The sequence below is a fragment of the Xenopus tropicalis genome, chromosome 6 (genome assembly GCF_000004195.4).
Source record: "Xenopus tropicalis strain Nigerian chromosome 6, UCB_Xtro_10.0, whole genome shotgun sequence".
Taxonomy (NCBI): domain Eukaryota; kingdom Metazoa; phylum Chordata; class Amphibia; order Anura; family Pipidae; genus Xenopus; species Xenopus tropicalis.
Window position 1 is genome coordinate 126,264,696 of NC_030682.2, and position 144,179 is coordinate 126,408,874.

Here is a 144,179-nt window from a genome sequence, read left to right on the forward strand (position 1 = left end):
CATTTAAAAATCACAGCTGTCAATCATATATTGCTTGCCCCGCCTCTATGCCTTAGGCATAGAGGCGGGGCAGACAATAACTTTAGCTTTCCATTCAGCACTACCTAGATGCCACTGCACATCTCACTTTCCCCCTCCCTCCTCCTCATCTAACTGTGTAGCCAGTGCATGGGCATGGGCACCTGGTCCCCCATTCTGGCACAAAGACAAGATTTTGGCATGATACACAGCTTGCCTTAATAACAGTGTCCACAAAATGGTGCCTGCCTGCTTGCTGTGATTGAGTAATTCCAAGACAGAAGGAAACAAGGTTTTTATTATTTATATAGAGTAAGTAAAGTTTATTTTGCTCAACTAACAAAATAGAAAATAATTTGGACTTATTTCTTAGGGTGACAGGTCCGCTTTAAACAACTTTAAAATCAGTTTTCTGGCCAGAAATGGCTTTTCTAGGTTTTAAAGTTCGCCTTCCCATTGAAGTCTATGGGGTTCGCAAAGTTCGCGAATATTCGCGAGTTTTGGCGAAAGTCCGCGAACGGGTTCGCGAACATTTTCGGCGATGTTCGCTACATCACTAGCTGTAGGTAACATGGGACAGTAGCTGGGGAGCAGTATTTATGGGGTTAAGCATTAACGCACCTGGTTTGAAATGGGGACTGATCAATTAGTCAACAGCTGGGCAGGTGGTCTTGGTAAAACAGGGCAAGCAAAAGATTGGTTAAAATGGGTCACATGTACATGGTGATTGGGGAATAAATTGCAAGCTCACGGGTCAGGGGCTTACCCTATCTCAGGAATGTTCCCTCCCACCTACCCCTTTAATGTTCATTTTGTAATGATTACAATCATTAACTTATTAAATATATAAATAAAAAAAATGTTGTTGTCACAGGTGTTTTGTTGGCTTAAACTAATGGGAGAGTTGAAACAAATTTCAGATGCTCCTGGCCTGGCAACAAGGTAGAGCCAAAAGATTTAAAATAAGGCAACTGGAAGATGTATTATTATGGCTTAGTTCATTTGCGGTTATTTTTGCATGTTTTATGGATATCGGTAATAAACAAGCTGCGACCATTGTCTTCCACCCAGCTCTGGTCTCTGAGAGATTTATTATTTCAGGTATACAATAGTTCATCCAGCTTACGAGTCCCATGATTGTCATGCAAAACATTGCCTGTTTGCTATGGTAGGGAGACTCCAGTAACAAACAGGAAGAGAACTGCTGGAGTTAAATAATTATCTTTAAAAATCCCCACAACTAAAGTAGCCAAGGGTAGCATAACAAGCAAGATAAGACTCCAGTCTCCTTTCAGTTTATAATTAGAGTGAGATGAAACAATTTACATTTTACAGCACATAACATGGAGGAGGACAAATTCAACACATCACAGACAGCTGTTGCCCAGTATGAAGTCTTCTTACATTTATAACACTTGCAGATTTTCTGGTATTAATGCAAAACACCCTTTCATATATGTTTTCAAGAATTTCCTATTGCTGTTTGGTTTAAGTCAAGGCAACGAATGGGGCGGTGAGGGGTAATCCTGAAACATACAGGTATTTGACAGCCCCTAAACAGATTCCACAAATAGCTGTGTTGGGCCAGTAATATATATGCTCCGTCTGTAACCTTGGCAATAGAAATTCTAACCACAAGGCTAAGCTGAGCCAGATTAAGGCATTAGAGCTTTTGCTGCTTAGGTTGCTGACTCAGAGAAGGGGTTTCTGCAACACCCTAAACAGGGTTCAGCCACATGTTCCTTGGGTGGGGCTCGGAACTGCCCACTCTAAACTGACTCCCTGATGATGCCTCTGGAGTACATACTATAGTATGGTCCATACTGATAACAGATTCCTATGATCTATCTAGGACAGACAATAACCCATAGAAGAGGTTGCCCTCATACAGTGCTGCATGTACGCTCCCATAAGTACTAAACATTACATCAATACGTTTATATGAAGGGCTGTATTGATAATCCAATACACTATGATCCCACCCTAGCATGTAGCATGTCTATGTCTACAGAACTTCTAGCACTGTACATCTAAAGGGTCATTTATGAACACAAGTTTGCAATGTTATTTACCCACAAAGCAGATCCCCCCCCCAGAATTCTAGCATAATTTCAGGCACAGTGGGAGTTGCAACTGCTACAATTGCACCTGATGTGTCAAATTGATACAATTACACACAGTTTTCTGTGAATCAGGTGCAAACATTTTTATTTAGGATTGTGTCACTTCTAGCATTTGGACCAACAGATACTGAATCATTTATGTTGTGATGGTCGAGTTTGTGGTGTTATTAAAAAAAAAAAGATAATTAACTTACCTTAAGGTGATGGTATGGGTATGTACACCTGGATCCCTGTCTATATCGTAATACTGATGCGACTATGGACCAGTTGGGAAACCCTGGAATTACCACCACCCCTGAGACAATAGGCATTCTCTTTCTTTCTTTTTTTTTTAAAGGGGTTGTTGACCTTTAAATTAACTTTTAGTATGATATAGACAGTAATATTCTGAGACAATTTGCAATCGGGTTTCATTTTTTATGGTTTTTCAGTTATTTAGCTTTTTTGTTCAGCATAGCTTCCGTTTGGAATATTAGCAACTGGTTGCTAGGGTCTTGTTTGCCTTAGCAATAAGGCAGTGGTTTGAATAAGAGACTGTAATATGAATAGGAGTGGGACTGAATAGGAAGATAAGTAATACAAATTAACAATAAACTTGTAAGTTTACAAAGCAATTGTTTTTTGGCTTCCTGGGTCAGTGACCCCCATTTGAAAACTGAAAAATATTAGAAGAGGAAGGCAAATAATTAAAAAAAAACTACAAATAAATAATAAATAAGAACAATTGCTAAGTAGCTAGAAATAGGACATTCTATAACATACTAAAAGTTCATGTAAAGGTGAACAACCCCTTTATTGTATTGGGCAGATTAAAAAAAGCAGTATGTACAGTATGTGAATTCTTTCTCCACTGATTTGGCCAAAAGGGGGTTACATTTGCACAGGCATAATAAGTATCTTCCAGTATGACCATCACTTCACTAAGAAGCTTGTCATCTCAGAAATTAAAGGGGTTGTTCAACTATACATCAACTGTTAGTATGTTTTAGACAGAGTGATATTCTGAGACAATTTGCATTTGGTCTTCATTTTTTTTTTATCATTTGTGGTTGTTTATCATTTCTGTGTTGAATTATTTAGCTTTTAGTTAAGCAGCTATCTGGTTGCTAGGGTCCAAATTACCCTAGCAACTAGGCACTGATTTGAATGAGACTAATAGGTGAATGTTAGGGGGAGAAAAGTACCATTTGTATGATAAGTAATAAACAGTACAGTTACAATAAAACTGTAGCCTCACAGAGCAATAGCTGGGTCAGTGCTGGGGCTGGGGTCAGTGATCAAATAATTTAAATACTATAAAAAAGACCAATTAAAAAGTTTCTTAGAACTAGACGTACTATACTTTAACTTCAAGTTAACTTAAAGGTGAACAACCCATTTAAAGCCAAGACACACAGAATATTCTAAAATATGACTTATATTATGAACAACTTTTATGTTCATAATGACATGCAGATAAAGTACATATACAAAGTATATGGGTTAATATTGCCAAGAACAAAAAAAGGAAGGTCACTCAATATTGTCAGCAGGTTCATACTTGGGGTGGGGGTGCAGGGCCCACCGGGGCTGCTACCACAGGGGCCCTGCACCTTCCTAAGGGATCCCCGCCATGGTCCCCACACACCTCCCCCCTCCACCAAACACGTATACTTATGTGGGCCCCAGAGCACCCAGCAGGGATTGGGTTTTTTTTCCTGGTGTCCCGCTGGCTCAGTCCAACCCTGATTCACTGATTGTCACTTTTCTAGTAACTACATAACAGTAGTGACTGGAAAGGGTTCTCATCAATGTATACTGCATTGTACAATATATGCTTTGTTAAATAATACAAACCAGAAAATCAGGAGCTGTTACATCTACACTGCACATTCACTAACCTTGGGGACTACTAATCAGTCTCAATCTGTGTAACTGGTTTCTCTCTGCCTGATGTGCTGTACCAAGCCGACTGATTTTTATTTAGATAAGGCAGACCTATGTGCCAAACCTTGGAACAAGAAACAGTGACACACGTCTCAGCCAATTCACAGTAACTTTACTACTAAAACACAAGGTACTCATGCATAAAAAGCCTGTTATTTTTATGAGGCTTTGCAAAGGTCAGAATATGCTCAAGGACTTGTATCACAGAACATTTGTAGTTTTCTTGAGCTTTCCACAAATGTGCTAAAGTACAGAAAAGACTTCCCGGTGTGCTTTATTTATGACACTGCACCCCCCCATATGCAAACATGTAGTCTAAAGGTGGCCATACCAGGCAGATTTAAGCTTAAGCAGATTTAAACATTAACTGCCTGTGTATGAGTCCTACTACCAAGCCTGCCGAACTGATGTGTGGCCAAAAATCGGGCAGATATCGGTGCAGTTTTGAAAATCTAGTCGGACGAGGGGTGCATTGGCACGTTGATGTGGTCATCCTGATGATGTGGTCTCTGTAGGCCCCAAAGGATGATTCTATTGTTGTCCCTAGGATCAACGATTAGATCAGCCCAATTTGGGCCAGTATGAGGGTGTCCAAATCAAGCCTAGCTTCATCTGGTCATGTTCAGCCACCTTAACAATGAACGGACTGAGATGTTTGACCTGATCACTAAGAGAGCAGACCTGCGTCAGTTTGACCTTACACAAGTATAGCCAAAAGAGCTAGTGATGAGGGGTACAGGCACTGGGGACCCCTACAGCCTGTCTGGCTGATGACAAATCTGATACCCAGTAGATTTGGATCTTAATGTTGGTACTTTTTTGGCCTCCATTTCCATCATCTGCCAGTGTATGGCCAGACAAAATTTATCATAGACCTTTGTACATAGCATTAGTTTTACAGACATTGAACTGTAAACATTAGGGCATAAAATAACTCAGTGTGGGAAAAATTAGATAGGGTTTTAGACTTTTTTGGGAGGTGCATGTTTTCTCTTGATGAATGCGTGTATATATGTATATACAAAAATTTGTATTATTTTTTTATAATAGACTCCTTCGAGATGGCCATCCTGTATCTCTAAGCTTTCTGAATAACAGGTTTCCAGATAAGAGATTGTATACCCTTATTGCACATAATGTATTTATGGGATGTGGTTGGTGCAGGGATTAGTGAGGGAAGAGCAAAAGATATGGAGAGGTCAAAGCTTGAAAGTCATGCAAATCGCAGGTATGAGCTCAGTTTGGTGGAAGGAGCACAAGGGAGGTGGCAGACCACACAACAATTTTACCTGCAGAATTCTGACTTCAAATCAATGTACCAGAAATCAGCCAGGGGGCACAAGTGCCAGACCACTAAGGAGCACGAAAGCCTTAGTGCTTAGCACTTGAAAAGTCCTTTCTGTGTCTGGTGGGCTAATCCTTAGCATACTACTATAAAGCTAAGAAAGGCACTTTTAATGACACACAGTTAGATGGGGAAAAATCCCTGGAATCAAATTGGTGTCTATCTACAATGTGAAAAACAATGTTACTTCAAGATTTCAAATAGTCAAACATTTCCCAAATCCGCCACTCATATACTTGTAAACCAAGGACCTTAGGCATTTCCAATGTACTTTTTTCTATTTAGCAAAAAAAGCACTTTGCATTAACATGTAGATATGGTTTTGGTACCTGCTATCGTTTTCAGGGCTCTGATTGACAGATGGATGGCACACCAGGCACTTTATGGCTCAAGAGAAACTGCACCCTGAGGACAACAAAGCTCCCCAAAAATACCGATTCATTGGAATGAACGGGAATGGCACAAAAATGCAAACAAAAGCATTTTTGGGCACTTTTTCACCTACAGGGAGCACAATTTCCAGTGACTGACAAAGAGCCCATGTGCCATCATACGAGAAACATTTACTAAACCGCAACTTTTTGGGGGCTTTTTGTTGGCAAAAAAGGAGCAGAAAAAAAGTGCAACATTTCTGAGATTTGCGACAAAACTGCAACAATTCAGAATCCAAAAATACTCAATGTAAAACTTGTCGAGATCATGTAGAAGTCAATGGCAGGTGTCCCTTTTACAACTGGAAGATCCTTCTTTGCTTCATTGCTTTAGAGATTTTGAGATTTTTTGACACATCAAAAAAGTTGTTTTGTTTGCAAATTTTCTGTTATGTTTTTCGTTCGTGCTTTTTCAGTTCAGATATTTTGATGAATGATTTAAAAATCTAAAAAAATGAGCTTTAGTAAAACCTCCCTTAATGCCACAAAGAATGTTAAATGTTTTTTTTTAAAAGCACTTCTTTCATTCACTTGAAAAACTTGACAAACTTATTTATCCATATGGGGCCCTCCATCCATTCACCAAAGATTTAGTAAATCTTGTTATAGGCCAGTTTCTTTACAATGTGCCCCCCATGCATTGACCTAACTTTGTAGAAACATATTGATAGACCCACTTATCCCAATGTGACCCTTTATGCTTTGACCCAAAGTCAAACCTCCTGATGAGTTTTTTCACATATGAGCCTATGTGCAGCGGCGTAACTTGGTCGCACTGGGCCCACCTGCAGAAAAATCTTTTGAGAGGGCTACTAAATGCCAGAAAATACCCTGCCATAGACAATACTGAGGACTGCCTCTGTTAAAACACATGTAGAGACAATTATCAATAAATTATCAACATTGTCTGTTCTAGTAGCTGTGACAAGCAGGGGAGTTTCTGGCCCTTGAGCTGCCTGAGGCAGCTCCTCTGATGATGCCCCCCTCAGCCCCCCCACTCTTTCCTTTACAGCGCCGGAGGCTATCCACATCACTAGTGTAGAGAGTGCACTCTCGCTCTCAAATTTCCTTTTTTGAAAACTGGAAATTCAGCTCTTAAAGTTGCCAGGAGCAGCTTTTTGCTGCCCCTGGTAACTTTGGAGGCACTGCTGGCAAGTTTTTCAACTCCCCTGCCCCTGGGGACAGGTAGCTGCTACTAATAGCTCAGTGTATCTTCACCCTAAGGTGGGAGAGGTGCTGGGGAGTGGGGTACTAAGGTACAGCAAACCCTGCAGTCCAGGCCCCCCTGCTGCCTGGCCAGTACAGCCGCTCCCTACACGCAGAGTATGCAGTCTGCGCACCAACAGACCAAGTCATCATCGGCCACTGAGGCTCCTTCTCTCTTATGCGGCAGGGACAGGCCCTTTTATAAGGTTGCGCCTGTGCGTATGACGTCACACGTCAGCGACGAGGCGCAACCTTATAGAAGTGCCTGTTGCTGCGGCATAAAAGAGAAGGAACCGCCGACGATAACTTGGTCTGTTGGGGGTACTTTCTATGGGGGCAGTTGAGGGCACTGTGTGTGGGGGCTACTGTCTATGGGGTGTACTGTGTATGAGGCAAGTAGGGGCACTGTGTGTGGGGGCTACTGTCTATGGGGGGTACTGTCTATGGGGCAATTGGGGGCACTGTTTATGGGGGCAATTGGGGCACTGTGTATGGGGGAACTTTCTATTGGGGGCACTGTGTGTGGGGGCTACTGTCTATGGGGGGTACTGTGTATGAGGCAATTAGGGGCACTGTGTGTGGGGGCTACTGTCTATGGGGGGTACTGTCTATGGGGCAATTGGGGGCACGGTTTATGGGGGCAATTGGGGCACTGTGTATGGGGGAACTTTCTATTGGGGGCACTGTGTGTGGGGGCTACTGTCTATGGGGGAACTGTGTATGAGGCAATTGGGGGCACTGTGTGTGGGGGCTACTGTCAATGGGGGGTACTGTCTATGGGGCAATTGGGGGTAATGTTTATGGGGCAATTGGGGCACTGTGTATGGGGGCACTGTTTATGGGGCAATTGGGGCACTTTCTTTTTCTATTTATGTATTTACTTTTATTTGAATAAAGTTCTACTTTGGCCCCTATAGTAGGTGTTTTTTTTATTATTATTTTATTTTTACTTTCGTAATATTTGGGGGCACAAAAGTAAATTTCTGCTTAGGGCACCCATTTGGCCAGCAGCGGCCCTGTGCCTGGCGTTGCTGTATATACTGTATATGTGCGCTGACTTAACTTCGAGCTAATATCTTCCATACAGAAAAAAATGATTATGTGAAAATTAGACCCTACAATGAATACTTAACAGCCTATTTATATCACATTAAGGGGCCGATTAGAGGATCTTAACAAACTGCATCTTATACTGGTTCTCAAAACCTTGCGAATATAAAATAACATTTTCTATAAAACTTTTCCATCATCCCTCCCCGCCCACAGGAATGTACAAGCCAATCGCTGCACAGTCTGCTAATCATGCTACCAATCAGGCTGCGCAGCGCGGAGGAACAGGGGGGCGGTGTGAGTCGGTAGGAAGAAGAGATGTGTGTGTAACGATGAGCTGATAAGGGGTGGGCACAGTGATTCTATTGGCCAGAGGCAATCATTATGTTACAAGGCATCCTCCTAAACCCCGCCCCTTGCATCCTTCCCAACCCCGCCCCCATGCCAGTCTCTTGCCCACCCTCGCTTTCATTCTCCGCTGCCTTAGGGAGCAGCAGAATCTTCTTCCCCATCTCCGGCCCCTGCTCTGGCTCCTCCTACTCTCTCACAGTGACACACTCCGCCTATCCAGCCAGTGACAGACCGGCAGCTCTGCGCCTCAGGCCGCCTCCATTTCTAAAGACCCTTTCATAGCCGGCCTTTAAATCGTATGGACCTTCCCCCTGGCCCGGCTTCCTCGGCTCCAGAGAAAGTGATAGTGGGGCTTGTTGGTACCTCCCCCTCCCTGCCCAGCATTGCCAGCCTCTCCCTGCCCGCCGCACACTGGGGAAGTGTGAGCGCCACGCCGCCTGCCCGGGACCTGACAGCCTACTGGTGAGTGAAGGAGGAATGAATGGAATGAAGCTCCGCTAAGCACCCGGAGGGAGGGATGTGTGGGCTGGAGCCGCAAGGGCATCCTGGGCTAGTGAGTGTAAGAGGGATGAATGGGCAGGGGGCACCGGTACCAGGGAGCTGCTGGCACAGAGGGAGAGAGGGCTGCTTGGGCACCGGAGAGGAGGAGGAGGAGGAGGAGCGAAGGCAGAAGTCGGTACCGCTTCCCCAGCAGCCTGCTGAGTGAGGATGAATGGACAGGGGGCGTGGCAGTGCTAGTGGGCGTGGCTTGTTACTGTTGTATAAGCGGAGTATATGTGCAGGTGTCTGCTCTGTGTGCGCTCAGGGATTGGCTGGACGAGGTACGGTACTGGCTCCTCTGCTTCTTCTCTCAGTGGGACTAGTGTGTGGGGCTAGTGTGTGGGGTTTGTGTGTGGGGCTAGTGTGTGGGGCTTGTGTGTGGGGTTTGCGTGGGGTTTGTCCCTCTCCCAGCTGTAAGATGGGGTTGCGGGGAGTTTGGCTGGCAATTGCCATCTCTCTTCCTCCCAGTTACGCAATGTAGTTTGGAGGCGCCCGGTAAGGGGGTGCTGTTGCTGCTGCTCCTCCCAGCTACATGGGAAGGTTGTGGGACACCTAGCAGGGTGCTGGCTTGCCTGTTTCTGGGCTGTGGGATGTAGTTTGGATGCCTGACATGGTGCTGTCATGTCTCTTCCCAACTTTGTGATATAGTTTATGGGGGTTACAGGCAGGGGTCTGTCGCACTGCTCCCCCAGGTGCCTGGCAGGGTGGCCCCATACCCCTCACATATATGATGGCATACAGTTAGATGTGCTGTGGGTTGGCATATACACAATATACGTTATTTCCTCCTATAGAATGCCTGACATGGTGCATGTTCCTTAATCTCCCAGTGGGTAGAAGAGCTTGCACTTCGTTGATCTGCACTGTATGAAGCACAGGGATATGTGGTCTCTCTGGCTTCTAATCAGTAACTGTACCTTGTATATATTTGTATTTATTATTGTAATAACTTCCTGTTTGTTCTATCTAGTATAAATAAATTTAAAGCAACTGGACTTTTTTGGTAATCATTGAAAGTCCAGTTGCTTTAAATTTATTTATACTAGATATACCATGACCTGGATGAATGAAAATCTTCATAGACTTCCTGTTTGTTCTGTTAATTGATTGTGCAGCTGTACATAAGCAGCAATATATATATATATATACCTATACATAATATCCCCTCCTACTCTGCGCTCCTGCCGGCTCAGCCACATCTCCAGATGTCACAGTCAGCGGCTGAGATCTTGCTTTGCAGGCAGCATTGGGAAAGAGAAGCACGGAGGAACTACAAGAATGCAAGTGCAGTAAAACATGCACATAGTTTATTTTTTCCCCCTCTTTTTATTACATTGCCAGCAGGATCCCATTCTTCCTTTCTGTTCACATGACCTTTCAGAGCATGAAAGCAATACTGAGAATGGGCGCATGGGATAAATACGCATATGTGATTTCATTCACTGTGTCCGCTATTTATTTGGCCTTTAGAATACTACAGATGACTCATTTTCTAACACACATTTCTCTGTATGCATTACATGCCACATACAGGTTTTGAGTTGCCCAAAAGTCACCATTGTCAAATAACATTAACTGACGCGGTTCACAGGTGACCCATTTGGATGGGTCTTTGCTTTTGCCTACACTGGTATATTGTTACCTGCATTGAATAAATGAATGCTATGGACCTGGGGTTTTCCAGATAAGGGGTCTTTGTGTATTTTGGAGTACCACTGCTTAAGGCTAATAAATAATACAAATTGTTTGCCTAAAGAAGAACTAATCCTTCCCCAACCCAGGGCCAGACAAGGTGAGAAGCTTCCCTGTGGAGGCAGTGTGTCACATAACCAGGGGCAGAATAAAGCCACTCTTGATAGACAGTGACTAGTTATTGGGCTGTGTACTTACATTCACTAAGCAGCAGCCTTTGAGCAGCTCATTATCAGAGGCTTCTCAGTGGATATTTGATTAGTTTTATCAGATCCTCCATTGTTTGGCTAGGAAGTGACTGGAAGTGCTAAAGTGAAACTGGCTTCATATTCTTGTTTAGTGCCAGAAATATCAAAGACCTATACAGATTTCTTAATTAAACATTGGGCAAAATTGCTGTTGAAAAGGAGTGTGTACTGTCACATTAAAGGGGGACCTGGAAGGGCTTACAAGCCAATTTATTGGGATACAGGTATGGGACCTGTTATTCTGAATGCTCTGGACCTGGTGTTTTCCAGATAAGGAAATCATTTAAACATTAAATAAACCCAGTAGGATTGTTTTGTCTCCAATAAGGATTAATTATATCTTAGTTGGGATAAATTACAAGGTACAGTTTTATTATTATAGAGAAAAAGGAAATTCATTTTAAAAATGGGGACCCCCCCCCTTTGGCTCATGTCTAGCTGTATTGACTGTTGCGTCACTTGCAGTATATTCCGTTTAACACGCAGTTGTCATGCATGTTCAGTACCTCCACAACATGTTGACAAGAAAATGAAAACATAGCTAATTTTTTTCCCCTTGTTTATTTTAACTAATGGCTTTAACTTCGGTTCATTAACTGTTTCCATGAGGACGTTCAAATAAACATTCAACTTTATTAAATATATCCAGAAAGTCTCCAACGCTTTAACCATTTGTCTGATTTTTTTCTTTTTGGCTATGTGAACTTTGGTATTTTTCTCTTGTTTTCCTTTAGATTTTTCCCACCCTGTTGTCACACATTAGTCCTTGAGTGTAGGGTCAAAGTCAAAGTATGGAGTGTGGGGTCCGGCTGCTCTTATCAGTGAGCCGCAGACAGCTAATGAGTGCGTGTTTATTGGACTGAGCATTTGCTGCTATAATGGGAGTGTCCCATTGACAGGAAAGTAGCCAAAACAGTAATTTTCTGTGACCTGTAAATAGCTACATACGTTGTATTTATTGTTACTTTTGTTTGGGAAAATTGACTAATAATATAGTAGCCCAGTGCTATGGGCTTAGGAACTGGTCTGTGGCAGAATCCTGGGTTTGATTCCCGTGTCAGGTGTGCGACCCGAGGCAGGAGAACATTTCTCACCCATCAAAGATGCCGCTAATTACATTTAAGCTCACAGGGTAGTTGGCTAACGTGTATTCCAAAGTTTGGGAGTGGAGCACACAAAAACTTCATTTTATAAAGCTGAAGTAATTCCAGTGCCAACAATCCATTCTGTAGCAATAAGCCAAAGCTGGGGATACTGGCAGATCAAGTTTTCAAACATATTGGCAGGCAACTACTTATGTGCGTGGTTTGAAAGCTTGGAGCTTGTTATGATGCAAGTATGGGGATATCGGCCAACTGGGGAACATAGCTCACTGGTCTGATCCACGCAAATCTATTCCTGTAAGAGCCATGTTGGCTCACTCTGTGTGTCTAAACTTGCCAATGGTTGAATAGGAGCAGATGTGCTCACGTGTAGCAGCATTAAACAACAGATGGAGCAGGCATTGTTTGACTTTAAGCACTGCTAAGGATGTCATTTCTCTGGAAATAGTATTTGTCTGGAAATCTGTTAGAACTCTGAATAGAGTGATATGGTAAGCTGTCTAAGGAAAATGTGAAGGTAAAGTTGCTCCATCTGTAGATTTCAGCTTGCAATATGCTCAGTGAGAAAATAGGATATCAAAGACTGCAGCCTTCCAGCTGTTGAGTAGCAACCGTAGCAGTGGCTGTCTTGGTTTGTTTAACATCCATTGGAGAGGTTGGACCCATCATAAATAACTAAGAAAACTCCTATAATAATAGTACCAAGTGCCTTTTCATCTATGACCTCTTTACCATAGATTAAATACAGTATGTAGGAGAGTGAGCATATTGTCAGTATTATTTAAACAACATGGACTTATTCACAAATGGAGCACTTAATGTTAATTCCTAGGGGCTGATTTACTAAGACACGATTTCGAATCCGAATTGGAAAAATTCCGATTGGAAACGAACATTTTGCGACTTTTTCATATTTTTTGCGATTTTTTCTGCGTCTTTACGATTTTTGCGTAAAAACTCGAGTTTTTCGTAGCCATTACGAAAGTTGCGCAAAGTCGCGATTTTTTCGTAGCGTTAACACTTGCGCGCAAAGTCGCACCTTTTTCGTAGCGTTAAAACTTAAAAGGCGCGACGTTTCGCGCAAGTTTTAACGCTACGAAAAAATCGCGACTTTGCGCAACTTTCGTAATGGCTACGGAAAACTTCGTAAAAATCGTAAAGACGTCGAAAAAATCGCAAAATTACCGATCATTACGAAAAAAACGCAATCGGACGCATTCGGCCCGTTCGTGGGTTAGTAAATGTGCCCCCTAGTGTACTTTCCTTATGTGCCTCTTAAAACTGGAGGCATATTTATAAACATCGGATTTTAGTGGTTTTAGAGTTTTTTGAAACCACAAACTAATATTCATTAAAACCACGAATCCTACCAATGTCTATCATTTTCTACAAATCTTCGTGCACTTGCAAATAAAAAAAAAAAATAATGTACAATGTTCTTAGACTATTTCTTTAGTTAAGCTTTAGTTCTCCTTTTAAACCCCAGTTAGTGGTTGATGCGCCTGTGTGTAGCTGCTGGATACTAACAAAGCATTTGTCACAACTGTAATAGAGAAAGATGGTAGGGAATACAAGGTGATTAAACCTGGTGCAAAGTAAAAATTCCATATCTATTAAGTAATAATAGTAATTAAAGAAGCATGTAAAATTTCCGCAGCAAGGCTCTTTCTTAGCTGCAAATAGCTTGATTGCATGGTAACTGTTACATAATACTGTATTTTTATGAAAACAGTGGATTGAAATAGTTTTGTTATGTTTTTTCATCGTTTGTCTGTTTTAGCAATTTCAAATCAACAATGTTAAATGGTTTAAAGGAGAAGGAATGGTAAAAACTAAGTAAGCTTTATCAGAAAGGTCTATGTAAATACAGCCATAAGCACTTACAGTAATGCTGCGCTGAGTCCTCTATCAAAAGAAACACAGGATTTCTTGTCTGGTCTCCTTTTTTGTAAACATGTTGTTAGGGTGTCTGACTCCCTCTCTCAGAAAAATCCTTCATTTCTGGGGCCAGAGTCTGCGCAGCTCTCTCCTCTCATAAAACTCACTCCCCCACCCTTAGGAATGTGTGATCTGAGCTATAATGGCTAAACTGCAAACAGGAAGCTATGGACCCAAGCTAAAATGGCAACTGCAATCAGAGAAAGCTTCTAGGGCTCTTTACTCAGGTATGATAAAGTTTTCTGCAGAATAAATATATTGTTCTAAGTGGCACTAATGTGGCGAATCTATTGGCAGTAAAATGCCAAAATAACTTTCCTTCTTTTTTTAATGCTTGAAATCTGATCTAATACACCCATTGCTCAGTTAGTTTGGTGATATTCTTTTTGCTGGGAGTCTAAATACTCTCATTGGCCAAATATTGTCACCTGCCTTGTGCCCTGTGGGAGCCATAATGCACATGGCGTCCGTAATCATGTCCTGTTGGCTCTAGCAAAGGCAAACTCCCCAGGAATAACTAGGGGGCGCTATTTCTCTACAAGCCATGTGTGTATACTGCTATCTGCTCTAGCAACCAAATTTTCTCTGGCATTCTTATGTTGCCTAAAAATACCCTTTTTTTTTCTTTTGCATTGTATAACTTTTAATATTGATACTGTGGATAGAGATGGTTTGTCCATTTATTTATATCCTGCATTCTCTCTGATTTATAATTCCTGTTTTCATTGACCCAGAGGAATGTGAAAAAAAAATAAAGCTCACTAAAGCAAACTCCAATTTGCCTCAAGAGGAAAAATTCCTTCATGGTTCCAAAATGGCAGTGGGCCTAATCCTTGGATCAACACACGGCATGATGTTCTCATACTAGTAGTCTTGTATTTTCTGCACTGATGAGATGCATCCAACCTTTTCTTGAAGCCACCACCTACTGCATTTGCCAGTACAACTCCCCCAGAACATTCTGCTTTGACCCTACTGGCAATGTTCATTACATAAAACATTCCCCTTTGTACTCTGTTAAAACCTGTTCTGTGTGGGCTATACATATATATATAATACACAAGAGCCATGAATATCTTGTTAATTATATCCTTATAAACAAAGCTTAGTGATGTCATCATGTTATAATCTGTGCTTAGTGATGTCATTTCTGCTGCAGGGCCCATTGAAACTGTATTGTAATCAATAATGTACCTTCTGTTGTAAAATATTAGAAGTCACTTCAGAGTTCCATAACCTGTATAATAGCACTCGTCCTTCAGCCTTGTGCTTTTATATGGTAATGGAACTCCTTGCTGACTTATAATAGCACTATATTTTACAACAGGGGGTACATTATTCACTATATATTTACATAAAATGATCATATTCCCACAAGGTCTCAATTTTTCAACATCATTTTGACAACATTTATTCACCCACCTCTATTCTTATTTTAGTTCTCTAATGCTATGAATATTCTATATGTCATCCCCAGACACACACATTCAATTTGAGTCATAACTAGGTACATTAATCTGGCCCCAAAGTGAACCTTGTGGTAAACCACATGTAATTAGGTCATGAATTATGTTGACTGCTCTCAATACTCCTGCTGTCAGTTTCTGTATAACCATGCTTACTATTCAGCAGACAGTCGAATTTAAATGATAACAGTTTAGGTCAAAGCTTGCAGATATATAATCATAGTGACAAGCACTGCCCTGCTAAATAATGTGCTTCCCCATATGTATATCTTAAAAGAGCATAAACAGACTAATCTGCTCATAATTATTTCACATGCGAGTGAGGCATTTCTGTATTTATATAAATCATTTTTTATTGAATAGTTTTGTTTTCCGCAGAATTCCCAACACGGAAGAACAGCAGGCTCTTACCCAGAAGCATAACAGTAATATTGAAACCAGCAATTATGCCTTTGGCAGAAGAAACGACTGTACTAGATCCGCCTCGAACTGTGCCGATAGTTATTATAGGTAAGATTCCCATTTTTTTTTTTTAATATATTCATTGCATTTAGAATAGTGAAGATTTCTACTGTACCTGAACCAAATACCAAAGTCGGTTCAGGATTTGGCCAGATTCAAATGTGACTGGAAGTTGACATTTTGCATGTGCAAATTTGGGTTCATATTCGGTTCAGTATTTAGTGCAAACAAGAAAAATAGATTTCATAAAACTTTATGGCCCGAATCCTTGCTATAGATCTGCCATAGAACATAACTATATGGTTGCCTTTGTATTGGCTCCACTGGGATCACCTGACTGTAGCTGGAAAGGGTGGAAGCTACAACATGAAGCTGGCCACTGCCCCTGTATAAACTAAAGCAAAAAATGTAATTGCTGGTAAATTTGTAATACCCTATAAATCCCCCCCCCCCCTTTCTTGTTTTATAAATCTCTCCCACCTTTGTTAATGGATGAGTGGAAAGGACCTCTTGTCCCCCTTCCTAACGGTTTAAAATTTAGTGGTGAGCACAACTTTTTGATGTAGTTTATACAGGATCAGTGTCCAGCTCCATGTTGTAGCTCCCACCCTTCCCAGCTGCAGTCAGGTGATCCCAGTGGGGCCTATAAAAGGGCAGCCATTTGGGGGTTTTAACTTAAGAGAAAGTAAGTCCCTTTGAGAGAAAGTCCCTTTGCTAAATGTATATTGAAGCAGTAGAATTCCTAATAAATCAGATAAAAGTGATTGTAGGACTGGCCAGACTGGGAATGGCTTTGCTGAGTTGGCCAGCTTGACGTATATTGCAATATATGGACAAACAATCCCTGTTTTGCTTAAAGGGGAGGGCTTATCTTGGTAGCTTAATGCACAGAATGTCTTAATGCCATATATATATTGATAATGGGTGAGTACAAAGGGGCTCTTGTTGCTGTCTATATCAACTTTTGTTGTCACAGCCTCACTGCACCCCCACCTGTATGTATGTGTGTGTGTATATATATATATATATATATATACATACATACAACATATACTTTTTTTTCCCAAAGGCAATGGCCCTTCAGGGATCTGTTTGTCATACATGCTGTCAGGATACAGACCATACCTTTGCCCAGATGCAGTGCATCCTAATTCAATCCTTCAGAGCAAGCTTGAGGAAGCCAGGCACCTCTCTATTCCAGAACAGGTATGTTTGAATAACAAACTGCATGAATAATAATATTATTATATAATAATAATATTTTGTGGCCCATAAAAGGTTAAAATGTATTCAACAAGTATACATTTTTTTATGCGCCGCTAATGACGTTTGTAACGTTCCCTTTTGTTCATTGTAAATGACATGGATCAAAACTTTGTATTTCCATTGCTTACGTTCCATCTTTCTCTTAGCACTCCCTCCCCTTGTGTGTATCATGTGGGTGACCCACTTTCCTTCGAGAGAACAAAAATGTGCTGATTAGCGATGAACTAGTTTCATATTTCTATTTTTTATCATTTGGCAAATTTCCTGATTTCTGGCATGTGTGCTGATAAACAGGCATGCAGACACAGAGACAGACCGATAAAGGCCATGTTTCTAGGCCATGATTAATGGCAGTGAGTATTTTCTGGAATTCCTTTTTTCCCCATACCCATTTACATGCCAGAGTTAAGGATGTAAAGTAATACATCATTTAGATAGATATAGGAGTGTATTTAAATGATATTATAATATATGATTAGGGACATTTAAGGGCAAGTAGAGGAGAGAATCCTGTTGTTGTGGATCTACAGCTACCAGTATGAACCATACCCCATTGGAGAATACCTCCAGCAGGTTTTGAAACACCACAGTTATTGATATGGTATAGGGAACATCTGTGTATAGTTTTTAATTAGCTTGTCAGCTCCAATTATGTTATTCAACAATTTATGTAAAGTGCTGTGAAATAGGTTGGTGCTATACAACTGAATTTATAATTAATGTGTATATGAACAAATCGTTTGGTTTTCATTGTGTATGTATGCACATTTTAATAATAATTGCTTACTTTAATATATTTTAGGATTTAGAATACTTATCCGAAGGTCTTGAAGGTCGCTCATCCAATCCAGTTGCAGTTTTATTTGACACCCTTCTTCATCCTAATGCAGATTTTGGGTATGATGATTACCCAACTGTTCTGCAGTGGAAATTAGAATCAGAACATTATATTCCCCATTTGGTGCTGGGCAAAGGACCTCCTGGTGGTGCTTGGAACGTGAGTATTGCTCCTAATTCTGACTTTGTGGTTGTTATGCTTGTAGTTGAATGGCGGCTCTTGGCTGCTCCATTGTCATTTTCTTTATCTTGGCTAATATTTAATTATATACATGGAGAAATAAGCATAATCTTTGGATACACTTTAAATACGTGATATCAAAGAGTTTCCATCATAGTATCTCTATGCCAGGCTACCTATCCTCCATTATAGCTAATGGATATCACTGGGCTAATTGCACATGACCACTTAGAGGTTTCTGTTTTGAGACATAGCTCTCATGTCCCTTAGCTACCTTGCAAGTAATTTAAGGCAGCAGTAATTTGGTAGCAGTTTGTCTTCCTAAATGGTATGGGGAAAATCTCACAGCTTATCATAATTTCCTCATATTGAGAGAAAGCCATGATGGTCTGCCTCAGACTTGCACAGATCATGAGAGCCAGAGGAGAGTAGTGGGGCCAGAACTGTCCAGGGAATGAATCTAGTTACAGAGGACAGGCCAGAGCAGGAGCTCCCAAATAAAACTCTACATATGTCAGGGATTATAAACTTTATTTGTTGGAGGGATAGTTGATGGCTGCAGGTTAAATGCAAATAATTATTATTTATAAAGCTCTGACACATGACTTTGTGACGCAGTGCCCTGTGAAAGCACAAATGACACTTTCATTCTCCCTGTGTTTTGTTGTGTATCCATGTGAAGGAACATTACAGCCCTGGAGGGGAATTTCCCAAAGATGTAGCTGTACCAATGCTGAATGTATTCTGATAAAGTATTCATATCCTCTGTGTGTCCCTTCCCTAAAGTAGATAAGCAATTGTGTTTTCCCTTATACCTTGAATCATTTATCCTCCTATTCAACTTTTAGACCTTTAAAATTGCGTTGTTGTAAACCTCTGAACCACCAGTCAGGATAAATCCACCATAGGGATAAATGGAATATACAGGTCCTTTTCAAAAAATTAGCATATTGTGATAAAGTTCATTATTTTCTGTAATGTACTGATAAACATTAGACTTTCATATATTTAGATTCATTACACACAACTGAAGTAGTTCAAGCCTTTTCTTGTTTTAATATTGATGATTGTGGCATACAGCTCATGAAAACCCAAAATTCCTATCTCAAAAATTAGCATATCATGAAAAGGTTCTCTAAATGAGCTATTAACCTAATCATCTGAATCAACAAATTAACTCTAAAAACCTGCAAAAGATTCCTGAGGCTTTTAAAACTCCCAGCCTGGTTCATTACTCAAAACCGCAATCATGGGTAAGACTGCCGACCTGACTGCTGTCCAGAAGGCCATCATTGACACCCTCAAGCAAGAGGGTAAGACACAGAAAGAAATTTCTGAACAAATAGGCTGTTCCCAGAGTGCTGTATCAAGGCACCTCAGTGGGAAGTCTGTGGGAAGGAAAAAGTGTGGCAGAAAATGCTGCACAACGAGAAGAGGTGACTGGGCCCTGAGGAAGATTGTGGAGAAGGACCGATTCATGACCTTGGGGGACCTGCGGAAGCAGTGGACTGAGTCTGGAGTAGAAACATCCAGAGCCACCGTGTACAGGCGTGTGCAGGAAATGGGCTACAGGTGCTGCATTCCCCAGGTCAAGCCACTTTTGAACCAGAAACAGCGGCAGAAGCGCCTGACCTGGGCTACAGAGAAGCAGCACTGGACTGTTGCTCAGTGGTCCAAAGTATGTCATTCGGAAATCAAGGTGCCAGAGTCTGGAGGAAGACTGGGGAGAGGGAAATGCCAAAATGCCTGAAGTCCAGTGTCAAGTACCCACAGTCAGTGATGGTCTGGGGTGCCATGTCAGCTGCTGGTGTTGGTCCACTGTGTTTTATCAAGGGCAGGGTCAATGCAGCTAGCTATCAGGAGATTTTGGAGCACTTCATGCTTCCATCTGCTGAAAAGCTTTATGGAGATGAAGATTTCATTTTCAGCACGACCTGGCACCTGCTCACAGTGCCAAAACCACTGGTAAATGGTTTACTGACCATGGTATTACTGTGCTCAATTGGCCTGCCAACTCTCCTGACCTGAACCCCATAGAGAATCTGTGGGATATTGTGAAGAGAAAGTTGAGAGACACAAGACCCAACACTCTGGATGAGCTTAAGGCCGCTATTGAAGCATCCTGGGCCTCCATAACACCTGAGCAGTGCCACAGGCTGATTGCCTCCATGCCACGCCGCATTGAAGCAGTCATTTCTGCAAAAGGATTCCCGACCAAGTATTGAGTGCATAACTGAACATAATTATTTGAAGGTTGACTTTTTTTGTATTAAAAACACTTTTTTTTTATTGGGCGGATGAAATATGCTAATTTTTTGAGATAGGAATTTTGGGTTTTCATGAGCTGTATGCCACAATCATCAATATTAAAACAAGAAAAGGCTTGAACTACTTCAGTTGTGTGTAATGAATCTAAAATATATGAAAGTCTAATGTTTATCAGTACATTACAGAAAATAATGAACTTTATCACAATATGCTAATTTTTTGAAAAGGACCTGTATTTGTGATGAGGTCTAATGTCATATTTTAATACATTTTTCACTAACTGTATTACCCGCAAACAGGTAAACAGGCCAAGAGATGTTTTGCCACAGTTTTTGTTGATCTTCTTTTGCTCCTTTTAGGATATGGAAGAATCCATGCTGACTCTTAGTTTAGGGGATTGGATGGAATTGCCAGGACTTAAATTTAAAGACTGGACACTGTGTAATAGGAGGTAAGATTGCAATTCTATTTTTTGTATTTTATAATATGTCAAATGCCAAATCAATCCTTTCTATACTATGTCAGGTCACCAGATAACCACAATTTAGTATAAAGTTCAAGTATACCCATAGAATGTGCACTGCCCTGCCTATTTACTAGGTGGGGTTGCATATAAATTGTCAATACAAAATCTTTCTGCCATCTGATGTAACAGCATAATATTGTATATCATATTCTGAGGTCTAAGGAAAAAAAGCCATTTTAATTCATGATTTACTGATCTAGGCAAAACTGAAAGCAGCTAAGCACTGTTTTATGAATGCATTGTATTTTCTGAAACTTAGAGAATTATGCTAAAAATATGCTTGGGGCTTGTAGGTCACCATCTATTTTCTGCTGAATTACTGCACCTGTTCTGATTTGCTGTAGAACCAGTTATGCTGACAAAAGGGAAAGCGATGATAAAATGAAGATGCTTAAAGATCAGAAAGACCAGGCTGGTGCTGTGTGTTGCACTGACAAATACCCCATGTGGAAAGGAAACACAAAGGCTGCCTGAAAGGAGTGCTGCTGATTTACCTTTTATTACATTTATAACCATGCAGAATTTTAGACTTTTAGTTATATTCAGAAAATGATTCTGTGCCCGTAATTAACAATGTACTAAAAACTGATTTGCAATAGTGCCACTTTCAATGAATAAGGTCAGCTTTGAGAATAATATTTGGTGATGAGGGGAATTAAAAGCTTTGAAACAGCCAAAGGGTTGCAAGTTTGCAATTCTACATAACAACATTCTTCTTCTAAAGTTAGGTCTAAGCTTTTATTATGGGTCAGTAAGAGCCTAACAGGTCAAACCTGTTTTAATATGCAAGTTTAACAAACTTTGAATGACAGTTTGCTCCCCAAGCGCTTACTTGGGACATCTTCCCCTTGGTATGCTCTATGATTATATGGAAGTGCCTCTGTTCTGAACTATTTGTGATTTTTTTTTTCAAACAGAAATTCAAAGAATGACCGCGCTACGCCAGCAGAAGTGGCTTCCTATTACAAGCATTATGTCAAGTTAATGGGTCTCAAGAGAAATTTCATTGACAATTCCTATGTCACGTACGTGGCCAAAACTTACAGAGAACCAGAAGAGTCTGCATGTGAGGAGACTACGCGGATTTTATCAGAACAGGCACAACACAAACAAAACCACGACTACTTGAAAAACTGGGAAATTCAAGGCTACCGAAGAGCAGCTGATGGGTCACGTGAGCCTTTTTGTCTTTTTGCTGAGACCGTGGTCCTTGCCACAGGAACATTTGATGCACCGGCACGGCTAGAAGTGAATGGAGAAGACTTGCCTTACGTTGCACACTCTCTGACAGAGTTTGAAGCAGCCGTATGTAAAGGAAAATTTAGGGGAACAACAGACCCTGTGCTTATTGTAGGAGCAGGGTTGACAGCTGCCGATGCAGTTCTTTGTGCCCACAGCCACAACATTCCCGTCATACATGTTTTCCGTAGACGACTTAATGATCCAAACTTGATTTTCAAGCAGTTGCCTAAAAAACTGTATCCAGAATATCACAGAGTGTACCACATGATGTGTACCCAGTCTTATGGAACAAGTTCTATTCACACCAAATATACAAGCTTTCCTGAGCACTGTGTGCTTTCTTTTAATCCAGATATGAAATGTGTCCTGCAGAGTAGCTCTGGACTGAAGAAAGTATTCAAAATATCCAAGGCCTTGGTTCTGATAGGTTCTCACCCCAATCTTTTTTTCTTAAAAGAGCAAGGTCGAAGCCTTGGGCACCACCCAAACCAGCCCATTGCATGCAAGGGTAATCCAGTGGAGATAAACCCTTACACTTATGAAGCCTCCAAGGAACCTAACCTTTTTGCACTGGGACCACTGGTGGGTGACAACTTTATTAGGTTCCTCAAAGGCGGGGCGCTTGCCATAACACGATGCCTGGAGATGCGACTCAAGAATAAGAATCAAATAGATGAAAGTGCCAGTAATAACGGGGTGTGCTAAAAATGAAGCTGCTCCCTTAAAACATTCCCCTGATTAAAAGCAAAATCTGTAAGTTTGCAGATATCATCAGTATGTGTCAGGCACAGTGTATCATAATGATCATGACCCTGTGGAGAAAAAAAGTGCTGCTCTTTGTACAAAGATCAACAGTTACACACTGTTTTCTAGTCATGTCGCTGAATTAAATAAGTACGCACATAATGTATATAGATTTTTTTTTTTTAAAGTAACATTTATGTATTGTATCTCATTGGCTGCTGAATTTGAATGCCTTTTTTATTATTTTGGTTCCAGAATTGAACACTACAAAAAAAATACTCTTTGGAGCATCTTAAAAGATGTATTTCAAATTGGCGTGCGCATAATGCCAGATTCCTGAGAATCTGAGCCTTTTTTCCGTCAGGATTCGGCCTGGTTGAACCAAATACGAACCCTTAAATCACATGCTAATATGCATACACAAATTAGGGCTCAGATTTGGCCAAATCCAGAAAAAAAGGGCATTTGTTACCTCCCTAATGGCTAACAGAGAAAACTACTCTTATTGCTAATGTTTACTAGAAACATGTCATTATATATTTAATAGGAGAGACCGTTAGTACTTGTTTACGGAATGTTTTAAATCAAAGTGCTCTTATACAGAAATCTTAATGTGAATCGTTTTCTAAATCAGAATTCTCTAGTTTGAGACAGAAGTGAACATTTTTAAAGGAAAGATTATATAATGGAAAGTTTACAAATGAAATTCAGGCACAGCTTGACACAGTAGTTCTCGGACAGCTTCACTTCATTAGTTTTTGTTTATTATTTACATCACTCTGATTGCCATGGGTTACAGGAATGGAACAAATGGCGGCTTTGTTTGTGCCTTTTACTGTAACAATCTAATAATACATTTGAGGAAGGATAAAGCTGCGTGACACTTGCAACATCGAACCAATCGGGGCTGCTTTTATGTTTGGCTGAAAATGAAACCTGTAAAAATTAATAGAGAACAGAACCTATGAATTTCTCGCAAAGCTGTGAGTGTGGGCCCTGCAGAGCATGCTTAGAAGCTTTAACCAGTCATCAGAGTAACAACATCTAATCGCAAAGGCCATTTCTGCTGTTTGTTTCTTTTAGTTGTTCTTCCAGTGGGCAGAATTTTTAATATATTGCCAAGCATAAATCACTAGGGTATGTTGTGATTGCTTGCAGCAATTATTCCCTAATAAAATTACACTAAGGACACATTTATTAAACATTGAGGACTTTTATTTGTAGGCAGATACAAGCTAATCAAGTTTCCCCTTGGTTTATGAATGTATTTCTGGTCTGGCTTTGAGCAGCTTTTTTAATTTAATTGTGCCCCCAGCCCATTAATTTTGTTAAGTAGGCTTTCTTTAGCTATTGGAAGCCTGTACATTGCAAGAACTGTGGAATGTTCATATGCTGAAGACCATATCTCTATGAAACAAAGGGTACAATAGCTTTGTACCCTACACCAGTGCCTACATAGGTCTAATAGTATTCCTCTATGAGACATTCATACATCTTATCCTTGCACTTCATGTTATACATTGTCTGTATGAGTACAGATTTTTATTATGACAGATTGACCTGTCAACAAAGCTGAGCCATTGATGGATTTTTTGTAACTTAGCCTCTATCCCTATCCGTGACTTCAAAGAAAATTGCATAGGTCAGATATTCAGCTGTAAGGATCACTCACAGGAATGCTGGTTGTAAAAACTATAGGAGGAGATTTTAAAGATGCACTAAATCTTAATTAAGAACTTGGCTAGAAATGGTACACATTATGTTTTTGTAGTTCTGTACCAGCACAAGGAAACCATAGTTCCTTAGCAGGGAAGATCTGTTCCTCTCAATGTGCCCCCATCTTCTTTTCCACTGACTCATAAAGATGTAAGCCTTGATGCAAAGCTAATTAGTCATCACGCCTAATTTATATTACAAGGCAGCTCAGAAACCTGTGCATTTGGATCAGAAATGGGTCCGTTAGCATCGACTTTATTACAGATCAACCTCATTTTCTGCTTCATGATTCCTGATTAATTCTAAGCTTGATTTGCTAGCTTCTCAGCAGAAGCCCAGAGCACACTGAGCATGTGTCAGGGTCACTGGCACAAAAGATGGCCTGGCAAGATCCAACATGGAGAGTTTTTGTGGACAATTTTGAAGGCCTATATCATTGATATAACAGACCTACTGAACCTCTCTGCAGGTACAGTAAATTTCATATATAAAGTACATTATTTCTAGCCATATTCAGTTTAAGACTTTAGTTCTCCTTTAATTGGGTTCCTTGCATATGAGCACTTGTAGAATATGTTAGCTAAATTAAAATGCACTTGGTCTCCGAAGGTACTTTTGCATTTAGATGCCATTTTTAGATCCCCCAGGTAAGTGGGATATTTAATGCTGGAGATGTTTGTAAGGGAAATATACTACACTAAATATATTTGAATGATACCGAAGTTGCAGATTTTGCTTGTATTTATTCAGCTCCGACAGTATTCCCCATAGCCCTGCCTTCAGCCATGCAATTCCAGTACCAGCCACTTCTCAACTGTGTTTTGTTACCCATCTTTCTGCTTTCAATGCTGAACATAACAATTTGCTGTGCAAATCTACAGTGGGGTGAGGATGCAAGTTTATATTATGCCATATACTTATTTTATATGAAAAATAAAACTTATAAAACATGTAATTGTCTGTGCTATTTTAAATGCCTAAATGCAGATTTTCTGGTTTTTTTTTCTATCTTCAGAAGATTCAATTTTGTGTCTCTTTTTGCAAATTTCTTTTCTTCTACATTAAATGGAATGCTTAGGTTTAGTTAGGATTGCCACCAAGCCCTTATTTGACTGGATCAGCTGGTAAATCTCCAGCTAGTGTCAGAATTTCAAATTTACTAGCAATTATATTGTCAAATACCCTATAAATCCCTCCCTTCCCTGACCCTGTCTGCTGCTGGATTCCCCCTTATAAGGAAAGTCCCACCTATGCCCCACCCATTTCCCTGCCCCCATGTGACAGCACCTCCTGCTCCCTCACCAGAAGGCCAATATATTATATTACAAAAAAGGTGGCAACCCTAAGTTTAGTATAACAGTAGCCTTTCCTTTATTGTTATAATAAGTAAAGGCTTTGTTTTGTTTTTATCACAAATTTAAGGAGAAAAAAATACTTTATTTTTTATTTACAGAATACAATCACAATTGTACAAATTTTTTTTTTTTTTTTTTTAGCGTCTTCTTTTGTTGGATTTGGGATTGTACCTGTAGAGAAAAGAAATACAGATGGTAAACCTGTTGCTAACCATATTCTGTAACTTACTCAGAGTAATGTAAGCACCAAACAAATGAGGCTACACAAATAAACAAGGCAAGGAATATTTAAATCAGTATTTTTCTTTCTAAGCTAAGAGTTGCACATAATAGATATCTAGATATACATATAATAGAAACATTTTTGTTTTGCAGAAAACTAAGCAGTTATTTATGAAAAATTAAAAAAAAAAAAACCAACCCTAAAACTTTGCTTAGTTTATCTATTAAGACAGAACCCAGAGGAAGATTAGCACATAAATTGACAGGAAATTCAGAGCGCGTGAGGCACAAACTATATATGAGGTTAACATCTATGTTGTAATTCATTTCCCAGGTTCTATTGCTGCATTATCCTATAAAGGGGAACTAGACATTTTGTAAAACTGGGCCTTGATTGTTCCATTGAAGGGACTGGCTAGGTTGGGATCCTCCCTAAAGCGTTTAGGGTATGGCCTAAAGCTGGTGCTCGTGGCACTAATTTACATCTCAGGATTATATGCTCGTGCCTAGAACAAGATAGCGGCCCCACCTGGAGCACGTGCAGTTGAAGCTGATCCAGTCCTGACTTCAACTGTGCCTGCTCCAGGTTGGTGATCACCCCCAGAGAATCTGGAAAAGGAATCAAGCAGTCAGACATGGCACTGCACTACTCTGTCTGTAAGCACGGGGCATGTTGTTGGTGCTTGTGGGAAGAACGATGAAAGTTGTGTAAATAGCCAGATTAAAGGAACAGTTCAGTGTAAAAATGAACTGGGTAAAATAGATTGACTGTGCAAAATAAACAATATTTGTAATAATTTTGCAAAAAGTAATCTATACAGGCTGGAGTGGGCAGAAGTCTAACATAATAGCCAGAACTCTACCTCCTCTTTTACAGTTCTGCTAACACCTTAGAGAGCTGTAAAGGAAGTAGTGTCCTGGCTATTATGTTATTTTTTGCCCATTTTCATTTTTACAATGAGCTGCTCCTTTAACAAGCGTCAACTGAGACACTTACTTGGCAACCCCTCCCCCCCCCAGGGAAACTTGGGGAACACTGAGGTACCTACAGTAAGAACTGGACACCGACCTGATGGGCGATAATTAGCAGTGCAGACTATAAGAGCAAGCAGGATGCCAGCAGCTGCCCACCTACCTACTGCACACAGGGCCACACTGGGCAACACTGCCTTTCAGAAATCATTTTGCCTTATGTCTGGGTAGCTTTTTTTTCCCCTTCCAATCAAGTCATTTACTTGCAAAATTTATATTTATGATGCCTCCCACCCCTTATAATCTACAGACTCAAAAGAGATTAAGCATTTTCACTGCCTATAAATCCTATTTGCGGAGATAAATGCCACATTGCATCATCACTCAGCAGATATAATTGCTGGCTGTGGCTGTTGCTAAGCAACCCCTGATTATCCGTCACGGCAGGCAGGCAGGGAACGCTCACGAAAATAACTAGCTTCTTCTATCACCCAGGTCTTATCACTTACACTATATCTGCCCCAGCACTGCTTGTCCTCGTACCATTGAAACCGTGAAGCAGTAGTCACCCATTCCCAATATGCCTTGCACACTTATTATATTTCGCTTTCTTCATAGGTTTGTTAATTGCAGAACATGCAAGGCATCATGGGAATTGGTGAAGCACAGAACAGGGGAAAACTTTAGCTTTAAGTTTCTGATTTTGCTCTAATGAGCATGTGTAGAACCCAAAGCAGCAATGAGGATGGCAGGGACAGGAAGCAAGATGGCAGAGGCTCTGTAAGCTGGGCCAATACATTCAGCAAAGCAGCAGCCATGGGGGTCTGAGGTTAGACAATTACAATCAGTGTGGGTACCTAATATACTGGTATCCTCCCAGTGAATAAGCCTTTTTTCAACCTTTAAAGAGCACCTGTCACCCCCCCCCCCCCCAAATTGTTTCTCCTACAGTCCAGATGGGAGAAACAATAGTTTCTTTTTTTAAAAAAAAAAAAAAAGCCTCCACCCCTGCTAAGCGACCTGCACTGGGAGGGAGCTCCAGGTGTGGGCGGCCATGTTGTATAGCATTCTTGTGCATAATGAGTGAGTCCCCCCCCAAGCCTACATCAAAAATGTGCATAATAAGCAGCTGTGGCCCTCGCTCATCATGCATGTGCCCCAACATGGCCACCCACAGCGGGTGCTCCCTTCCACTGTGGGCAGCCTAATGCTGGCAGGAGCTTTTTTTTCCCCTTATTTTTTAAACTATTGGTTCCCCCACCTCTGTTAGGGGAAACAATTTGTGGGGCTGACAGATGCCCTTTAATGGTTCATGGAGCGAGGATGAGCAGAGCAAGTTAGTTAGAACAGTTACTGCCTCCAATAACAATTACTTTTACAAAGAATTCAAAAATGTCATCTATTCTGAAAATTTGAGTGTAATTATTTTCTATTTTTGTTTTATTATTTGGGTGGCGTTCCCCTTTTTCCCAATTTTCCTGTAATTTAATACTTTTAAATTTGTTCCTGCAGCAGCAGGCATTGAACAAGCAAGGTCGGTTGATTGGTGCTTATTTTGCACAGAAATCCAACCACTCAGTTCATTGCAGAAGTGAATGAGCATATGGTTTTGTGCCCAGAGCTGTCTGTATAAGGGCAAGTTGAATCATTCCAAATCAGTCTATTCTATTTCAGAAATGATATAATTACAGTTACTGGCATTGTGTTCCTGGCAGGCTTAATTAACACGTGGCATCTTCATCTCTAGCCCCTCCTGCGCCCCAGCCCTCACCATGTTCGAACAAGACCAGCTTTGCCAGCCTTTATGTATGTATTTATATTTAGTACTTGTACACAACTCTGCAGATTTCTGACAGCCAATTCATAATGCAGAAAGAGAGGGAGCAGAGCACTTAAATACAAATATATGTATATTATTACATACAAAATGACTGCCAAGTAAAGGGGAAGTTCACCCTTACAATACTGCAGTACATCCTCAAACAGACCCAAAGACCAGGCTTGCACTGGCAATCTCTGAATTTTGGCAAATGCCAAAGGGGCTGCTGTAAGATGCCATAGACAGTAACTATAATGGGCATGTGGGATTTGTTTTGGCCTTTGCGTAGTTGAAATGCCAGGGCCTATTATGAATTCCAGTCTGGACCTGCCAAAGACCATATTAAATACAATTATAAATGCGATGCAAGTGTAGCAACTGCACAAGGCTGAAGGGCGTGTGGTGCAATTCTGTCAGCCTAGGGTAGGGAGTATCTTTCAACAAAGATAAAAATGACTCTGGGATAGAAAGTGAGAACACAGGGAAATTAGCTGGACAGCAGGAATGCTGCTTGTTATTGTAACAGGTTTGTGCATGTAAAGAACATTGGCACATCCACGTGGGCGACCCATTCTACCAGGGCGTAACCAATCCGGGAATAAAATGGATCTTATTTTGGAACAAAATACAAATGTTATGTAACTGGGGGTAAGGGGGGGGGGGGGGGTATCTTCTACAGAGGGTGGCATCTTGTACTCTGGGTGGAATTTTCTACTTTTCTTCTAAAAATGTATATTCTTTCCATTAATTATACAGTACAGTAAACAGTGCTGCAAGTTTGAAGTGCAAAGGTTATAAAATGCTACATTGTTGTTGCTCCGGCATCAAGTGCCATGGGTTTTTTAATTATTTTAGTAGCCTTAGGGTACTGTGGTGCAAATTACTAGAAGACCCCCTCCTTTGGAATATTCTGCATTCTAAGCATTCTAGGTTATACATCTAATGCCTGACCTATAACCCACAGCTGTGGAGTTGGTACATAAATCCTTTGATTCTGATTTCTCAGTTTACGGTGCCTCCAAAACCTGTGTTTTAATATACTAATGTATTTTCTGTGTTGATTGAAAGAACACAAGCATTTAATCACTACCAAAGCTCAGCAATTTTAACGCTATATAAACATGCTTGTGGGGACAAACCAAAGAAATACATGCTAACTCTGAAAGGACCTCCAAGGGGGACTTACACATAAAAAAAGTCCAAAAATTCATGGTTTAATGTCTAATTATGTTTGTTTAACCTTTAATTCAGAAGCATGTGAATAATAAGCTTACCTGAACAAATCCTCAGCAAGTGACTCTTCTTTGGCTTGTTGTGTTTGTTCCTGCAGGCACAGGATCAGAGCATGTCACATTATTTGATCCTATATCACCTGAAGCATCGCAAAACTGCATGGAGTAGCAGCTCCCTGCTACACAGTATGTTAAGGCGAAGCAGCCACACCATTGGCAACTTCCAATCATAGCAAAAACAGTACTTTGTACCTTTTAACCCCAACCAGCCCAGAATATAGTATAAACTGTAGGCAACAGATACAAATATTTTCAATGCCTCATACAAGGCAATATCTGGCCACACTGCTCCATGTAATTTTAACTTGGGAGGACAGAATATCCCTGAACAATCCCTGCAAAGGGCTGCATGTCTGCAGGCCGAGGGCTTAGTGAAAAACTATGCAGTCCTAGAACCATATCGCTATATTCAATAGCACTGGTACAAGGGGCCCAGGAGCATGTCTGCAGTCGCAAAACAGCCTTTAGGGTGAAGACACATGGAGCTACTTGTCACAACTACTAAAAGCCAGAAAATCCCCTGCCATAGACAATAGTGAGAATGCTAAAACACACGTAGAGACAATTATCAGTAAATGATCAGCATTGTCTATTTTAGTAGCTGTAACAAGTAGTGGCTACTAGTAGCTCTGTGTGTCTTCACCCTTAAGAGCATTGCTCAGCATACTGACACTAAAATACAAATAGACCAGGGGCTACACCCATGCATGTGGTGATCTCATCTGTAAAAGGTGCCCATATACCTTCTCCCGATATCCCCCACCTACGGGGGCCAAACGATCGAATTATAATGACAGGTATAGGCAAACTCGGTCCAGGGACCACAGCAACGAGCCGATGCGGTCCCCGATCAGACTAGATTTTTTAACCTGCCCGATCGATATCTGCCCGATTTGAGGCCAAATATCAGTCAGGCAGGCCTGCCAGTAGTGCCCATACACAGGCAGATTAGCTGCCGAATCGGTCTAAGGGACCAATATCGACAGCTAGAATCATCCCGTGTATGGGGACCTTAAGGAACACAAGTACAGACCATTACTTATGTTACCCTTGAGACAAAGACTGATAGGCCAAATGGTATTGTTTATGTATCTGTAACTTTGGTAATGAACCAAATATTGGACCAAAGGAAATGAAGGCATATATTTGAAAACCTCCATAAAAAGAACACAAATAATACCTATTGTATAACACTAATCTTGAGACAGCTTGATTTATTTTACACAGCCCAGAGGGGCAGATGGGTAATCTTGTGATGGTTTCAGGAGATCATGAAAACACACATGATCAAGCGCCTCTGGGCGAGAATGAACACAAGACTTATGGGGATTGTACTCAAGAGTATTTGTCACTATTTGCACTGAATGCTTTCAGATGTCTTGAATATCCCATTGGCTATTACAGCACTTATATTGTAATGACACCCCACTGTGACCTACAGCACTTATATCTGCCTATTTGTGTCTGTAAGTTACCCTCCCATATAGATTGTAAGCTCTACTGGACAGGGACCTCCATCCTCTTGTGTCTTTGATTCTTAACTTATTGCAACTGTAACTTGTATTTATTTATTTGTATTTATTGTTATACTGTGTATATATCTATTATTATCTTTATAACCCCGTTTGTGTTAATGTATTTTACTGTACAGCGCTGCATACATTAGTAGCGCTTTATAAATAAAGATATACATACATACATACAGTGTTAAAAATTAAACTAGCCCTTATCAGTAAGCCATGTCCAGTCCGGTGTGCCAGGCTGGCAGATGTTTTAATGACGTTTTATGTGTTTTTTCAGCGTTTGTGCCAATGTTATTTCCTGCTTACCTCCACTTCCTGGCGCAGCCACTGTTCCAGCTCTGCATTTCTCTTTCTATCATGCGCAATTAAATCTGACCCTCCAATAATATGAGGAAAGCTTCCAGCTCCTGGGTATGCTACCTGGTAACACACAAGGGGTTCACAAAAAAACAATTTAATCAAACAGAAACACAAGTCAGCCCTGCACTTTAGCAGCCACATCATACAAGTACAGAACTATACCAAGATTTACTAGACTGCCACCTACCCCACTTAGAGGTTAAAAACTTAAGGTGACATCATTTTTAGATACATTCCTTAACTGAAAATTTCTAAACGTCATTATTGTGAAGATTGTTGGTCTTATCATTGTCCCTTGCATAGGCCTGACTGTCCCTTCCAGATTGCTGCCCCCTTTCTCTTTGTAAAAATTTAGTAGCATCACCACGTTCACCTGCATCACTGCCTTCATGGCAGAGACTGCCGACTAGGAGCAAGTGCACTGGAAGCAACGACAAGATTTATTTCCATTGCACATACTCCTGCCTTTTGATGAGTGTCAGGTTTCCCAATGCTGGAAATGACGTGGCTACATATAGCAAATACCAACCTCATTGTACATCTCTGCATCTCACACTGCTGTTCTCTGCCAGAGGGCAACGGCGGTCAAAAGATCAGTGTGCCATAGGCCTTAGACAAGGCCTTTACAAGGAGCTGTGGGTACCCAATTTAATTACAAAGGAGTGTTCTAGTAAGTAAGAACATGATTGAAGGAGATGGAAATGAAAGGCCCAATTTGCACCAGAGTTGCACATGACTACAAAAGTGTTAAATTACCTTTTTAAATTTCTTAAAATTCTGACAGTTTTCATTGCTGCTATTGCTTGTGGTGTTATTGTTCCTGACTGGCCGAGTGACAACCAATGACTTAAACTCAGTAAGTAGGAGTCTGCTGGGCAGTGCATCACTCTCCCCAGCAAGGTCAGGAACACACTGGAAAACAACAGAGATCACAATATTAATACAGATGCCTGTTATTTTCTAAACACTGGTTTACATGAATACGTCTAATTAATCATTGGCACTGATCCTAAGGCACCAAGACAGACAAGCTGTGGTGCCACGGCTGATGCCCATGCAGGATTCTTGCTACTATGCATCTTCATGTACATACATTATGACTATACCTTTAAGTAACAATCAGTTTTTTTTACCTTAGTTTCTTTCTGTGGAGATTCAGGTTCTTTCTTGACCTCAAATTCTGTCTTGACCTCAATCTCTTTCTTTACTGATGGCTCCATCTCTGGAGTATTTGTCTTTGCCTAAAATATTACATATATTTGTATTTTACATTTTTTTTTTAAATAAAGCGTTAGCAAATGCTTGGCTGGAGCATCTCTGCCCAATTTGACCAACCATATGCTAGATCATATTATGTAGTTTTAGTTGACACAACAGTTTGATTTCCAGGACCTGATATTCTGGTGCTAAAGGCACTGATTTTGATATTTTGTATTGTATTTTAAGGACCAGAGTGACCCTCTGGCTGCACAGTGCTTTAGGCAGTTGGTTGCTACATGCTCCCAAAAGGAAGACCTAGCATCCTGACTTCAGGTGCTTCATAAGCAGTTGGATCTATATTTTCAAGTTCCAAGTGCCATCACTGGAATACTGGGTGCTGGATAAGGAACTACTGAATGGGTGACAAGCTGAAAATATGTGCATTAGTGTCACTTAAAAGGGATTATGATGTACTTTTTATTTCTAAATTACACTGTTTACATAGCAAATAATTCACTCTACCATTTACAATTTTATTCTTGAACCAACAAATGTATTGTTTAGCTGTAATATTGGTGTGTAGGCGCCATCTCAGTGCATTGTGCCTGAGTCTGAGCTTTCAGAAGGAGCCAGTGCTACACATTAGAACTGCTTTCAGATAACCTATTGTTTCTCCTACTCCCAAGTAACTGGAGGAGTCCCAAGCCGGACTTGGATTTCTTACTATTGAGTGTTATTCTGATACCTACTGGGAGCTGCTATCTTGCTCCCTTCCTATTGTTCTGCTGATCGGCTGCTGGGGGGGGGGGGTATCATTCCAACTTGCAGCTCAGCAGTAAAGTGTGACTGAAGTTTATCAGAGCACAGGTCACATGGCTGTGATACTCTGGGAAATGAAGAATATGGCTAGTCCCTTGTGAAATTTCAAATCTGTTTGCTCTTTTGAAAAATGGATTTTAATACAGGATTTTGAAGGAGAAACATGTTTTGCCATGATAGTATTCCTTTAAGAAACTCAGAGCTTAACAGAATTGAAATGTATCTTTCCAGCAGAGGTCATGAATGTGTAAGTGGAAGAATTTGACCTGATTTAGTGTCCTGTGTTATGCAGATGGAAAGATGCAGAAGATATGACTCCATAACTCATCCAACCAGAATAGAGCAGCTCAGTGAGAAGAATTAAAAGTAATAGCTTGAAAACTAACCTTTAAGCTACAAAAATGCCCCCAGGTTGAAGGAGACAAAGTCTAGGTTGTGTTGACTTATTGTATTTCTAGCCATATAAAGCAGCAATTTCTTTCTTCACTAAACTACTGTGTGTTTGTAGAGCTTCTCTTGCTGCCCGACATGGGACTGCTAGGTTGCAATGTAATGTATGTATGAACTAGCCAATCAGATACACAGCTTGAACAAGTTATTTACTGTAGCAATTGCTGAAAAGGAGCAGGTGAAATACCCCTGAAACTACAGAAAAAAACCACCTGCAAATGTTAGCATGAAGCTGCACTATCCTGTGGGTCAGACTTACTATCTGGTCTGCTAAAGATGGTGAAATAATCATCAGATATGTTCTACTAAGTCGTATTTCTGTCTTAAATTTATTAATGAAAATAATTATGATGTAAACATTTATATTGGTACAAAAATTATTATTAGTTCTTGGAAACTGCCCATTGAAGTGATCACAGTTTCAATACAACCTTTCTTGACCAGACGGTCTCTGATGCTTGCAAACAAAACCAGGCAGTCTATTAACACTTTAAGGAGAGTGTGTAGCATTTACCAAGTAACTGTACTCATCAGATAGCAGGTTTACATACAGAGTAATTAAAGTTATATAGGGAATAATGTAACCCATACAGTAAGGGTGAAGACACATGGAGCTACTAGCAGCAGCTACTTGTCATGGCTACAAAAATAGACAATGCTGATCATTTACTGATAATTGTCTCTACATGTGTTTTAGCAGAGGCAATTCTCAGTATTGCCTAGTGCAGGGGATTTTCTGGCATTTAATAGCCGTGACATGTAGCTGCTACTATGTAGCTCTGTGTGTCTTCACCCTAAATTAAAAAGGATATTAGAAGGCCAAAGGCTAATATTTTTAAACAGGTTATGGAACTCTGCGGTGCCTTTTTATATCCCCATATATTACATCACTAAGCACCAATCACAACTGATGACATCACTAAGATTATAAGACTATCATTTACAGGTTATTCATGGCTGCTGGGCATTGTATTTTTATTTTAGCTAGCAGTTTCCATATAAATCCAGACTCTTAGTAAGTCTTGAGGATGAAAGGCAAAATACGAAATTTAGAATTCCACTTACTTGTGCCTTTGTTCCAATCTCATGGGGCTTTATAGTGAGCTCTTTGACACCTTCTATTTTAGAATCTAGTTTTCTTTTTTTTGTTTTGTTTAGATTACTTTCAGTATCATTCTGTTCTGCATTGGCACTGATGCCTTCATCGCTATCTATATCAGACTCTTCCACTACATGATCATCCGGCACCTTTCTTTTTTTCATTGTTGGATCTTCTGGAATCACTTTGTTGCTCCCCATTAGTATCTGATCGCATGACATAGCTAGCTCCATATCTAGATCGGAGTCAAAATTATCTTCCTCTTTATCAAGTGCTTCTGTAATGGGTCGGAATTGTTCCTCTGTATTTTGGGATGAAACTGGTTCCACCCTGGCCAACTTTGCTGAAGATACTTCCTTTTCATCTTCATCCCTGTCCCTAAATAAATAAGTCAAAGAGTTATTTTAATCCCTATGTTCATGACTTTACATTTTCTAAACAATATATTTATAATATATATATAAATAAATAACATGTCGTATTACATTTTGCACATTTGGTACATGAGTTCATGGAAGTGGACATTCCTGATATAGAAGTTAAATGGATATTGTCATGATTTTTATGGTTTACTTTTTATTTATAAATTACACTGTTTAGCAAATAATTCACTCTGCCATTTAAAATGTTATTATTGAACCAACAAATGTATTTTTTTTAGCTGTAATATTGTTGTGTAGGTGCCATCTCAGTGCATTGTGCCTGAGTCTGCGCTTTCAGAAGGAGCCAGCGCTGCACATTAGAACTGCTTTCAGCTAACCTATTGTTTCTCCTACTCCCATGTAACTAGAGGAGTCCCAAGCCAGACTTGGATTTCTTACTATTGAGTGCTATTCTGATATATATTGGGAGCTGCTATCTTGCTACCTTCAGTCAGGTAGGTCGGCCTGAGGGTCCCATACATAGGTTGATAATATGCTTCTTGAGAGGCAACTTTGGGCTACTTTGCAAAGCCAAAGCGATGTGTATATTTCCCCACCAGCGATTCACATTATTGCCAGTGGGGAACATATGTAGGAGATTAGTCACCCGCGGTAGAAGAGATCTTGCTTAGTGTGCCATTTCCCTAAAATACTATAAATCTGACATTTTCTCAACATACTGTGCCATTTAACCTAAATACTTAAATTGCAAGTCACTGATTTGCTACAGTATATTAATAATAGTAATAACTTATTAACATGAATTGGTTCCATTAATTAGCCAGAATTCATAAGGTATTAAAGTCTTGGTGGAGAGGTGACTGTTAACTCTAAAGTGCATGAAACACAAATATATCTTTTCTTTGAAGGGAATAGCACACTGTGTATTATATAATAATAAGACTATAGCTCTTACCTTTTCTTGGCTAAGGACTGAAAGTAACTGTCGATTTTTTTAGTTGGCTGCAGCTTTTGAGAAGTCTTCCCCACATCTCGAGCAGAAGGTTTTATGGGTAAGAGTGGGTGATTATTTTTATTCCTGGTCTCAGTTTTATCCCCTTGGAATAGAGCCTGCCTGAGATCATTGCTGCTGCCACTTTTTGGTTCCTTCTCTATGCAACTTCTCGATCTACTGTGACTGCTACTGCTTCCTGGGGTTTCTTTTACTTCACGCACACCGCTGATGTTCATCCTGGATAAGGGGTGTGGGACACATACATGGAGCATTAACATTCTTTCCTCATAATATGCACTGAACTGAAATGATCAGAATGTTAGGAGTTGCTCATGAGAATCAATAAATAGAAAGCTATGTGCTGTATATGCCAGTATGAATTTTGCTAAATCTGCCTGTAAGTTGCAATCATTGTGCTGATTAGCATGCATGTGTCATGACTATTGTACGTCTCATGACTATTGTACAAGTGGTGATGCTGGCACTTTTGGCCCACCATCGCATATGGCTTAAAGGAAAACTATACCCCCAGAATGAATACTTAATCAACAGATAGTTTATATTATATTTAGTGACCTATTAAAGAATCTCGCCAAACTGGAATATATATATGAGTAAATATTGCCCTTTTATATCCTTTCCCTTGAGCCGCCATTTAGTGATGGGCTGTGTGCTCCCTCAGAGATCATCTGACAGGAAATAATGCAGCTCTGACTGTAACAGGAAGTAGTGTGGGAGCAAAAGGCAGTACTCTGTCCATTCATTGGCTGATGGGGCCTAGCATGTATGTGTGCCTTGGCTTGTTTGTGTACACTGTGAATCCTATGATCCCAGGAGGCGGCCCTTAGTACTTAAAATGGCAATTTTCTACTTAGGATTACCCAAAAGCACATACTACTAAAAAAAAAGAATACTTTTATGAGAATTGGTTTATTTAGATGAAGCAGGGTTTTACCTATGAACTTGTTTATAGAATATATTTTTATAGAGACCTACATTGTTTGGAGGTATAGTTTTCCTTTAAATAACAGTTAAGGGAGCAATCTGCTCGGTGCAAGTCAGTAGCGCCTACTGACACAACCCACGGATCAAACCCTAGAACATCAACTGTGTCCAAGATGGAGATAATTTCAGACTTTTGTTGTGTCAACATATACATTTGCATCAGTGGAGGATGGGAAAGTATATTGGGGTATGAGCACAAGTACACAATTGCAGTATGGCCTGGCAATGTAGGAATTCAGTTGGATCACATAGTTTGAGCCATCACATGTGTTTGCTTTGCATCCAACCAGTAGGACCACTGGCTTTTACACCAGAATTTCCTGTGACTATGACCCAACTAGGGTCAGTATAACTTGACTGGATCCATCTATTTGGATTACTATTTTGGATTTCAATCTAACCGGAATAGTGCAGCTGCTGCAAATACAATTGCAAGGGTGAGAAAGAGTTTTTGCTGCAATACAGAACCAAAGCAGCCATGCTATATATACAGTATTATATACAGTATTAAATATATGTATATATATATATATATATATATATATATATATACACACACACACACACACACACACACACACATTACATGCTATATATATATATATATATTAATTAATTGTGAAGATCTGATCTACTCTGACCCAATCATGAGTACAACAGCAGGGAAGTCTACTGTAAGCAAGAAGCCAAGTTATCTGACTTGCTGTAGCTTATACCTTATACCAGTGCTGTCCAACTGGCGGCTACTTTGATGGCTTACTCTTGTGTAAGATCTAAATGGTATCAGTACTGTGATTAACTGCCCCCCCTGCATGGTTCTCACCTGAGATTCAGGCTGTAATCAGGCTGCATTGTTTAAATATGTAATCCCTTGTGTTGTTCACACCTTTTAATCTCTGCATTGCATTGAAACCCACAAATAATCCCTGCACACTACAAAAAGAACATATACTGAGGTGGTACTTCGATTAAAACGTTTTTTAATATATAGTTATTGTGCAGACTGTAGCAGTCTGTGTGTGCCATACACACAAGCATCATAGGGCAAGCAGAGTATGGCACACACAGGCAGGGTAGGGAAGGCAGAGTATGGCACACACAGGCAGAGTATGGCACACACAGGCCAAGTATGGCACAAACCAGCCAAGAATGGCAAACACAGTGAAAGTATGGCACATGCAGGCAGGGAAGGCAGAGTATGGCACACACAGGCAGGGTAGGGCAGGCAGATTATGGCACACACAGGCCAAGTATGGCACAAACCATCCAAGAATGGCACACACAGTGAAAGCATGGCACACAGGCAGGGTAGGGAAGGCAGAGTATGGCACACACAGGCAGGGTAGGGAAGGCAGAGTATGGCACACACAGACAGGGTAGGGCAGGCAGAGTATGGCACACACAGACAGGGTAGGGCAGGCAGAGTATGGCACACACAGACAGGGTAGGGCAGGCAGAGTATGGCACACACAGGCAGGGTAGTGAAGGCAGAGTATGGCACACACAGGCAGGGTAGGGCAGGCAGAGTATGGCAGGTTTTTGCTGTACTACAACCATTAATATGGGTATGGTCATGTGATAACATGGGTGTGGTTTCAAGTGGGTGCAGTTTCAAAAAGGGGAGTGGTCAAAACTGGCTTCCATTATCGGCCCTCCACCACGTAGGTCGGAAAAATTCCGGCCCTCGGTACAACAGAAGTTGGACAGCACTGCCTTATACAATGTAACCTAATATAACAGATAACGTGCCACTGATTCCAAGCACATATGGAAGCACTCTCAGGCAATTATCACAAGGGACAACAGAGGGGAATTTTACCTAAACCGTGTTGGGTCAAATCTCCAAAACTCATTCAAATAGCATTGCCATTAAGCATATTTTGCATTAAAAATGAACCAATTAATTAATGAAATAGCAATTGGAGGCAGGCACTAATTACTTACCCTGTGTCTGTCTGGTCTTGTGGTTCTGTATCAGCAACATAAGCAGTCATGTTAAGCGCTGGAGCAGGTAATACAGTCTCATCAACAGTCATGCCTTGGGAAAGGGTAGAACTCAGGACTTGTGTTCTCTTCGATGTTTCTGGCAAAGTTAAATGATCTAACTTAGAAAAAGCTTTGTTATCCATTAGCAATAAAACAAACATACACCTGCTACAGTTATAGAAGCAGAGCAGCATTTCTGAGACTCCCAAATCCAAGCAGAGAAGTACAACACTAACATGAGGTATGTAAATGCTACCTGCTGATTGGCTGCTGTAGGCGATTAGACCTGTAGCAAACTTTGTAGCTTTTATTAAATAATCTCAAACTTAAAGGGATACTGTCATGATTTTTATAGTGTACTTTTTATTTCTAAATTACACTGTTTACATTACAAATAATTCACTCTGCCATTTAATTTTTTTTTCTAAAACCAACAAATATATTTGTTTTTAGCTGTAATTTTGATGTGTAGGCGCCATCTCAGTGCATTGTGCCTGAGTCTGAGCTTTCAGAAGGAGCCAGCGCTACACATAACTGCTTTCAGTTCTGCTTCTAGCAGCTGATCGGCTGCTGGGAGGGGGGTGATATCACTTCAACTTGCAACGCAGCAGTAAAGTGCGATTGAAGTATTGAAGTTTATCAGAGCACAGGTCACATGGCTGTGGCAAATGAAAAATATGAAAATTTTTACCCATGACAGTATTCCTTTAAAATGCCTTTAAGTGGCACAGACTTCAGCAGAAACAACAGGCCACTATGCACCCCCCCACCCCCCTTGTCTAGCAAGAATCCCCCAAAGGTGAAAGAATAACAAAAAAAAATCGTATTGTAAAAGACAATAAAAATGTACAACAGCCCCGCCACCGAAATAAACAAATAACTGGTATAAAGGGAAAACCTTTGACTGTGGCTTTTGGAAAACTGAAGTCATTATTTCCTAAGAAATGAAACATATGACTAAGGCAAAGAGAGGAAATGAAAATATTGTTTCTTCATTGTTTTCTGCTGACTACAAACTAAGGGCAAAATATACAATATATGCATAGTCATTACAGTAAGTTAAACTCCTGCCAGCTAAGCCATTCTCAGTTTGTTATATATTATATAATTATATAGTGAGGAACTATGTAATGTAATGGTAACAGAAAAGGCACAGCTCAGGGATTCAATGTAGCAGCGCCCCCAGCTGTTGCAGACTTAGCCCCACACTGCAGTGTCCTACTGTACATTCAGCTACAGCTTTAAACGTCTCAATCTAAAGTTCTGGAATAGAGGCGGATGTGATGGAAGGAAAAAAAGAATATTATTGGAGTTGACATACAGTAATATGTTATTTAAGCTTAAAGAAATACGTTTGTATATATATATATAGGACAGAGAGCCGCACGCACAAGGACTTAGCGATTAGTGAAAACATTTATTTGAAAAATAAAGAAGAAGAGTACAGTCAGTACTCAAAACGTTGGATTTTTTCAAATACATTTTTTCACTAATCGCTAAGTCCTTGTGCGTGCGGCTGTCTGTCCTTATATTTCCTCATTTTGCCAGAACCCAAGGCATTTGAGCCTTTGTAGGGTGTGCTCCACTCTTCCTAAAGGTGCAGGAAGAAAACAATTTGAATCGGATATCCCCATACGGTCATACACTTAGGGGCACATTTACTAAGACACAAATTCGAATCCGAATTGGAAAAATCCGATTGGAAAACGAACATTTTGCGACTTTTTCGTATTTTTTGCGATTTTTTCAGCGCCTTTACGACTTTTTTCGGAAATTGTCGCAACTTTTTCGTTACCAATACGATTTGCGCGAAAAAACGCGAGTTTTTCGTAGCCATTACGATGTGCTCGTATCTTGTCGCGACTTTTTTGTATTGAGCGCTCGTAAGCGGCGGGCGAAACTTTCAGACTTTGCATGATTTTGGAAGCCTCCCATAGGGCTCAATGGCACTCTGCAGCTCCAACCCGGCCCAAGGAAAGTCTCCCATAGGGCTCAATGGCACTCTGCAGCTCCAACCTGGCCCAAGGAAAGTCTCCCATAGGGCTCAATGGCACCCTGCAGCTCCAACCTGGCCCAAGTAAAGTCACCATACCGAAGCTTGAATGAATCCGAATCTTTCGTACTCGGCACGAAGGCTACGAAAAAGTCGCGACAAAATACGAGCGCATCGTAACGGCTACGAAAAACTCGCGTTTTTTCGCGCAAATCGTATTGGTAACGAAAAAGTCGCGACAATTTTCCGAAAAAATCGCCAAATACCGATCATTATGAAAAAAACGCAATCGGACGCATTCGGCCGGTTCGTGAGTAAGTAAATGGGCCCCTTAGGGCCAGATTTATCAAAGTGTTACATTAAAGCTCACCACAGAAAAATCCACCCACTTTCTATTACCTCCTATAGAATTTTTAGAAGCAAATTTATCAAAGGGTGAAAGATAGAGTTCATCTTTTGATAAATACACTTAGGGAAAAATCCCATAGGAATGAATAGAAAGTGGGTGATTGTTTTCTTTAGTGAACTCTTAATAAATCAGCCCCTTAATGCAGTGAGTGGAAACTAATACTGGTTTGGAAACATCATGTGGTGGCTCCACTGCAATTCAATGTTGAATGGAAGAATGTCTGAAGAGTCGGATCTTACAATAAATGAATTGTGAAGCTCATGAAGAACTTTTGTCCTCTATATAAAATGATAAAGAGAAAGGGATAATTGCATAAAGATTTTCCATGCTTTTCATTTTCCCTTTTCTTATATTCTTTAAACACTGGTGTTGTTAAAGTAGAACTAAACCCTAAAAATGAATATGGCTATAATGCCATATTTTCTATACTAAACTTATTAAAGCAGCCTAAAGGGTCAGCATCTCTATAGTAGCAATGATACAGGCCTTTGCATTTGTCATGGGGGTCACCATACTGGAATCTGTTAGAAGTGACTGCAACAGAAAATGAAATTGGCCTGTAATATAAGCTGATGTTAACTGCACTGGTTTCAGAGCTGCCATGCACTAATAATCTGCCTTATTTACTAATCAGCCTTATATTGTGACATTTATATTCTGTATAAGCTCTTTTGGACAGGGCTCTCTTCACCTGTTGTATCGGTTATTGATTGCTTTATATGTTACTCTGTATGTCCAATGTATGAAACCCACTTATTGTACAGCGCTGCGGGATATGTTGGCGCTTTATAAATAAATGTTAATAATAATAAACAGTATATTGTGAGTCAGCCCCTACGTTCAGGTAAGTGAGAGCAGCACAGAAGAGCATGTGCAGGGAATCAGCACAAAAGAAGATGGGGGGCTACTGGGGCATCTTTGGGGGCACAGATCTTCCCTGCTAAAAGGCTGTGGGTGCCTTGGGCTGGTACAGAATCCCAAAACATAATGTCCAACATTTCTTTAGTTGATCTTTAGTTCTCCCTTTTCATAAGTTTCACAGTGCCATTGTACCTTGTTTTCCCAGTCCTCCCTTTACCAAATTCATGATTTGTATATTCACAGTAATGTCAAATTGTAAGACTACCAGTTACTGGGCATGCACAAATCTATGTAGGAACCAGGTATGCAAACTAAGATGGAGCCACAGCGCTTTGATTCAAACTGTGGATTTTTCCTAAAATTAGCACTGGTCCATGAAACATACCTAGTGATTATTTTGGCACCCCTCAGTGAGTTTGGCTTTCCTTGCCCTTGAAAAACAATAAAGATTTTGGAAATGATAAAGTCTATAAAATTTGCAGAATACACTTATAGAACGGTGAGCATTCTATATAAACAATGTTAATGCCCATACAGATAAGGCAAGTTCTGATGATTTATGGCTGTCAGAAACAAAAACGCATTCATCTTTTGATGCCGAGAAGAGATTAAGTGCTGCCATACCGGCCTCATTTCCACTTGCCGCCAGTCTTCGAGGATTGCAATATATTTCTGTTGACACATTGATAACAGCCAAACCAATTTCTGCTTCTGGAATTGCTCTCAGGCCCTTACTGTAGAAGAGAAGAAGTTGATTATTTCTCCTAACATAATGAAACAATTCCTTTATATACAGAATTAAACACAGTGGGGACACGGTTGAACAATGACACATGCAAGCATCCTCTGACCTATAATTAACATTTGTTATATTGGTCAATGGGTGTTTTTTCATGGCTAACATGCAACTGTTCTGTTCTGGAGTGGCCTAGCCAGTCTCCAGACCTAAATCCAATTGAAAATCTTTGGAGGGAGCTGAAACTCTGTGTTGCTCAGCGATAGCCCCGAAACCTGACAGATCTATAAGATATCTGTGTGGAGGAGAGGGCCAAAATCCCTGTTGCAGTGTGTGCAAACCTGGTCAAGAACTACAGGAAACGTTTGGCCTCTGTAATTGCAAACAAAGGCTTCTGTACCAAATATTAACACTGATTTTCTCAGGTGTTCAAATATTTATGTGCAGAAGTGCAATACAAATACATTCTTTAAAAACCATACAATGTGATTTCCTGAATTTTTTTTTAAATGCTGTCTCTCACAGTGGGAATGCACCTACAATGTGAATTTCAGACCCCTCCATGATTTCTAAGTGGGAGAACTTGCAAAATCGCAGGGTGTTCAAATACTAAGGCTGATGCCACACGAGGCCTGCACCCGAATGAATGGGATACGCTCGGGTGCAGGCACATGTAGCCGATATACGCATGAAAACGCGAGACTTTGCATTCTCTCGCATTTTCGTGCGTATATCAGCTACATGTGCCTGCACCCGAGCGTATCCCATTCATTCGGGTGCAGGCACAAGTAGCAGGCGTAGGGCTGAATTTTCGGCAAGCGTTTTTCCGCTTGCCGAAAATTTCAGCCCTACTCCTCGTGTGGCATCAGCCTTATGTTCCTCACTGTAAACCACTGCCTGACTGCTAAGGTAAACTGGACCTAGCAACCAGAGCTAATCTAAAGCTAAATACATTAAAAACCACAAAAACTTAAAAAATTAAGAGCAAATGCATATTGTCTCAGTATATTTACACAGCTACATAATACTTAGGGGCCCATTCATTAAAGCACGAATTTTCACTACTAAAAAACCACAAAAAAGTAATATTATTTTAACGATATTATCGTGGTCAATACGCAAAGTTCTAACAATTAGAAAAAATACGAATTTTTCTCCTTCGTGGTCAATCATGCTTTAACCCTTTAAGTGCCAGCCGAATTTGTCATTTCAGTTCCCCCCAGTGCCAGACATTTTTTTAAGCATTTTGTACTCATTCACTTTAACAATGTTTTTTGGTAGGAAAACCTCCATGAAACTAGGGAAATTATATATTGTTTTTTTCGTCACTAATTGGGCTTCGACATACACACTGAATTTTATAACTTTTCTGCAGATATGATGTGTATTTTGGGTGCAATATGTAAAAAAAAATAAAATTATGAAAAATTTCTGTATATTTGGAGTTTTTTTTCCATAGAAAAGTTGATTTTACACACTTTTTTTTGTTGTTTGTAAAAGCCCTGATACTCCCAAGTCCAACGATACCAAATATGTGATGGTAACCCACAGTTCCTGTCCAGAAGTAACCCCCAAACTAAAGCAATACTTAGTACAATATCACACCAGAACAAAGTGGAAAAGCGCTTGTAACAGTTGATGCAGCATAACTTATATGTAAATCTAAAATATCCCCTCATGTTTGGTATCTTTAGAAACTACAGACCTTCAGGTTTCTAGGTGCAATCTAGTTTTCACTCAAAAGCCAAATACTTTTTGTCAGTGCATTGTGAAATTTTGAGCTTTTTTTTGACATTTTTTTTTTCTAAAACGTAAACTTGGACGCATGATCATATGTGGATTTGACAAAAAAAAATCTCATAAAAATTTTCAAACAAAGGCAAATTTGAAAGACAAACTTCTCCTGAATAAAATGATGCCCCATATGTATGGGTGCACATAAAGACATGGGCACCAAACACTCCAAAGCAGGGGCAATGCATAAGGGCAATTACAGCTAAAAATGTGGGTGCTGTGCTCTATGTGCACTACCTGCAGTTTTTCAGTGTTAACCCCCCCCACCTGTGAAATAACCCCCACAAACTATATATTTCTGAAAAGTGCACACCTTCAGCTATTCAGAGACACCACTCTTCTCTTTCTACATGGAAAATTGTGGCCACAGTCCCTTGCAGAAGTCAGCGCTTTGGTCAGAAATCAAGGAAAAAAACAGATACAAACCTAGATTTCTCCCCAAAATCTCCATGGCAACTACCAAAAACTTACTAAACATCAATCTGCAAGTTCCCCTGAATAAAACGATACCCCATATGTATGGGTGCACATAAAGACGTGGCCACCAAATGCCCCCAAACAGGGGCAATGCATAAGGGCAATTTCAGTTGAAATTTTGGGGGCTGCGCTCTATGTGCACTACCTGCAGTTTTTCAGTGTTAACCCCCCCTACCTGTGAGATAACCCCCACAATCTATATATTTACGAAAAGTGCACACCTTCAGCTATTCAGAGACACCACTCTTCTCTTTCTACATGGAAAATTGTGGCCGCAGTCCCTTGCAGAAGTCAGCGCTTTGGTCAGAAATCAAGGAAAAACCAGATACAAACCTAGATTTCTCCCCAAAATCCCCATGGCAACTACCGAAATCTTACTAACCATCAATCTGCAAGTTCCCCTGAATAAAACGATACCCCATATGTATGGGTGCACATAAAGACGTGGCCACCAAATGCCCCAAAACAGGGGCAATGCATAAGGGCAATTTCAGTTGAAATTTTGGGGGTTGCGCTCTATGTGCACTACCTGCAGTTTTTCAGTGTTAACCCCCCTACCTGTGAAATAACCCCCAAAATCTATATATTTACGAAAAGTGCACACCTTCAGCTATTCAGAGACACCACTCTTCTCTTTATACATGGAAAATTGTGGCTGCAGTCCCTTGCAGAAGTCAGCGCTTTGGTCAGAAATCAAGGAAAAACCAGATACAAACCTAGATTTTGGTCAGAAATCAAGGAAAAACCAGATAAAAAACCTAGATTTCTCCCCAAAATCTCCATGGCAACTACCAAAAACTTACTAAACCTCAATTTGCAAGTTCTCCTGAATAAAACGATACCCCATATGTATGGGTGCACATAAAGACGTGGCCACCAAATGCCCCAAAACAGGGGCAATGCATAAGGGCAATTTCAGTTGAAATTTTGGGGGCTACGCTCTATGTGCACTACCTGCAGTTTTTCAGTGTTAACCCCCCCTACCTGTGAAATAACCCCCAAAATCTATATATTTACGAAAAGTGCACACCTTCAGCTATTCAGAGACACCACTCTTCTCTTTCTACATGGAAAATTGTGGCCGCAGTCCCTTGCAGAAGTCAGCGCTTTGGTCAGAAATCAAGGAAAAACCAGATACAAACCTAGATTTCTCCCCAAAATCTCCATGGCAACTACCAAAAACTTACTAAACATCAATCTGCAAGTTCCCCTGAATAAAACGATACCCCATATGTATGGGTGCACATAAAGACGTGGCCACCAAATGCCCCAAACAGGGGCAATGCATAAGGGGGGCTGTGCTCTATGTGCTCTACCTGCAGTTATATAGTCTAAACACCCCCATACCTGTGAAATAACCCCCGCAAACTATATATTTCCAAAAAGTGCACACCTTCAGCTATTCAGAGACACCACTCTTCTCTTTCTACATGAAAAATTGTGGCCCCAGTCCCTTGCAGAAGTCAGCGCTTTGGTCAGAAATCAAGGAAAAACCAGATACAAACCTAGATTTCTCCCCAAAATCTCCATGGCAACTACCAAAAACTTACTAAACATCAATCTGCAAGTTCCCCTGAATAAAACGATACCCCATATGTATGGGTGCACATAAAGACGTGGCCACCAAACAGGGGCAATGCATAAGAGGGGGCTGTGCTCTATGTGCTCTACCTGCAGTTATATAGTCTAAACACCCCCATACCTGTGAAATAACCCCCGCAAACTATATATTTACAAAAAGTGCACACCTTCAGCTATTCAGAGACACCACTCTTCTCTTTCTACATGAAAAATTGTGGCCGCAGTCCCTTGCAGAAGTCAGCGCTTTGGTCAGAAATCAAGGAAAAAACCAGATAAAAAACCTAGATTTCTCCCCAAAATCTCCATGGCAACTACCAAAAACTTACTAACCATCAATCTGCAAGTTCCCCTGAATAAAACGATACCCCATATGTATGGGTGCACATAAAGACGTGGCCACCAAATGCCCCAAAACAGGGGCAATGCATAAGGGCAATTTCAGTTGAAATTTTGGGGGCTGCGCTCTATGTGCACTACCTGCAGTTTTTCAGTGTTAACCCCCCCTACCTGTGAGATAACCCCCACAATCTATATATTTACGAAAAGTGCACACCTTCAGCTATTCAGAGACACCACTCTTCTCTTTCTACATGGAAAATTGTGGCCGCAGTCCCTTGCAGAAGTCAGCGCTTTGGTCAGAAATCAAGGAAAAACCAGATACAAACCTAGATTTCTCCCCCAAAATCTCCATGGCAACTACCAAAAACTTACTAACCATCAATCTGCAAGTTCCCCTGAATAAAACGATACCCCATATGTATGGGTGCACATAAAGACGTGGCCACCAAATGCCCCCAAACAGGGGCAATGTATAAGGGCAATTTCAGTTGAAATTTTGGGGGCTGCGCTCTATGTGCACTACCTGCAGCTTTTCAGTGTTAACCCCCCCTACCTGTGAGATAACCCCCACAATCAATATATTTACGAAAAGTGCACACCTTCAGCTATTCAGAGACGCCACTCTTCTCTTTCTACATGGAAAATTGTGGCTGCAGTCCATTGCAGAAGTCAGCGCTTTGGTCAGAAATCAAGGAAAAACCAGATACAAACCTAGATTTTGGTCAGAAATCAAGGAAGAACCAGATAAAAACCTAGATTTCTCCCCAAAATCTCCATGGCAACTACCAAAAACTTACTAAACCTCAATTTGCAAGTTCACCTGAATAAAACGATACCCCATATGTATGGGTGCACATAAAGACGTGGCCACCAAATGCCCCCAAACAGGGGCAATGCATAAGGGGGGGCTGTGCTCTATGTGCTCTACCTGCAGTTATTTAGTCTAAACACCCCCATACATGTGAAATAACCCCCACAATCAATATATTTACGAAAAGTGCACACCTTCAGCTATTCAGAGACACCACTCTTCTCTTTCTACATGGAAAATTGTGGCCGCAGTCCCTTGCAGAAGTCAGCGCTTTGGTCAGAAATCAAGGAAAAACCAGATACAAACCTAGATTTCTCTCCAAAATTTCCATGGCAACTACCAAAAACTTACTAAACATCAATCTGCAAGTTCCCCTGAATAAAACGATACCTATGTCTGGTTGCACATAAGTACATGGCCGCCAAACCTGAAAATGCATAATATTGGGGCTGCACTCTATGCACCCCTTTTTTTTTGCCTGCACCCGAATGAATGGAATACGCTCGGGTGCAGGCACATGTAGCCGATATACGCATGAAAACGCGTGAGAATGCAAAGTCTCGCGTTTTCATGCGTATATCGGCTACATGTGCCTGCACCCGAGCGTATTCCATTCATTCGGGTGCAGGCACAAGTAGCAGGCGTAGGGCTGAATTTTCGGCAAGCGTTTTTCCACTTGCTGAAAAAAATCAGCCCTACGCCATGTGTGGCATCAGCCTAACCCTTGGCAATAGAAACTACCAGAACAATCTTAGCCTTTCTAGAACAACTGAAATCAAATGAAGTTAAAATGGAATAAAACCACTAAAAGCAATCAAAGAACAATAATTGCAATGAAATCGGTGGTCAGAGCCCTGGATCCACCAATGTCACTGCAAAAGCAACCTTTTTGGGGGCACTAAACACACAATAAAGAACAATGCAAAGATAAAACACCATAAAATCAGTAAAATCCAATAAAACCACCTAAACCAACAGAAGAACAATAATTGCAATGAAATTGGTGGTCAGAGCCCTGGATCCACCAACGTCACTGCAAATTCAGCACCCAATAGCAATAAAAAAAGTTACAGTGCAATACAATAATAAAAAAACAGAAATCAATTATGAAAATGCCAAAAAAACACTAAAATGCAACCAAATAAATCAGATAATTATAGAGCAAGATCAGAAATAAAGTTTTAGTAAAAAAAAAGACTGCCAAAGAAAGCAAAGAAAGAAAGAAAAGAAAAGAAAGATAGAAAAAAAAAAAAAAAAAAAAGTGTAAGTGTAAGTGTGTGTGTGAGTGTCTGTGTGTGCTTGGGAAAGTTGTAAATAAGTGTGTATGTGTACAAAAGTGTAATAATGACAAAGATAGAAGAAAAAATTGAAAAAAAAAAAAAAAAAAAATTTTAGACAGTTGAGATAGAAATAAGCAAAATAAACAGTGGTAGAGAGTTGTAGTTCAGCTTACCCAAGGCAGGCAGGCGATCAGGGGCGATCAATCTGGCAGGAAGGCAGCAGGAAGGCAGCAGGGGAGCTCCACCAGGTCCGAAGTGCGCAGCAGGAATGAGGAGCCGACAGTAGGCGGCGCTATTTAAAGGGACAGCAGTGGACACGTCATCATCGCGTGTCCACTGCTGTCATTGGCTGGCGACGCGATCGTGGGACCGGATCGGTGAGTATGATCCGCTCTGCTCGTTGCCTAGGGGGTTGTGAAGGGTTTACAAGCGCTGCGCTGCTTTAAAAGCGAGCGCAGCGCTTGTAAACCTGATAGTGCTGTAGGACGTAGATTCTACGTCCTGTGGCACTTTGGTCCTTTGCTACCCAGGACGTAGAATCTACGTCCCATGGCACTAAAAGGGTTAAACCTTTTTTAATCAGTGTTTTACTTGTTTATAAAATGTTAATGAGGCTTTTTGCACCTATTGCTCTAGGGTGAGACAGAGACTTGTCCCCTAACAATAGGCTGCTAATCCCCATTAATATGTTAATGATCCCCCAATGGGGCCCCTACCAGAGGTGTGATGTGGAGACTGGGGGAAACAAACCAGAAGAGCTTAGAATTGATCTGACAGAGTTACACTGAGCTTTACGCCATTTTTGAAAATGTCGGGGAAAAATGTCGTTAAAACGTTGTATAAATGTCGTTTAAACGACAAATTCACAAAAGTGTCTGTAAACTGTCTTTCTTTCACCAAAAACAGAAAAGTGGCGGTTGAGTCGGAATTTAGCCGGATTTCTGTTTGTCAATCTGGAGAAAGTGTTTTCCACCAGTTTTTCCACCACTTTTACTCCAAAAAAGGGCTCCCTCCACTTTTGTGAATTTCCGTGTCAGTTACTGCCTTCTTCATTATTTTCATTCATTAACCCCACCCTCTCTCCGGTCAGAACAGGCTTTACACCTATATGCCATTCCCCATGTGTTACTCACTGCCACACTCACTGCCCAGTGCCATCCTTGTGTTCATGGGGGGACCCATATAAATAACTTGTATGGGGCCCCAAAGTTTCTGATGGCAGCCTGATAAAAGTTTGTTATGTTCTGGCACTTCCCACTGATTGGCAGCTCTGTTCCTGTTTGCCCATCCTGCTTCTAAACTATCTACCAATATGTCTGTCAATATACACATTTATAAAGAAGAAAACATACATGAGTGGCCAGCCAGCCTTGTATGGAAAGTCTCTCATATAACCCACATAGGGCTTTACTGGCTCCAGCTTGGATAGCCATACAAGCACCTGCTTTCAGGTCAAACACTTTTCAAATATATGTTGTGCCTATTCTTCAGTTATGAATAGTGCAGCACAGTTTCCAGATTCATTCTCTCTACTTATTTAACTGTCCCCCTACTCATACAGGTCTTGGTGCAAGCAGCCGGCTTTAACCCTGCATGTTTCCTTCACACAGTTAGGACACATCAACGGTCATATCTAAGACAACAGACCAAAAAGATCCTCCTATAAGTGGGAGGACTCAGATAGCCTAGTGGTTAGGGAATCAGCCTTCAGTGTGGTGACACACTGAGACTCGGGTTCGATTCCACCCTAGGTGCACCTTGTGACCTTGGACAAGTCGCTTAACCCACATACCAATGTCCTGGCTCTGCTGCACGTGGCGGCTTAAGAGCCGTTTTTTGACTTTTTCAGTGGCTACATTTACCTTTCCCCACCAATCCTCTTTTTGTATTTTCAAGGGCAGCTAATGATTTATAATACCAGCTATGAAATTGCCTGCCTTAATTATGGCTGATTGTCCCTGTCACAGTGGAACAGAGCTGTCTATGGCAGCTGAAAGCAACGGTCACAGGAAAAATCAGTTTCTTTCCACTGGCAATAAGAAGTCAATTGATACACATTCCTGATGCTTGTGATATTAACTATGAGAGTCCACTAGATATCAGACCAATGCCAGTGGCAGTAAAAGACTGAAAGCAGTTGCAGATCAGCAATAGCTGGATATTCTGAAGACAGGGGCGCTGCTGCCATAAGCCTGCAAGTTATTATGGGCGGCAAAAAGCTGCTCCTGGTAGCTTTAAGAGCTGAAATTCTGATTTTAAATCACATTTTCTACTCTGTACTAGCAATGTGGCTCCCTCTTCATAGACCCCAGAAACGCCCCTGTCTGAAGATAAATAGTTTTTTTATGATTAATCTTTCTAGGAAATGACAGGTAGTGATAAAGGATTTGGGGTGCCAGAAATATGAACTCATAATAAGTGTTTTTAGAGAGACAGCGTTATGGAACTGAACAGAGTTAAAAAAAAAAAAATTCAGCTGTAAAGGAACAATGCCACCAAAAAATGAATGTTAAAAGTTGTTTATGGCTCTTACAGTGTTTTTCCCTGCCTTTCCCTGTGCTGGATCTTTCATGTGTTTCAGCACAGGAAGAAATGCAGGCCTATATATCCTATTATGCTGTACTCTTTGTGGCACAGGTAAGCTCCTAACACAGCAAGTTGCATTCCACCTGCATTCCACGCTTGCCTGTGCCACAGTGACTACAGTTATATAGAAAATACAGGCCTGCGTTTCTTTTTGCGTTCCCCTGCGCTGAAACACATGCAAGATCCAGCGCAGGAAACGCATGTAAAAAATGCTTGTCTGTATGAGTGGGGTAACTGTCAATGCATATAGATACACAACATTTTTAGCCTCCCCAAACAAAAAAAACACCATTCGCCTATGGTCATGTTGATCTTTTTTCACTGTTAGGGCTGGTTTTGTATGTAATTGTTGCTTGAAATTCCTAAACCTGACTGTTTTGCCAACCTGACTGTCCCTTCTCAGCCTGTCAGTTATAGCTTCTAATGCTAACAGCTTACTGCTGCACAAATATGGCCGCCCCCTCATAGAAGAACATGGGGGATCACATAAGGAATGGAAAAGCATCAGGAAATACTTTTTTGGCAAAATTATAAAGCTCATGCAAAGACAATGTTATGATAGATGTAAAAAAGGTTTCATTTCTGGTGTCAGTATCTCTTTAAAGGACCAATAACACAAAGAATGAGCATTGCTCTGGAAGGACAAGGAAAGGTAAAATCACTGGGGCTGCCGAGCGCAGCACAGGAACCTATTTTTGGAAGCCTTGTGAGGTCCTGACTGACGAGCAATATCAACCTGTGTGTGTGAAACAGATTACCTTCCCACAGCTCTATAACTTCAAGTGCCACTGCAGATTGAGTTGACCAAAGAGGCAAAAAAACCCTACGCTAGGGGCTGTGCTAGATATTAAATATGCTGAAAGACAAAAATAAAACTGTAATAATCAGCATTGTCCTCTCTACACTCAAGGGCTGACGTAAAGAAAAAACTGCTTTAAAGTCACACCCAGATGTACAGTATAAAGAGACAATCCTCATCTTTGATATCATTCAGGTGGTGCTTCTGTTCTGTGTGCAGATCGGTCTGTTCTTTTTAATATTCACATATACTGCCTCAAGCTTTGTTCACCAGCTAGTAACAACAAGCCAATGTCTTACATAAACAAACCTGGATATCATCCCACAATAATTACGGGGTTCTTTGTTGGAGAAATTTATTTTTGGCATTAGCCTAAGATAGTCTGCCACTTTCCTTATTTTTAGGGGACTTTTACATGTTGGCCTTTCTTTTTCTTTCTACTCATCCCATAATGTTGCTTGCTAGGAGAAGCGATTACAGAATAGAAGTACCCTATGACCTTGGTGTATGCACACTGTAAGCTGCGGCTTCTTATCTACACATTCAGGTTGCCTGTGAAAGTTACAACACAGCAATATGTGGCTGAAAACCTGCAGGGTCATCATTAGCTGCAGGTCGTCTGTTGGTTGATTGCTAGTGATGTTTATGGGGTTTACCTGCTGGTATTAGTTTTCATAATGCACCTAACGGAGGTGAAGATAAAATGGTTCTACCCACAAACACAGTTGCGGTCATGCAAAGTTGAATTCTCTTTGCCAATATATTCCACAGCCTTAAAGGACAAGTCAACCCAGAATATATATATTTTTTGGCCTAATAAAAAATATTCTAAATTCTTAGCAACTTTGCAATATACATTCATTAAAAATTTGTAATAGTTTATGAGTTATTTGTATGTATAACTGCTATTAGAAGTAGTGTTTGCCTGTCCTTTTCTGTTCTCTACTCTGGTGGCTCTGAATGTAACACAAGGCAGCAGACTGACAGACCTGACTTGCTGGAGGAGACTGACCTTTTCAACATTGTTTAAAAAGAAACAACAAGGAAATTTTCAAATGCTGCTTTCAGTAGCAATTACATTTACAAAAACTTTTAAAGCACTGAAAATGTTTAATAAATTCATACTGGAAAGTTTCTTAGAATTATGTTTTCTTTTATTATTATTTTTGGGGTTGACATGTCCTTTAAGTTGAAAGTTATAACCATGTTATTTTTTCTCTCTAAAACATCCTTTCTTTGAGAAGAACAGACTATTTATCAAAACAGAGAAAATGAAAAAGGTTAACCTGTGCAATAAGTCCAGTGTACAACTGATCCAGGGCTGTGTAGACTGGGTTTCAGAGAGCTGAGTCTCTGTCATAGCCACGTCGATTACACATGTTGTAGAATTTTCCAATACTGATGTGTCTGTCAGTGACTCCAGCAGATGTGCCTTTCCCCCACCTAACAAAACCGCAGGGCTCAGCTTCATATACTGGAAAAACAAATAAAGATATATCATTCTTAAATTTAACTTCAGAATGAAACAGCACTGTACAGTTAAACTATGGATTGGTATGAAAAGCTCAAGATAACTATTAGTGTACACTAATGGACACGTGTAACACAACCCCTTTTGTTTTTGTACAGCGGACACTCACAAAGTGCAACCTATTTATGTAACAAGCTGCATAGTTGACCTGCCTTAATTAGTATTACATGCATTTATATTGCATTATATGCAGTATAAGGATCTAAATAAAGCCCGTTTCTATGAAATGGCTAAAATAAATATCTGGTCTGTTCAACTAGACTCACTCTACCAAATCAGTGTAATAAAGCTTGCCAGCATTTAACAATGAACCCACTACATATAATATATAAAAAAATATATAATATATATAAAATATAAGAATCCTTCCTATGAATATGTGGTGCTGAAACATGCCAGTATGTGAAATAAAGCTTCTTCTTATCGCTGAGAAATTTAGTGCCAGTGTGCACATCCAATTGCTACTGTGACAATATCTCTTAATGTGGTTTAAAAAAGTGAGTGGCCAAAACGGACTGCCATTATTGGCTCTCCACCACGTAGACTAGAAAAATTCCAGCCCTCAGTACCACATAAATTGGACAGCACTGCTTTACGGGATACTAAGAAACCCTCACACAAAATAAGCAGATTTATTTTTTGGGGCAGGGGAATATAACTTACCTGTTTAGTATTTAGAAAAAGGAAGACTTTATCCTTGAATATAGATTTTCGTTTCACATTTTCAGAAAGATCCAGTGATTCTGGGTTAAGTGACGGCTCATCTATAGGAGGGATGAAACTGCAAAAATAAAAAAAAGCATCTATGCTTTACCCAATTTGTAATCTAAATGATGCCTGTGATAAGTTGCATGCTCTGCAGATAGTCCCAAAAAGTACAATTCAAGCTTGAGGCAAAACGAAACAGATTCCACTTTGCATTACCTTCTATACTCAGGCAATGGCCTTTTCTGCTGAATGGCATTGATCAGCTCGCGGAAGTAATCTGGTTTTATGATTGGTTTGCAGCAAATGAGTGCACATATAGTCTAAAAAAGAAAAAAAAAGCTTGTTTAGAAAAAAATATTTAAAAATAAATGAATAAAAAGCGGGGATCATTTACTGGGCAAGCCTGTACCCACTCACGTGCATTTCACCTTGCTCAGAGCTTTATCAATTGATTCCTGTGAGGGGAACCATTCTGGGGACTTCACTGCAAACAGAGTTCTTCCATTATACACTTCTATCAGCTGGCTGGCAGTACCCTAATTTGCTTCCTTAATAGATTTATGACTTAGCAGTAAGGGCGAGTTTACTGAATGGGGGGATCTCTAGGCTATAGTAAAAAGCACAGCAATGTTGCGAGAGGGTTCTCCATGTTTGGAATCCTCAGCTAATAGACAACACCTGTCCTGATGTTTATTTTTAAATATTGACATATGAGTATTTTAATTTTAGCAAAAAAAGCTATGTCTTAATTAGAAACTGCTATTTTGTCTGGCATACAGAAGTGGTGGTGGTGTAACTGTAATAGACTATTTTACTTTTCTGATAAGGCTATTTGACATAAAGTATTCAAGTGGCGCTACAACTCCCATGATAAGGTATATCATCATTCATCTGCGCTATAAGTGCTGTTTTGTAGCTACAGCTGCTTTCCAGGAGAGAGAAATCTATAGGTGTAAATTCTCCACTGTACATCTTCTCTGTGGGCCATGGTTCCCTTTAAGCTCTGCTAAACCTGCCAATCTGTCAGCTGCACAAACAAATCAGTACTATCTGGTCAGCAAGGTGTGGGACCTAATTGTAAATATGACAGTTCAGCTTGTGAGGCAATCACTTGGTAACCAAGCACATCTGCCCCTATGTCACTCCTGAGAAACAACAGGGCTGCTCACCTGTCTCCTTCAAAAATGCCAACACTGCAAGAATTGCATGTTCCATCTTTTAATCTCTACTAATTAAGTGCAGAGGTGTCCCCCTGTCAGGCCTCCAGCTATTGCTGACCTTTGACACTAGACTGTAGCTCTAATGACTCACTGTGCTCATATCTTGGTTCTGTTAATGCATGTTATAATGTTTCAATGGGTTTATTTAAGCTTATTGTTCTGTTTTTATTTTCTCCAAGACTGTTGTACAGTGCTGTAAAATATGTATAACTTGTAGAAACAAACATATTAATAACTCCCAGCATCCCCAGGGAGCCAAAGGTTATTGCAAAGGTTATCATTACCATGCACATATAAACACACAGTCTGGCATGTAATTTGCCTACCTTGATAGTAACTTTAATGGAAGTCATAACAAGGTGAGTGCACTTCTCTGTCCAGTTATTTAACATGTGGCCGCCTAAATGTATGAGGTTTTGTTTTAAAGAATTCTTCTCTGTGTTATCTAAGCAGGAAGAGCAGACCACTAAAGGCTCATATTCCACCCTAGACAGGAACAAATAAAGCAAAACAAATAAGTTACATTCATAAATGTCTGGGTTTAATTATGTTAAAGCTGGGCAAGGCTTTCTCCATTGTGCCTTCATCTGGTTCTGGTTTGTGCAGTATTTGCTGCTCGCAAAGTGCACCCTGTGGCTAGTGGGAATCCTGCCTGACTTTAAATCCCATCTGGTACAGAAAGAGACCTGCAGATAGTATATATCAACTTAAATATGGAGGGTTGTTTTTTTTTTTTTTTTAATGACCAGTAAAGAAGTATCATGTATAGTCATACAGAAAATCTCTCTGTATGCCAAACCAAAAGCAGAAATCCTCCAGCCCTTTTCCCTGCTAAGTATTTGCTATTAGTCTTGGTGCCTACCCCAATGCCCTTGCGGACTTTTGCTTTCTTGCTGAAGGGCTTTCTCTTATAATATATAATTATCGTGTATTTATGGGGTTTTGGCACAGAAACTACTTATTTAATGTCACAATACAAATACCTTTTTGTTTGAAAGTAGCCAACTGTCTGTATAAGAAAGAATTGATGAGACTTTTGAAACCCCACAATTACATAGCTGGTTCCAATTTTGTCATTACAAAGCAGTCTGGAACCCACATCGCAATACAAGAAATAAAACAAGTTACAAGCTGCAACCCTAAACTTGGTGGTTCACCTATAAGTTAACTTTTAGTAGGTTATAAATTATGGCCAATTCTAAGCAACTTTTCAACTGGTCTTTACTATTTATTTGGGACACTGACCCTGGCAAAATAAAAAAAAACTATTACTCTGTGAGGCTACAATTTTACTGTTATTGTTATTTTTTTATTATTATTTTTTTTTTATTCAGGTCCTCTTCTATAAAGATATAATTATTTCATTCAAACCACTACCTGGTTGCTAAGGTAATTTGATCCCTAGCTGCTGAAATTCAAAACTGGAGAGCTGCTGAACAAAAAGTTAAATCATTAAGAAAACCATATATCAAATGAAGACCAATTGAAAATTGTCTTAGAATATTACTCTCTACAACATACTAAAAGTTAACTCAAAAGTAAACAGCCATTTTAATGCACAAAGTCCTAAACTGGAACTGAAAGAAAGGTGAAACGAAGATGTAGATATATCCATGATCCGCACAACAAAAAAGTTGCAATGGCAGGAATGTGTATCACTTGCCTATATTTGCTATGAAAACAACCAAATATGACCTCATCGCTTGGTTTCAAACTCCTTGGAACAGCCGGTTGCATCCTTTCTCCACTGACGGTTGTGCCATACTTTGAGGAGTCTTTAATTGTTAGGACTGAAACTGCATTTGTTTGGCTCTAAAAAAAGCAAAAGAAAAACAAAAAACCAAAAATACATTTAGCACAAACATTTGTGTAACGTTATAAACACCCAAGCTCTACAGTTCTATTACTGAATCCTCAGCAAGTGAACAGATAAACACCAGTTCTTTCTCCGCCCAACAAAGAGCCTCTTTATCAGAGCTCCATACTGGACATTTTCCATTAGAAATAGACCAACCACTGTCTCAGGCAAAGTGTGCAGTGTATGGGTCCGGCCTGGCCAACCAAAGACTGGAACTGGAATGCTAATGTAATATGGAGTGTGAAATAGTTCTAAGAACTTTGGGCCTGTATGCTGACCTGCAGGAAAACTCAAGCCAGTTTTTGAAGAATTTCAAGTACAACTGATTTGAAGGTGCAAATGTGGCTAACATTCCCTGACACACACTGAAGGGCCCTTACACAACTATTTTATCACAACAGCACAAGATTGCCTTAGGAGCACTTACCAGGCTGGCACTTGGGTAACTGACAGACAATGTAGCATGGCACCTACTAATGGACTGATCATCTGGAATTAAGATGGCACAGTTCTTGCGCCCCACAACATAGTCAGTGCCAGTAAGAATATAATATGTGTCCCCTGTAGAGAGAAGGAGAGAAAGGGGCAGCCATGTGAGTAATGGAAATACAGCATGACAGATAAAACAGATGATCAAATACTGAACCCTCAACTAATGACTTGCAACTGCTGCAGCAATATCACACTATCTGTTCAGCCTAACAGTATACCGCAACAATATAGCAAGTCCAGTTTCTAACAATAACCCTAATGCACAGGGCTGCTGTACTGCTTGCTAGAAACAGCAGCCCCCCAGTATCCCCCATCATGATCCCCAACATCCTCAGCCTCATCAGGCCCAGTCTGTGCAGCAAGCACCAGCATGGGAGCATCATTGTAGGCTTGAGGGCACTGCACATGATCCATCCTCATTGATAAAAACTTGGCAGCTTATAAATATCATTGGCATTGATGACTGCAACATATATATAGGCTAGCGATATCTAGTTCTACATGTAGCCACTCCCACCACCGCTACCCTCTACTGAACCACACTCCCGCCAGCATCAGCTTCCCTCTGACATTAACTCTCCATTCCTGTAGCAACCAAACCACCATTCTCATACACACACAAGCTTAAGCCTCACACAGCATTCATCTCTCTGTATTACAGTTCCTTTCCATACTGATTTCCCAATTTATAACACTGATAACTGAGCCAAATCCTGAATGGTTTCCTTCAGAATCAAAATTAAAGTTCATGTTTAGATTTCCTGAATTGGAAAGGAAGCTGTTTTCCATGGGAAGTGGTGCAGCAGCACTATGCCTTAATTATAACAAGGAACACTAAACCCCTGCAGGTGTCTTTCCTATAATAGAGATCTGGTTTAGAATTAATAACAGGGGACATTACTATTGTTTATACAGGGTTCCCACGGCCACCTGATACCTGTAAATTCACACATCTCCTGCATGGCTATATACATGATTATGCTGCAACCTGTCCCAGTTTCCATGCAGTTACATAGACATCTCAAATAACTGCTAATAAGCCATGCAGCATGGGCAAAGGGGTGATATTATTCTGGCTCTTTATTCATATAGTACCTATATATACCACCATGCTTTACAGAGAGATTGTACATTTATTCCCATTAGTCCCTGCCCCAGTGGAGCTTACAATCTAAGGGTGAGGTGAGGTGCGTATTTCCGCTTCTCTCAGCCCTGCGTTTTTCAGCCAGAAAAACGTGAAAGCAGGGGTGTTTTCCAGGCCGACCTCTGCCTCGCTCTGTGTACCCACACTTGAGCAGTTTTTAATGCAGGACCATGGAGAAGCGAAGGCAAGAGGACCCGCTTCTCTCAGACTGGGCAAAAAACGCCTGGTTTCCTGCCACACTCAATAAACACACAGCCAAATTAAAGGGGTTCTTCATGTTCAAGTTTACTTTTAGCATGCTATAAAAAGGCCAATTATTTTAGCCTTTTCAATTGGCCTTTTTTAAATTTCTTATTATTGTCTTATAATTGTCTTGTTCTCCTTCCTCTTTCCAACTTTCAAATGGGGGTCAATGACTCAGGCAGCCAATATTATTGCTTTCTATTATTTCTATTTCTATTCAGGTCCTCTCCTGTTCATATTCCAGCTTCTCATTCAAACCACTGCCTGGTTGCTAGGCTAGTGTGGACCCTAGCAACCACATAGCAGCTGAAATTCCTAACTGGAGAGCTGCTGAACAAAGAGCTAAGAAATTCAAATACTGCAAATAACAAAAAAAAACCAACAACTGTAAATTGAATATAAAGAATATGAATCTTTACATCATACTAAAGGTTAATTTTAAGGACAACAACCCCTTTAGTTGGCTCCTGATAAAACTGTCAGTGGAGTGATTCTAAACAAAACAAGCCTTTGGAAGTTCAGAAACACAATTTTGTCCAATAAAGGTAGAACTGATATAAAGTTTAGATTCCTTTGGACGCGCAGGCGATGTTTTTATTACGCATAAGGGAGCGCTCCTCTCTCCTGCTATATCAGATCTCCAACACATATCCATCAGGGAATGCCGGGAAGTGTAGTCCATCAAGCTGATCACGCCTGCTGCCATAGTTACCACATTACCTCCTGCTCTCTCTGCTACCAGCCTCCACATTGCGCTGCTTGGTATTGGCGCTGTACACACTGCGCACACTCATTCCGTCATCAGAACTGGCCACTGAACAGTTCCGTCAGTACTGACCCACACGCAAAGTTGATAGAAATTCTGTCTGTGGGAAAGCAGCGCCATCTAGTGACCACACCTGTATAACTCAAGGTATAATTCTCCTAAATGTTGCTGTCAGCGCACCGAACTACCGAGACATCTATATTTACATGAGCACTATGGGTATTAAACAGTGTACAGCGAAGGATATATATAATGTAATGCTAAATATGAGAGACATTTGTATAAAGCATGTTTAAAAGTTCATCGCGCCACCCCCGCCCGAGGGTACATTGGTTTGGCCTGCTGTCCGTGTGCGCTAAGTTGAATAAAGTTGCGGATAGTTGAATCCTTGCGTTCCAGATGGCGCTGTACTTGTCACCTCTGAGCCGCTGGGCAGTGCTTAGTGCGGGCCGGGTCGGGCAAGGCCACAGGGTAAGGGTTTATTCAGGCTCTGCTGAGTGCACTAAGTTGCGGACTACAACTCCCAGCATGCCCCTGACATCTAATCCAAAAAGCAACATTGGCTAGAAAGTAGCAGGCTGCAGGTTTCAGGGGAAAGTTACTTGGGTGACATAGAAGGTTAATGTCGGTATAGTTCCAGCCTAAATAAAGTTATAACGTTTACAGGACTTTAAATGTACAGTCATGTCAAGCAAGGAGCTCATTCCCTGTGTTTTCCCTGTGTTTTCCCCATACTCTGACTGCCCTGCTTGTGGGGAGCCATGATGGCTGCACCCATCTGCCCAGGGGAATTATTGTGGCACAAGGGACACACTGTAATGGCCCAGCTTCTTTGCATGAAACCTGTCTGCTGTGAAACCTGTCTGCTGTGAAACCTGTCTGCTGTAAAACATGGGCCCAGGACTATGGGCACGGGCCCGACTCTGCTAAATGCTTCCATGCTGTGAGGTCTGTGTGACTTCAGGCAGAGGGTAGGGTTAGGATTTTGGCTGATAGACTGACCAGCAGGATCTGACTGTGACTACTTTATATTAGTTTTACTTAGGGGGCATCCACTGTGAAAACTGGCACGTGAGTCTCTATGAGACTGTTCACACAGAGAGAGAGTTGCACAGTTGCATTGCAGCAGATCCTGGCATCTAGTAATCCAGTAGTAATAACGCTAACGCAATTGGGTTTGCTGACTAATCTTGGAAATGTTTTGCAGCTTGAAAACATTCACAGGTTTACTCATCAGGTCCAGTTGCTTTAGACTTACCACTAGTAGACAGTGTATGCCATGGCCTGGGTGCCTTAAACCCAGCCTGAGTCTTTGTATTAATTGTCCTTTGTCAACAGAATCTGAACCAGAACTTATATAAAATCCCCTGACTGCTGGAGGCACAATAACTTACCCAGGCAAAGGTGGTTACATATCTCCATAGAGCTTAACAAGTGGAAATAGGAGGGGCAAATAGCATTAAGTGCTTATATTTAACCTTAATTGTAAAGCTACATAAAACTCTTCTGAGCACTTTGCATTTTAACATTAATTTTGAAGGTATACCTATGGACCCTATGCTTCAGGGAATGGCAGGATAGCAAAAACTTCTATTGCTGTATCAGGAGGAGTCATTTGCTGCTTCCCTGCTCATTGATTGATATAATTGAAGCACCAAGAGACGCCTCCTGTTCCAGTGAACAAACTGTGGCTGTTCTGTTAGGCCTTCACGGAGGCCCAACAACAGGGGGCACTCATGCTATGCCTTCATGATAATAGCGATGTAAAAAATGTTGATATGAAATCTAAACAAAAATTGTTTTATGTCCAAAGCAAAAGTGCTTAGAACAATTTTGCACTGTTATGTGCCCTTTATGGGCATGCACTGCTAATTACCAAATGAATTGCTGCATTATACAGGCACAACTGTATACATAGATCTTATCATATGCATTCTGTACAGCTAGTTCCACTAGGGGGCAGTGTTGTTTCAGTATGATAAAATGCATTGCAAAAAATCTTCAAAGAAAATCTGCTTTCTGGAAGTAGGGTTTAGAATACATTTCCCAGAAGCTTTATTCATACTGCCTTTTGTGAACTAAGTGCAGCCAAAGATCAGCAGCTGGAACTGTCAGTCGAGTTTGACTGATGGGATCATTATAATATATATTCCATAGCAGGACACTGGTGTTCTGATCATGGCACTGTCAGCTTCTGGGGGACAATTAGTAGCTTTTTCCATGGGGCGGGGTATTGGCTTTTCATTTAGATGACCGATAATTAGTTGGGTTAGGACAGGGATCCCATGTTAACAGCACAGCCCTGGGCCAGATGCACTATGAATCCCACCCTGGGTGCTTTTCCACTGCTATAGATCCTCCTTATCTTCTCCCAAAGAACATCAAGTACTAAAGTTATCATGCATGCAAATTTATCAAACATGGAGGCAATTGCTGAAAAAACTCACCCATGTTGGTTCATAGCCAGAAGAGACTCTGAGTCTTGAAAGCAAACTGTGTTAGTTGATAATAGATACATAGGATTGCAGTATAATGGCAAAATATGTGGAAGATTTATTTCACTTATGTGCTTATGTCTCCCATGGTTGTACCAGGATTTACTCACATTTTAATCCTTTTGCTGTTCCTTCACACAGGCATTTAGCCATGGGACAGCATTATTATCAAGCGAGAACAAAGAACCCCCACAAGCAAAGTTCTTCCCTCCTTTAGAGACGGCAATGTTACCACCCGACTCATTCAAAGGAAAGGTGGCCTTCATTACAGGGGGTGGGACCGGCCTGGGAAGAGGAATGACCACCACCCTTTCCCGATTAGGAGCCGAATGTGTTATATCCAGCAGGTAACACTCTCTCTATGCTAAGCTGGGCTGGGATACAACCACATGTGCAGTGTTTGGATCCATTTGGATTCCGTTCAGTTGGGTTGATAACAGGGCTCTGTGCAGACCAATCAAGTTCCTCCATTCTGTACATTAAAGGAGAAGGAAAGTCCTTTTACTGCTAATAGATTTGCCACAATAAAATATAATGCTATATTTATTCAGCAGAAAGCTTTACTATACCTGAATAAAGTGCCCTAAAAGCTCCCTCCGATAGCAGCTGCCATTTTAGCTTGGTCTTGGTAGCTTCCTGCTGCAGTTATAGCCCTTGGAAGCTCAGATCACACATTCCTAAGGCAGGGGGGAATGAGTTCTTATGCATTCTTATGGGAGAGGGGAGCAGGAGAAGAGATGGGGAGAGAACTGAGCAGAATCGTGCCCAAACCTGAAGGAGCCCTAAAAGAGAGGAAGTCTGATACCGAAGAACATGTTTACAAAAAATTAGACAATAAATCCTGTGTTTTGATAGAGGACTCAGTGCAGCTTTTCTGTGAGTGCTTATGGCTGTATTTACATAGACATCTGCAAATATAGACGTCCTGACGTAGCTTCCAGTGTGTTCAGTAAGTACTCCTCAACAGGTAGCAGTCCCCGTGCTGGCTACGTGATGGAATCGTATTTACATAGACCTTTCTGATAAAGCTTACTTAGTTTTTGCCTTTCCTTCTCCTTTAATATTATTTTGCTGAAACATGTTAAAAGCATGGAACTGGCAAAAAATGTAAATACATGCTGTTGCCTTAAGGTTTGCTTTCAATGGAACCAGGAACCGGAGCCCAAACCATGGAAAACAGCACCAGACCATTATCCCTTCTTCATCGAACTATAACGACAGCCACATACATTGTTTGGAAAGTAAACATGCCTAGCTTTTTAGATATAGTGCCACATGATATGGAGTGTTTCATGTTTCCAATTTCCTGGCTCTTTAAGAACATAGCCCTGTATTTAGGCATGTTTTTTATTACATCTTGCACTATTGGCATGTTGTGTGTTTGTTTTAATAAGACAACCTTTCCTTTTTAGCTGCAGGCTATTGGTGATTCTCAGTGGTCAGTCACTTTAGGATGTCACTGTGTGTCACAATCTATATAGCTTCTTGGACACAATCTACTTATGGCTTCTCTTTCTCTATCTTGGGGTAATTGGTCACTGGGCAAATACATTCTGAGTGATTGTTCTGCGCAGCTATTCTGTGGGTTATTTTTTCTGTTTTTAGTAGTGCTCTGGAGCTTGCTTACTAACACAACCACCCTAATTACACATTGAACTCCCTTTGGATGTTTCCTAGGATTCAGCTGTACTAGAACTTTTCCTTTGCAGCCGTTTAATTTAAAATCTCTATTTGACCTTTTCCAGACCCCTAGCTGTTCCTTCTTTGGCTGGTAATAGAGAATTTCAGCTTTGGATTCACTTGTATTTATTTAGCTTTCTCCCCATAAAGAGCTTGCACTGACTGGCTGTCTTGCAGAGCCTTGATTCCATAACAGAGCTGACTTGCTGTATGTTCCTTTAGGGCATTTTCATTTCCCGGTCTTAGTGGCCTTTTAATAACACAACTGTAAGAGAAATGGATACTCTGCAAACAAGGTAGCAAAATACACTAAGTATTAGACTTACAAAATGAAACTGTATATAACGGCCACAAAAAAAATTCATCCTGATAAAAACACCTATTGACTTTTTGGAGTAAGAAAAAAAAACACGCACATAAAATAAATATCAGATTCACTCATCACTAATATTCAGTTCTAGAATTATACTTAAAGCTACAATTTTCCTGTTTTTCTTCATTTTAGAAAACTGGATGTCTTAAAAAAAACTGCAGCTGAGGTCACATCAGAAACTGGAAACAAGGTAATTTTTACTTTTTTTTAATGTAACGAAAGAAATATCCATTTATATATCCTTTACTGTCATGTATTTTATTCTTGTTTTTCTATGACAGGTAAACACTGAAAACAGTCTACTCTTGTATTCAACATTCACCTACACATGTTTGCGCCCAATGTTATTTGATTTTGTATGGAAACTTGATTGCTGCCATCACCTATAAAATGCAAATCTGCACAGGGCCATACATGTTACGATCTTTCCTGCAACCACTGGTCACAAGAAAGATCGTTTCCACCCTCCATTGACATTAAGGACTGAATCATCAGATATGGAGGTAGAAACAATAGGAATTCTAACCCTAAACGCAGCTTTTGCTCGGGGCCTTCAATGGCGCCCAAACAAAATCTTTTGTCCCACCCGATCGATGAGACAACTGATATCCAAGGCTTTTGCTAATTTCGACCTCGTCGATCCACCATACACGCACCGAATATTGCACTAAACCTTGTTTCTTACGATAATATCGGTGCGTGTATGGCTTTAGAGTTGCCACACCACCTGTTTAAAAAGGGAAAAACTATAAGGGCGAAGACACACATATCGATTAGTAGCCACTACTTTTTTAAAAGTTGGTCGCAGCGGCTTTCCAGTCATATGTTACTGTATAAGTCACTGTGACTTTTAAAAAAGGCACGCCTACTAATTGCCACATGTGTCTTCCCCTAAAACACTTGTGCTGCATGGCAGACTATTTCAGATGTACCTGGCACAGAAGATGGTGGAGGATGCACCTGAGCATATTTGAGTGTTGACCAAATACCTTTTTTTAATACTTGTCAGCTTTTTATAAAATACACATGCGGCATTCCTATGTATGTATGAGGTAAGATTTATACTACAAACTGAGTAAGCTTCTGTGAATGAATTACAAATTAACCATGCAGAATAAATGTGTTGCAAACTCTAAGATTAGAAGTGCTGATATGAAAACCATATCCCACTGAAAAGGAACCCTTCGAACAGTCACTTGCTGAGGGGCTGATAGTATTTCAGATATGCAGAGCAGGAACCGAAAGGGACTGTGCCTTTTTACAAGTATTCATTAACCCTGCAGCATTAGCTGTTATAGTTGCTTGCTTCTAAACAGATATGTTCAGATTAGCAATTAATCAAACTTTGATTCTGGGCTTGTTAGATTTCTACTTGAGTGCATTCTGTGAACCTACCTGCGCTCAGCTGATCTGTGGTAGCCTGGAGCAAGCTGCGCATGTGATATAATTCAGCAGGAAAGAATAATGGGACAGGATCTTCAGTGCTCTAGGCATTTGACTTGATTTATAATTAACAATCTAGAATATGTATTTTATAGAAAGCTGAGCAGGTAAGTCAGTGGTCCCTAACTATTAAAGAGATCAAATATATGCTACAAACTGCATAGGCTTCTGTACATTATCATTTCCCACCTATACTTAAACAAGTGCATGCATCTGTTCTGCATATATTTCTGTTTAAGTAGATGATTGTAAGGAGATGATATGACAACCCTATACTTGTGAAACCTTATTATGCAAACTGTTCTCTATGCAAGACTAGCTGAGTGCTGACAATAGTTGCCTAAAATTGGAGAAATATATTTAAAAAATGTTGTGCATTACATACATATATATGTATAAGAAAGAAATGTCTGCACTTGTCAGGTCCAATGACAAATATTTCAAACTTTATATCTTGTGCCTTTTAATCCTGTTTAGGTTCATCCAGTTCAGTGTGATGTCCGAGATCCCGAGTCAGTTAAAAAAGCTGTAGAAGAACTGATTCAAGTGGCTGGACATCCAGATGTAAGTCTGTTGTATTAAAATTATTTTTATTATATAAATGATTATATACATATGCATATATTTGGGGAATAGCAATAGTCCTATTGCATGGAGAATGAGGCCCAGATTTTATTATATCCATTAATAAATATATATATCTGTGCTCAAAAAAGGGGCACAGAGAACTGCATCTAACACCCTTGAATACAGTGCTGGCTGTGTTCGGCAGTCCTGTATTCATGATGGGCAGGGTGAGACGAGGATAGTAGTCAGTTGGAAAAGGACAGCTGCCTCTGACTTCTACATGAACTCAACAGCTTTTAGATTGCATTTTTTTACTTTTGGATTTGTCATGGGTGGGGGGTTAATGCATTAGGGTTATTTAAGTGAATTTGTTATCTGTCCACATGACAGCAGATTGTATCCCATTGATATATGAGGGATAAACGTGTGAAACTAATGATGTATATTCTGAGCTGTGGAATTCAGTGCCTGCAGAACAAATAACTATTGAACTAAGGGCCTTACCTGTGCGATGGTGCTAAACAGATGTGACTGCAGCTCAGCATAGGAAAAACAGCCTCTGTGGCCATCTCCAACACAAAGACTTCAATTTTTAGTAAACGAAATTAATTGTCTGGAGAGCCACAGATTGTTTGCCTGTGCCAAAACCCTTCAAATCCCAGGTTACTCAAATAACTACTGAAGGAAAAGTCCATAAACCTGTTAACATTTTAATGGTTTCAAATTCTGGGAGATAAATGTGTCGTGCCCGCGAGCTTATATGAATGTACGCACTGGCATTTAAAGTGAACCTATTTCTCAGTGGCTGCTATTATTTATGGCCAGCTTCTCTGCAGCCGCGCTGAACTAATGGGGTGCCTGAGAAGCATTTCCATTGTTTATGCAAATGAATATCTCCTATAGCGGCCGTGTCAAATCTCTCTCCCTCTGTAAATTCCAACAGGAGACAAGATCTAACCTCATTTATTTCCTAGCAGTCATATGCGTGGCTACTGTGAGCCATCTGCTCCTGCTGCAGTGGGCACACTAATACCCTAAGCAATAACACTTACACATCCTGCTACATAGGGTAAATGCTGTCAGACCGCTTGGGAGGAACCAGCACTGGAGCCAGGAATTATTTGGAGGATCTGTGTTACATCCTTTTAGTGGAAAGGTATTCATGCATAAAGTGATAATTACTTTATAAAGGCAACACACAGGAGCGAGTGGGAAAACCCTATACATCTTCTTAGTTTCTCTACATGTCTCTATATGTCTATATAAATTGCATTTTGTTCAAAGGGTTGTTCACCTTTGAGTTAACTTTTTGTATGATGTAGAGAGTGATATTCTGAGACTATCTTATTATTTGTTGTTTTTTTAATTACTTCACTTTTTGTTCAGCAGCTCTTGAGTTTGGAATTTTAGCAGCTGTCTGGTTTCTAGGGTGCAAATTACCTTAGCAATTATGCAGTGGTTTGAAAAAGAGACTGAAATATGAATAAGAGGGGACCTGAATATAAAAATAAATAACAATAAAATTGTAGCCTCACAGAGCAATAGTTTTTTGGTTGCTGGGGTCAGTGACCCCAATTATAAACCTAAAATGAGTCAGAAGGAGGAGGAAATAATTCAAAAACTATAAATAATAAAGACAAAAGTGTAATGTTGCTTAGAATTGGGCATTCTATAACATATGGAAAGGTAACGTAAAGGTAAACCACCCCTTTTATGGTTCAGTAAGGTTCTTTGAAAGTGACACAGTAAAGATGGACCTATTGCAAATAGGGGGGTTATCCCCACTGAAACAACTAAATGTAAGATTGCTTATTGCTCTTCTGAGCCCTTTTGCAATTTATTTTAATTTTCATGATATTAGCAGTTGAACACAGCTCATATTATGAATATGTAATAGGAGCTCCTCCTGCTGTTCTGTCTTGGTGGCAGCCAGACCGAACAGCAAAGCTTAAAGGGATACTGTCATGATTTTTATGGTATATTTTTTATTTCTAAATTACACTCTTTATACAGCAAATAATTCACTCTACCATTTAAAATTTGATTCTTGAACCAACAAATGTATTTTTTTAGCAGTAATATTGGTGTGTAGGTGCCATCAGTGCATTGTGCCTGAGTCTGAGCTTTCAGAAGGAGCCAGCGCTACACATTAGAACTGCTTTCAGGTAACCTATTGTTTCTCCTACTCCCATGTAACTGGAGGAGTCCCAAGCCAGACTTGGATTTCTTACTATTTCCCATGACCGTATTCCTTTAATTTACAGATAGTGTCTTCTTACGCTCAGCTCTGTTGCTCGATGTGATGTCAAGACAATGTGAAGTGATGCTTAATGTGATGTTAATGTCAAGAGCGATAGAGCTGAGCGGAGAATTGTTGACAGGCACATCCTGCATGTGTAACTTGAGCTTTTGCCATTCTGTCCAACAGTTAGCAGAGGACAAAACCCTGGGAATCACCCTATGTGCTGTTCCCCTAATAGCTAAAATTATAGAGCAGCAGTAAGAATCAAACATAAGATTTTTTTTTTCTGCTTAGATGGATAGATCCGTTGTAAATGTGCTTAAATTAAAAACTGTAACTTAATGGGTCTGAAATAATACCATTTAGCTGTAAGCCTTGGGAGTATAATTAAGTAAACTTTCTGTCAAGCTGCAGAAATAGGTCAGACCTGAGTATGGTCTATAAATGGAGGCCAATCTATTGGAGTTCCCAGGGGTCCGACGGTAGCAAGCAAGTGGAATACAAATGCAGTGATAATTGTGTAATTGGTAAAGATAGAAGATAGACGCCAGCCCACTGGGAACCGTTGCTCATTTTAGTAATTTACATGAGAATGTGATCGCCTACCTGTTAATATTGGTGTAGCCAGGGCTCTATCCACAGGATTATGTGCACATTCTGCCCTTGCTTCAGCGTAACCGTAAACCGTTTAATTGGGGATTTGGCGATTAAATGATATTGATGCACAGGGAAACATGTTTGGAAACACATACTTGAGCTGTTACGATTTACTTCCTTTGAATGCATTTTATCGTACAATAAACTTCTTCAGGATTAGCGTTGCTTCTTGTCTTGTAACCCATAGCAACCAATCAGCAGATAACATTTACTGGTCATCTGTTCAAAGCACAAACAGATGAATGTAGACTTTTAAAAACATTTGTGTTCATTGTGAAACCTGTAGATATTCTAAGGGAGGGTGCAGGAACATTGTGTAACAATTGGAGTGCTATAGTTTGCTCAGGGTCCAGCTTTCCAAAACAATCAACCAGATGTTAATAAACACTGGCTGCTGATTGGTTGCTGTATATACCTGACATTAACACTGACATTAAACTTTGCATCTTTTATTACATTATCCTCTGTATTTAATTAAAGGATAGTGATATTGTCCACATTTATCAGGAACATATCATTATCCCTTTAATTAAATATCCAGAAGTAATTTTCCTTTTCCTTTGTGACTTCCTGCAGTTCCTGATATAGACCTGTATTGCTTAATGTCACTGCTCCTGTCTCAGCTTCTGTAACTGCATACAGAGAGGCCAGGAGGCACAATTATAAAAAGGAAGATTAGAAATGGATAGTTTAGTATGGGGTTAGTGACACATTCTTGCAGTCAAGAACTAGTTAAAGCAGTACCATACCAAGTGGAATCCAGGATCCATATAAGGGACATGTCAAATACAAATAACATGGAGGGTCAAACATACTTGATAAACCTTAGTGAGAGTTACAGCTATCCAGAAGGGGGCAGCACATAAATAAATGTTTTTCTACATGAGATAATTAGAGGGCTTATACTTTGCTTTATAGTCGTCCTGAAAAATACCCTAAAAGGAAACTGTCACTAGCACGAGCATTCATGTCACGTGGTAGACTCATAGCAATTTCTATATCCCATATTATGATCCTTATGGCACCATAGACTTTCAGTAGTGTGCGCTGCTTCATCCACTTAGCAGTTTACAGAAATGCAACAAGGTAGTCTAAAGAACACTGGGACTTGTGGTTCACAACAGTTCAGAAAGTAGCGTGTGTAATATTGCTGGCTTTATCGCTCTATCATTAATTACTGGACCAGATTCTTCTTAGGAATAAGAGCATACTTTATAGGGCAAATGTAAGAATCGATGTGGTTAGAGGTATTTACTGTTACCTGTCCACAACCTACTTCTGATTTTATTTTGCCTTTCAAGGTAATTTCTTTTTCACTGAGAGCTACATTATTTCATTGTAACATATAGAGCCCAAATTAAATTGCAAATAAATCCAGAAATCTTACTTTGTATCACCGGTACAGCATGTGCCTTTTCCTCTCTGTACTTCTGAGCATAGACTCACGTATTAGAAGAACAGATGTACAATGTATATATGTATATCTTTATTTATAAAGTGCTACTTATGCACACAATGCTGTACAGTAGAACAATAAATACAGCAAATGGGGTTATTAAAATAATAGATAAAAAAATATGATAAATACAAATAAATACAAGGTACAGTTAAGAATCAAAGAGACAAGAGGATGGAAGATATTAGTGCTGCAGGTTTCAGTGGGTGACACTGCAATATAAATGCGAGTTCTCCAAGAGGGAGTCTTTGAGTTTAATTCTGAAAAGACTGAGGGAGGATTCTCTCCAGAGGAAATAGGGGAGGGCATTCAAAATGTAAGGGGCAGCAAGGCAGAAAGGTTTAAGGTGGGAAAAGGCAGTAGTAGTGGGGGGTGCAACCAAACTGTTACTCTGTGGAGCTGATGAGTAGGGCAGCAACGTTTAGAGACACAAGAGAAGAGATGTAGTGAGGCGCAGAGGAATGAAGGGCTTTGAAGGTTAAGAGAGAAGTTATTCATGTTTTTATGGGAAGCCACGATAAGGACTGGAAGGGCCTGAACTCTCCTTGATGTGAGGACAAAATTCTGGTAGCAGTATTTAAGAAGACAGACTGTAGGGGGGATAGATGGGAGTTAGGGAGGCCAGTTAGTACCAGGTTACAGTAGTTTAATTGGGATAGGATGAGAGCATACATGAGCAGCCTAACTGTTACAGTTGAAAGAAAGGTTACAGTAGTCTAGTCGGGATAGGATGAGCGCATGCATGAGCAGTTGAAAGAAAGGGATGGACTTGGGCAATATTGTCGTATTAAAAAGTGACAGGTTTTGACAGCGTTGTTAATATCAGAGAGAGAGGAGTCAAAGATCACCCCCAAGCAATGTGCCAAGTTGACAGGGTTAATGAGTGTGCCATTGATAGAGGTAGTAAAAGGGGGAGTAGGAACAGGCTTAGGTGGAGAGATGATCAGTTCAGTCTTTGTTAGGTTCAGTTTTAGGGGGCATTGGTTCATCCAGCTGGAGAATGCAAGGAGGCAATTAGAGATTTCAGCTGTTAATGAAGGGGTTGAAAAGTATATTTGGATATCATCAGCATACAGATGTTATTTAAAGCCAAATGAGCTGATGAGATGTCCCAAAGACAGAGTGTAAAGGCAGAGCAACAACGGCCCAAGTACTGAGCCGCTACATTACCCCTACATTAAGCGGAACTGTGGAGTTTTTCTTTGCATAAGAGAGAGCAATGGATCAGTTAGAAAGGTAAATATATTTCCAGGGTGCAGCCTTGCTTTGGAAGGGAGTGGTCGACCATATCAAATGCAGCCGATAGGTCGAGGAGGATAGAGGAGTAACCTTTGTTTGTGGGGACCTGAAGATAACTTGTAACTCTGCACAACACAGAAAGTTATAAAGTTAACAGAGGCAGTGCTGGGTGGGGTTAATAAATGCAGTTGTAATGTTTATTTCCCCACAATGCAGTATTTTCTCCCAGAATTTTATTTGGCACATTGCAAACTGCTGCAACACAGGCACAAAACTTTTTTTTGTAAATAATGTTCAAGTTGCACAAGTGCATGTTATACAGGTAATCTGGTAGTCATACAGGTAATCCAGAATCCAGAATGCTTGGGACCTAGGATTTTCCTGGTAAGGTCTCAATGTGAAGTTTCCATCAGGTACAAGGTGATGTTTGTTTTTACAGAGAAAAAGAAAATATATTTTAAGAAATAGAATTTAGAAATTTTTTTTTGAAAGTTTGGAGCCTATGGAGGATGGCTTTCCTGTAATTTGGAGCATTGAATAATGGGTTTCTGACTAATGGATCCCATATGTGTACAATGAAATAGTGGACAAAATGTGCTAAAAGACCACTTATCAAGGACAGGCGTCAGCACCATGTACCAAGCTCACAGTAGCAGGCTCAACAGGGCAGCAGAAACCTAAGCACAAGAGCTTGCTCTGCTCTAGTATACCAATCAGTCTGTTTTTTGGCTTGAGAACAAGAATACGGACGTTTAGATCCAATCAGTGTTTTTAAATTTGCAACTAGCGCTGTAATTAATTGTCTTCATTTCGTAGGTTGTGATAAACAATGCAGCGGGGAACTTCATTTCTCCTTCTGAAAGACTGTCTGCAAACGCCTGGAAGACCATCACAGACATTGTTCTTAACGGCACCGCTTACGTAACGCTCGAGGTTGGCAAGGAGCTCATTAAGGCTGGGAAGGGTAAGGCGTATATCAACCTTGATCTTTACCTACTGTGCCTTTTAAAGGGGTTGTTTACTTTTGAGTGAACTTTTAGTATGATGTGGAGCAGTGATCCCCAACCAGTGGCTCGGGGGCAACATGTTGCTCACCAACCCCTTGGATGTTGCTCTCAGTGCCCCCAAACCAGGTAGTTATTTTTGAATTCCTGACTTGGGGGCAAGTTTTGGTTGAATAAAAACAAGATTTACTACCAAATAAAGCCTCCTGTAAGCTGATAGTGTGCATAGAGGCTGCCTAATAGCCAATCTTAGCCCTTATTTGGCACCTCCATGAACTTTTATGGTGCTTGTGTTGCTCCCCAAGTCTTTTTACATTTGACTGTGGGACCCCTGATGCAGAGGGAGACAAATTGCAGTTGATCCTTATTTTTTATTTGTATTTTTTATATTTTTATTTGACTGTTTGTTCAGCAGCATTCCAGTTTGAAGTTCCTGCAGCTATCTGATTGCTAGGATCTAAATTATCTTAGAAACCAGACAGTGGTTTGAATGAGAGACTGGAATATGAATAGGAAAGGACCTGAATAGAAAGATACGTTGTTCAAAGCAAACGGTAGCTTTTTTGGCTGCTGGGGTCAGTGACCCACATTTGAAAGCTGCAAGGAGTTATAAGAAAGCACATAATGATGACAAATAATGATGACCTATTAAAAAGTTGCTTAGAATTGGCCGTTCAATAATGTACTAAATGTATAGGCATAGGCATAGAGAGGATTTCTGCTAATCTCATTATGGTTTATTCTTTATTTTGCTGAACTAGTGTATGTCTCATGTGCACATCCCACTGCCCTTGTGTATGCATTAGAATGATGCCATTCAGCCACAATTTGTAATGTTTTGTAAATTTCAGATCCCACCAGGTGTATACAAGGTGTGTAGTTTTGTTTGGCAAATGGCCTTTTTACCCTCTCATATTTCACCTGCTAATAAAGTTGTTTTAACCATTTTTAGCAGGGGAATTTCAAATGATTTGTAACTGCAGTGCATTGTGAGTACTAAAATTTGTGCAAAAATTGTGAAAAAGTGCAAACATTTCATTTAGTTACTTAGTTACAGATATATTTAACCAGTGGTGTATTTTAGTGAGCCATGAAAGCTTGCTTCCTTTTTTAGTATTAATTATATAGCAGCGCTATAGTGAATCTGGGCCAGGTGGTTTCTCCGACTCTCCCTCTGTGCCGCCTTCAGAGAGTTGGACCTGTGTTGACAGTTGGGATTCAGACTGCATACATAGTATACATAGTATACATCATTTTATACTAGCCCATGATGTCTAGTAAGTTAATGTGAAGTTAAAAAAGAACTAAACCCTAAATATGAATATGGCCAGAAAAATTTTAAACTATTTTTTAAATACTGAGTTTTACTGCCTACTGCCCTAGCCTAAAGGTTCAGCATCTTCGCATAGTAGCAGGCCTTTACAGGTGTCACAGGCCATCTTGGATTTTATTAGAAGTTCCAATGGCACTGCCCAGTGCTCTGGTTGGTCAGAAAAAAATGGGGAGCTGCTGGGGGTATCTTTGGAGGCACAGATCTTCCCTGCTAAAGGGCTAAGGTTGCCTTGGGCTGGTACCCCCATAACATAATGTGCAACATTTCTTCCTGCTTTAGGCTTTCGTTCATTTACTAGATGAAAGACATATATTAAATTGCCCCAGGACTATTTCTTTATATACCAGAGCATCCTCGGTCTTACAAAAACTCTGTATTACTATTATGTAAGCATATAAAAATAAAGGGGAGATATATCTGGGATAGACTGCACCTAGCCCTGCTGTGCTATAGCCTTAAAGCTTGGTGGCTTGTATTTCTCTTGAGGTTTTGGTTATTTCCAGTTGAATAAAATAAAATACTAGCTGCAGTGTTTTTATGTGATTTACTTCCAAATGTACTGCCACTTCTTGCCTTTTGGTTATTTCTAGCATTATTGGAACACACTTTGACATGGCAAGAGTAAAATAAATCTCATCTAGTTTTTCATTTGCAGTATTCTAGGTTACCCCTAGGCATATCCTTGTAAATGTGGATGCACTTCATGAGTCCATTTATTGAACAGCGATGGCAGCGTCTCTCTCACCACTATAAATAAATATATATATATTTTTTTAGCCGAGTTAGTTCTGTGTGTTCAGAAGTATTACATTTTGTATGGCTATCATGTTCAAAGGAAGTTTAACTTTATTTTCATTTTGTTCTTCATTTTGCTGTTAGAACTAGCTTGCAGGCTTTGCTTCAACTTGCCCTTAGATTCTCCAACTGCCATATGTACAGGTGCACAAATTAAGGACCAAGAATAGGTTATTCCATTGTGTGGGGAGTAGGCAGTACACTGTATTATTGTTTTATTCTCAGATGTCTATGTGGCTATGTGCACCCAATGCCAAGGTCATCTGCCTTCAAAAGGGGATTCTCCCATTTATTGTGCAGAGATCACTAGGTTGCAGTATTCAATGTAAATTGATCACTTAAATGAATCACTTGATGACAGTATTGGTTAAATCTCATCCACTGGGTTTAAGAGCGCAGCCAGGGCAGGTTCTAATCAGATCCCAACTACAGACTGGTTTTAGTGTTATTGGGGCTCATCATTGTAGTACAGTGACCCTGCCCTGCAGTGATGAGCCCCACTGATGAAATTGGTCTGAAGTGGGGAGCTGATTTTAATACACACACTGATATTATCATACAATAATCAGCGTGTGTATGGTGGGAGACAAGGCAACCAATATCGGTAAAAGCCTTGGATATCGGTCGCCTTTGAAGGTGCCCGAATATTGTAACATTAATGCAGAATTGTAAATAAGGGTAAATAATTCCTTTGTTTTTACCTCTATATCTGCCGATTCAGCTGTTAACGCTAGTAGAGCGGACAAATGATCTTTCCTACGATCAATGGACATGGGAAAGATTGTAATTGTATCGTGTATGGCCTCCTTTTGCATACTGCACATGGAGAGGTTAGTCGCCTGAGATAAATCTTTACTATTGTGGGCATCTCCCCGAAATGCTTTCCTGCCGGCAATAATGTAAATCGCTGGTGGGAAAACATACGCGCCGCTTTGTTTTACCAAAGTTGTCTAAAGTTGCTTCTCAAGTACCCTTGAATCCTGACATTTCTTTTAATGTCTCAGGTGGAGAATTTTCTTTAAATCACTCTGCTATCAACAATAGTTTGTGAACGCCTTTAGTTTAGGGAAGGGCCAAAGCCCAAGGCTGTTGAAAAATGTATTAGCTGCTTCATGGGAGATAGTGTTCTAATTTCCATGGAAAGGCTGCTGACTATAGAGCTACACTTCTTTTCCCAAGTCATGAGAAATCTATTGTTTCTTGGCGCTCAAGGCCTGAAACATTATTTCCATATTATTCTCTGGTTCCGCTATGTCGAGCCGTTACATTGTTTTTAAGACTTCAAAGTTCTTCCTGGCGCATGTCACTGCTCCATTATTGGCGGCTTAATAAATATGCTTTCGAATGAATGTATCAAGAAACCTAAAACGAATTTACAGGGAAATTGGAGGAATGTTTCTTATACTTTGAAGAGGTGTTGACATTTAAATTGGCATTTCAGTAAGGGCAGTGGGTGTTACCCTCATAACCCAACTTACTGTTGCAATACATTTCTTATTAACTCTACATGCCCGCTGATCTCAGACTGTGATGGAGTCAAAATGCTATAAAGTCAATGCTAAGCCCAGTAATGTGTAACTTATTCTCTTTGCAGAGAAAGTCAAGAATAGGTGGAAACCACACCATGTTATAGCATGCTATTTTATATTGGTATATTGTACTGGTCAATAATTCTATCCAAAAACAATTAGCGGGGGATTTATTAACAGATTTTTGTGGTTTTATCTTTTATTAAAACTATGATTAAACTTATTTCCATGAAGGGCAATGGCAAGTATTTTTTGAAAAATCTGAATTGAAAAGGCATGAATGAAAAGCATGCGGAAAAGTTGGAAAAAACGTGACTTTTTCAACCTGTCGCACAAAAACCACAACTTTTTCATATTGTCGCACAAAATCCAGCGTTGAAAACCACATTTTAATTTTTTTTCTGGTTTTGAATTACTTGCTTTCCTCTTCTGACTCTTTCCAGCTTTTAAATGGGGTCACTGAAAAAAAAAACACTGACACTTTGTATTACTTATCTTTCTCTTTAGGCCCTCCTTTAAGGTGGCCATACACGTTAAGATCCGCTCGCTTGGCGAGGTTGCCAAGTGAGCTGATCTTCTCCCAATTTCCCCACCTACAGTTGAGCGATATCGGGAGAATTTAGGCGAATTTGGTTGTTTGGCCCTGGGGCCAAACAGTCGAATTAGAACGCAGGAATAGGCGCAGTCGATTCTGGGACTGCATCAACGAGCCAATGCAGTTTCCGATCCGACTACATTTTTTAACCTGCCTGATCGATATCCTGCCAATTTCAGATATGCCAGATATCGGTCGGGCAGGCCCGTCGTTTGTGCCCCTACACGGGCCAATAAGCTGTTGTTCTAAGGGACTGATATCGGCAGCTACAATCAGCCCTAGCAACCAGATACCTGCTGAAATTACAAACTGAAGAGCTGTTGCTCAGAAACCTAAATAATTTAAGAAAAATTTGTAAATTCTCAGTAGCTTACCCTACGTCATACTAAAAGTTAATTTAAAGGTGAACAAGCACTTTAACATGTGTGGCACAGATCAGGATGTTATTGCTTGGGCTACCAATCAGCAGCCAGTGATGGCCCATATATTACTATACAATGTGGAATCTGTGCAATATTACACATCACAGTGTTGTAATTATTTTTATTTTTTCCTCTAGGGGCAGCATTCCTTTCAATTACCACAGTATATGCCAATAGTGGGTCTGGCTTTGTAGTACCGAGTGCATCTGCCAAGGCTGGAGTTGAAGTGATGTGCAAGTGAGTCTTTTGCAGATATCTGTACAGTTGTACTTGTCTGTATAGGGGTATTTGTGTGAGCTTGGCCTGCCAAATACTGCTCTTGTAGAGGAAGAAAGCACACAGTACCCATTGAACTATTATCATAATCATAAAACATTATTATTATCTAGGAACTCTGGGCAATTATTCCTTGCTGATTGTGCCCTTGCTGGAATTAAAACCCAGCACTGCAAGGCACCCTAATGAGGGCATTGCAAAATAACCTTTATGGTGTTCACAGTTTTGTGATTCCATCTTACTGTTGGCAGCGTCTATCAGAGGTATAACATAGTGAGCGTACAGACTCAGAGTCACATGGAGGTATTTCCTTGTCCTGACAACTTGATGCTCCACTGATGACATTTTTAAGCTGTACCTAATGAGTACTGGTTTCTTTATTTTTTTTGCAAGAGTGTTGACTAAATTGGACTAAAGAACAACAATAACAGGCACGGTGTAAGCCACACACATGGCAAACCTATTATACATGCTGTTACTGCCTTGTACCCTTATTGGTTCAGGCACATTGGGTTTGTGTTTGCAAACTTCATGCACAGAGCATCTATTTTCTGTATATTTGTCTTTATACATGGACAGAATCTGCCACATTGAGGTATTCTCCTTAGACTTCAATAGAACTGATCCACTGTCTAATAATGACCATTCTGAATCTTCTATGTTCCCTGTGAGATATTCCTTTATATGTCAATGTCTAATAAAGCAAAATAATGGACTTGCAACCCTACAGATTAATAGAGTGTGTGTTTACTTTAAATATTTTATTTATAGAGAAAATGATAAGAATGCTTTTGAAGAAGGTTTTTCTCTGTTAATAGAAAACCATGAAATATTGAAATATAAAATATTATTTGCATTTATCTCTAGCAATGAAACAAATTGTACATAATGATCTTTCCTCCTGAATCACTTTGCTGATTAATCGCCCCTGTCACATACAGATTTCATTTCTCTCTGCCTGCTTTCCATACGTTACTATAAAAATAGGAGTCAGTGGTTTAGAGATAATTGAACTTCTTTTTTCCCCATGAGCATTCTGAAGTGACCACTTAATCATGGGTAATGTAAAAGTACTAGTTGTAATTCCCAATGTAATGAAAAATATGGATACACACCGTGTTCAGTACTGAGTAGTGTCTGTTACTGGCACAGTATGAAAGATACTGGGCTGCTCAGAACACCATTTTTATCTTTTTGCTCATTTTTACATTTATATTATGCTGTTTGTCGACCTGTTCTCCTAGATCCCTTGCATCTGAGTGGGGAAAATATGGCATGAGGTTTAATGTGATACAGCCTGGTCCAATAAGAACGAAGGTAAAGTGAAAGATACAGTGCTTTTGTACAGCAAGCACCTCCACTGTTTGCGCAGCATTAGTGCATCATTCAGCACGTTTGTGTGCCTTTAATTACATGTCCTCTTTGTCGATTCAGGGGGCATTCAGTCGCCTTGACCCCACTGGACAATTTGAAGCGGAAATGTTGAAAAGGATTCCTTGTGGACGTCTGGGAACAATTGAGGAGATCGCAAATCTTGCCTCCTACCTCTGCAGTGACTATGCTACCTGGGTCAATGGGGCAGTAAGTCCTCTTTATTGCGTAGTTTAGTCACTGACCTTTGTTGTCTTGATATTGATACTGATACAGGTGTAACCCTATCCTCACCGTTTCGGGCACTTTTGACAGTGTTACACTCCACGTGTGGCGCTTACCTGATGGCACGGGACAAACCTGAATCACTCTGAAGTGGTATTGGGAGAGACTGGGTACCTGGTACTTATTAGCGCAGTGCCTCCACCTAGTGGGATCCGGGAGTGCACCTACGGGTGACCCCACTAGGAACAATAATAATGCACACACAGTACTTGATAAACGAAATAACTTTTATCTGAAATAAAGGGGAAACTAATACAGATAACACTCCTATCAAAGTGGCAATAAGGGCCTTACTAACTAGCTTTGCCAGCGCAAGCTATCTCACTAACTATGTAAAGTCCTTTAGCTCAGTCCAAAGGAAACAGTTTATATATTTTAATCTTCAAGCGCTCCTTTATTAGTTTCACTTTAATGATACTCACTCCAGGAATCTCTTTGGGCGATTCACACAGAATCTTCAGGCGAGTCCAGCACTCACAGCCATGCAGTGCGACTACTAGCCCCTTTAGGTACTCAGATGGGCTCCCCCTGCAGGTGTTTGTTCCTCCAGTCAGGACTCCTCACAGGATCTCTGTCTCTCCAGGTGCAGGGTCTGCCTTCCCTGTACCAGCCTGTTCCAAAGGCCAGCTTCTTGTTATGCAGCTCCTCTCTCTGAGCCCACGTGCAGCTTCTGGAGCTCTGGGGCTTTTTCTCTCCTCCCACTGACTTCCTCTCCCAGGCTGCTTTGCAACTTCCGGCAGCCCTGAGCTTGCTGTTCACCTTGTTGCTAGGCAGCAGCTCACAGCACAAGGTCTCAGTGCCAGCTCCCCTACAGGGAACAGCAGCAGGAGGGGGGTAAGTGCAGGGACCCAGCACTACCTCCCTACACAGGAATGTTACCTGTTATACCTGTTATCCAGAATGCTCAGAGCCTGGGGTTTTTTGGATAAGGGATCTTTCCGTAATTTGGATCTCCTTAAGTCTGCTTGAAAATCATTTTAATAGTAATTAAACCCAATAGGATTGTTTTTCCACAAATAAGTATTAATTATATCTTAGCTGGAATTGAGTACAAGGTACTGTTTTATTATTGCAAAGAAAAAGGAAATCATTTTTAACTGAAATGGATTCTATGGGAAATGGCCTTCCTGTAATACGAAACTATCTGAATAACAGGTTTCGGAAAAACTGATCCCATACTGGTATAAGGGGCCAGACTGGACTTTTCAACCAGGGGCTAGATGTGGCCCTCCAGGTTTTTTTTATGACTCTCTAGACACTATAAACTAGGGGTATTATCATTAAATGCAGTCACTGAACCTGAGGGATATTATATAAATAGCCCTCCGTACTAGAAGACAGTCCTATGGCATATGTGCATATATTAGCTGTTATTGGACAAAAGCAGCCACACTGTCATATCTTATGGCTACAGCTTTATTATAATGTTAATATTTCAATCTTTTCTGAAGGCGATTTTCATCATTTATAATATTTCCACTGACCTTCATGTAAATTAGTAGCATAGGATGATACTACCTATTACTGAAGATGGATACATTTCTTTAGATCAGGCTGTGCAACTGGCAACTGCCCCTTGTGCTTCCTGTTAATATCCTGTGACAAGGGCTCAGCGTTGTAGCCACATACATATCACTTTCCACTTTTATAGGAAAAATAACTTTATAAAAAACTTGTTTGTGCTGCTATCACAGTGAGTACCTGAGACTAGTCTTATATATATTTTACTGTAGTTGCTTATGGACTTTGCTGCTCATATTACTAATAATGAGCTTTATGGTGTATTTTACAGATTATTCGTCTGGATGGTGGTGAATATGTATCTATGGCCGGCGAGTTTAATAGTTTAACAAAGGTAATCTTAGAAAAGGAAAACAAGAAAATTATTAGTGAGGGAAAAAAAGGATGTTAATAATGTACCAACTTGCAACATGAAGGGGTATTATTGCATATTTTGCAGCATAGAATACAGTATTTTATATAATACTCAAATTTCAATGAGTCAGTTGACATCACATTGATTATAGGATCACCAGTAAGCCACCCTATAAAAGTATATATTTTACAGTGTAAGGTAACTTCTTATAAAACACAAGAGCCATGAATATGCTGTAAATGATATCCTTAAATCAGTTATAATCTGTGTTTAGTGTAATTTCTATCACATAACTTGCTGAAGCTTGTGTATTATAATAAATAATGTATCCACTGTTGTCAAATATAAGGATGTTAGATGTCACCTTGGAGTTCCATAACCAGTATAAAACCACTTGGCCTTGTGCCTTTATATAGTCACGGAACTCCTCTGTTATTTATACTGTATTATCCTTATATTTTACAATAAGGGGTGCATTATTCACTATATAATAAACGAGCCATGAATATCCTCAAAATTATATGATACATGGTGCTTAGTGATGCCATTAGTTATAATCATTGCTAAGTGACTTAATTTGTGTCACATGACTTACTGAGACTTGTGTCTTGTAAAAAAGAAAATGTACACCCTGTTGTAAATTATAAAAATATCAGTAGTCACCTCAGAGTTCCATGACAGATATTTGATCCAGGGCCGGAATTAGGGTTAGGCCTAGGGCACAAACATGATGGGGGAGGGGGGGGGGGGGCTAGGCACATACCTTTTCTACTCTGTGCCCTTGTCTCCCCACTGCCTGCCAGTCACTTGCCCCTTGAGCATAACTCTTGTCATGGCACCACTCACTGTCAGCCTGCATGTATTGGGAACGAATGCACACATGCACGCTGATGGTAAGGCGAGGGGAGCTGAGAGAGAGGTGGCTAGGCCCGGCACTGATATGATCATGGAACTCTACTGTGACTTATAATAGCCTTATATTTTATAATAGGAGTAAACTATCCACTATATCTCTATGGTTTTAAACAAAGGTATGAATGCATCTGTAGGTTATTAAAAAATTGTTAGGGGCATTTTCTTGTGGTAGTATGACCTAAAGGGGAACTAAACCCTAACCCATCTTCAACCCCCTCGACTTACCCTATCCAATATCCCTCCTCTTAACATCTATCAGGAGAACTGACAGAAGAGAATAGAAGACAGAGCAAGATGGGGCCTCTGAACTCCGATGCAGATCACAGATTTATGGCAGGTCTGCACCCAGGGAAACTATTGAACTGAATAGATGTTGTGGGGAAGGAGCTTAGAGGGGGGCAATGGAGGGGAGTCAAGCAGGTTAAGGATGGCCTAGGGATACTGTTATAATTTAGATAATGTGATTTGAACTGTCTTTTGATAAAGTAGAAAAAAATATAATCATGGGTCTGAAAAAGGGATTTTTTGAGCACAGAAATGAGGAGGAGATCAGTAAACTTGTTTTCATATAACCATTTGTTTTTTTTGTTTAACCACCACATTTAATAAGAAAAAATATACTTGATTGTAAGATGTTAAATAAGTCACTGATTTACATTTGAAATAACTGTGAATGCATGCACAAAATCAATTTAGATTTAACACAGATTTTATTTCTAGGTTTATTAAATTGTATTTATTGTGCTGGATTTAATTTCTTTATTTATTTTTTTTTTTGATGTGCACATTGGCAATTCTCTGATTTGAGCAAAAGCAATGAAAAGGGCTCGAACACACAAAATGAAAAGTCATGGCTTTGCAACAAGATTAGAGTTTGTATACCAGTATACAAATACATTTTCAAGATGAAAAATGTTCTGAGTTATAGTATAATAAAACCTCTAGTGTTTTGGCAGGAGTAAAAAAAGGCAGACCTCTCCCCTCATCCACTTATCTAGCTAATCTGTATTCCACTTTCTTAAAGGAGAACTAAAGCCTAACTAAAGAAGTAGGCTAGAAGAAGATCTGTGCCCCCAAAGATGCCCCAGTAGCTCCCCATCTTCTTTTCTGCTGATTCCCTGCACATGCTCTGTGCTGCTGTCACTTACCTGAGCTTAGGGACCCACTCACTATATACTGTATATACAGACTATAAATGTCACAATATATGGCAGATTACACATTACATGGCAACTCAGAAACCAGTGAAATTAGCATCAGAATTTCATAATCAGCCCTGTAGCATCAGCTTATATGACAGGTTAGCCTAGGTTTCTGCTTTATGACATCCCCTCAACAGCTGCCCAGAGCACACAGAGCATTTGAGTGCCACTCAAATGACACATAATCCAAGATGGGGAGCTCCTGTGACAACTGTAAAGGCCTGGATAACTACAATAATTGAATAATAACTGGAAAATTACTAAAACAGAGCTGCTGAAACTTTAGGCTGGTGCAGTAAGTTCAGTATATGAAATATGGCATTTCTAGTCCTGTTCATTATTAGGGTTTAGTTCTCCTTTAAGAGATCCTTACTGTAATGTATTAGAGAGAGAGATACTTTCCTAATCAGTAACAAGTGACAGTCTTTTTTCCCCAAACTGTCTCTGACCTAAATCATTTTTGAAATGTACACTATAAGACCAAAAGCCATATAGTGGAAGAACTGAAATTGGAATTGTCCATCACTGTTGACAGGTGACAGTACATCATACCACTGACGATTCTGTGTTTCTTTCTTTGTGAAAATGGTTCTGGAAGGCAGTGGCAAACTTACATATGGGCAGTCTGGGTGGTTGCTTTGGGCCCTTAATTCCAAGGGGCCCATTGCTGGAAAAAGGGGCAATAGAAAAGAGGTGAGGTACATTCTGGGACTAAAAGCAGTAATTATTTTGATCCTGGGGGGGAAGGCTATCTCCAGTTTAAGCACAATAATACCCCATGCACAAAGTGAGGCAAAATGGGTTTGCTGAGATAGAAGTGGAAGAACTTGCCTGGCCTGCACAGAGCCCCTAACCTCAACCCTGATGAAGCCAACTTCAACCCAAATGAATGGCGAGCCAGGGCTGATCCCCCCCCAGCATCAGTTCCCAACTTTGCTAATGCTTTTCTTCATTTCGATAGCTAATTACCTTTACTGGTTTCATATTCTTCAGTAGTGCTCTGCCCAGTGTTCATGATTGGAAATATAATGTGTAATATTGGCATTGGGGAGAAGGGCTGATAAATAAAAAGGTCTGCATATTGTAGACTGCTTTTCCCAAAGCCAAAATTATGGATAACTGGCCAAAGGTTAAATGCTGCATTGCTTTATTCTTCTTGTGGTCTGACACATTTTTCTCAATATGTAAGAATCACATATTTATCTATTATTCAATATATTTATATCTCTTACATTCTCTGCTATCTATAAATAATTTCTTTGTCTCTCTAGGTAACCAATGATCAGTGGGATATGTTAGAAAAATTAATCAGAAAAACAAAAGGATCCTAAAGAGCCTGAGCTGAAATACACTTAAAAGCCTTGATATATTTTTGTAACAATAGACCCCTTGAAATCTTTCACTAATGTGTTTAATATTGAATGTGTTTATATTGAATAATCAAAACATTGACAATAAATTCATACATTTACTGATGTTTTGAAGCCTGTTTTTTAAGTATGAATTTCCCAAACTCCTGTTTTTCTAAAAAAAAAAAAACAAACCATCAGACATTGTTAGACAAAATTATGATATTGGTAACAGTCTCATCTGCTCTTGTGACATTCACCTGCATATGTAGGCTGTACATCAGGGGCCCAACTTGCTTCCCTCCAACAACAATTCATAGCATTTCAGGAACTCTTGAGTGCTGCTGGTGAGTCACAGGCTTGACATCCCTGAATGCCTTTAGGTGGCCATACACAGGCATATTTCAGCTGCTGATTTAGTAACTTATCTGCCCCCAACGGGCCTACCCAAAATATCTGGCCTAAAATTGGCCATATGTCAATAGGGCAGGTTTGATTTTCCATCAGATTGGGGACCACGTGAGACTGGGATCCTGGCAGGCCTGACTAGAATTCAAAATAGACCTTGGCATTTCAAGTTCGCGGAGGCCCAAACAGTCCCCCAATAAATAAAGTCTTATAGCAGTTCCCCTGGCATTTGCTAGAATCCACCGATTGCCACACCGGGCTTGGTCCCAGCCTTCATGTAACACCCAGAGCTTCCTTATGTCTTCCTCTAGCCCTACCCAGCCACATGTCCGTATCAGGTATGTATTTATATAGCACTTTGTACATTTTTACAATACTTTAATAGTGCAGATGGAAAGCAAATAGTGGATACAAAAATATGACTATACAACTTTGTAAAAAAACAAAAATTGGAAGGAAGGAAATAAAACTGTTAAAATGTTAGCACAGGTGTTGTGAATATTCATATAAAGAATTTTGCTACTGAGGGATTCACCACCCTAATTGGATTTCATCTTGACCTCCCTGAGTGCCCTGACCCACAGTTTGAGCTGATTTGGGGCTCACTTTCTCCTACATATCCAAAGCTCTTATGTTTTTATTTTTGTAAATACACAGATTATTGCGGAACAAAGATACTGCGACTCATTTCCGTCATCTGAAATCTACCCTGGTATTTTAGAATTTCAGTAGAAGAGCAGGTTCTTGTGAACATTAAGAGTGTTGCCAAAAATCTCAATCTGAAAAGACTAATACAGTATCATTATGGATCTACTTCAAAGGGCTGATGGGAAGTGAATGTGTGAACTGTGCCACTTTCTATAATAACTATCTGTGTGTATGAAGTCTTCCTTTGTAGAATGTGATTGTGTTCTCCTACAATGCACTGATAATCCCTACTGTCTCTTTTCTTATTCTACAAAACTATACTAAATTTTTTTTTTTTGGTTGTCAAGGCAACCCTTTTTATCCCCTGAATCCATCCTAGATTTACCAGTTACCTGTAAGTAGTTGTAACTCTTTTAGTCCCTTTAATGCAGTCTGTTCAGTTTTTTTCTGCAGCTAAGGGTGTTAAAGCATTGCAAACCATTATCAGAGTTTTCCTTTGATTTCTGTGATTAATAGAAGCTTTATAAATATCAGCTTAGCACAACTTAAAACTCTTTAATTATTTTTCTCCAAGCACTAGTAGTTTACAAGCAGATGTCTAGTACTAAGGATCATATGTTCAATAATGACACTATAAGAGGCCTTGAGGCTTATTAATTAACCTTCCCTTCCTCAGCCAGATAATTGGTGCCTTACAGCTGTAAATTCAGATGTTACTTAAAGGAGAACTAAGACCATAACAAAGTATTGGGGTAAAAATACAATATATTGTGTACAAGCCCAAGGCCACAACAGCCCTTTTTGTTACACTTTAGTTCCCCTTTTAAGTTAGACCTTTTCCATTACTGTGACATATATAGGGGACATGATTACTCTGTACAAGTACATTAGAGGGGATTATAGGCAGATGGGGGGTGTTCTTTTTTCCCATAAAAACAATCAGCGCACCAGAGGTCACCCCTTTAGATTAGAGGAAAGGAGTTTCCATTTGAAGCAGCGTAGGGGGTTTTTCACAGTGAGGGCAGTGAGGTTATGGAATGCCCTTCCTAGTGATGTGGTAATGGCAGATTCTGTTAATGCCTATAAGAGGGGCCTGAATGAGTTCTTGAACAATCAGAATATCCAAGGCTATTGTGATACTAATATCTACAGTTAGTATTGATGTTTGTATATATGATTTATGTATGTGAATGTATAGGTTGTGTGTGCTGGGTTTACTTGGAAGGGTTGAATTTTATGGACTCTGGTTTTTTTTCACTATGTAACTATGTAACTATAAACACCTGTTGATTTCCAGGGGTGCTGAACTTGCTTATGGGGTACATTTGTCTGGCAGTGTGGAGTACAGGCCAGCTCACCTATCTGACCAATGATAATGAATAACTTTCCCTGTTTTCAAGTAAAAGTCTTCTGAAAGTGCATTGGGCAATCAGTTACAAAATGTCAGGGGGACTAAATGCTCTAAATATGAAATCACCCTGTGTAAAGGTGGCCATACACGCAGCATTTCCGATCGTTCCCACCCTCCACTGACGTTCAGGGCTGAATCGTCAGATATGGAGGTAGAAACAATAGAAATTCAGCCCTGAAAGTAGATTTTGCTTGGGCGCCAAAATCTTTTAACCTGGCCGATCAACTGATATCCACAGCCTTTCGCGATATCGGTCGCCTCATCGAGCCCCCATACATGCATTGAATATGTATGAAACGAGGTTTCGTACGATATTATGGGCGCGTGTATGGCCGGCTTAACTTTGCTGTCTGAACCTGCCACCCATTTGAGGTTTTGGGTTCTTTACTGTTTTTAGGAAGAATTGCTTTAAACCCCCCTGGCCGGCCTGCAAGTGATGGCACAACACTTCCTTTAGTTCTCCCTGAGTGCGTTGGAGCGATCAGAGCATCTCCTTTGCTATAGGATTAAATGTGAAATAATCTAATTCACTTATTTCAGCCTGAAATGTTCATGTTGGCCTGAAAGAATCCAATAGCAAAATCCTTAAAATACAGTTGCTTTATGTTATTAATTGTCAGTGATAGCCCCGTTCGTGCACTGCAGCTGGCTGAGACAAACTGGTACAATTTCGATTTTATCTTGCCTCCTAAATTTTCTCATCCAGCAGTGAATAAAGTGAATCAGCAGTTTTATGTTTCCATTATGCACAGGATGCAGTGGAATCCGTCTCTCTTCTGAACACCTGACTGCATTATTTAAGGTGATCAGAAGGTTATCTCTATGATGTAATCTGCACTATTCTCGTTAGACGTCTCCGTTTCCTTTCTGCATAATAAGTTCTGCTCTCTTGGTTCCCGCTAGGGCTGCGAGAAGACATATTTTACTATATAGTTGATGATAAGATCTGTAAAGAAAATGGCAGTGTCTTTATATTTTTCTACCAATCCATAACCTAGGGGTAGTGGCATTTCTATATAGAGTTGGAGAAACTCCTGACTGACCATACTGCCTGACATGGACTTGAATGGCAACTTAAAGGAACAGTAACACCAAAAAATGAAGTAATAAAAATATAATGCACTGTTGCCCTGCACTGGTAAAACTGGTGTGTTTGCTACAGTAACACTACTATAATTTATATAATAAGCTGCTGTGTAGCCACGGGGGCAGCCATTCAAGCTGGGAAAAAGGAGAAAAGGCACAGGTTACATAGCAGATAACAGATAAGTTCTGTAGAATACAATAGTGTTTTATCTGTTATCTGCTATGTGCCTGTGCCTTTTCTCCTTTGAATGGCTGCCTCCATGGCTACATAGAAGCTTATTTATATAAATTATACTAGACTTTCTGAAGTAAACACACAACTTTTACCAGTGCAGGGCAGCAGCACATTGTATTTTAGTTACTTTTATACACTTTCATTTTTTGGTGTTACTGTTCCTTTAATGTCACCACTGGTGACCGGTAACGTGGACATTGAAGGGCATTTCTCTGCTGGTATAAATAAACCTGCAGGGAACCACCTGCTGAATGACTTTTCATATACATATACAGCCATGACTGTTGTGGCTACTGGCACTTTAGGTGGACATGACAGCTACAGGTGATAGTGTAGGGGGCAACACCAGATGTGCCATAGACTGGCCTGCAGGGCGTCAATGTTAAGGGCTCTATAGATGTGACTTTTTAGACTGAACATCTAAAAAGTGTATTCACCTACCAGCCTGAATTATAAACAATGTTGAGGAAATTAATCAGTACTTTTGTCTTCACCATGCTCATTCCTTAGTGTCTTTCCCATAATGATTAAGGATGAAAGCTGCCCAACAAAAGTGGCCCAAACTGGTAATACTCTTGTCCTCTTTGGTTACAAGAAAATGTATAAGAAATGGCTGTTTTTGAAGCAATAGCTGGGAACTTCACAGACATGTCCGAAAGTGCAATGAGCAAAGTGCAAATTTTGAGCACAATCACCATGTTTTTCCAGAATTCCATCATTGTGCTCGCAAAGGGACAATGCTCTTGACACAAGTCCTTTGTGCCTGCCACAATTGGGACCCATGTTTCTCATTAATACAGTGGCATTTCTACAATTGACGATAGTAATAGCAAACTCTTAGATCAGGGTTCCCAAAAAAACACTTGTGGTGGGATTTTGGGGTGGCCTATGTTCTGGGCTTTCAATTGCAAAGTTGTATACAGTTCTAGTAACCCATAGCGACTGCTGAAGTTGATTGGTTGGTATGGTTTGCTATACCTGCTGCAAATCTTTTTAGTTGTGATTACATTACCTGTTGAGTTTTGAACCTGTTTATTTAAAGTCTTATGAGCAGGTTATAGATTAATATTCTATTATATTAATATTCTTGCATCTTTGTGCAAATGAGTCCATATCTTCAAATCTCTGAGAGTCGTCTGTGTAAACACCGGCTAAAAATGTTAATTGATTCACTGTTACTCATTCATGTCGCATCCATTTAGACACCAAGGGATGTTTGTGTTCACATAAAACAAGTTTACCTATAAAATGACACAAGAAGTAAACAAAAATGGCCTGGTGCCCAGACGTTATTATGCAAACTGTACATCTGTAAGGAGCAGAGCATATTCTGTTCCGTTATACAAGGTTAATTGTATTTCATAGGGTAGAGAGATTAGGACAATACCAATAAAAAATGGTATTTTGTGTGCTAACGTATGAATTGTTCTTATAATATATTTTCCCACTTTTATCATATAATGCCAATCAGGGTATAGGTGCCACACAAGGCCATGGGATTAAGTATCTGTCATTATGTCTAACAATGGGGTGAAAAAGCTAAGGGCAATATGAGTGTTATTGTGATACCTGTAGGAGAGTCGCTGTCAGATTTTTAGCTGTGAGTTCCCCATATATGATTTAAGCTGCATAAAAATATTGTTATAAAATATAATAACCCCAATTTAGCCATATTTCTAGAAATTAAAATAGATATTTACCCCTAATTGCACCCTAAACAGCTTTAATGCTGGGCCCCATTCTACTGCTATAAGTAACCTGTAGACTATAAGAATTGTCTTTCAGATATCTAAGGGGTTAATTTCAACATTTCAACAAGTTCAACATTTGAATGGTTTCCAAATATAGTCACTGTGGGTGCTGCACAATGTAATGCTTACTATAGCAAAAACGTAGTGGTGAGCACAACTTTCCCTTTTATTTGCTATAGTTTATACAGGAGTAGTGGCCAACTCTATATTGCAGCAAGTTGCAGATAAAAATGTGTACAATGTATAATAAAGCAGTCTATTTCCTAATGAATCATATGACATTGAGGGTAGGACTGGCCAGACTGGGGATGACTTGGATATAGTGGGCCAGTTTGAATATATTGCAATATATGGACAAACAATCCCTGTTTTGCTTAAAGGGGACGGCATTTCTTGGTAGCTTAATGCACAGAATGTCTTAATGTTCTATATATATTGATAATGGGTGAGTACAGAGGATCTTTTCTCCTGTCTTTGCTTGTTTACAGGTTTCCCGATAACGGATCCCATACCTTTACATGGATATTAGTCGGGATCACCGGACCACCATACACGCACAGATAATCCTTATACATTAGGAAATGAGCCCCAAAGCTGTTATGCCAAATACATCATAATAGGTGAGGTTTATGGATTTTTGAGTTTACAAATTGAAGCTAAATCACAATTAAAAAATTAATAAATTTGCTCCTAAATAAGAATAGGGCATCTTTGATAGGACAGGGCTCAGTATATCCTGTAGCACAGGACAGTAATCCCAGGCAGGCAGAGAAAAGCACTAACCCTGTTACCTGCAGAGCATTTATAGAATACACATAGGGGCAGATTGATCAAAATGTGAGTTTAGAGCTTAATACATAAAACCTCACCCATGTCCTTTTCATCCCTATGGGATTTTTAGAAGTGTATTTATCAATGGTTGAAAGTTAGTACTTACCTTTTGATAAATACACTTCTAAAAATCCCATGGGAATGAATAGAATGCGGGTGAGGTTTTATGTATTAAGCTCTAAACTCACATTTTGAAAAATGTACCCCATACAGTTGCACTCTATTGTCCTTAGTGTAAATATTTGTCTGGTGCTGGAAAAAACTACAGTAGTTATATATTCTGTCTCATTGTTTTATAATGCAATGCCTGATATAACCGAAAAATCACCTTTATCTACCTAATATTTTGTTTGTTTGGCTATAGACTAATTCACTAGATAAAGCAAGGGCAATACACGGCTGGTTAGAATGTTCTTCTAGCAGCCCCATTGCGCTGGCTTTATATGATCACACTAAAGCTTTCTCACAATCTGTAGATTCCATTTCTCTAGATAAGGTTAAACAATAAAACACAACTGTGCTTAAAGAAATCGGCAAGAAAATTACATTTCCAGTTGATTCTATAAGTGTGTTTCAAAACGATATAAAATCAACAGTAGGCACCTCTCTATACTCCCCAATCTATTTACCCATTACTGGGCAGAGAATCCCGAGTCTTGAAATTGCATTGCTTCTAACTGAATGTTGAATTTATCAGATTTATAAAGATCATGCTAGATAGATCAATGGAGTTTTTGTGGCCTCTGATAAATGCATTCAACTTTGGGAATACTAATAGCATGAGTTTAAGGGAAAGTTAGCCTCTATTATTTTTAGCCACTAGAGCCCTTTCATATCCTCCTGCCCCCTCACCAACTGCTTCAAAGTGAAAACAAAAAGTGTGTTGTTCCTACGTAGGGCCAGACAAATGCAGAGCCATGCTGCGGGCTTGGAGCTGGCCATGCTGCGGGCTTGGAGCTGGCCATGCTGCGGGCTTGGAGCTGGCCATGTTTGGCCACATCATTTTTGATCTCATCTCAGGCAAAATACTGTGCAAATATTAGAAACTTGCCTGCTGCCGGTACTCCCTTTGGTGGCATTGGGTTCTTGTGCTGGGGTGGAGCAGTGTAACGGCAGAGAAGCATAGCAGCAGCAGGTACAGCAATGGGATTCTAAGGTTGCAAGGTGCAGTTTAGCTCATAATGTGTCTGTGGATGTCCCCATCTGATCTCTGACTTTGTACTTGGAGCAAGACTAGTTGTACGGTTTCAGTAGTGGAAAACAAAATTTGGTGCTTTGCGTTGGTTGTCTTACAGCAATATCCATAGGGTAATCAAAACAAACCTATATAAAGGGAATAATGTTGTAAAATGTAAAGTTATAAAAAGTCACAAGGCCAATTGCTGTTAAACAGATCATAGAACTCTGAGGTGACTTCTAATATCGCCATATTTTACAACAGGGTTCATTATTTTTTATAATACACAAGTTTTAATGAGTCATGTGACAGAAATGACATCATTGGACACTGATTATAAATCATGACATCAGTAAGCACCATTTATATGGATATAATTTACATTGCTTGTGTGTTATAGAGAGATGAAAAGCCTCAGCTGAATGCTATGACCCTGTATGCTCATGATTGCATGCCCAGTGTCAGTACTTCATTTTATATTTCTGTACCCCAGATCACCTGTGGCTCCGACCCTGACTTGATGTATCTGGTCACATGCAAATGAAAAGTGATGAGTATTGGTCAGTGCATGATTTTCTACTAGGGTTGCCACCTTATTAGGAAAAAATGACTGGATTTAGTGTATATATATATATGTTTCCTTCATTTTTAATGAAATTGGCATTAACCAGCCAAGCCTGTGAATAATGGCCAACTGGCAACCCTATTTCTACAGCAGCAGCCCATTTGTTAGGGCATTTTAGTGCTTTTTCTGTACTGATTCATTCATATGGTGCTTAAGAAATGTTATGCCCCGTGACTGCATGAATTTCTTTGACATCGCTCATACTTTGGCCTGCCTGTCCTGACCTTAGACAGTTTCTAGACTATACTAGACTTTGTGATATCTGACTTTACAGGTATAACTGTGGGAGCACTTTAATAGCAATGCTGACCAAACACCACCAACACCATCGCCCCCTTCCCAATCTGGTGTAGAAGAGAGAGTGGCATAGGAAAGTTGTATTCTGCAAATAATCACTCCAAGACTGGGAATAACATTATAAATATAAACATACTGCTGAGTGAATCTTACTCTCATATATGATGCTCCATATTTTGCATTTTGGCCAATGGAGATCCCCAATGCAACGAAATAAAGCAGAGAATAAGGAACACGAAAGAGAGACCTATGTACCATCTTCCCTCCTACAAACTCCTTGGCCTACAGAGACGACACACACTCTTGTTAGCCACAAAGAAATTCTGAAAGAATAGACTGGTAGGAACAACCTAATTCTGGCCTGCCCTTGCACATGTCCTTCACACACTTGATTGATTGATTGATTTTAATGAGGCTTATGCATAAACCGATATGAATACAGGATGTATTGATTTGGAGGGAAAATAAATTGTTTTAGTATTAGATTAGGGAGAAATCAGAGTTCTGAAATAAAATAAGTTGTGCTTTCCCTGCTTGTGATGTAAATACTGGTTGTCAGCTTAGAAGTTCCTACCTGAATAAATGTATTAGTAATATTATCAGGGACAGTACAGAGCTATCTGGAATAATAATCATATTTCCTTGTGATGTTAAGGCTAAGGACCCACGGAGCAAGTTAGTTGCTCGAAATAGATTGCTGCTACCGCAGGTTACTAACTGCTTCTAAATGCCTTTCCACCACCAACATTAGGAGTTGCCGGTGAAAAGGCCAACTCATCACTTTGGCTTTCAGAAGTCACACAAACTTTCCTCCTGTAGGCAACTTTGTGTGACTTCAGAAAGCAGAAATGAGGTGCCTTGTCACCGGTGACTCCTATTGTTGTTGGTGGAAAGGGCCAGTTAATCGCCTGTGGTAGCAGCAATTTATCGTGGCGACTAACTCGCTCCGAGGGTTCTTAGCCTTGAGGTGAAATTTACCTTTGAGTTACCTATTCATATAGCACTATGTATCTGTATTAGAGCACCTTCCTGAGGAAAGCCCTGGTGTTATCTGGCTCAAACCCCTTGCTCATACACGGGTAGATCTATCAGCAAAACCCCAATAACATTTAAAGACACCTAGCAGAATTGACATAATCTTTCACAATCTTGCAGCTTTATATTGTAATTACATTTTACAAAAAATACATGTCCATCAAGTTAAACTCTTCCAAGATGTTCTACAAGTTGGACTACGCAAAGGGGCATATTTATTAACATTGGAGACAAACCTCACTGGTGATGTTGCCCATAGCAACCGATCAGCAATTAGATTTGAACAGTCCCTGCAAGTTAGAAAAGAAAATGTTTCACCACTCATCCGAGTGGCTTCTTCAGTTCAAATGACTGGTAGGGAATTCCCCAGTATTTAAACTCTTGAAATACTGGGGAATTCCCTACCAGTCATTTGAACTGAAGAAGCCACTCGGATGAGTGGTGAAACGTTTTCAAGAAAAACTCAGAAAAGTCCAGTTGTTTTAGACTTAATTCTACTAGATACTGTATATCATAACCTGGATGAATGAGAATCTTCATAGACTTAGAAAAGAAAAGCAAAAATCTGATTGATTGCTATGGGCAACATCACAGGTGACAATTGCAGTTCCAGTGAGAAACCCTTCCTATGCCAGAAGAACACACAGACAGACTTTTATGGTTTCCTTTCAATCTGTGGAATCAGGTATGTCTTTAAAAATAAAATACATTTATATTTATTTCTGGAAGTTCAGATAGTGTTTATGCACCTTTGCTTCATAAGCCCAACAGAATAAGCTCATGTGAAAATGGGGGATGTATTTTCCCTTTAATGTGAAATAGGCTTTCCTACAGTGACCAAGGATGTCCTCTTGGCACCTTCTGCTGCCATTACTGGTTCTTTAAGATGAAGTTTTTTTTTTTACCCTGTTTATATTTGTCCTGCTAGGGTGAATCTATGTACTGAACACAGGCCCAGGTTGTATAATGGAGGAGTATCAGCAATTGTGGATATGTGTCAGGCAAGGAATGATACTAAGATTACCAGTGACCAATGCCTGGGAGGACGTGTAGCAGACAAGTAGTCAGTGGATAGGGGGCAAGTCTGAAAGGTAGTGAGAGTAAAAAGTGAGTGCATATTGGTTCTTGGTGTAGGTCTAGTAGTGATAAGTGGCTCATACACCTAAAGGTTTGGAAATAGTTGTGTAACCCCAAAAAACTTAAAGGAAAACTATACCCCCAGAATAAATGCTTAATCAAAAGAAAGTTTATATTATAAAAATGGCCTATTAAAGAATCTTGTCAAAATGGAGTAAATATTGCCCTTTTACATCCTTTCCCTTAAGCCGCCATTTAGTGATGGGCTATGTGCTCCCTCAGAGATCAGCTGACAGGAAATAATGCAGCTCTAACTGTAACAGGAAGTAGTGTGGGAGCAAAAGGCAGAACTCTGTCCATTCATTGGCTGATGGGGCCTAGCATGTATGTGTGCCTTGGCTTGTTTGTGTGCACCATGAATCCTATGATCCCAGGAGGCGGCCCTTAGTACTTAAAATGGCAGTTTTCTATTTAGGATTACCCAATGGCACATACTAGTATAAAAGTGTGTTTTTACGAAACAGGTTTATTTAGATGATACAGGCATTACATATGAGCTGTTTTATACAGTAACTCTATATAGAGACCTACATTGTTCAGGGTTATACTAAAAGTTGTGTGGTGAGGAGAGGTTGGCAGTAAAGCAGCTTTCCTTTTCCTGTCAGGACACCCAGTTCCATCCGGTGCTTTCTTGGCTCTGTGGGGATTGTGCAGCCCCTAAATGAGTCTTTTCTTTAGAGCATGTTAAACCATACTGTTACATGACTATATCCCTACCTACATCTCCCAATTGTTCTACTACTGAAACTTCTGCCAAATGAAACAGCCACCAGAAAGGTTTTATGCATTGCATTTAATTGCAGAATACAGAGAACATGGTGTAAAAACATCAGTTGGATAGAATGCTCATCACAGATCTCAATCGAGTGCAAATCATTGGGGGGGGGGAGGGTTGTTTTGCACAGAATTTGCACGAGACGTGCGAGCGTACAGGATGGGAGAGCCGCCACCTGGCCTTCAGTTGGCACATATATATCTATGGGGTTGTCATATTACTGATCTCAAAGAATTGTATCTGCTGCTTATAATGTGTGCAAACTGGTTTCTTTTAGGCATGCCCAACTAATGGATCGCCAGCTCTTGCTCAACGGCCGCTCCCAGCATGCCTTGAAAAACATAAGGCTCTGAGAGAGTGTGAGAAGCTGAACATGCAGACTGGCACATTCCACTGCTCCAAAAAAAAGGTAAATACAAAGCACTGTAGGTACATCCCAAAATAGAGTCTCTGGCAATATTCTAAAATAACCCTGTTGGTTTGTATTGCTATTGGTAGGACTATACATATCTATATATCACGTATTTAGAATTAAGAATATATTATAATCTCGTGCATTTTAGAATGTAAAAACCTGCTGATTTCCGATGTTCAATATATATATATATATATATATATATATAACGTATTCAGCACTGCCGTGCAATCCTGCTTTATTTTCTCTATATTCAATAACAGAAGTGATCAGAAGAGTGGCAAAGCGAGGGTTAATCATTTCCCATTATTTTAGCTGTGAAATTTTCAAGACCGCAAAAAAAAAAACGAAAACATTTTTTACATTATTTTTTTTTTCAAATATACATTCTGGCTCTAAACAAAGTCCCTCTTTTTTTGTTCTTGAGCATAGTTACAAAAAACTGTACATTACAAACAGTATAGAAACAAACCAGAATAAAATGAGGAGTTGTCGCACACCCTGGCTAATTCTCTATATAAAGCAAAACTAAGTGAGCGCTCTCCATCTGCTGCTGAACTGTGAGTGGGTACTATCATCCCTAAATTTTCTTGTTTTTAAGCACTTCTAGAATTGCCCCCCTTAACTGCTAATGGGAAAATAACAGCATGGAATTCATACAGGGAGCAAAGGGTGACATTTCAATGCTGTTAGGGATCATTTATAAACACTGAGCAATTTTGCGCCTGAGCAGTAACCCACAGCAACCAATCAATGATTAGCATTTTCAGTCACCTGCAGGTAGAACAATAAAAACAAGCATCTGATTGGCTGCCATGGTGCAACTTTGGCCAGTGTCATAAAAAGGGGTTTCAGATAGGGCTGCCACCTCAACTCTTTAATATCAGCCGCACGTTGAATCCATATCCTGCATGGCTAATTAGCAATTAAGTTAGATGCATGCTGCATGGCGTAACATAAATCAGTCCAGTCTGCAGAATGCATCTAAGGCTAATGTCAGACCAGGTGTATGCAAAGTCTTGCGTTTTTGTGCGTATTCGGGCTACATGTGCCTGCACCCGAGCGTTTTCTATTCATTCGGGTGCAGGCACGGGTAGGAGGCGTATGGCAGTATTTTCAGCAAGCGTTTTTCAGCTTGCCGAAAATATACGCCATATGCCTGGTCTGACATTAGCCTAAAGTTCTAATTAGCCCTTCAGGGTGTGGATTCAATATGCGGCTGGTATTAAAGGGGTGAGGCGGCAACCCAAGTTTCAGACAGGGGGCCTTATATACAAAGCAAGTGCAAACTGAAATATGTCATTTTTGAACACAAATCACCCCTTTCTCCTTAAAACACCAGCATTATTGCAGGTCCCTGCTAGGTCCTGGGCACTGGAACACATAAGTAACTAGAATCTGAGCCACAAAGTGTGACAGAGCTGTAACAGCAGGGGGGATATGCTTTGGTGACACAAATGTATTTTACTAACATTACACATTTTATCCAGGCACAAATGCAAACTTTATTTTTGATGATAGTGTCCCTTTAATTCCCAGTACCCTGGTGCTGCGAATAAAGATTTCTGGGAGTTATAGTTCAGTAGCAGGAGAGTAGCTGATTGAGAATCATTGCTCTATATGCAGTTAAAAAAGAACTAGGTTAGAGCCTATTATGTTCATAGTGCACAGTAGATCAGTTTGTTGGAGAGCCAGGCTGTTAGTTTTCATCCGCACAAAGTACCAGTGCCAGTTCCGTCCGGTAAAGCTTTCCTCCGTCTGACAAGGCCATGATACTCTTCTTATATGTTGAGAGATTGTTAATGTCCAGGTCCTATTTAGGGAACAGATAAGACTGTGTAATCCCACTCCTGACACAACTGCACTTCTCCATCACAGAATCTGCCCCACGCAGTGCACTATTATTATACATTATTATACATCTATTCCACAAAGATAAATATATTATACATATGTATATTGTGCCTAACAAATGTGGGGAGGGGGGCTTGCTTGTATTCCGGACAGCAGCTCCAGCAGGCCATGTGGAATACTTAGGGCAGGATTTTCAGTATTACCCAGGCTAAGGTGATTTAATGCCTTTCAGCCACAATGGTGAGCCCTATCCCTTTATCCTTCTTTACAAATTAGGAAGATTTTTTTTTTTTTAAATCTAATTTAAAACCAAATGATCCTTTCCAAAAATAAAGTCGATGATTACCTTTTTATTCTTGTCGCATAGATCTTTCAGCAAGTCGTCCAGTTCATTTTCATCTATATAGCCATTGCCATCCTGTATGATAATGAAAAAGGGAAAACACATCAAAGCCTTTCATTCCTATGTGCTCGCGGGCTCCTTTATATTCCCATGCAGGGGCTGAGCCAGGGTGAAAGCACATTATCTTTATTCACCTAAATTAGCTTTGCTGTAAGCCAGCGGGTCCTATAAATCTATAAAATCTGTCCTCACTATGGATTTTATATAGTGTATATATATATTTATTTAACAAATGAAATACAAATAGAAGGCTGAATACACAAATAGGGGCAATTATACTTATTTACAGGAGTGAGACTTGGGGTAGGCAGCTACCTAGGGCGCAGTGGCATGGGGGGTGCAAATAGGAGGTCAGTACGTTTCTCATCAGTGAAGGGGACAGGGCAGCAGGGAAGTGACAGTGGGGGGGGGGTCTTGCAATCAATTAGTAGTGGTAAGGGCACAAATGGCATGGCAACAAGTCCATATTTTCTATATATCCATCCATGCATCCAATAGTGAGTGCCTAGGGCAGCAGTGGATTCAGGTGCCTGTATAGAAAAACCCTCAACCCACCTCCAGATGCTCACTGCAATGTCCAGCCGTAGGGCTGAGGGGGCGGTAGTCCTCTTTGATAAGTGCATACGCAACAGTCTATGCATACACGCCAATCCAACAGGAGAGAGGGTGGGTGAAGAAAGGAGCACCCAGGGCACCACTGGTTGGGATCTGGTTTTAGCCCAGCAGCCCCGTAGCCCCGTAAAAGGGGAACTACACCCAAACACAACTTAAAGCAATACTGACACCTAAAATTAAACTGTTTTTTAAATATATCTTAACATTGTCTTTGCCAAGCAAGTACATCCCAGATCCCCCATGTCCCTCTATGAGGGGGCTGCCATCTTTGTGCAGCAGTAAATGTAAATTCAAGCAACTTTGCAATATACATCAATTAAAAAAATAACCTTTTGATGATTTTAATGTAATAATATGGTTTGGAACAGTTCCCTAAGCCCCGCCCCCTGTTCTCCTGCTGATCTGGCTGACTACTTTGAGACTCAAATAAAATGTAATAGTAGTCGACTGTCCTCAGCCTGCCTTCAGCCTGCATCCTCCCAATCCCACAATCCCCTGCACATGTGATGTCAGTAAGGAAAGGAACATTGCAGTTCAATGCATTGTGGGTTATGTAGTTCCTGCATGCTGTTTGTAAGCTGTGGAGAAGTTGTTACTAATTGTAACATCAATGTTTTAGTGCCTCCTCCCCTGCCAGGATTTCAAATGATGCAGAAAGAGAGGAACTGTTGTGCAGCTGGATTTCAGCATATAAAAATGGCATTTATTCATACGAGCTTTTGTGCTGTGTGGGGATCTTTACCAAACTTTTAGGAAGCCGGAGTTCCCCTTTAAATTAATTTTATTATTATAATACACAAGTTTCAGCGAGTCATGTAACAGAACTGACATCACAAAGTACCACTTAAAAAGGATGCCATTACCATATGCCATTTATATAGTTAATAATGTACTCCCTATTGGTATGATAAGTCACCAAGAAGTTCCTTGACGAAGGCTGAGTGCTTTAATACATTTCAAGGTGACTTCTAATATCCTCATATTTTACAACAGGGGGTATATTTGTTATTATCATGCACGAGTTTCGGCGAGTCATGTGACAGAAATGACATCACTCACAGCACTGTTTATAAGGATATCATTTAAAAGGTATTCATTGAGTATTATAAGGATACTGTGGTCCCATATTAGTTCTACAACACTATAGATGAGAATAACTGGGCCCCTGCATAGGTTCACTCTGTGGTAGCACTGGGTGCAGCTTGGAGCACCCTGACCTCTCCCAAGGTGGAGGAAGGCTTTGTGCCACTCTTTCCTACCAGTTTAGAAGCCTGTGGCAAGTGCCGGGCAAGGCAAGGAGCAAACACAAACCCTTAGAACTAATCTGAGCAATAAACACATAAACCAGCTGGCTGCACCAGGAATACAATTATAATACTCAGAGAACCTTTTAATGAATTGCGTGTTTGTAATTTAGATCATGTGACACATACCTTATCATATAACTCAAAGACTTTATTGAATTCTTTTCCACACATCTTGACACCCTGAGGGTTAAAACACATTTGGTTAATACCAACACATATAAAATTAACAGAAATTTGTAAGGGTTGAACACTGCTGCTTACCTGGAATTTTAGAAGGAAGTTCTCTTGCACAGGAAGTAACCTGGAGGAAGACAATGTCTCAGTGAGCTTGGGGTTATCTTACATTTTCCCAATGGGGATGGGAAATACAAATGTATACAAGTGATGTTTGTATAAAATACAGTAACCAGCCATTAGCATTCCCCTCACCATGATGCTATACATTAATTGATAAATCCCAGTGCTGCCAAGAGTAATTGGAGCTGGGGGATTCATTTACACACACACTTCTTTTCTGCTTTATTCTGATTGATTTTAGATCAGACAGGGCATTTTCCCTCTCCCCTTCCCCCAGTCATTGTGCTATTACATTAAAATGGTAATTGTGTGAGATTATAGTTCTTGCACCAGTGATTTCTATATCTGCCAAATCACCCCCAGCTCCCCATCATCAACAGCCCAAGACCACTCTTGTTACCAGTGTCCTTAGAACTGTAAACTCTCCAAGGGTAACTTGGATTGCTGCCCTGCTTCAGCTGCCCCTGGTTTGTCAGGGCTGGAGGGTAACAGGTCCAACAATAGCATCAATTTGAGCCCCTCACAAAACTACTGGGCCCTATACACTCCTAGGCCCCCAGGAACACTGTGTCCACTGATATGCAACTGCCTGAGCCTAACTGCACAGCATGTTCTCCCCAAAGGAGAGAAGTTTATGGGGGGACACAACCCATTACCTGGGTGGGGAAAATCAAACTGTCAAGGACAGTGATGAGACCAGGCCTATTCTGGACCTGGCTCCACCTGTGACCTAAATTCCCTCAGAAGGCCATGCATCTGTTATTGGGATCCCAGCATACTGGGAGTTCGATTCCAGCTTGGGCACTATCTGCAAGGAGTATGTTGTATGTCTCCCCATGTCTGTGTGGGTTACCTGCAGGTACTCCAGTTTCCTCCCATACTCCAAAAACATACAGGCTGGTTAATAGACTCTTGATAAATACTGACTAATGCGGAAAAAGTAATGAGTCATTGGCTGCAATGTTGTGATCTGGGGCATTGGGCTACTCTGCTAACTGCATTCATATATCAAACCACACCTCTAATAGGGCTCAATATAAAGCCAGTGCTTGCTCCTGAAATGAGTAAACTGCTGCTATAGACTCACGCTAGGGGACTAGTTGCTTAAAATTAGCTTTACTCTTCACGATGGAGGCTTCTCTTGTGGCTCCAAACACGGCACTTAGCCAATTATCAGCGCCGAGCCGTAGGATGAATGCGACGTTGCATTTTAATTATCTTGACAATAATAGAAAATGTCAAGAAGAACATTTCAGCACAAACAAATGTGTTTCTCTATTTGCTAGATTAATACAAAGCCCCAGAGTTTATTAAACCGCTTCTCTGCCATTTGATTTGATTTATTAGACAGAGAAACGCTCAATCACAACTGCACAATGGCATCATTAGGGATATTTATCTGAAAATAAGGGGAAAAAAAAGATCTTATAAAAGTAAAAAAAAAAAAACCCATCAATTACAAGGGCCTGCTTTTATGAGTGATTAGAAGGTTTTTCATGGATTAAAACCATCACTCTACACAAATTTACTTAAGAGTCAAAAAGTCATCATAAACAAAACAATCCAAAACGAAAAAAGTTTGACTTTCCTTAGTTTAAATAAGAATTTGTGATATAATTCAAGTGAAATGTAAATATCCTGCTTGGAGGGACATAATGTATAACTGCAATCTGCTGGGATCAAAGGATGAAGCTACTTAACTGCTTAATAAACTCACAGATCTGTGCGGGGGGACCTGCTCCAATCTACTTTGTGTCTCACCGCTAATACTGATATGGGGACATGATCTTGTACTGAACTACTGTATATGGCATTGTCATATGTGTACTGAGGGAATGTGTTTCTATCACCCAGTGTGGTAAACTGTGATATATTTGCAGCGATATCAAACTTTTAACCTTGCAAGATTTCCCCCAGTTGCCCCCCAGGTTTGCTGGGGAATGCTGGGAACTGTAGTTAAAGATATGTTTTATCTTCTCTTTGTAGCCTATTAGAACCAGAAGAGATAAAACACACAAATGCAAGAATATTGTGCTGTGATTGGTGAGACTTACATTGACATTTCTGTAAGGCCCAGTTTTCCATCGTTATTGGTGTCAAACATCAGGAGCTGCAAAAAAAAGAGCATTTTCATAATGAATTTCCCGGAAAGCATTTTTTACTGACCGTGTTAATGAGTTCAGGCTAAGGTAACCAGATCACTTGAAAATTCAGGAACACATCTAAAAAATTCAGCTGGCAGGGCTGAACTGATTGCAGTTTGATTTAATGCAATCAGTGCTGCCCTGCAACATGTATTTATTGGACTTGTCTTTGAATTTTCAAGTGATCTTGTCACCCTATTTTAGGCTGCCCTGGAGGATGCACTATTCAGAGACACACTAGGTCATCTGTGGCATTGGCAGCCTGTGGCACTACACACTAAAGCCTCCCCAAATGCCATATAAGACAGGGCATGCTGGGAGTTTTAGCTTAGATAACAATCAATATGCTATTTATACAATGATAGGATATAGATAAAACAGACGGGAAACAGATTCCAGCCCATCAAATACATGTAAACTAAACAGGGCTGCAGTTTTGAGGAATTCTGATATTTTGTTCTGTGATATTGGGGAAATGCAGGGAAGGGGGCATATCTATTATTTGTACCTATTGGGGATACTGAGTACATGGCATCAGTTAAAGTTTGCAAATGCTTTTGTTCATTTCTTGTTTTTAATTTATATGGTCAACAAATAGGTATATATATATATATGATCCACAACCAGTGGCTCAGGAGTAACATGTTGCTCCCCAAACCCTTGGATGTTGCTCCCAGGGGTCTCAAAGTAGGTGCTTATTTTTTAATTTCTGCCTTGGTGGCAAGTTTTGATTGCTTAAAACCCAGTGTAAAGCCAGAGCCTTCAATAGGCTGCCAGTTCACAAAGGGGCTACCAAATAGCCAATTATAGCTCTTATTTGCACCCCCAGGGACTTTTTCCATGCTTGTGTTGCTCCCCAACACTTTTTCCATTTGAATGTGGCTCACGGGGATAAAAGGTTGGGGACCCCAGATATTGCCTGCCTGAAACAAAGGAAATAACTGTAGAAAATCCTGGTTGCCCAGAGTAAAAGACCCCATATGTAACTGTAAGGTTCCAGGAACACAGCTCTTTTATAAAGAGCTGTTATGGATAATGTCTGTATCCTGAATATAGGACAGACTTGAACTTCCCAAAGCACTGAGCCTCATTCTTCATCTCTTTTTTGAGCCCTGTCTTGGGTGTCTACTATTTTTCCATCCTTCATAATTCCTTTACATATCATAATGGCAGGGACTAGTATTTACTGAGCAAGTCTTATCTAGCTTAGATGGCTCACTAGGTCCCACCATGCCATTTGATTTTATAACTTAATTATCAATCCTTATTTCAATGAAATAAATGAATTAGTTAAGCTGTGTGATCTGTACACAATGCTTCATACCAGGTGGAATAGCAAGGCATCAAATAGCCTAGAACTTTCTTATATAAATACATATTCTGTTATATTCACAATGACAAAATGTGCCCAATTGTAAAGCTATACAGGACAATATAACTAAATCTGTCAGATGTATTCTATCATTCTATCTTTTTGCTGAAAATGCTCATTTGGTTTAATATAAAGCAGACCCAACAATTAGCACAAGACTACATCTGCAGCCCCTTTGCGAGCCCTAACTAGGGTTATAAAATGTCTCTGCTCTAATGAAATGAAAACTTTAATTTCACCATATACGCAAGCTTAGGGAGACTGTGACAAACCAGACCCAGTTGGTTTGTTTATTCTAAATCTCGTTACCATCATCATAAACAATAACTAATAATATATGTCAAATGCAAGAGCTGTTAATCCTGTGCGGCAGAAATGCCACCTAGCGCAGAGTCTTCTGGCCTTTCAATAAAACAAAACACCTTCACAGTAAACCTGCTAATGATTTTGTGAACACGCACACTATCAAAATGTAATTAGCCTATAATGAATCCTGACATGAAGTTAATGTTGCACTGTGTGAGAATCCATGGAATAATTATATTTGCTGCCAAAGACTATTAGTTATAATAAATAATAAAGGTGTCATATTTATAATATTTGTATGGAAAAGATCTGTCTCTGAAAAACGGACTTCTTTAAAGGGCAAGTAAAGAACACACTTTACTTAGGGGGCCATTTAAGAACGCTCAGTGTTTATTCTTTCCGATTTGGATAATTAGCACTAAAAGTTGCAACTTTTTTGCAATTCACTAAAACGGTTAAAAATCCATATCAGACAATTCGCTAGCTAAGATTGTGTAGAAGTCAATGGCAGAAGTCCCTTCCCTTTGGTGAAAGATCCTTGTTTTGCTTTGAAGTTTTAGGGGTTTTGGATTTTCGATGCGGTTTTCATGTGACAAGCCGAAAAAATTGGGATCATCTCACGTGGACTTTTTCAGTTCATGGACTTGCGTTTACTCGAATTTTACAATTTTAAAAAAATGAGAAAAGTTAGAGTTTTAGTTAATGTGCCCCTTAGCCTGTTAGTCTTATAGAGTGGCTAGCACACTGTGCATAAGCTAAGTGCCATCATGGAGGAGAATGTTTGGGGAAGGGTGACCAAGAGGGTAAAGCTGGCCATACCAGCAGATTTTTGCACTATTTAGGAACCTTATCCAATTGTTTGGCAATGGACCAAATATCGGATCATAATTGGGGAATGCACCAATGCAGCCCTAACCCAATGGGTGAAGCCGCATATCGGTCAGGCCGGCTGTTGAGCAGGCACCATACACAGGACAGTTGGCTCCCTATTTTGGGAAAAACAGCTTTTTCTATGCCTTTAAAGTTAATGTACCATGAAGCTGGCGATACATGGGTCAATAAAAGCTTCTGACACAGACCCTCCAAACTGAGCTGGAAATTTACCAGCCTGTGTATAGGAAATTCAGAACTGCCTGTCCAACTGATATCTGGCAAATTTGAAAATACCTCTGGGCATGGACAGAATTGCCATGGTTCTTGCCCTTCAGGTCCCCTATTTCTGCAGGATGAACTAATGGCGTGTAAGGGAAATTGAATATACACCATGTTTGCGAACACAGAGTAGCTTCAGTTTCCCCAGTGAGCCCTGTTTTGCACAAGATATAATAATAATAATATTAAAACTCATTGCGCTCATGTTGAACAAGGAGGTATACTGCCCCTTTAAAACAAAGAATTGGGAAGTGATGAGAATCACAAATTCTGTATAGAAGCGTATATGTATTATCCCATTGGTAATAAAGCGTTTCAGTTTTCTTTGAAAAGAATTTTAACGTTGCTTAGGAGTTGGAGGACATGAGAGGAAAACCACTCAGAGAAGAAAATATTGTAAATAAAACATTTGCATCAGTTAGTATTTTAAGGGTCTAGAAATCATATTTTTTTATAAATATATCCTTTTAGTCACCAGAGCATAATCCTTCTTGGTTCTCATTTTCTCATCCACTCACATAATCAGTGTCCCTTTCTTGTCCATCCTTCTCCAAGCCCCACTCTCTTTTGGCCCAACTCAAGGTTTAGTCTTAAGGCCAGCTCCCATTCTTGGGAATTTCCTGACATCACTTGGGTTTCAGTATCACCAATATGATGATTGTGCCCAAATCTCCTCATCCCATCACCCTTATGCACCAGATGCCTCCAAGACAGTTATAAAAACATTTTAATCATGCCAAGTCTCAAAAGCTGAAACCCCCTTTCACCGCGTATATGCATCCCATGTGCTGCTCCTATTTTGCCGCCCAGTCAACCAATCCCTCATCTGGATTCCAAAAATTCCCAGGATCAGAGGCACAATAAAGATAACCTCATCACTACAGGATTGGTCCCTGTCCTGATCATGTCTACATTAAATTAGACATTGCACTCATGATATTCTACATTCTTCCGCCCATAAAAGCTTCTCTCCTGCATGCTTTAGAAAGCAAATTATCCCTGGAACCTTCATTTTAGTATCCATATGTCTGTCCCCTGTATCTTAGGTAACTTAGTGAACAGCAGTGGTGGTAAGCAGACAAGCACGGTGTTTGTACAGGAGTGGGGTAGACATTGCACTATGCACACCCATCTTGTACCATATGTAATAGGCCATATATGTGCCACCCTGGTCTGCAAACAGGGTACCCACTGGGTATATATTTCAACTCCTTTTGTATAATTTACACAAATGTGACCATCTGGTGAGCTTTCACTTTCTACTCCCTATATGAATAAGGCAGTGCCCACCTTGTTAAGTGCAATGATTAGACCTAAAAGCAAAGCAACATTTTGTTCCAAGTGGCGCAGCTCTGTACCCTCCTGTGAGGCTTGATTTTTTTTTATTATTTCAAATTACATGTATTTCTACTCATTAAGAATTAGGGCACTTAATAATAGCTGAGTGCTTTCCAGAACAGGATAACAGCTAATGACTTCTGAGCACACTGAATAAATATAAAAGACATCTCTCGCAGCACCTATTAACTATTCACGCTGCCTAGCATTCTACTTCCACTTCTAGGAATGGGGCCCTATTATTAAAACCAACTGTGCGTGATACATCATTTTCTAGAGGATGAAGTTCACTTAATGAACAGATGAAATGAAGGTGTCAGCTCACATTTGTAATATCTCATCCCAGTACCACAAGGCGTTTAGTTCTCCGCTCTCACTGTTATATGTAAAAAGGAGATGGGCATGGGAAACATTTCACTAATGAGGACATCTATCAGCTTCTGGCAGCGACACTGTGGTATTATGGGGCACAAAGGATTTTAGGTTTTAGAAATGGCGTGTCTTTGCTAAAAAGGAACCTGAATATGTAATCACTTTACTTCTGTAATTAAATCTGTATGGAGCTCACAGAAACCCAGCTCACACCACATTATATCACTTTTTGAATTCACCTTTAGTAACAATGACATTTGTTTGCCCAACCCTTAGAATCTGGTCATATTCAATCTTACTAGGATTACCAACTGATGCTTGGATTTGGACAAATCTGTATTTATATATAGGTGTATCCCCCCCGAAACGTTGATCAAGGTGGTCATAATAAATGGGGTAAGCTCCCCGACTGCATATGTTTGTGTGTGCGGCTCTGTTACAGAAACAGTTTGATTTATATATAGGAGCCTGTAGGGTGGCAGCTTTAGTGGGGGTGGCTATGTATAAAAAATGAAATGCTGGAAGTGGAGCTGGGGGACGGAGGTACCTCTTCCTTTGGGGATGCGCAGTATGCAAGCTGTACTGCTCATGTGGCAATCGCCAAAGGGGGGGTGTGGTCCAATACGTTCCAGTGCTTAAGGCGGCACTGAACAAAGATACTACCCTGGATTTGGAGCATCATTAATTTTTTAGAAGGCAAATGGTTGACAAGTCCTAGTTCTGAAACATTAGTTAATTGCCAATTAAGTCTAAAAGAGTAAGCAAGAGCAATACCAGGTAATTCTGCTTGCCAAAAAGTGTGTCAGGCTAAATAGCCAAAATCTGCCACTGGCCAAAGGTTTGACTGCCACAGTGATCTTAGAAGGAACTGCAGAGCAACCCTTCTTATCTGACAACTAATCACGCATCGCCAAGAGCCACCCAAAAGTCTTTCCATGCTTTGTAGAAATTATGCAGAATTTTTGAGGGTGGGTGAATTAATAAATGAATTAATAATTAATAAGTGAATTATGTCAGCATTTGTACTTCATAATATTTCTGGCACTTTAATTAAATTTAATGTGCATTATTGCCTTAAGGGGCAGTTAAGATAATCTGATCCAATGAAGTCGCAGGAAGGTAACATAAGAAACTTAGCATTAAAGAATAAAGGTGTTAATTAAAGCCAGACTAGGTCATTCCAAGCACCAGGCCTTACGGACCAGATCGCTCATCCAGCTCAAGCATTCCTCCACAGAGAATTCCCAGACTGCACCTCTCAGACACTTACTCAGGTCTGCTTAGAATTAAGTGCCGCCACTGGATCATTATCATCATTTATTTATATAGTGTCAGCAAGTATCGTGCAAACATTATAACAAACGTGGCTTGTGAAATGAATGTGGAGGATTAGAGACCCCTTCTCCCAACAGGTTATTGCCTAAATTATCACACTATATAACTTAGTTTCCCATTAGACCATTAGAACTTCGTGCAGTTTAGGTAGATAATGAACACACATCTATTGAAATGTCTTTAGTGCCTGTGCCACTGTGTCATCAGTAGCGATTCAGGCTGGATCTGCTTAAATGGGGCTCATTTATAAACTCTGGGCAAATATGCACATGGGCAGTAACCCATAGCAACCAATCAGTGATGACATTTTTTCAGGCAGCTGCAGGTATAACAATGAAAGCAGAGGGCTGATTGGTTGCCATGGGTTACTGCTCATGTGCAAATGCACCCATTGTTTACAAATGACCCCCCTCTAGACTAAATATTCAACTGAATCTAAAGAACTAAAATAGGCTTTTATTAAATCTACTATGTGTATACCATGCCCAAACCCTACATTAATGTTCCATAGCATATTTAGGCACCATATTAAAACCCTGATGGCCCTTATCCATGTCTGTTACCAACTGGTATGTCCAACCCCTAAAAACAATATTCATAGACCATGCCCCTAATACATGTCTGTTACCATTTGGTATGATCAGCCTCTAAAACCAATATTCAAACCCTTATGGCCCTTATTCATGTCTGTTACTACTGGGTATAACCAACCTATATATTCAAACCCCCATAGCCCTTATCCAAGTCTGTTACCACTGGGTATGACTAACCTCTAAAACCAATATTCAAAACCCCATGGCCCTTATGAATGTATATTACTGCTGGGTATGACCAATTCCTAAACCAAAGAGTGACCCTGATAGAATCAAACACGGTGCACATATCTGGAATTCTCTCTCTGACTGCTTGATTTTCCACCAATTTGTTCAAAATGGTTCTCTCGGCTCCCTAAGTGGCAGCCCCAAGAGTCGGAACTGACTATAAAGAGACTTGGGGTACAAGAAGTGTCAAGAGTAACCCAAGGCAAATGTAATACTAGAAGCCTCCAAGATTAACCAAAATACCTGCCCAGTTCTACACAATACAGTATAAATTGCTGTAGAAATGATTACCAAGTAAGTGACAGCCAATACAGAAGCTAAGGATCTGTGAAAGCCAAGCATTTATGGCTCACTCTTCCACTGACCTTAAACCTATATCGCTCTACAACTATGTACAAACACAATACTGTGCACTATAACAACATTCACAGCTAAAAGATACAAAACCTTAATGTCAACACAGTAATGTGTTATATTTAACGGCACAACAAAGTGAATTCTTACCATGGTATGTGTGTATTCTTCTAATTTTGTCTCTTCACATGGTTTGTTTGCCTTCTTTAGCAAGTCTTTAAGGAAGCTCTGTAGAGACATTATTATTATGATTATTAACCTGTATTTATAAAGCACCAACATATTTCGCAGCACTGTACAATAAATGGGTGTATACACTGAACATACAGATTTACATACAAAGACAACCAATAACCGATACAAGAGGAAAGATGGCCCATAGAGTAAAAGCAGTGAAGCAATTGAGAAAGCCTGTGATTAATGCATATATATTTTTATCAGTGAATCCTTTTAATTTGGATTTGACTTGGAGATGAAGCATTGGCTGAGATACTGAAGGCCTAACCAATCTTATCTGCTTTTGGCATCTCTATTTCTGCGTGCTCTTCCAATAAGTCCTAAATGAAGCTTCATGAACAGGAAGGTTAACTTAAAGTTTCCTTTTAGTTTCGGGACAAACTGCCATTCCAGAGCCAAGACCTTACTAGTGGTCTAACTAATGACATATTACATGGGACTAACTTGCTGCTTTGCTCAACCAGCTTCCTTGCAATCACCCAACCTACCAGGCTTACTCCTAGTCCCAGCCCATTTGGGCATCTGTGTTAGGGAAATTCTAATTAAAAACATAAAAATAATCTTTTTCTTACTATTCATCAGGATATTCTGGAGTACAAAGTATGCATACAATTTAGGTATTGCTAAGTTTAGTAAGCAGTGCTATTACTGTACTTTACCAGGAACCCAAGGAAAGAGACTAACACAAGAATACCATAGCAGTACAATGTATTCCAGAGTAATGTTTCTTGATTTGCAATCATTCTACCTCTACTATTTGCTTGATAAATGACTGATTCTAAATAAATGCCTGACTGTCCAGGTATGAATGTAATACACTGTCCGGGAAAACCAATTCCCACTCCAGATATGACTATCCCCTGCAAATGTCAAGCCAACAAAGTGCTGCAGGCACAGCTATTACAGTACAGACCTTTCTTTGAATTCTATATATTGCAGCGCAATAGAATAAAGCTGCCTTTTAATGCCAAATACCAATTTCTCTCTCTGTGCGGCAGTCATTATTTTCAGTGCCACATGCCAATCAGTCTCTGCCCTTTTCAGCTTTTTTTCAGTTAAAAGTATATGAAAAAAAAATCTGTACCAAAGACATAATTATCAGTGCCACATTTCAAGGAACTGGCATCACCACTTAGATGTGCCATGAAGTCTCTGCCAGTTGGCAGTATCAATATTATACCCTGAGCATACAATTAGCCTGACAATAACTGTAGGTTTATATTTATCAACCATATTATTAATTTATTAATTATCTGACAAATTAGGCATGCACCATGCAATGTCTGTACATCTAGATTTATTCATATTATTAATCATGCCAGCTATATTCAACCATCATCAGCAATGGTATGTGCCATGCAATGCAGGCTGGCATAATGAACTACAGTACCTATGTCATGCAGTCTCTGTACAGCTAGCATCACTAATAGCACAGGCCAAGATAAGCTGGTGTTATCAACAGCACAGGCCAAGGAAGCTGGTGTTATCAATAGCACAGGCCAAGGAAGCTGGTGTTATCAATAGCACAGGCCAAGGAAGCTGGTGTTATCAATAGCACAGGCCAAGGAAAGCTGGCGTTATCAATAGCACAGGCCAAGGAAAGCTGACGCTATCAATAGCACAGGCCAAGGAAAGCTGGTGTTATCAATAGCACTGGCCAAGGAAAGCTGGCGTTATCAATAGCACAGGCCAAGGAAAGCTGACGCTATCAATAGCACAGGCCAAGAAAAGCTGGTGTTATCAATAGCACAGGCCAAGGAAAGCTGGTGTTATCAATAGCACAGGCCAAGGAAAGCTGACGCTATCAATAGCACAGGCCAAGGAAGCTGGCGTTATCAATAGCACAGGCCAAGGAAAGCTGACGCTATCAATAGCACAGGCCAAGGAAAGCTGGCGCTATCAATAGCACAGGCCAAGGAAAGCTGGCGTTATCAATAGCACAGGCCAAGGAAAGCTGGTGCTATCAACAGCACAGGCCAAGGAAAGCTGGCGTTATCAATAGCACAGGCCAAGGAAAGCTGGTGTTATCAATAGCACAGGCCAAGGAAAGCTGACGCTATCAATAGCACAGGCCAAGGAAAGCTGGCGCTATCAATAGTATGAAGCAAATGTGCACTCTCCACAGGCCTTTTAGGCAGCAGGCCACGTCCATGCCAAGGGGTCCAATGTGATCAGGAGCCCATCTAGCTTTTATTTTTACTCATGTCAGTGGTTGGGTGCGTCCAGATGCATACATAAGATCCAGGCACACATGCACCCAAGCTCTCTACATTGGGGTGGGCTTGGTGACACCACTGGCACGTGCCCCGGGCACACAAGTGCACCTTACCTGTCTGCCTTTTCCCAGGTGCAGGGTGCACCCAAACAGTGCCACCCAGTGCAAGTAAAAATAAACAGAAATACAAATTTTAATAAAAGCTAGATGGGCCACTGATCACACCTGTGCTATAGCCTAGGTTAGCCTGTGCATTAGTCCGCCCCTGGCTCTGCTAGTATTATCACTTGACACAATGTCATGCTCAGCACATCTCCAAGTATGCAAAGCCTGCTCATTGGGCATGATTATCAATGGAAATGAACTCACTGAGAACTCACTCTATAAATCATACTTGAGACCATGGTATATTTTGCACACAGTTTCTTACCTTAAGTTCATCTGTTTCTATAAAGCCACTGTGGTCAGTATCGTATCTTCTCCACGACTATAAACAGTAAGTAGAAAAGATTATAAAATGTTAAAATGAATTGTTATTGTATCAAAAAGGGAGCATTTCTTTACTGGGGTTGGATTCCACCAGCTATGTAGTTGGGTTGCAGCGGGAAGTGTGCAATGAAGATATGTTCTTGCTTTCTTATTAACATGACTCTAGGTGGCTCAAATTGGCCAGGCAGCCTGAGCACATTCAGCCATACAATCCTTTGCTTACTAGTCTGTACAACCAAAAACATTATTCGCTGATGTCCATTATAAGTGCACGGGTGGGGCATTAGCCAATCCTCTACTGTTGGGCCACTGGTTTAAGTTAACAAAGCCCTGCTATTTTGCCTGATTTAATTTCTAGACTGCAAAATATCCAACAATTTGGGGATCGATAACTGATTAGTCGTTTGTATATGGGTACAAGTAATCATGAAGTATGAAAGGTGCTGGCTTTCAAAGTAAGGATGTTGTAAGTAAGTGTCACATGACTATTAGGAATTACCCAGCCCTTTCAGGCAAAATCCTAAATACTGAGAAAATCTTCCTAAAGGGGTTGTTCACCTTTGAGTTAGTCTTTTGTAATTGGTTTTCATTTTTTATTGTTTGTGTTTTTCATTTTTCTTTAATTATTTCATTGTTTGTTCAGCAGCGATCCAGTTTAGAATTTCAGCAGCTATTTGGTTGCTAGGATCCAAATTACATTAGCAACTGAATTTTTTATTGAGGTACAGGTATGGGATCCGTTATCTGGAAACCTGATATCCAGAAAGCTGCAAACTACGGAAAGTCTCCCATAGACTCCATTTTAATCAAATAATTCAGATTTTTAAAATTGATTTCCTTTTTCTCTGTAAAATTAAAACAGTACCTTGTACTTGATCCCAACTTAGATATAATTAATCCTTATTGGGGGCAGAACAGCCCTATTGGGTTTATTTAATGGTTAAATGATTCCCTTTTCTCTGTAATAATAAAACAGTACCTGTACTTGATCCCAACTTAGATATAATTACCCCTTATTGGGGGCAGAACAGCCCTATTGGGTTTATTTAATGGTTAAATGATTCCCTTTTCTCTGTAATAATAAAACAGAACCTTGTACTTGATCCCAACTAAGATATAATTAATCCTTATTGGATGTAAAATAATGTTGGGTTTAATTAATGTTTTATTGATTTCTTAGTAGACTTAAGGTATGAAGATCCAAATTACGGAAAGACCCCTTATCCGTAATACCCTTGGTCCCAAGCTTTCTGGATAATGGGTCCTATACCTGTAATATAAAGTAACAATAACTATAAATATAGTTATATATAAATTCATATAATAATTTGTAGCCTCACAGAGCAATAATTTTTTGGCTGCTGGGCTCAGTGACCCCCATTTGAGAGCTGGAAAGAGCTAGAAGAAGAACGCAGATAATTAACAAAGTATAAAAATGAGGTTGCTTAGAATCGGCTATTCCATAACGTACTAAAAGGTAACTTAAAGGTGAACAACACCATGGAAAGAATGCCACAGCCAGGAACAGACCATATGCCAGGATTATATCAGAATGACTGAGGTGATAAAGAGCTTTGGAATCATAAAGATTTACTTTCACTTTCAAATGCACATGAACGGCACAATTTTATACAGTAGACTTTAAATAACCCATATGGAGCATTTCTACAGGTCTATACAACTAACTGCATACATGGCTCATACATATCCTTATGCATTGTGCTTGGCTACTTGTGCATTGTGCTTGGCTACTTGTGCATTGTGCTTGGCTACTTGTGCATTGTGCTTGGCTACTTGTGCATTGTGCTTGGCTACTTGTGCATTGTGCTTGGCTACTTGCGCATTGTGCTTGGCTACTTGTGCATTGTGCTTGGCTACTTGTGCATTGTGCTTGGCTACTTGTGCATTGTGCTTGGCTACTTGTGAATAAGTCACAGACAACTGATGTTTTGTGCAACTGGCCAGGGGCCCCCCACCCCTAAGGGTAAGGCAGAAACAGTTTGTTGGATTAAAAAAACAATATATATCATTATGAAGAGAAAAAAGGGAATTAGTATTCTAATCACTCCATTACAGTCTCTCTTTCTAGCAAGATCCTTGTGATAGATAATACTTTAAGCTTTCCTAGAGGATTATGCGATGTAGAAATGTGCTGGACTGGGTTCTTGAGGGTATATATATAGAGCCTAACTGTACTGGGCAGTTACCATTATGCAAGAAGTGGAAGTGTTTCAATAGCTCTGATGGCAAAGTAAGACCTTTACAGCCCTACGATAAAAGTCTCCCTGACAAAATGGCTGCCTATAGGGGGCCAGTGGGACCCTCAATAAAATGATACATCCTTGCAATTAATTCTTTGTTCTGTTGAAAATGTTATGGCATTAAATGCACTATACTTCATTTATATTCTGTTCCATGAACAACACATGAACTATCTCTGGCCTAGATGCTAACCCTACATCCTTCACTTTGCGCAGTCCTGAACCTCCATATGAATTATTGCTTTGATCCAGACAAAAGAGCAAATCCTGTGTGGCTGATCCTTCAGTTAAAAGGTAACAACAGCAATTTCAAAGAGACTGAATTGGTAAAATACCTGCATGAACTCCTCACTTGACTTCAGCTGCTGCCTGAAGAACAACAAGAAGTTCTCTTCGGTGGGTAAGATCTGAGCCAGCTGAAAAACAGTACAAATAATCAGAATGAAATTCAAGCAGAAGCAGAGATCCGTGCTCGTCAGTCACACACGCGGAACATTCTCTGCCAGACAAAGAACTCTCTCCAAAAGCGCAGGTCCCATTGAGCCCTGTATGTGGGTCAGATATTCCCCCACTTGTTCCTTTAACAAGAGAAAAATAAAACCTTCAAGTTCTGTGTAATAAATCTGATTAAGGAATAAACCTCTGCTTTCTGTTTAATATATTTGTAACCAATCCTCATATAAATACATACAGAAGGGAGAGAGAGAGAATGTTGCCTTTGCTTCTCTTGAGAAATATAATAATACAAGTAGGGACCTGTTATCCAGAATGTTTGGGACCTCAGGTTTTCTGGTTAACAAGTCTTTCCATAATTTGGATCTCCATACCTTAAAGGAGAAGGAAAGGTAAAAACTATGTAAGTTTTATCAGAAAGGTCTATGTAAATACAGCCATAAGCACTCACAGAAACACTGCACTGACTCTGTCTGCTTTTGACTCTGTCAAAAGAAACAGGATTTGTTGTCTCTTTGTTTCCCTGTGCCAGAGACATGCGGCTCTCTCCTCTCTCCTGCTCCCCCCTCCCTCAAGAATGCTAAGAACTCCCTCCCCCCCTTAGTAATGTGGATCTGAGCCAATCAGCAGGAAGCTTCCTCATAATCTTACAAACTGAGCATGTTCACCGGTCTTGGTCTTGGTGCAGGAGTGAGGCATTATGGGAACTTTCTTTACAGAGCTCAGCGGTTTTTTTTTACTATGAGGCTTCTGATCATCTGAACGGGAGAAATATGGGGAGACTTAAGGTGGTGGTTTTTGAATTAGAATGTTTTTTGTTTAGCAGCTTTCCAGTTTGGAATTTCAGCAGCTATCTGGTTGCTAGGGTTCAAATTACCCCAGCAACCAGGCAGGAATCCTTACTGGAGGCAAAACAATCCTATTGGGTTTATTTAATAGACTTAAGGTATAGAGATCCGAATGATAAAAGATCCCTTATATGGAAAACCCCAGGTCCAATTCATTGTGGATAACAGGTCCCATACTTGCAATAGAAAACCCTTGCATTAGGGTGTCCTACCTCACCCTTTTAAAACTGGACCTATAGACTCCCTACGCTGCATGGCTAATATGAGTTCATTTAGAGTACGTGATGCACGGCGGTACAGAAACCGATGCACTTCCAACAAGCACCCAATTAACTGCACCTTAGGCATTAATCTCAGGGAATTGATTTGTGTCTCGCCTTAATGGGGTTGGTGGAAACATTAATAACAGGACAAGTCATTCTATATTTGGTTCTGCTTTACTGAAGTATATGGAAAATGTCTCATCTAAGACAGGGAATAATCTCACTTGCACACAAATGCTTAAACTCAGTGTATACAATGTAAATTAATAAAGATAAGCAGTAATTATAAATACTGTAAGCCTATTTACCCTTTAAAATACCCTTATTCGTTTAACATGAAATCACTGGTCAGTTATATAAGCCTGCTCCTCTATATCTCTTTTATCATTCTTTGGCTGCTTGGCGGCTTGAGGAATGGTGTTAATGTAACCACAGCAAACAACCCAGACCCGGTTAGTTTATCTTTATAGTGACACAATAAAACTGAAGGTCAGTGGATCGACATGGAAAAGGGGATTAAAAGCCACAACTACCAGCACTAACATGTCCTTAATGTTGTTGTTTTTCCATTACACAAGCTACATGATTAGACAATAAGCATAAAAGGGTATGCAGAATACCATAATAAACAGGATTGATTATCTCTTCCAGTGCATTAACCTGATATTGGCTGCACAAGATAAAAAGCCTGCAAGTCTTGTATTGCATCAAAATGTTCTATATCAACTACTAAGAACAATACACTGTACAACAGAGCCCTGTGTGTCTAGTTGGGCATACCTGAGCCAAGACTCACTGACCCACACCCAAGGCAGAGCTGCTGGCCAGCATTTTTACAGAAGAAGAGTTACCCAACCCATAAATGTTTTCTCCCACTGAAGAAGTGACATTAATCTGGGAAATGGGCCAAGTTACAAGAGAAAATTCTGTATCTAATTCTGTACCCAACCCCCCATGCAAAGCTTCAGGTGACCTTCTGATTGAGGAGTCAGCATTTTATCCCTTGAACCCCAATTGCACTGTAAGTATCCCATGTGGGTACCTACTAGAGATGCACCGGATACAGTTCTGAATTTAACAGAATCACTGTACTTTTTGCAGGATGCAGATTCAGCAGAATCTTTAGATATCGGTCACATGACTATGAAACAAAATGCTGAATGTGACATTTTTGTTGCAGATTATGCAATTTTTAGATTTTGCAAAATAGAGCTTGAATTAATTTCAGTATTTGGGCAAATCTTTGGTGGAGGGCCTTGGTTATACCATTCAGCAGACTGGTTTTTGGATACAGAAACTCTACACTTGCCCCTTAAACTTTGGCTGAGAGATGGAGGGCCTTATGCTCTTGAGCAGTGTAAATACTCATCACCTACCAGAACAGCGTGGCCATTACCAGCATCATTGTACACAGCAATGGGGCATTAACTATTAATGAGCAAGTATCAGCACCAATGCACAGCAGTAATGTGAAACTATCCACTTGTTTGGTGACCTCCCCAGACCAAAGGATTAGACCACCTTTACTCAAATCATTCAGTCCATTAGATTGATGCCCAGAGAGGCAATACCATGGCAGAGGCACAACACCATGTCAGAGAGCAAGGGGTATACACCAAAGTACCCAACACATACAGTGTTTTCTTTAAAAAAAAAATCATCAAAGAACATGTGCATGTACCTAACACAGGAGGAAACAAGTATTTAGGATAATGGAATCCAAAGACAAACATCACATACACCATGCCTGTGCATGTACATGTACTCCATCTTGAGAAGAGTGTGAAAGGCCTACACAAATAAACAACTAATGGGGCACCCAGATGCTCAGAAGGCAACATATATATGCCTAATGCAAAGTGAAAGCCACACTAAATAAATATAATATTGCAACTGATGGTGCCTTTTTCCAAGCCCAATATGGCAGCCAACACAGAGCACAATGGAATGAGCAGAGAAAATGGAAAATATACGATACATGTTCCCAATTTCTTTGGATACTTTTACATTATATAAAGACAAGACAATCCAATGGCTGTTGCCGCTGTCCCATTTCCACGCTACATTCCCATCTTCCCATCCAACTAAATGGAAATGGACTGATTCCAAAGCACACGGGTTTCACAGCTGCCACACTTTCCAGAAGAATAAATCAGTTCATATCTCATAAATGCCAGCTGTGATTTATCAGTGCAGTTTGCAGTTTGCTAGCTTGTCACCTGAACTGATGATTCTATATTTAATTGTAGTACTAAAATTTTTTATCTGGCACATTAATTGTCTGCTGCATTCTTCTGTGCACAGCAGCTTTATGGAGCTTATTTCCTTTACAGCCCTCAGTGGCCCACAGTTACCGGCCAGTTTGTGCTGCTTTATAGCCTGCTGAAAGTTCCAGGAAGTCAAAATTATGATGCCCTGGAGTCTCAAAGGGAATTGCCTAAGGCTTTTCTGTAGATTCTCGCAGGTAAAACTGCCTAAAGTTTAGACTGTTTTGTCTTTAAATTCTGTGAGCTATATAAACTAGCGGCTACTGTATAAACTAGCGGCTACTGAAATGGTGTTATCCTAAGTATCAGTATTATTTCAGCCTTTTATAAATAGAACCCTAAATGATAAATAAGGAACATTGATAATTAAAATAACATTCATTATAAGCATTTTGGGTCTTTCTGGCTTTTTAAAGTATTTCCCCTGGCATTTAAAAAAAAAAAAAAAAAAAAAAATGATTATGTTTTTGTTTTACTCCAGAGTCAAGAAACTCTTATTTATTTCCTACTGATTTAGGACACACAACCAAAAACTTTTTGGGGAGGGTATGGATAATGAGGAAAGAACTTGGCTATGTAATCAACATGGCATAAAGTAAGAGATATACAATATTACACTGTTCTGGAGTGTGAGGGTGTGGATATTGTGATTGCACGCCTCAAATAGATTGGCAAGCTGACTTTTGACGTATTTGCACTCACTTAACAACTATGGGGTAACTTAAAAAGTGCAAAATACTGGCTCAAAGTGTCCTGTTTGGTTTTTGCACTCTCCATACATTGTGCATATGGCAGTGCTGTATCCAGAGTTGGCATTAGTAGAGAGACCCCTATGGCAGGGGTTAAGTACACCGCTCACTTGCACCAGGCAGCACTACACTCTACACCTTGATTGGCTGGATTGTTAATTATGAAAAACATAAGGTGCAGAGGGAACCTGCACAGATCATTGTCCCAGGCACAAAAGACATGTACATGGGTCCTAAGAGAGCAATTTTGTACTCCATAGTTCTTTAGCACTTGCACCCCGTGCAATAGTAGATGAACCCCTTGTATTTTGTGCAGCTAGTCACAATGGGATAGTCAGGGATTAAACAGATCCTTGCTGTTTGATTCCCACCACCCTTTGGAACATAAACTGGGTGTAATTAGGACTCTACATCATCGGGCTGAAACTGTGGCATCCAGTACAGAGGCTAAGGAGAAAGAATATAAACATCTAAAAGGAGCTCTGAAAACTTGTGGGTACCCAGACTGGGCCTTCATCAAAACCAAATCAAAGACCAACAGAAAGACCAGACCTACAAACAGAAGGGAGGAACACAGCAGGCGAAACAACATAGTCATTCCATATGTTGCTGGAACATCGGAAAAACTTAGGCGAATTTTCAACAAACATCGCATTCCTGTGTTTTTCAAACCCAGCAACACTCTGAGACAAAAGCTGGTGCACCCGAAAGACCCAACACCCAAGCACATGAAAAGTAATGTGGTCTATGCTGTCCAGTGTAGTGAAAAGTGCTCTGACTTATACATTGGGGAGACAAAACAACCTCTCTGTAAGAGAATGGCCCAACATAGGCGGGCAAACTCCCCAGGACAAGACTCAGCAGTCTATCTACACCTCAAAGAAAAAGGTCACTCTTTTGAGGACAGTAACGTGCATATTTTGGACCAAGAGGACAGATGGTTTGAAAGAGGTGTGAAAGAGGCCATTTATGCCAGCCTGGAAAAACCATCCCTGAACAGAGGAGGGGGCCTGAGACACCGCTTGTCACCAACATACAATGGCGCGTTGACATCCTTACCCCGGCAGTTTCACAACAGTTCACACTTCCAGTCATGTACTTTGAAGGATTAACACCTTCATCAATGAGAATCTTGGTACCATTGTGATTGGATCATACCTTCTTACACCTGTCAGTTTCAGCTAACACCTAACTGAACAAGTTCAATGGAACCATTGTGATTGGATGTCTGTGACTCTACTACCATCAAGAGTTTAAATACCGGGAATTCCCTACCAGTCATTTGAACTGAAGAAGCCACTTGGATGAGTGGTGAAACGTTTTCAAGAAAAACTCAAAAAAGTCCAGTTGTTTTAGACTTAATTCTACTAGATATTCCAGGCAATGGTTTTAGCCAGTAGAGGTCTTTCTTTGCCATACATGTAAGCTACCATAACAATGACATATTCTAGTGATCCCCAACCAGTGGCTTCCGTGCAACATGTTGCCCATCAACCCCTTGGATGTTGTTCCCAGTGGCCTCAAAACAGGTGCTCATTTTTTTTTATTTCTGACTTGGAAGCAAGTTTTGGTGGCATAAAGACCGTGTGTACTGCCAAACAGAACTTCCTGTAGTCTGTCAGCCCACATTGGCCTACTAAATAAAAAATCACAGCTCTTATTCGGCACCACTTAAGATTTATTCCAAACTTATGTTGCCGCCCAACATTTCTTATAATTAAATGTTGCTCATGGGTAAAAAATGTTGGGGACCCCTGCTATAGTCCAGCCCCCTGCCAAGGTGTCTGTTTTTTTAAGTTTTCCACTAAATTAATTAACTAAACCGATGATTACAGGTATGAAGAGTGTGGCTGACAAACCCACCATCGGCCAAACGTGTGGCTAGCAAACACAATTATCTTCTCTTATTTTCATACAGTAAGTGCATGTCAAGTTCCACCATGTTCCTGAACTCTACAAGACTAAGCTGAGAAACAGTGATTTTGCGACTGAGGAGCGCCCCTAATTGCACTTCATCACCTGACATTACAATGGCTCTAACATTTTCTAAATCAATATACCTGACCCTCCCTAGGTCACTTAAACAGAGATGTCAATGAATTCAGAGCCAACAGAAAGATAATTATCCATTCTTGATAAATGAAGATATTCAGTTTTCCAGCAAAATGGCTAAATTCTGGAAACTGCCTCAACCAGTGCAAGATATTCTCACTGTTGACCTGAAACCAACCCACGCCCTCTTATACATTATTCTGCACATTTTTGACAGATTAGTTTTTGCAGTTCAGTTAAACTGCATGAATATAAACCATGATGGGATGATTAAGCATTATTAAAGGGGACTTTTCACCCAGACCCAAAAATCTGTACAATAAATTCTTTTTCAAGTTAAACATGAAACCCAAATTCTATTTTTTATTAAAGCATACATTCCTGTTACAAAGATATTTAAAAATCTCAGCTGTAAAACATACATTGTCTGCCTTGCCTCTATGCCTAATAGGCACAGCAATCACTTTCACTTTAATTTCTGCACTCCCTAGATATCACTGCACTCCTTGTGTTCCCCCTCCCTCCCCACTGTCTATAAGTGTGCATATATTCATAGGTGCTGTATTTTTCTGTGCCAATTATGTGGAAAATGGTGTTTTATTATAAGAATATTGGACTTTGAAGATTTACTAAGGTCCATGGTGGTTGCACTACACTGCCCAGACCTAATTTCAACTGAATTCCCCTCCCTACCCCATGTCTCATCTTGCAGTAGGTATCCAGAGATGAAAGTGTTGGGTGGGGCTCCTGCTCTAAGAGCTGCTGATGGAAGCAGGGAACCCCATAGGAAAAAAGGAGTCCATTATAGCAAAGGCTCAATGATGGATGACAAAGAGCTAGAGTGCCAGCTGGATATGCCAACCCATCAGGCTTTGATAGCCTCTGGCCAGTGCACAAGAGTGCAAATAATAACAAAAAACCCACCAGCCCATTGTATATACACAAGAGATTATGTTTGCAACTTGTTAGCTATATAATTCTATTATAAATTCTATTGTGGAGACATAAGGTAGCCACTGAACTCAAATGCAATTCTATTAGATATTATCAAATGCCAAGTCAACTAACCTATTACATTTTGTTTACAGCAACCTATCTTATCATTTAATTGTGAATTGTTGATTACCCAATAACATCAATTAACTAATTCTACACATGTATCCAGGATGGCCACTTGTTTGGGACTTCATAATCATATCAGAAATACTAAAATATGAAAGAATCAGCATTTATGCCAGCAGTGGCAGTGGCCTTTACTTATATTCTCAGAGAGCCACATGGCACACACATATGGCAACCTCAGCCATATTTCTGTTCTGAACACCCAGCATTCTCAGCAAGAGATGTACTGCAGCTGCAACAGTACAGAAAGGACCAGTTATGATGGGCAGTGTTGTGAGCAAAGTGTAATTTGGCTGTTACCCCATTAATGCATATGCACTCATTTAATTCATTAATCTTGCTAGCCAATACGATCGGCAGAGGTGTTATTCCAGTACCCAGGGCTCGTCTTACTCATATACAGTTTGGAGATTAGTCGAGTGTGCTGCCGTTCAAGCTATATTGATTATATGAATTATAGATGGTTCTGAACTGATATAAAATATTCATTGCTTTGGTGCTCTATATTTAAATTGTATGGGAATAGAATTGAACTGGTTATCATTTTTGCATGTTATTGAAGAAGAGGAGCATGGCCGCGGCTATCAGCCTGTGGGATCATTGGAGAGAGTTTTAATTGGTGTAATTTATAAGGAGACAGCCTATTACCTTCACAGTATAACAGCCACACCTCTGGGTATACAGTAAAATGACTGTTGACATAGGGACATAGGAAGAGTTGACCCCCTTAAAAACTAATTATTGGTTTGCAGATTAGCACCAGCTGGCTGCCGGCCAGACCCCCTGTCTAATCCTTATTACATTTTAGAGGTGAATATTCCTTATAAAAAATGAAGTAACTGCTGAAACATACTATAAATAAACATAATTATGTAATGGATTTTTTCATATTGAAATGAACGTACAATTAGAAAAAAATTATTTATCTCATCCAAACTCAATAGACATCTAAAGGGGAAATCTAAATTCAAATTAAGCGTTTTTCTCCTTGAATTAAATCTGACCCAGTATAATACCACTTTGACACAAGTTCCTGCTCATTATCATAGTATCATTTTGCAGTTGTTACGTCACATCGCACTGTTACATCACATCGCACTGTTACATCACATCGCACTATTACATCATATCGCACTGTTACATCACATCGCATTATTACATCACATCGCACTGTTACATCACATCGCACTGTTACATCACATCGCACTGTTACATCACATTGCACTGTTACATCACATCGCACTGTTACATCACATCGCACTGTTACATCACATTGCACTGTTACATCATGGTTTCAGTCAGAAAAAGCTGTTGATTTATGTTGTTCTGTGCACCAGCCCTTGGGCAAACCCTTGCTGTAGTGTCGACCAGCTGATATATTTTCAGCACCAGGCTAAGCCGGTCGAATGCCCTAGGCAACCACCTTGCCACACCCCCATGAGCACTTGATGGGGGGACAGTAAACATGGTGCAGGCGGCTGGGGGACAAGGGCCAGGACATGGGGTAGGTGACAGAAGGGGTACGCCTCTAGCGCCCCACCATCTCCCACCATTGAGGCATGTGCCTCTTCTGCCTAGCACTTGTTCCGACTCGGTCTTAGCTACATTTGGTACTTAAACTGCTGCTATAAATGATGTACATCTGTGTAAATGCACTTTGGCTGCAGCCTAGTAAACATCCTAGTGACTTATAGGATAAAGGAATATCCTTTAGTATTAAACAACATCCAAACACCAACATCCAACACCAAATCTTACCTCTGCTATTCCAATCTTTCCGTCAGTATTGTTTTCATACTGATCCACAAAGGCTTTCATTTGGTCAGATAAATCCTGTAAAACATGACATTTTTATTAGCATCAATACATGAAATCTGTTCTAATGTTTGCAATCACTTCTCTAGGCCTCGGCCACACATGCAGCTTTGATGCAACTGCAGTCAGACCAGCTCTTTTAAGCTGGATATGATTTCACCTGAGCGCACTAACCTCGGATCCACCAGCTGGCCCAATATATAAATATTCTGCAGCTATAAACGACTAGCAGTGATGCGTGTATGGGAAAACCCAACTTGGCTCACCATGTCATGCCAATGTACATACCTGCCCTACCTCTTTCCTGACGTCATCACTAGCGGGGCTTGAAGTGATTCACCTCTGGTGGCTATTGGTCCAAATAAACCTGCTGACCCGTACATCACTAACAACTAGGCAGTCCAGAATTGGAATATCATTTATATATTTATATACACAAAATACATATATATATCGTTATATAGCAAAGCTGGGGCAAAGCATAAGGGGGGCCAAGGCAAGCCCCCATCTTTAACTAACCCCTCCCCCCTACTGAGTTTAGCAACTCTTTCCCCCTACTCTGCACCTTAGCTAGTCAATATCTTCTGCCACCACTTGTTCTAATTGGCAGAGCCACAGCAGGGAAATAAAGAGCAGGGTTGGAGTTTGAGGCGGAAGGTGCCTGTATCTAGGGCCCTAGCACTCCCTCACTGTTGTGCCCTAGACACGTGCCTCTTCTGCCTGCCCCTGGTTCCAGCCCTGATATATATAGATATATATAATACACAGAGGTGAACATTCAGCGCTGAGTTCACATGTAAGAGGCAATCTCTTTGCAAAGTTCTTGCAGAGAACACTTTTGAGACAATTCTTATAGCTAACTATTTTAAAAAAGGCTCATCAAATTGTCATGTTATTTTGCCCACAACGCAGCATTTTTCCCTGAATAATTGAGGGATGCCCATTGGCAAAACCATTAGTGCCTACTGATGCAACTCACTAGTGGAACCCTGAACCACCACCATTTCCAAGCTGGTGAGAATTCCATGGTTCTCTTGCATTACCACTGTGTAAAGCCAAGACAATGGGTTGCTTGAGGCTGACAGTCCCAGTATCTCTGTAAGTTGTACCTTAAGCATTTCTTGAAAAACTATTCTTGAGATTCCTCAATTGTGTATCATCTAGTAACACAGAGAAAGTCTAGAACCCATAGCAACCAATCAGCAGTCAGGCATCTTACTGGTTGCTGTAGGAGCATTTAGAGGGAAAACTCTATCCCACTGACCCCACTCAGTGACCAGTGCAATGATTGTGCAGTCAGATCACTGCATTACTAGGTAAAATATTGAAATTAAGTGATAATAGCGTTGGTAAACTTGCCAACCCTATTTGAGCTTAACTGCAATATCATGAGCTTTATCTGTAATGTAATCTAGGAACCTCCCACCGTATTATGTAATAATGTACTGTATAAAGGGAATAGCCCATCAACCTCTGTCTTGTCTACCCCCTTTCAAGTTACAGCCCTAAATCCTAACAAAAATGTGTTCCTGTAATTGTCAGTGTGATTCTGACATAGGGATGAGATGGATCTTCTCTTCACTAAAGGGAAAAAGGGTACACATTTTACCCACGATGCAACCTAAACAGCTAAGACATTGCATCAGTTTCACCCCTATCTCTAGGTGCAAGTCTGGACCAATCCAAACCCTTCATGATATTACAAAGGTTAAAATAAAAATTGGGGGCAAATCATATATCATGACATTGTGGATATACCAGCTCAATGGCAAAAGATGAATTTGCTATGTTTCAGGCTTGAGTTGCTCTATAAGGGATCATAAGATAAGAAGGGGCAAAGTGAATAACATGGATGAAATGGATTAAGGGTTGTTTATACGTTGGCCCACCACCAGCGCAATTCTAACGTACACCTTTGCTCAAAATTCTTCCTATGATGAAGAATTCTGGGAGTGGAAGTTTAACAACTCAAGGTCTGTTTCCTGCAAGTAATAAATATATTATGAAGTTGTGGTGGTTTTTTTTTTTTTTTAGAACTTTCAGCATTTAATCCTCAAGGGCATCCGTCTAACCAAACATATTGCTGGCTTCATGTATTATTACATTCTATGCATCACTGGCTCAACTCCCTTAGATTAAAATGAACACCTAAATGGCTCAGTAACTTTTATCTAAAATTTATTTCATCAAACAGTCAGCAGTGACTTTGGAAAGTATCTGACACGCAGCTAACAGGACTCCTATCCTACAGACTGGCTAATGATACAGCGGCAGAAAGTCTAAGTGGAATTGAATTTTGGATGAATGACTACTAATGATGACTGAATTTTTTCGCCAGGCATGGATTTGCAGCGAATTTCCGCATTTCGCCATTGGTGAATTGTTTCGTGAAACTTCACAGAAAATCTGACGCTAATTTTGTTGCGCATCAACAAAAATTTGCAATTGTGTCAAAATAGGCGCAGTCACATGCAAATAGGCGGGATTGTTGTTATTATTATTTCACAATTTTCAGCGAAGCGAAATGGGACAGATTCACTCATCACTAATGACTACTTGCCATATCAAACTTTAATGACCAAAGCAGACATGTAATGTTAGCCACTTTGGCCAACTCTGACCAAACTGCCCAACGCCTGCCTCTGTAGGCAGTTGTTTAAGTCCAAGCAGTTTCCCGTCAACAAGGCTAGTAAATACATTTAGCTGGTGAGCACAATGGTTTATATAATCATCAGCCAAATGGACTACATGGCTCAACCCCAAGACTTGGCTATTTGTGACTCATAATTTGATGCTTGGGAGTGGTTAAAAAAATTGCAGGGAGGGGGGGCCAGTTACACCACTGATGGTTATCCACTATCAGTCTAATGAATGTTGGGCTATGCAGTAGGCTGGGGTCATTTATATAAATAAGGGATGTGCAACCTGCTGCCTTTAGGCTGAGGTTGAGGTGCACTTCAGTAACATCTAGGGAGATGTATATTGTACATTCTATAAACATACTGAACAGAACAATGGTTAAACAATATAAAATGCCCTTTGTACATTTTAACAAAATGTTTTTCCCAAGGGGACCCTATGACGCTGTGGGCCCCAACCTCCTGGAAAATTCTAGAGAATTAGGCAAACATATTACTAGAGTGCAATTACTACCTACAAGATAGAACTTACTGGAAGACTGCCACCAACTCATAATTATTATGATGTTAACCAGACTGATTATTGCCTTACAGTTTATAATTATGGGAGGAAAAAGTCCAAAAATCCCAAACAGCAACCAGTTATTTACCATATAGTCAGCCCTATCTGCCGCCTGTAATTAAAATTCACAAAAACAAAATCCACCTAACTAACTACTAGATCAGTTTATAGGATAATTCTGTATGTGTTGCTCTTATGTTTTGTATAATACTATTGGCCTGGGCATACATGTGTGGTAGGAAAAGTGGCACAACCATAAATATTCTATGGACCGGAACAGTGATAGATATAAAAGTATCAGAGCACTAATAGTTTGCTTGTTCCCCGGCCATGGACAGCACATATGGACGACACTGCGACGGGTGATTGTCAGAAATAGCTCAGAGACACCCAAGGGCAAATACGATTAGGGCCATTTGCATCCATTAAAATTGTCGTTGTCTAAATAAAGATTTTAATATCCATTTGCTTTTAACCCAATAAATCAGGGACATCTAGCTCCAGATCATTTTACATAATGCCATTGATTATAGACCTGGACTGACCACCTAAGACCCTAGGGGATTACAGTTATCCACTTACATTTGAGATGTGGGAAGTCAGGCACAGTATGAGATCTACCATTAAAGGTCATTATGTAAGGCAGCCGTGTAGTCAGTATTGCCTTCTGTACATTGCCTGCTCAGACTCAGGGATAGGATAGTTTTAGACTTGAACTTGGTTTCACCAAATGCAAAATGATTTACATATAAAAAAAAACTTCGGTCCCAGGTAAGAGGCTAAAACCCACTCAATATTTGCTTTAATACAGATAGTACAGTACTGAGAATCATGTAATGTAACATATTGGTAGAGATTCTTTGTAGATTAATTTGCCCAATTCAAACAACTCCTCTAAGCGACAACTATGAATGCCCACAGCATTCCAGCTTTGTTTTAACTACAACTCCCCACAACCCCATTGAACAGCAGCTGGGGGGCCCTCAGTCTGACATGCATGGTCTGCTCCAAAGCCTGAAGATTAAATCCATTTAGTAACAAAGGTGCAAAAGTGCAGAAAGCAATGATGAAAGCAATCTAATTGCTTAGTGTTCGCTATGCGTTACTGTATCAGTTCACCTTTGCACTTACTGTATGCCAGTGATAACCAGGCTGCAGTTAAATCTATTTAAGCCCTATGCTGAATTAGTAAATGATACATATCTTGCTACTGTTTATAGTTTCTAATTACTGTCACCCTGGCATGAATAAGGATTTGTAGGTTGAGCAAAGCAGAGGCTGTGTGTTCATAAAGCAAGAGTTTCTGCAGCAGCCCTGCCTCCACATTCACCTGCAGCAGAGTTTTATAGGAATAATTTCCACCTACCAGCCCTGCCTTCTTCCTGGCTTGCTGGAGCTCCAGTATAAAGTTCTGCAGTTCTTTGCCTTCAATGAAGCCATTCCCTGCAAACAAAAACCAATGGAAGGGGCACTGTAAGTGCAGCTGGTTCCAAGCAAGAGAAAGACTGGAGTTTGTATCCTAACGACACAAGAAGTTGCAGAACACAATGAATTAGAGCTTGGGGAGGGGGGCAGAAGTAATGAGAGTCCCTTTAACTCTTTCAGTGTCAGAGGGAAGGTATCAGCTCCAGCCAGCTGGCAGTGAAAGGGTTAGAAGCACCTTGGGCAAGTAAAGAGAGTTGCATGGAAAGGAATAGACAGGTCTATATAATCACCATCTGTATCGTAATGACGCCAGATTTCCAGAAACTGAGAAGCTGAGATCTCCACTCCCTGCAAGTGAGTCTGTGCCATAGCGAAAGGCTGCGCCGGTGCGACTACTGCTGCTGCGACTGCTGCTGTCCGTGGTGCTGATCGGCTGTGCCGCTTGGAGGTACCAACCAGCTACCAGCGCTGCCTATATATGGGAGCCGCTCAGCCTGGCTCCTCCCACTCCCCGCCCCCTGCCCTGTGGGGCTTGCCTACATTTACTCACCTTGACTCTAGCATCATACTTACTCCCTTATGTATGTATTTAGCGCTAAATCTACACATTACTAACACAGGCAATAAAACAGAACTCTAGTAAATATGTTCAGTTATACTCAAGACAAAGTGTAAGGAAACACAAGGAAAATGTGCCACTGATCCACAGAACTTGCAATCTATGTCCTATTCCTTACTCGACTTTATTCTTACAAGGATGTTGGAGCTACAGGAGTGTAATGTACATAACTGCACGGATTTATGCAGTCCTGCTCTGTGCTATCAAATCCTTTCTGTTACCATGGCTGGAGATGGAGATAATAGACCCTAGCAACGCAGGAATGCTGAGACCCAATCTCAGGAAAGGCAGGAATTACACAAATGGGTGATGTCCTGCAGAGCAACCCAGGCATATACTAAAAATATATCTGACTAATGGGATTTTGATTTTTTTTCTGCCCAAGGGACCCAGTAAACCTATCCTAGAACAATTCCAGTTACAAACCCCTAGGAGCAGGGTCAGATTTCTAAGGCTCAGGATGAACACTAAATTCTGTAATAGAGATGTGGTTTTATAGTATGGTATCCCTTGTCCCACACTGAGACTAGTAAGATAAATTGCCTTTCAACTAGAAAAAAAATAGTCTACTCCAGGTTGTTGCCTTACAAGCCCCAGGATCAGACAACTGAATGCTGCCAGAGAATGCTGGGGGGTATAGATTAACAAATATCCCATGTTGTCAACAGTCTAAATGGCTGTTTTTTGTACATTTCACTGGCCGCATTGACCTGATTCATACTCTGTGGGCTGAATGATTGGGTTTGAGATGAGCTGCCATTACCTTCGGGTAAGTAGCTGACCCCTATAGGATACACTGCAACCAGATTTTCTGCTGTGCAAATCCAACAACACTGGCCTTTAATTCTCAAAAATAATGGAATTGGCCAAGTGGATGTTCAGTAACATTGAGGCTTAAGCAGGAGTTGGCACTGCCTGATTTCATACTTTTGTTATTCTCTGTATATATACATTAATGACAAAAAATAATCTGCCTCCACACATTCTACTAATGCACAACTACTCTGCATTTACAAAAGTCCTTTTACTTTGTAGGGCTCTCAAGCTATGATTGGGCTATTACCTCAAGTCCCTATGAAAACCATTGCTCGGAGCCTGAGTGGGTATAAGTGTGTGTAACCGAACCTTCCATCCTGCTGTTAAACAAAAGAAACACTGCAATAAATAGTCTGGATTTTGGTGTCAATTAAAAGAATCACCGGTAATAAGGGGTGGCCCAGGCATGCATTACCCATAAAGCTTGCATGCTTATGACATTTACTTACAAGCAGTGGGTTGTGGAAGGTAGTATGTCAATCTGACCAGATAGCTGAATTATAGTTTCACCTCCCTTCCAGTGCCTTTTGCCTGTTGTAGGTATGGGGGGGCGGCGATGCTTGACATAAGTAATGGAAATGACAGGAGCAGGCTGGGGTTAAGTTGTTTGTCTAATGGAAATCACATAATGCCAAAGAGTAAGCGTCATCTATAGGGGCAGTATAACCCCTTGTTAACCTGAGGTCAATGGATAGGGCTTGTGCTAAAGATACATTTTGCCTGCTTTGTTAATCCCCAAAAAATCTGTTTTTTGTTATTCCTTGAGTCAAAGAGGGAAATTAAAGCTACTCTGTCTTTGGTCAAGGTAAATAATTAGATTCCCAGTGCTCAGATAAATTCCCCTGTATAATGGCCTCCTGGTGACAAAACAGTCACAACAAGGGGTGAATAAAGGAGGATGAATACTGGCCATCTAACTATCTAAATTGAACTGCTGTATCACCACACTAGAATTTCTCTTTGTGCCTATCTTTGTGGTATTAATGAAATGCTTAACACGTTTTATGAGTACAAGAAGTTTTTCAGTAATCAACTTGTTTATTAGCGACAAGTAGAATAAGTACAGAGTAAAATGAACACTTACCATCTCCTTCCTTAGGATAACTGGTGGCAGATGAGATTCCGTTCATTAGTTGCAGTGCTAGTGTGATTTTGTCACAGCTTTGCCCACTAAAGTCCCACTCTGCTTATTTATTTTTTGGACTAAACCTACAAGTCAGTCACAGCTCCTTACTTTTACTGGGGCTTTGTTTGCATTCATTTTGGCTAAATACTTACAGACTATGGGGCTTATTCACCTGCTAGCCCATGCTGCTGAATGGCACACAACTACATGCATGGATGATGAGCCCCAGAATTATCCGCATCCCAGACATGGTGGAAATTCCTAGGTTCTACTTGTGGGTTGTGTCCATGGATACAACAGATTTACACCCACTGAATAGCATACCAATGGGGTTAATAATGAAGCACCAATGGGGTTAATAATGAAGCACCAATGGGGTTAATAATGAAGCACCAATGGGGTTAATAATGAAGCACCAATGGGGTTAATAATGAAGCACCAATGGGGTTAATAATGAAGCACCAATGGGGTTAATAATGAAGCACCCTGAATGTTGCAATTTCCACTCCTTACTATATCATTTTCAAGTGCAGTGAATACAATCAAGTTGATGCATGCAATGATGCTATATACTGGGGAAAAGATGGCACAGTGGAAAATACACTATACTCTGTGTACGTAAATGAGCCCTTTTATCTTATATCAATTAAAGGGGAAATTTACCCTTAAATCAAATGTAAGTTGCTGTTTTTTATAGATGGCTAAGCAACCTTCAGTTTTTTTTTTCTTTTAGGATTTTTTGAACTATTAACCTTCCTATTCTGCCTCTCTCCACTCTGCAAATGAAATTGCTCTCCGGCTGACTGAGACTTCAATTTTATAGTTATTGTTATTTATTTATTTATTTTGCAGCTTATCTATCTGTTCGGGGCTCTCTGCCATTCATTGCGCATTCTGACTTCCAAGCTGCTGTGCGGATGCTCGGGTAATAAATTAAAAAAACCACCAAAAAAAGGAAAGGAAAACGCAGACTGTTAGGCAATTGTCTTAGAATAAAAAACACAGTTTGTTTGTGCTAAGCTAATGTTTGTGTTAATATTTTATTATGTTCAGTAAATCTGCCCCTTATGTAAATGCTTTTAGTGCATCTTTATTTCCCTAGTGTAACTTGCCCTTTAATTTGCATCCAACTCCCAGTGCAAGCTCTCTCTCTTTCTCTAGCATTGCCTTTGATCCTGTCTCTATTTCTTGACCTTGATCGGTTATGTAGCCTTATGCTGCACTGCGTGCCCTGACCTTTGCCTCTTTATCCTCCTTGATCTGTAGTGAGCAACCTGGCCCTTGCCTAGTTATCCCCGCTTACCCTGCGCCAAACCTGTTCATTTCTTGAGCACCTAACACTGAAGATCCAGCTTGTTTCTATGAGACCAGCTCAGTCACTGAGAAACTCTGGAAACTCACCAGACTTGCTGTATATGACTGATGACTGATGTTGTAGGCTCTTCACTACCTGCCTAAGGTTCTTCATGTTATATTTGGACATGCATAGGTAATAATAGGTAATATATGAACATGCTTAGCTTTTGCATGCACTTTGCCATGTTTTTTCCCCACTGCTTTTGTTTTTATTGCAGAATTCCAGTTTCATTGCATGCACCTGTGATTGCTGCAACTTGTACTACTTGGTTCGACTTTCGATGAATACGACTGGGACATACTGCAGTTTGGGGCATATTTATTATAGTGTGTAAGCCAACTTTACAGGTGATGCTTCCTATAGCAACCAATCTGGTTTTGTTCCCTAACTTGTAGGTAACCATTAAATTCTAATTGCTGATTGGTTGCTATGGAAAACATCAGTGATGTTGACATAAACACTATAATATAATAAAACTGCAGTGGAGATTGTGTCATTTCCGGCATGTACCATTATAAACACTATTCTATTCACAAAGAAGAAGACAGATGACATGGACGTTGAACTCTAGAATTACCACCATGTTGAGAATGATGGTTATAGTATATAAATATATAGGCAATAAGGTGAAGGGCAAAAAAGGCCCCTTCATTTATTATATGCTGGACAAGGTAAAATGTGTAAAAAACAGTGCCCATAGGTGGAATTAAGTTTTTGAGGGGTGGGCTCTAGGTGTAATGCGTGTGTCCATTTGGAATTTTATAGCTTGCCTGTTAATCACTAAAGCCTAGAAAGCTTCAACAACTGTTTTGGACTAGGTTTCCTGGGGCTTCATCAAAAGGGCTCCCATGCCCAGCCTCTGATGTTATTGGGGGCATTTCTGGCATGTACCATTATAAACACTATTCTATTCACAAAGAACAAAGACAGTTGACATGGATGTTGAACTCTAGAATTACCACCATGTTGGGAATGATGGTTATAGTAGCTTCCATAAATGCAACTGAATACAAACTACCAGTATGGGTGAAATGGCACTAGCACTACCCACAAGGTAAAGAGGGAGTATGTATGGCTGCAGTTACCTTTGTAAATAGTGCCAATGCATGGTCTGTCCGTTTTAGCCATAGTACCCTTGCACTTATAAATGGGCCTTCTTGCAGGAATAACTTCCAAAACCAAAGTTTACAAACCACTGAATTGCATTTCCAATAGTTTACACCACCCTACCAATTTTTTTTTAAATGTAAAAAAAAGAACAGCTCCCCGGTGCTACAGAGAGGGAAAGCGTATCTGACCACTGTTAGGTATTATTAGGTAACACTGATCATAGCATGTGTGAATGTGATAGGGACATTAGTTTAAAGGCCCCTGCTGGGAGTAGGACTGATATAATAAATTGTATCCCCTAAACCAGGGATCCCCAACCTTTTATACCCGTGAGCCACATATAAATGGAAAAAGTGTTGGGGAGCAACACAAGCATGAAAAAGGTTCCTGGTGTGCCAATAAGAGCTATAAATGGCTACTTAATAGCCCCTATGTGAAATTACCAGAAATGTAAAAAATAAGCACCTGCTTTCAGGCCACTGGGAGCAACACCCAAGGGGTTGGTGAGCAACATATTGCTCACAAGCCACAGGTTGGGGAACACTGCCCTAAACCCTACCCTAAAAATGCACCCTCTAGGACGAAAGGGTTACGGCACACTAGGCTTTTTGAACGCCATTATCAAAATGCACAGGAGCCTCTCTCTCTGGGGAGAATGGGAAGCACTCAAGGAACTTGCATTTGTCACCCTTAATGTGGATCTTTGCAGCTTCTCATTGTCAGTCCATTGTAAAGATTGGATTGTGCTCTGATTGTGCTTTTACAACAATGCTAAACAGATTAGTTCTGCTGTATAGTGCTGGGGAGGAATAAATGCCATCCAGAAAAGTCAAGAGTATGTGCGCGTTTATGGGGTAATATCCCATTTGTCAGGTGCTACACTTACAATAAAACTGGAGATAAGCTTATTAATGGGTTATAGATTCCCGCTAAGGAAAATTATGCCATAAATATCTTTTGTTTGTATTTTGCTTGGATGGGAAATTAAAAATAAAATTGCATTGTGTGCCTAGAACTTATCTTGGCTGTATATTTGCATCTGTACATATGAATGGGAGCTGCTATTGTGCATCCTATTCCCCACCAAATAAACAAGCAACCAAAAATAAGGAAAACATGTACAGTTCAATCACAGAATTAGAGTATTAAATAAGGCCTTATGTGTTTATATTTGCTTGTCATTCCATGTTTATAGCAGGGTAACAAATAATATCACTTTCGGAAGCAAATATTGCTACAATACAGATTTGTTACCGTCGGAAAGAATTTAATGTGAATAACCTGTAATTTCCATACAGTTATGTCTGTGCACAGGTAACATATAACTAGCCTGAAAGTTCATGTTGAATAGGGAGCAGGCATCCAATAATTATTGTCTGGGAAGATATTCATCTCAGGTTGTTTATGGAGCAAGAGTATAATTTAACAGCCAGTTCCTGTTGTTAACTAAGGAGTGATAAAGCTTGGCTGAGCTCATTCTCAGGGCCTTTATACTGCCTCCAGGACATAATATGTAATTTGCAAAGCAACAAAATAACATGATTGACGCGACAATAAACCATAATAACGGAAAAAAGAAATATATGCCAAAAAAAAAAAGAAAAACAAGGTAAAGGGTTCATGACCTAAACTATGGAACATAATGTGGCTAATGACAACTACAGTGGAACTTGTGTGGCTGCAACTAACCAATGACACAGCAGATAAAGATGGTATATGTGCAGTGGCATAACTACATGTACAGGAGACCATGCAGTCAGGGGGGTTAAGTCTGGGCTTAAGGGTGGCCTGGACGTGGGCAGGGAGGGTGCAGCAGGTAGTAAGTGGGCAGGGAGGGGGTGAGCAGGTAGGGAGTGGGCAGGGAGGGGTGAGCAGGTAGTAAGTGGGCAGGGAGGGGTGAGCAGGTAGGGAGTGGGCAGGGAGGGGGTGAGCAGGTAGTAAGTGGGCAGGGAGGGGTGAGCAGGTAGGGAGTGGGCAGGGAGGGGTGAGCAGGTAGTAAGTGGGCAGGGAGGGGTGAGCAGGTAGGGAGTGGGCAGGGAGGGGTGAGCAGGTAGTAAGTGGGCAGGGAGGGTTTGGGCAGGTAGTAAGTGGGCAGGGAGGGGGTGAGCAGGTAGTAAGTGGGCAGGGAGGGTGCAGCAGGTAGTGAGTGGGCAGGGAGGGTGCAGCAGGTAGTGAGTGGGCAGGGAGGGTGCAGCAGGTAGTGAGTGGGCAGGGAGGGTGCAGCAGGTAGTAAGTGGGCAGGGAGGGTGCAGCAGGTAGTGAGTGGGCAGGGAGGGTGCAGCAGGTAGTACGTGGGCAGGGAGGGTGCAGCAGGTAGTGAGTGGGCAGGGAGGGTGCAGCAGGTAGCGAGTGGGCAGGGAGGGTACAGCAGGTAGCAAGTGGGCAGGGAGGGTGCAGCAGGTAGGGAGTGGGCAGGGAGGGTACAGCAGGTAGGGAGTGGGCAGGGAGGGTGCAGCAGGTAGTGAGTGGGCAGGGAGGGTGCAGCAGGTAGTAAGAGGGCAGGGAGGGTGCAGCAGGTAGCGAGTGGGCAGGGAGGGTACAGCAGGTAGTAAGTGGGCAGGGAGGGTGCAGCAGGTAGCGAGTGGGCAGGGAGGGTACAGCAGGTAGCAAGTGGGCAGGGAGGGTGCAGCAGGTAGGGAGTGGGCAGGGAGGGTGCAGCAGGTAGTAAGTGGGCAGGGAGGGTGCAGCAGGTAGCGAGTGGGCAGGGAGGGTGCAGCAGGTAGCGAGTGGGCAGGGAGGGGGTGAGCAGGTAGGGAGTGGGCAGGGAGGGTGCAGCAGGTAGTAAGTGGGCAGGGAGGGTGCAGCAGGTAGCAAGTGGGCAGGGAGGGTGCAGCAGGTAGTAAGTGGGCAGGGAGGGGGTGAGCAGGTAGTAAGTGGGGCAGGGAGGGTGCAGCAGGTAGTGAGTGGGCAGGGAGGGTGCAGCAGGTAGTGAGTGGGCAGGGAGGGTGCAGCAGGTAGTGAGTGGGCAGGGAGGGTGCAGCAGGTAGTAAGTGGGCAGGGAGGGGGTGAGCAGGTAGTAAGTGGGCAGGGAGGGTGCAGCAGGTAGTGAGTGGGCAGGGAGGGTGCAGCAGGTAGTGAGTGGGCAGGGAGGGTGCAGCAGGTAGTGAGTGGGCAGGGAGGGTGCAGCAGGTAGTAAGTGGGCAGGGAGGGTGAGCAGGTAGTAAGTGGGCAGGGAGGGTGCAGCAGGTAGTGAGTGGGCAGGGAGGGTGCAGCAGGTAGTGAGTGGGCAGGGAGGGTGCAGCAGGTAGTGAGTGGGCAGGGAGGGTGCAGCAGGTAGTAAGTGGGCAGGGAGGGTGCAGCAGGTAGTGAGTGGGCAGGGAGGGTGCAGCAGGTAGTAAGTGGGCAGGGAGGGTGCAGCAGGTAGTGAGTGGGCAGGGAGGGTGCAGCAGGTAGCGAGTGGGCAGGGAGGGTACAGCAGGTAGCAAGTGGGCAGGGAGGGTGCAGCAGGTAGGGAGTGGGCAGGGAGGGTACAGCAGGTAGGGAGTGGGCAGGGAGGGTGCAGCAGGTAGTGAGTGGGCAGGGAGGGTGCAGCAGGTAGTAAGAGGGCAGGGAGGGTGCAGCAGGTAGCGAGTGGGCAGGGAGGGTACAGCAGGTAGTAAGTGGGCAGGGAGGGTGCAGCAGGTAGCGAGTGGGCAGGGAGGGTACAGCAGGTAGCAAGTGGGCAGGGAGGGTGCAGCAGGTAGGGAGTGGGCAGGGAGGGTGCAGCAGGTAGTAAGTGGGCAGGGAGGGTGCAGCAGGTAGCGAGTGGGCAGGGAGGGTGCAGCAGGTAGCGAGTGGGCAGGGAGGGGGTGAGCAGGTAGGGAGTGGGCAGGGAGGGTGCAGCAGGTAGTAAGTGGGCAGGGAGGGTGCAGCAGGTAGCAAGTGGGCAGGGAGGGTGCAGCAGGTAGTAAGTGGGCAGGGAGGGTGCAGCAGGAAGCGAGTGGGCAGGGAGGGTGCAGCAGGTAGTAAGTGGGCAGGGAGGGAGTGTGCAGGTAGGGAGTGGGCAGGGAGAGTGCAGCAGGTAGTGAGTGGGCAGGGAGGGTGCAGCAGGTAGTAAGTGGGCAGGGAGAGGGTGAGCAGGTAAGTGGGCAGGGAGGGGGTGAGCAGGTAGTAAGTGGGCAGGGAGGGGGTGAGCAGGTAGTAAGTGGGCAGGGAGGGTGCAGCAGGTAGTAAGTGGGCAGGGAGGGTGCAGCAGGAAGCGAGTGGGCAGGGAGGGTGCAGCAGGTAGTAAGTGGGCAGGGAGGGTGCAGCAGGTAGTAAGTGGGCAGGGAGGGTGCAGCAGGTAGTAAGTGGGCAGGGAGGGTGCAGCAGGAAGCGAGTGGGCAGGGAGGGTGCAGCAGGTAGTAAGTGGGCAGGGAGGGAGTGTGCAGGTAGGGAGTGGGCAGGGAGAGTGCAGCAGGTAGTGAGTGGGCAGGGAGGGTGCAGCAGGTAGTAAGTGGGCAGGGAGAGGGTGAGCAGGTAAGTGGGCAGGGAGGGGGTGAGCAGGTAGTAAGTGGGCAGGGAGGGGGTGAGCAGGTAGGGAGTGGGCAGGGAGGGGGTGAGCAGGTAGTAAGTGGGCAGGGAGGGGGTGAGCAGGTAGTAAGTGGGCAGGGAGGGGGTGAGCAGGTAGGGAGTGGGCAGGGAGGGGTGAGCAGGTAGTAAGTGGGCAGGGAAGGTTCGGGCAGGTAGGGAGTGGGCATTTCTTTGTATCTTAATGCACAGAATGTCTTAATGCCCTATATATATATATATTGATAATGGGTGAGTGCAGACGACCTCTTGTTGCTGTTTATATGAATTTTGTGATCACAGCCTCATTGCACCCCCGCCTAATGGTTTAAAATTTAGTGGTGAGCACAATTTCCCCCTTTTTTTTTGCTAAAATTTACTGAGGTATATTTAATGTAAATAAATAAAGTACATTTTATTTAAAAAGTCCCAGGAGTGCCACAGATTTTCTGCAAATATACATATAAATATCAAAGAAAATCTCCAATCATTCTTTTGAAATGCTAGGTCATAAAAACACATGTTTGGTAAGGACCAGCACTCTCAAATATAAACACAACAAAATGTCTTTTTTCATAAATCACTTGTGTCCAACATTTCGGTCCTTGATAAAGGTCCTAATGTGCATTTGGTGTCGGCCAATCTAAGTCTAACACTGGCCAACAGGTTCAAGATGCTACAGAGCTGCTCTCTGCACCTTGTTCAAATTGCAGAAGGCATCACCCCAAGTGCAGCAGTTTAGTTCATCAGCTTCAAGGGTGCTTAGGGCAATGGTAACGTTTCCCTGAGGGAGTAATCCACATTACCTATCAGATGTTTATTTTTCAACAGCAGACCAGAACTTGTTACCTGCTGTAGGATCTCAGCTATAAAAAGCAAAATGGCAGCATCGGTTGTTAATGTGTTTGTCATACTGTGCTGTTTTCTGGTTTGTAGCTATAGGAATCACAGGAAAAGTAGAACACATTAATATTTCTTTTTGTGTGCAGTGCACTGTATTGACTCCGCAGGCATGACTGGAAGCAATTAACCGACATGTTGCTGCTCTATGGCTCACATAGGACCAAACTGCAAGGCATATCTATGGACAAATGCATGGAGGTAAATCATCTAAGTTAAGTGCAAAATTTCCATACTTCTATCTATAATAGTTAGTAAGCTCCTAATTTATTTCATTCTATTGAGTTATAGTTTTTGCTATGTGATGCAATATGCAATATGTGGTGATATATTAATACGTACAAGTATGCATAACCGACCCAGCACTAATGTCCCTGAAACATTCAGTTCATCTGAAATTTCAGATTGTGCCTTAGAGTTCTGCTTTTACCATAGGCATTTTCTCTGTTCCGCAGTCAAAACTCACTGGATTCCTCCTCTGCTGAATGTTATTATGGAGTCACAACCGTAAAATGATTTACTGTGCAAATTGCTGAGAAGTACTGGAAGTGCTGAATCATTTCTTGCATCTCTGCACATTGTGTCACTAATCCATTGCATCTGCATATTTTACTTATGTACCCTTGACAAGGGTTGACCCCACTTGACTGCCCTTGCTAAGGGGTTCTAGTCCTAGTGGTCATAAGTGCTATTGAGAAGGTGCCATAGTGGTGGCTTGATGTGAGACCCCCACCCCACGTGTAATAAAAGGCACTAACCTTGGCCAGGAGCAACCAATAGGATGCTTGGTTTTAAACAGGTGACCAGTAAATACTACCTTCTGGTTGGTTGCTATGGGTTACTGCTCCTGAGCAAACTTAGTGCCTTTTATTACATAAAAAGAATTGCAAAAATGCAGAGAATTAGGTTCTGTGCCTGCACAAATAAATGGACCATAAACCCTTTATATTTGGACAGGGTCGGACTGGGCCAGAAAATACCTGGTGGGCCCTGACCCCCCATGGGCCCCACTGGGCCAGACCTAATCCCAGCTGGTCTCCCTCCCCCAATCATGTCTACTTATGCTCGTCTCAGAGGGAGGCGTAGGGCCCCTGTGGGGTGTGTGTGGGGCTCCTGGGGTGCCCCCCGTCCAACCCTGTATGTGGACAGTTGTTAAATTTGGTCCTTTGTAACCACTACATATTCACTTTTTATTTTATTAGATATAGATTTAACAGCACCCTATACAGTGAAACAATTCTGCAAACTGGGCTTACTACATAGGAATATCTATAAATTTTAAAGAAAAAAAGAAGCCAATAACTTATTTAGGTGGCCCACACATAGAGAACAATCGGAAGGATAAGGGAGATAATAAGGAAGGCAATGGGCAATTAGCCTGCTATTATGGGACCTGCCGATTCGGCAGCTTATCTGCCCATGTATGGGGCTCTCTGTCAGGCCTACCTGGCCAACATTTGACCAGATTGACTTTTCTGTTGGATTGAAGACCACATCAGCTTGTTGGTGTGGTCTTTGAAATGATGGCTTGTATCAACATTGTTGGGATCAGCCGCTATCTCCAGCCTTAGGTGGGAACATCAGGAAAGGGTTTGCTTGTATAATGACTTTGCCAGTCCAGTGGATCTTATAATGTATGATCAGCTTTAATCTTCAAAATTGTAACAGAATCAACAGTCAGTACAGGAAAAGGGAACTCTCTATACATTTGGCTAATTTCATTAAACAAATGTATACTGAGCATAAAATAACAAATCTAATGCCCTTAGATCAGTCAATTTGTTTCTGCCTGCTTCTAATCAGTGGTGTAGTCCTCAGTAACCTTTATGTCACAAGATAGTGGCTCTGGATACAAGCCTAAGTATAATGTTGGACAATTCATTCAACCAATAAGTAACCATAAGTACTTCCGTGAATGGAAAGAAGTTAGCAAGGTCATACTTAATTGGTAACTGTTTAAACTGTTTAAACAATAGCTATTCAGTTTTATCTATTT

General features: G+C 40.7%; 4 protein-coding genes across 9 annotated transcripts; 2 read left to right on the plus strand and 2 right to left on the minus strand.

The window, feature by feature from the left end:
- Positions 1-8,593: 8,593 nt before the first annotated feature.
- Positions 8,594-25,634, plus strand: osgin2 (oxidative stress induced growth inhibitor family member 2). 3 transcript variants are annotated; one of them, XM_012964811.2, is made up of 6 exons: positions 8,594-8,912; positions 15,816-15,947; positions 16,969-17,105; positions 17,968-18,162; positions 20,811-20,902; positions 21,895-25,631. In XM_012964811.2, the coding sequence occupies exons 2-6, from the start codon at positions 15,884-15,886 to the stop codon at positions 22,922-22,924; spliced, it is 1,518 nt and encodes a 505-aa protein (XP_012820265.2). In that variant the 5' UTR covers positions 8,594-8,912; positions 15,816-15,883; the 3' UTR covers positions 22,925-25,631.
- Positions 25,635-26,107: 473 nt separating this feature from the next.
- On the minus strand, positions 26,108-61,880 carry nbn (nibrin). Of its 2 annotated transcripts, XM_004915153.4 has the most exons (17): positions 61,741-61,880; positions 59,569-59,702; positions 58,947-59,095; positions 57,610-57,769; positions 56,280-56,383; positions 56,019-56,136; positions 55,111-55,298; positions 44,046-44,155; positions 41,057-41,095; positions 40,117-40,255; positions 37,129-37,404; positions 35,757-36,168; positions 33,356-33,463; positions 32,979-33,134; positions 32,169-32,282; positions 30,322-30,371; positions 26,108-26,205 (listed from the first exon to the last, which is right to left on the minus strand). In XM_004915153.4, the coding sequence occupies exons 1-17, from the start codon at positions 61,769-61,771 to the stop codon at positions 26,172-26,174; spliced, it is 2,322 nt and encodes a 773-aa protein (XP_004915210.2). In that variant the 5' UTR covers positions 61,772-61,880; the 3' UTR covers positions 26,108-26,171. The 2 variants fall into 2 exon arrangements, with proteins under 2 accessions (XP_004915210.2, XP_002934471.3); XM_002934425.5 differs by lacking the exon at positions 41,057-41,095 and having other exon boundaries at positions 61,741-61,877.
- Positions 61,881-62,149: 269 nt separating this feature from the next.
- On the plus strand, positions 62,150-87,017 carry decr1 (2,4-dienoyl-CoA reductase 1). 2 transcript variants are annotated; one of them, XR_004223085.1, is made up of 11 exons: positions 62,150-62,257; positions 64,423-64,628; positions 66,467-66,524; positions 68,255-68,341; positions 74,755-74,902; positions 79,754-79,853; positions 81,137-81,209; positions 81,327-81,473; positions 83,341-83,403; positions 84,599-84,676; positions 86,813-87,017. XR_004223085.1 is itself a non-coding variant. In NM_001083344.1 (10 exon segments), coding segments are annotated over 10 exon segments (1,014 nt in total). In that variant the 3' UTR covers positions 86,873-87,016.
- An 11,288-nt stretch (positions 87,018-98,305) lies between these two features.
- Positions 98,306-132,234, minus strand: calb1 (calbindin 1). Of its 2 annotated transcripts, NM_001079343.1 has the most exon segments (12): positions 99,089-99,598; positions 100,050-100,534; positions 100,922-100,993; positions 103,027-103,080; positions 103,162-103,201; positions 105,252-105,307; positions 112,542-112,619; positions 115,274-115,330; positions 117,929-118,009; positions 127,106-127,180; positions 131,730-131,806; positions 132,079-132,223. In NM_001079343.1, coding segments are annotated over 11 exon segments (783 nt in total). In that variant the 5' UTR covers positions 132,158-132,223; the 3' UTR covers positions 99,089-99,598; positions 100,050-100,420.
- Positions 132,235-144,179: the final 11,945 nt, after the last annotated feature.

What these genes read in the sequence shown, in the direction of transcription:
- osgin2 (XM_012964811.2), top strand. Translation starts at nt 15,884, where the DNA reads ATGCCTTTGGCAGAAGAAACGACTGTACTAGATCCGCCTCGAACTGTG. An exon ending in TGTGCCGATAGTTATTATAG is followed by an intron (nt 15,948 to 16,968) that starts GTAAGATTCCCA and finishes TTTTTCCCAAAG; the next exon opens with GCAATGGCCCTTCAGGGATC. An exon ending in TGGACACTGTGTAATAGGAG is followed by an intron (nt 20,903 to 21,894) that starts GTAAGATTGCAA and finishes TTTTTCAAACAG; the next exon opens with AAATTCAAAGAATGACCGCG.
- nbn (XM_004915153.4), bottom strand. Translation starts at nt 61,771, where the DNA reads ATGTGGAGGCTGGTAGCAGAGAGAGCAGGAG. An exon ending in TTTTTCTAAATACTAAACAG is followed by an intron (nt 55,299 to 56,018) that starts GTAAGTTATATT and finishes TTGTTTTTCCAG; the next exon opens with TATATGAAGCTGAGCCCTGC. An exon ending in GGCTGCGCCAGGAAGTGGAG is followed by an intron (nt 30,372 to 32,168) that starts GTAAGCAGGAAA and finishes CTGTGCCTGCAG; the next exon opens with GAACAAACACAACAAGCCAA.
- calb1 (XM_012964953.2), bottom strand. Translation starts at nt 132,157, where the DNA reads ATGGCACAGACTCACTTGCAGGGAGTGGAGATCTCAGCTTCTCAGTTT. An exon ending in CAAGTGAGGAGTTCATGCAG is followed by an intron (nt 115,331 to 117,928) that starts GTATTTTACCAA and finishes TACTGTTTATAG; the next exon opens with TCGTGGAGAAGATACGATAC. An exon ending in TAGAAACAGATGAACTTAAG is followed by an intron (nt 112,620 to 115,273) that starts GTAAGAAACTGT and finishes ATGTCTCTACAG; the next exon opens with AGCTTCCTTAAAGACTTGCT.